The 130974-nt window shown below is 45.6% G+C and overlaps 6 protein-coding genes and 5 non-coding genes across 11 annotated transcripts; 9 read left to right on the top strand and 2 right to left on the bottom strand.

The window, feature by feature from the left end:
• The first annotated feature begins 16726 nt into the window (after positions 1-16726).
• LOC130485482 (transmembrane 4 L6 family member 1-like) lies at positions 16727-27633 on the top strand. The gene is made up of 5 exons (XM_056858688.1): positions 16727-16897; positions 22259-22324; positions 24060-24205; positions 26378-26564; positions 27613-27633. The coding sequence occupies exons 1-5, from the start codon at positions 16727-16729 to the stop codon at positions 27631-27633; spliced, it is 591 nt and encodes a 196-aa protein (XP_056714666.1).
• A 3923-nt stretch (positions 27634-31556) lies between these two features.
• On the top strand, positions 31557-49808 carry LOC130485636 (high affinity choline transporter 1-like). Its single transcript, XM_056858857.1, has 9 exons — positions 31557-31731; positions 32987-33100; positions 38580-38735; positions 40340-40488; positions 42198-42341; positions 43307-43460; positions 44947-45164; positions 46482-46905; positions 49669-49808. Exons 1-9 carry the CDS (start codon positions 31557-31559, stop codon positions 49806-49808), a joined length of 1674 nt encoding a protein of 557 aa, XP_056714835.1.
• Positions 49809-52304: 2496 nt separating this feature from the next.
• On the top strand, positions 52305-69455 carry VSTM5 (V-set and transmembrane domain containing 5). Its single transcript, XM_056858651.1, has 4 exons — positions 52305-52420; positions 61920-62243; positions 64206-64343; positions 69364-69455. Exons 1-4 carry the CDS (start codon positions 52354-52356, stop codon positions 69405-69407), a joined length of 573 nt encoding a protein of 190 aa, XP_056714629.1. The 5' UTR covers positions 52305-52353; the 3' UTR covers positions 69408-69455.
• A 2933-nt stretch (positions 69456-72388) lies between these two features.
• On the bottom strand, positions 72389-87093 carry MED17 (mediator complex subunit 17). Its single transcript, XM_056858340.1, has 12 exons — positions 86827-87093; positions 84726-84892; positions 83221-83440; positions 82190-82326; positions 81995-82079; positions 80917-81069; positions 80545-80675; positions 78768-78952; positions 77003-77140; positions 75004-75121; positions 73286-73445; positions 72389-72615 (listed from the first exon to the last, which is right to left on the bottom strand). The coding sequence occupies exons 1-12, from the start codon at positions 87080-87082 to the stop codon at positions 72407-72409; spliced, it is 1959 nt and encodes a 652-aa protein (XP_056714318.1). The 5' UTR covers positions 87083-87093; the 3' UTR covers positions 72389-72406.
• Positions 87094-91452: 4359 nt separating this feature from the next.
• C12H11orf54 (chromosome 12 C11orf54 homolog) lies at positions 91453-101842 on the bottom strand. Its single transcript, XM_056858539.1, has 8 exons — positions 101758-101842; positions 98159-98257; positions 96822-96895; positions 95579-95680; positions 94129-94305; positions 93408-93557; positions 92459-92575; positions 91453-91634 (listed from the first exon to the last, which is right to left on the bottom strand). The coding sequence occupies exons 1-8, from the start codon at positions 101813-101815 to the stop codon at positions 91461-91463; spliced, it is 951 nt and encodes a 316-aa protein (XP_056714517.1). The 5' UTR covers positions 101816-101842; the 3' UTR covers positions 91453-91460.
• A 2397-nt stretch (positions 101843-104239) lies between these two features.
• TAF1D (TATA-box binding protein associated factor, RNA polymerase I subunit D) lies at positions 104240-111110 on the top strand. The gene is made up of 5 exons (XM_056858855.1): positions 104240-104376; positions 108210-108645; positions 108860-109035; positions 110130-110184; positions 111042-111110. Exons 1-5 carry the CDS (start codon positions 104240-104242, stop codon positions 111108-111110), a joined length of 873 nt encoding a protein of 290 aa, XP_056714833.1.
• Positions 111111-113860: 2750 nt separating this feature from the next.
• LOC130485720 (small nucleolar RNA SNORD5) lies at positions 113861-113931 on the top strand. The gene has a single exon (XR_008933735.1). It is a non-coding gene; the product is annotated as a small nucleolar RNA SNORD5 (small nucleolar RNA).
• A 3558-nt stretch (positions 113932-117489) lies between these two features.
• On the top strand, positions 117490-117629 carry LOC130485714 (small nucleolar RNA SNORA8). Its single transcript, XR_008933729.1, has one exon. It is a non-coding gene; the product is annotated as a small nucleolar RNA SNORA8 (small nucleolar RNA).
• Positions 117630-118651: 1022 nt separating this feature from the next.
• Positions 118652-118788, top strand: LOC130485715 (small nucleolar RNA SNORA1). The gene has a single exon (XR_008933730.1). It is a non-coding gene; the product is annotated as a small nucleolar RNA SNORA1 (small nucleolar RNA).
• A 1072-nt stretch (positions 118789-119860) lies between these two features.
• On the top strand, positions 119861-119936 carry LOC130485713 (small nucleolar RNA Z40). The gene has a single exon (XR_008933728.1). It is a non-coding gene; the product is annotated as a small nucleolar RNA Z40 (small nucleolar RNA).
• Positions 119937-120847: 911 nt separating this feature from the next.
• LOC130485716 (small nucleolar RNA SNORA18) lies at positions 120848-120978 on the top strand. Its single transcript, XR_008933731.1, has one exon. It is a non-coding gene; the product is annotated as a small nucleolar RNA SNORA18 (small nucleolar RNA).
• Positions 120979-130974: the final 9996 nt, after the last annotated feature.

Genomic DNA, 130974 nt, shown 5'->3' with positions numbered 1-130974 from the left:
GTGGTAACTATCCTGAAAATGCACTTTGCACAAATGGTTCTTGCTGCCCAGTTCTTTTATGGTGACCGGAGGGATTCAGAAAATAACACCGCAAAAAAGCTCTGCCATTTCTTCCTTTTTAAGAGAGAGTTTGGTTATGTATCATGAACAGGAGACTGCAAAGAAACTTTATACTGCATAGGGTTGGCAGGCCATTCCGGCCAACTGACAGGAGGTTTGAGGATGGGGACATGGGAGGGGCCGTGAAATCGCGCGCACCTTTACATGCCTAAACCCAGAAGTGACATTGGGTAGCTCTAGGAATCATCAGGAACTCTATAGGTTTACCAGAGAGTTTCTGGTGATTTCTAGAGCTACCCTATGTCACTTCTGGGTTTTCACTTCAAGTGTGACACAAGGGCACACATGACGCCACCAGTGGCAGGTAACAGGGCCTGCGGGCAGGGGATCTCCCACCCCAACTAGGGAACTGGCAAGCCTACACTGCAAGGATATACCAGAAGGCATCCTTGCGCAGAGTGGGAAGGCTAGATCTATTCTGTAAACTCCATACAATATAAAATGACCATTAAGTTTGTCAAATTTCATTCACTTTGTGTTACCCTTCTCTTCCCACTTTTTGGTTTCTCTCCCATTGCCGAAGCTCTGTAAGGCAGGGACTTATAGTTGTTGTTGTTTTTTGCTTATGCTGTTATGTAAAGCACCATGGTGTGTATGGCAGAAGTCCCTAACATGGTGCTCGTAGGTGTCATGGCACCCACTGATATCTTTCCTGGCACTAAGTGTTTTTAGAAAGTTGGGTGGGGGCAGGTGGGGCGAGTGCCCTGCAAGGCATCAGACTGGCCATTGGAGATTTGGTTGGGTGTGCATTTTTGTAATTGTTTGGCCGCGGCTGCCATCACAGCACAAAGACCTTCACTGTGTGACTGAAGGTAACCAGAGGCAGCCATTTTTGGGCTGGCTCCGCCTGCCGTGGCAGCCATTTTTGGGTGGCACCCACCACACTCTGTCAGAATTCCAAAAGGGCCCATAGTCTCAAAAAGGTCAGAGACCCCTAGGGTTGACATCTTTGGCTCGGGTAATACCTGGAGATTTGGGGTGGAGTAGGGTTGCCAGGTCCCTCTTTCCACCGGCGGGAGGTTTTGGGGCGGAGCCTGATTAGGGCGGAGTTTGGGGAGGGGAGGGACTTCAATGCCATAGAGTCCAATTGCCAAAGCGGCCCTTTTCTCCAGGGGAACTGATCTCTGTCGGCTGGAGATCAGTTGTCATAGCAGGAGATCTCCAGCTAGTACCTGGAGGTTATAATCAAACAACGGCTTACAAGTGCTTACAGGAGTATAGAATTCAAAATAGGGCACAAGACAAATATTTCCAATGTAGGAAAAACCCAATGCAAATCTTGCTTTTAGAAGAATATATTGAGAACAAATTACATACAGTCACACTTCTTGAGCAACAAAATATGTGACAATGGGTCAAAGGATGATCCCAAAATTAACACAAAATATAAGAATATACAGGCGCAAAGGCTCAGTTCATATCAAATTCGTTGTCAATAGAGTTCATAGATATTGCATCACATGAGCAACGGAAACAAGATGTGGTACAATGGAAATCCGGTATAATTCCATTTTGTGTGAACTTTCTCAAGCCTTCAGTCTTTCCGTGCACAATTCATTCAACGCATAAAGGAGTGTACCTTTCCTATGTCTTTGGACAGCAAAAGTAAGACGTCTCTGAACATTTTTTGGACCAAAGATAACAGTGGGACTGTAGAAATAACTGTATACACAATGGGAAGCAAAATGTCTGTCAAGGCTTAACTCTCTGAAAAACTGTTTCCGGTCTGTATAAGAGAAAATGACTTTTTGTGTGAAGGGACTGTCTATGTTATCCCGAGCTCCTTGGAGAAAGGGAAAGATAAACATTCAAAGACATATAGTTACGTACTGGGGCTCCATTCAGATGCTCAGGATTTTCTCAACAGACAGATCAATATACAAATTGTTATCCAAATGGGTGGTGTCTAAGCACTCCTTGGCAAAATAGATGCCGGTCTTCAGTGCACAACTGCGATGACTAAACATTACCTCATGCCAGGAGAGTGACCACCAAAAGGGTGTTTGTCTGTCCCCAATAAAATATTTCCTTTTCTGAGTCAATAAGGCACAAGACTGCAACATTTAAAAAGAAGGACGAGTTAGCCTGCACGTATAAACCAGTTTCTAATATGACTTGGGGGGGAAAAGACGGATTATTTTGTTTGTTTGTTTTAGCTTTGTGGTTCAGGCTTCCTCTCGTGGTGCCGTGGGGCCAGTGGTTTTCAAACTTTCCCTAGGAACTCTGGAATCCTTCAAAAGTTAATCCGAAGAGTTTCACAGAGAGACAACCTGTTTATTGATTTAATATATTATTACACACCCACTTCCTTGAACAGTGAGACATTCCAGGGCTGCATTGGAAGTAGGGATGCTAACTGCCTAGAGAGAAAAAAAGACTTGTCCCTTTAATAGAGGCTTAATGGGATGCTATTTACCAGGTGATGTTAACCTCCACTAAAGGGACAAAACATTCTTCTCCAAGTCTGTTGGCATCCCCTTGTTAGAAGACAGCTCTGGAGACATGGCTTTTTTGTAACATTTCCTTTGTTTACAGACATATCACAGATAAAGGAAAAAAGACACTCTTACAGGTCAGCAGATCCACTACCCCACATCAGATCCTGAGAGAGAGAGAGAGAGAGAGAGAGAGAGAGAGAGAGAGAGAGAGAGAGAGAGAGAGAGAGATATTCACACACTATAAAGTCCTTATATCTCTAACATGGTTGGTTAACAGATGTGATCTGGGAATTCAGTACTCAGATCTAAATTCCCAGGCAATTTAGATTTGGACCACAGTGCATGGGGACAGGGGCCTTATGCTTTCTCCACTGTGCTATTTTTCTCCACTGTGCTAAAATGGCTCCAGGGAGCTATTTATTTGCACCCTTAGAAAACATAAGAACATAAGAAAAGCCATGCTGGATCAGACCTGGACCGTGGCGGCAATGCAGGGCTCAGATGCCGGCAGGGCCTCCTGCCAGCATTCTCTCGGCTCAAGTCCCTGCGCTGGCATCCCGGGAGGCGTTCCCAGGGGCAGAGCTGCTGTTAAGCAGCTTTCAAACCCCTTTTGCCCCAGGAACTCTTCCCAGGATGGCAGGCAGTCCTTTGCCACCTTTTTATGTGGTGCAGGCCTGCTTTCTGAAGATAAACGAGTTGTTCTTTTACTTGGGAAGAAGGTGCCTAAGGCCTAACTACGTTAACCAACCTGGCAACCCCTATATATTATACATTATACCATTCATGCAGGGTTGCTTAACATTGATTTGTATTATGACTTGCCTTGAAGGCAGATAAGGAACAGGTTGTTATCCTCACTTTAGGATCAAACTATTTGAGACGTTGGGAGATCTGAGAACAAATCTTCCCAGTAGGGGTGCCAGGTCCCCTCTCTCCATTGGTGGGAGGTTTTAGGGGGCAGGATTGGGGCAATTGCGCGCCTTGATTACGTCACTTCCGGGTTTACCCCCGGAAGCGCCACATCGCCGCAGCCGCTTTAGCACTCAAATAAGTGATAGCTGCTCCGGAACAACCCATCTGGGATCCCTACTTCCCAGGGTTTTTAAAAAAGAAACAGCCAGATGAGATCCTAGTATCATAGAATCATAGAGTTGGAAGGGACCACCAGGACCATCAAGTCCAACCCCCTGCACAATGCAGGAAATTCACAACTACCTCCCTCCTCCACACCCCTAGTGACCAGAAGATGGCCAAGATGCCCTCCCTCTCATCATCTGCCTAAGGTCACAGAATCAGCATTGCTGACAGATGGCCATCTAACCTCTGCTTAAAAACCTCCAGGGAAGGAGAGCTTACCACCTCCCGAGGAAGCCTGGTCCACTGAGGAACCGCTCTAACTGTTAGAAAATTCTTCCTAATGTCTAGACGAAAGCTCTTTTGATTTAATTTCAACCCATTGATTCTGGTCCAACCTTCTTGAGCAACAGAAAACAACTCGGCACCCTCCTCTATATGACAGCCCTTCAAGTACTTGAACGTGGTTATCATATCCCCTCTCAGTCTTCTCCTCTTCAGGATAAACATACCCAGCTCCTTCAACCTTTCCTCATAGGACTTGGTCTCCAGACCCCTCACCATCTTTGTTGCCCTTCTCTGGACACGTTCCAGCTTGTCTACATCTTTCTTAATTGTGGTGCTTTCTTAAATCCTGATTCAGACTGGGGCTTTCGTGTGTGAGCAAAGGGTGTTCAAAGGGTGAGCAAAGGGTGAGCAAAGGGTGTTCCCCATCCATATAGATTAATTTTTCAAAACCAATTCCTACTCTGTTGTTTTTAAAGACACATTCTATCTTTGTCTGTGTTATATACTCACCATTTTCCTGAATGGCAACAAATTCTAAGAGCAGTGTTATCTAGATGGGTTGCCCTTGGAGGACAGAGAGCACTGTAAATTTATGCATTTTTGCAAATTTGTTTATTTATATATGGAGAGTACAAGTGGAAGCAAAGGGGTACTCATACAGAGAGGCACTACCCCACGTCAGATGCCAAAAGGGAAAGATCCTGGCCATACCCCCAAGTAGCATCAGCCAACTCTTTCAAACACAAAAATTTGCAGTATTTTCTCATACACACCCATACCTGTAGGGTTGCCAGCTCTGGGTTGGGAAATACCTGGAGATTTTCAGGTCAGAGCCTGAGGTTGACAGGGTTTGGGGAGGGGAGGGTCTTCAATAGGGTATAATGCCATAGAGTCCCACTTCCAAAGTGGCCATTTTCTCCAAGTGTCTTCAACGGAGAGCATTCATGCTAGCACGACTCAATTCCTGTGCTGGCCCACTAGGGCGGGGTGCTCCTGTAGCAGCACGGTGCTCTGAAGAGGCCTGCAGCAGGCGGGGCAACAGGCTGGGGTTTCTGAAGCCGAGGCTTCTACAGCTGGCAGCTGCATTAATTGGGAATGGGAGTAATCACGCAGTCCAGTAACAGTCCAAGGTCAGTCAGGGTGAAAGGCAATCCATCAGAACGAAAGGCAGAGTCAAGGTCGGGCCGGTCCAAGGTCAGGCAGGGAGTCCAGAAGAATTCAGGGTTGAGAAAGCAGTCCGAGTCGATACACAGTCAGCCAGAGTGGAGTGCCGCAGGTTCGCCATGCGTTGCTTCCACAGATTCTGCTGGCTCAGCCTTCCTAAATACTTGCAACTGTCTGGGGGAGGCAGCTTCTGTAAAGACTCACTCACTATCTTCATGGCTGTCTCGGTTCCTTCTTTGTTCCAACCTGGCTGAACGCCGGCGTTGTTCTGCCAGGACCCGGCCCATTTTCCGTCGACGAGTCCCAGGAGACATCTGTTCCTCATGGTCTCCCGACTCCCTGGGCAGCTTCCTTGATGTTCCTGGGTCGGCCGGCGTCTGGTCTTCTTTAGGCTGCTCTGTAGCTGGTGACTTTAAGGTATGTCTTGACAATACATCGTCATCAGCTGTTTTCTCTGTCAGCGTGGGTGGGGAAGGAGGACTCTGTCCCTGGATCTGGTCTCCGTCAGAGTCTGAATCTGTTGTCAGGCAGCCTCTGACAATTCCTTTCCATCTAAGGTTTTGTACGGGAGATTTACTAAGACTCCCTTCAACAAGAGGGTATGTCCATGTGGAACGGGCCAGCCAGACTCCTTACAACACATTATCTTAGATTGTCGTTTACATGACGAACCCCGTAAAAAATTTATATTACCCTTAATCAGCAAACAGATGGCCTCTTACAGAACAACCACATGTTAATTCTTGCTGAACGACATTTCAACTGATGTTACGGTGAAGGTGGCGGAGTTTTTTGGCAGAAGCTGTTACGGTCAAGATTCAAACTTAATTTTAATCTAGATATGTACTACCTGGTTATCTCTGACCTTGTGACCATCAATATTATGCCAATAAAGGTTATCTGATTCTGATTCTCCAAGTGAACTAATCTCTATCTCCTGGAGATCAGTTGTAATCCCCGGAGATCCCCAGCTACTAACTGGTGGTTGGCAACCCTACATACCAGTCTAGTCTATAGCAATTAACACCCATTGAGCCAACCATCACCAACCATTCTGGCTCATTGAGCTAATAAAGGAATGGTCCAATGTAGCATTGGACACGTGGACATACAAAGCTGACTCATATGGAATCAGATTCAGTATTGTCTATTCAGACTGGCAGCAGCAATCCAGAGTCTGTCAGGGATTGAACCTGGGACCTTCTGCATGTCAAGCAGATGGTCTACCACTGAGCTACAGCCCTTCCCCTACTCCTACCGTAGTACCTTTTGGTTTTCCCTTTCGTTGTTCTGTATCTATTTCTGCCAATGAAGTTGAACTCATCTGCTGCTGTTGGTGGAGGGTGTGTGTGATACCACGATGCTATTTTCCTTTAAAAGAACACCAGGAATACCTCTCAGGGTTGCCCCAGTGAAAGAGATGCATAGAAGACTAAGGTTAAAAATTGGCCAGTGTGGCCACTAACTAACTGGTTGTAGAATGTTTCGGCTTGCAGAGGTCTATTTGATGCAACCGGAAAAACAACAAAAGAGAGCTTTTTAAAAAGAGAGAAGAAAACAAAACAAAAGAAAGTATGGTTTTAAAATGTTTTATCATTGTTGTTACCTGCCCTGAGCCCTGCTTTGGCCGGGGAGTGAGGGCAAGCTAGAAATCGAATAAATAAATAAATAAATAAATAAATAAATAAATAAATAGCACAGCACTGTTGTGTTCTCAGTGCTAGACATTAGAATTCAGAAGGCAGCATAAGTCTTAAACAGGAGCACAGTTTAATAAGTCAGGTACTTTCCCTGTGTGGAGTTGCAGTGACAATGTGTGTGTTAAGCGCCGTCAAGTCACTTCTGACTCATGGTGACCCTATGAATCAGTCCTCCAAAACGTCCTATCTTTAACAGCCTTGCTCAGGTCTTGCGAACTGAGGGCCGTGTCTTCCTTTATAGAGTCCATCCATCTCTTGTTGGGTCTTCCTCTTTTCCTGCTGCCCTCAACTTTTCCTAGTATGATTGTCTTTTCCAGTGACTCTTGCCTTCTCATGATGTGACCAAAGTATGACAGCCTCCGTTTAGTCATTTTAGCTTCTAGGGTCAGTTCAGGCTTGATTTGATCTCTAACCCACTGATTTGTTTTTTTGGGCAGTCCAGGGTATCCGTAGCACTCTCCTCCAACACCACATTTCAAAGGAATCTACTTTCTTCCTCTCAGCTTTCTTCATTATCCAGCTTTCACACCCATACATAGTAATAGGGAATATGATGGTATGAATTAACTTGATCATGGTTGCCGGTGACACATCCTTACACTTAAGAATCTTGTCTAGCTCCTTCATGGCTGCCCTTCCCAGTCTCCATCTCCTTCTGATTTCTTGGCTGCAGTCTCTCTTTTGGTTGATGATGGAGCTAAGGAATAGAAAGTCTTGAACAATTTCAATAACTCCCATTTTTGTTGGTCTTTTCTTGCCCACTCTAAGTCCTGGAGTGGTCTAGGGCGGTCTAAAACACTGGCCAGATTAAAGGGACAGAATTGTCACAAACACAGCAAGGCAGATTTAATCCATATAACTAGAACCCATTGATCCCTGGAACACTGTGACGTTTTTTGGTGTTTAAAAAATCAATAGCGCATGTTGAACATACGCAAACACAGTGTTGGTCCTTCTCAATTACACCAGAGAGCACTTTCCTCCTTTGACAGAGAGGTAGGCAGTATCTTTGTTTTTATCATCGCTTGCATGCTTGTACAGCACAGCAAATCCTTTACTCCCAAAAGCGGGACAAGACTCAATCACATCCCAGGATTTGTTTTGTGGCTTGGAGCAGAAGTTCAGTCTCGACACCCTCTGACTTGACTGGTTCTGATTGTCCCATCAAGGTAAGAAGGTCTCTTTTGAAATTATTATAGACAATGTTAAACAGATGACACCATTCTCCAAAAATAAGAATTTCCCCTTGACGGAAATCTTGTAGTTTTTAAAAGAATTGTATAAAGAATTTCTCTTTGGCATTATTTGGTGTGTACACATTTACTATTGTGAATTTCCTCCCATTGGCCCTTTTAAAAGAATCAAATATCTACTTTTCTTGTCTTTCAATGTATCTAGGACTGTCAATTTGTCACCTTTTATGTATATTGCTACCCCTCTCTTCTTGGTGAGGGACGAAGAAGAAAATACAGAGCCCAATTTGCCGCATTGTAGGAGTTTTTCATGCTTGTCTTTATATGGGTTGCCTGAAGACATAATACGTCCGAAGGTAGTTTCATAAGTTCTTGTAGGTTATCCGGGCTGTGTAACCGTGGTCTTGGAATTTTCTTTCCTGACGTTTCGCCAGCAACTGTGGCAGGCATCTTCAGAGTAGTAACACAGAGTAGTAACAGCCTTATTTCACCATTGTTTGACAACAAGTTATTTCCTATGGGATCAAGAATTTTATGAACAGATTGATGGAGTAGCTATGGGAAGTCCACTCAGTCCAGTAATAGCAAACTTTTACATGGAATATTTTGAAAAGACAGCATTAGAATCAGCACCTTACAAACCTACAGTCTGGTTCAGGTTCGTAGATGATACATTTACCATTTGGAGCCATGGTGAAGAAAAATTAATGGACTTTCTAAACCATCTTAATAATATCCATCCAAACATTCAGTTTACCATGGAAAAGGAAATTGAGGGTAAACTCCCATTTCTTGATACCCTTGTCATCCGTAAATCAAACCTTCAGTTAGGTCACAAGGTCTACCGGAAACCAACTCACACAGATCGCTACTTACACAAAAACTCCAACCACCACCCCCGACAGAAAAGAGGAATAATCAAAACATTAATGGACCGTGCAAGACGGATCTGTGAACCACAGTTTCTCAAGGAAGAAACTAACCATCTAAATCACGCACTGCTAGCAAACGGCTACTCCAAGAATGAAATCAGAAGGGCCATTGAACCAAACAAAAATCAGAAAACTCAAGAAAAACAGTCTCCCATAGGAAAGGTATTCTTGCCATTTATTAAAGGAGTCACTGATAGGATGGAGAAACTTTTGAAAAAACATAACCTACAAACAGTGTTTAAACCCACCAAGAAAATACAACAAATGCTACGATCAGCAAAAGACAAAAGAGACCCCCTCACCTCTGCAGGAGTATATCGTATACCTTGCAGCTGTGGAGAAGTTTACATCGGGACCACAAAACGCAGCATACAAACAAGGATAAAAGAACATGAAAGATACTGCAGACTTGGCCAACCTGAGAAATCAGCAGTGGCTGAACATGGACTGACACAAACAGGACACAGGGTCTTATTCCAAGACACTGAAAGACTGGACAATTCTACCAACTATTTTGTCAGATTGCACAGAGAAGCCATTGAAATTCATAAACATCAGCACAACTTTAACAGAAAAGAGGAGAGTTTAAGAATGAATAAGGCTTGGCTTCCTGCCCTGAAAAACCTCCAGACAAAGACAACATTCAACAATAGCCATACAGATTAGTTTTGGATTACACACATTAACAGATCACTTCAGGATACAATGGTTCCATATTAACATACCATACCCTCATTAGCACATTATCTTGATACTTACAGGACAATACTTTTGCAGGACAATACTCAGCTCAAACCCAACCCCTTTCTGACTATCTATTACTCTTCCTACACCCTTGACACTGAGAGACACTGTCCTTCAGTGTTACTACTCTGAAGATGCCTGCCACAGTTGCTGGCGAAACGTCAGGAAAGAAAATTCCAAGACCACGGTTACACAGCCCGGATAACCTACAAGAACCAATGAACTCTGACCGTGAAAGCCTTCGACAATATGTAGTTTCATAAGTTTATGGAAGATTTTTATTCTTTTGATTGGGGAGTTTAGTCCATTTACTTTTAATGACGTTACCTTTAATCTCTCCATCTTTTGTACTTATTATACATGATGTTAAACAGATGGAGGACCATGGCTTAGTGATAGAGCATCAGCTTTGCATGCTGAAGGGCCTTGATTCAATCCCTGGCATCTCCATTTAAAAGAACTGGGCAGTAGGTGGTGCGAAAGATCTCTGCTTTGGACACCTGAAAAGGCACTTCCAGTCTGAGTAGGCAATACAGATCTTGAGGACCAGTGGTTTGATTCACTATAAGGAAGATTCATGTGTTCAAGTCCAGTGGAACCTTAAATATATATGTAAGTCCTGTCTAGTCACAACCGATTTATGGTGACCCCAGAAAGGGGCTTTCAAGGCAAGTGGGAAACAGAGATGGTGTGCCATTGCCTTTCTTTGTAGAGTCTTTCTTGGTGGTCTCCCATCCAAGTACCTGCTGTTGCTACTTTCCCTCCCAGTTGAACCTTACAGACTAACAAAATAAGCTTTCATGAATTACAGCTAACTCCATCAGATGCATAAAGTGTACATATGTATGAGACATACCTGAATGATATGTAAAGTTACAAAGAACAGAATGGGGGGGGGTATTAGAATGAGAGGGTGGTTAGAAAAAATAACCAATCAAAGGTAATTTTATCCATTTGAGCGGGTGAGGTCCACTCCTGACTGTTGAAGATGAACAGAGCAGGAGACACATCAATTAGATCTAATTAAGGAAGCTGCACTGAGAAACACAAGAAGCAGAAGTAATTAACTTCTGTAAATAGTAGATCATGCCATGCTATTAGCTGCTATAGTGAAAGCCAAGTCCTTGTTCAAGCCTAGTAGAAAGATATTGTTAAATGTCTTGATTTCAGTATGTTCACATTGGAGTTTCCCTTTGAACATCTCTTGTAAGAGAACAGATGGAAGGAGGTTCTTCATAGGGTAAGCTGGACCCAGGGTTTCAATAGCAAAACCAGCTCCTAGAACTAGGCCCCTGAATCCAACAATACAGTTAGGTTATCTAATGTAATCTAAGATCAATGTTGTCTAAGATCAACATAATTCATACTACGGTGAAAGTTGGACAGTGAACAAAGCTGCCAAGAAGAAAACTGATTAATTTGAAATGTGGTATTGGAAGAGAGTTTTACGGATACCAAGTACGCCAAAAAGGCAAATAGATGTGTTCTAGATCAAATCAAACCTGAATTCTACCTAGAAACTAAATATGTCTAAACTGTGACTATCGTACTTTGGTCACATTATGAGAAGACAACACTCACTGGAAAAGACGATAATGCTAGGAAAAGTTGAAGGCAGCAGGAAAAGAGGAAGATCGACATGAGATGGAGTGACTCAAAGGAAGCCACAGCCTTCAGTTTGAAGACCTGAGCAAGGCTGTTAATGATAAGATTTTTGTAGGCCATTAATTCATGTAGTCGCCATACTTTGGAAGCGACTTGAGAGAACATAACACACATATAATTCCAATGATTCTTTCTGCACCAGATATAGCTTCTCTCCCTCCATTCCCAATTCTTTTCTAGATATCTTATCTGGATATCTACACAAGCATGGTGTAGTGGCTAAGTGTGGTGGTTTGGAGCGGGGGCCTCTGATCTGGAGAACCGGGTTTGATTCCCCACTCCTCCACATGAGCAGCGGACTCTAACCTGGTGAGACGGGTTGGTGTCCCCACTCCTACACATGAAGCCAGCTGGGTGACCTTGGGCTAGTCACAGTTCTCTTTGAGCTCTCTCAGCCCCACCTACCTCACAGGGTGTCTGTTGTGGGGAGGGGAAGGGAAGGTGATTGTAAGCCGGTTTCATTCTTCCTTAAGTGGTAGAGAAAGTCCGCATATAAAAACCCACTCTTCTTCTTCTTCTTTTAGCTGTGATATCGCAGAGTGTTTATAACATGGTTGCTTGGGAATAGAGGTCTAAACTGAATGACAGAAAATCAATGTGACCTCCGGGGGGCCCATTGACCAGTGGAACATTTTTTAAAAATCAATAATGCAGAGCAGCACATAGCCTTGGCACTTGACAAATTACAGTTGTTTGGGGGGTAGTTTCACATTCTTTGGTGAGGATTTCACTTCTTTGTTTAATGGAATTCCTACCTTCAGAGGGCCTCGGTGCCGTTGTAAGGCTGGTACAGAGAAGGAGAGCAAACAGGTGAAGCCATCAGAGTGGTAGGGTCTTTCCCAGTTGGATGGCTTACCATTTGGAAGAAGTTTGTGGTCCTGTTCAGGAACGAAGGTAAGCATCCCTGTTAGCCTTATCTATCAGGGTCCCAAACGATCAGGCTAGCCTGCTCTCCTCCGATCTCAGAAGCTAAGCAGGGTTGGTCCTGGCGAGCACTTGGATGACCTGGTTAGCACCTGGTGACCAACAAGGAATACCAGGGTTGCTATGCAGAAAAAGGCAATGACAAACCACCTCTGTTAGTCTCTTGCCTTGAACATCCTAATGGGCTGACGGCACTTTACATACACACAAGGATATGAGCCAACTTCCTTATTACCAAAACAGCTGCTGGATGGATTTCTGTCCTAGGTGGTGTTTAACTAATTATTTAGGGAAAAGGGTGACTTGTTTTGTTTTTAGACTAGGTTGTAACTAAGGTTGCCTGCTCTGGGCTGGGAAATACCTGGAGATTTTTGTGGTGGAGCCTGGGGAAGGAGGGTTGGAGAGGGGAGTGACCTCTGTATAGGGTTGCTAGGTCCCTCTTCACCACCGGCGGGAGGTTTTTGGGGCACAGTCTGAGGAAGGTGGGGTTTGGGGAGGGGAGGGACTTCAATGCCATAGAGTCCAATTGCCAAAGAGGCCATTTTCTCCAGGTGAACTGATCTCTATCAGCTGGAGATCAGTTGTAGTAGCAGGAGATCTCCAGCTAATACCTGGAGGCTGGCAACCCTAGTGACCCCTACTCCATGCCCAGAAGATGCAGGGGGAACCCTCCAGGATCCCTGCCCAATCTGGCCAAGAGAAAAAGTGGCCATCAGCATTACCCTGGGCATGTAAGAAAGGGACATGAGAGCCAAACACCGCTGCAACCCTTCCTGCCCTCCCTCTCATGATCTGCCTAAGTTCATTTGAATAGTAGTAGTTGTGGTTATTTTTTAAAAAAGAATGGCCTCCTGACACAGAAAGACAAGAGTGGGTGTGGCATAGTGGTTAAAGAATAGGACTAAGACCTAGGAAAACCAGGTCTGAATCCCTCACTCAGTCATGGAAACCCACCAGGTGACCATGGCCCCGTCACCATCTCTCAGCCTAACCTACCCTCACACTAGGGTTGCCATCCTCCAGGTGGTGACTAGAGATCTCCTGCATTTACAAGTAATCTCCAGCCGATAGAGATCAGTTCCCCTGAAGAAAATGGCAGCTTTGTTGCGAGGATTAAGTGGAGCAGCAGGAAATGAAGTGAAAACCTCCTTCAGATCCCCGATTAGGGAGAAAAGCTGGATATAAAACACTAATAGTAATACTGATACTATTACTCAGGTGAGAGCTACCTCTGAAACCAGCTTCGTGCTGAAGATTGCTGTCTGGATTGGGGGGGAAAACAGGCAAAGGAGACTTTCAGAGGAGAGGCCATTATTTCTTGCCAGAGATATTGCAGCCCCTTGTAGTCTGCAAATTGCTTGCGCTGTTTTCTCCTTGGCAGACTGAATGTCTAGCGCGTGAAGCATATCAGGCCATTATTTTAACCACTGCATAAAGTCAGCCACCCCACATAATGATAAGTAGGGTGTTTTAATGAGGATCTGTGGACATTACCAGACTGGCCACTGAGGATGAAAGCGCTCTTCGAATGGAGTTTGTGAATGTAAATACAAGGTTGTGTAAATAGTTGCAATCCCCACTGAAGTTGCTTGCTTTGAACACATGAAGACGCCTTGTATTGGATCAGACCGATGATCCATCCAGGTCAGTCTTTTCTACTCAGACTGGCAGCAGCTTTCCAAAGTCTCAGGCTGAGTTCTTTCACTTCACCTGCTACTCGATCATTTCAACTGGAGATCCTGGGGATTGAACCTGGGACCTTCTGAGGCCAAGCAGATGCTCTACCACTGAGCCATGGCCTCTTCCCCACTGAATCTGGATCTGGACAGTAAGCTGGGAGGTGAGGCTGAAGAAGCTTGCTTTCACTAACTCGTAAGGTTGGCCGAGATGAGGATATCATATGGACCAATCTGGTTTGAGGCTGGTTTGAGCCTGAGGTGGGCCGAAGATAGTTGGGTTGAGAGAAAGACTACCCTGTGCACATATATTTTTATCACAGCCACCTGGGCTTTGCGTGCAAGATCAGGATTACTCCATTTTCAGCAACCACAGGGCAAGGAGCCCTGTGTGCATATGGAGTTTATTTATTTACCTCATTTAAACCCCAGCTGTCTCTCGGACAGGGGCCCTAATGGGCTTGCACCTTTCGCCACGCCTCCATTTTAGCCTCACACCAACCCTGTGAGGTAGGTTAGGCTGAGAGTGTGTAAGTGGCCCAAGGTGCAGTGGTTAAGGTGTTGGACTAGGATCTGGGAAACCCTGGTTCAAATCCCCACTTGTGCCATGGAAGCTTGCTGGTTGACCTTGGGCCAGTCACCAATCTCAGCCCTGACTCTGGCTGGTATTTGGATGGGAGACCTCCAAGGAATACCAGGGTCATGACGCAAAGGGAGGCAATAGCAAATCACCTCCAAACTCTCTTGCCTACGGGGTCGCCATAAGACAGCTGTGACTTGACAACAACAACAACAAAAACCAGAAGGAGGTAGGGATACTAGCAAAACAGTGATATCACACCACACATTTTAATTTACTAGACACTACAGGGAAAATAAGTGAGGGGGACTCTTTTTGGCAGTAGACACAGTCCTTTTGTGCACGGGTTGTTTCCACTGGATATGCTGCTCTCTCAATGCACAGTATTTGCAGTCAGATTCTCAAATCACTCTGCACAGGGATCTGAAACTGACCAACACTTGCTGTGAAACTGACCAAATAGGCAGCATCATAGGCCGTTTCAGACTATTCCAGTGTTATGTCACTAGTCCTGCATTCACCAAAAAAAATAAAAAATGGCTTTCATGGCTATCCTAAAGAGGACACGTATAACAGGAGGGCATCAAATCAGTCCCGTTCTGTTCGATCTGGCTGAGGTCTGAAACTGACAATACTCGGTGCTGTGAAACTGACTAAATAAGCAGATGCATAGGTCCTTTCTGATTATTTCAGCATTCTTGCTAGTCACAAAAAAAAAAAAACACCATTTGATCAGGCTGAGATCTGAAACTGACCAACACTCGATGTGAAACTGACCAAACAGGCAGCTTGGAAGGGAGGGGTTGGATGAGGGGGAAAGACAAGTGGGAGGGAGAAGTGAGAATGGGCTTGGGGAGAAAACCCCGAATTGACAAGTATGCACAGGACCAGCTTTCGATTTGGGATCAAGGCAAACTTTAAACTCAGGCTATAACAGCATCCAGAACACGTGGGGAAAATGCCAGAGGAGAGCGAGGTGACTTCTAAAAATTGGACAAAAAGTGCATAATTAAAACAAAATCCCAAAGTAGTTGAAGTGTGTGTGTGACCACAATGGAAACAGCCTGTGCATAAAAAGCGACAGAATCCATGTTCAAATTACATGTTCCACAGGAGGGTCTCCTGATGTTTCTTTAACATTAAAAAGACACTGGATTGGATCCAGCCTAATGTTTCTTCTAATAAAATGGAATGGGAGCATGTTGTAAGCCTGTCTGAGTCCCCGCTGGGGAGAAAAATGGGGGTACAAATAAAGTAAAGACATAGATAAATAACCCCAAGGGTAGAAAGGTTCTGTCAGTCATTATGTAAAAATTTCTGCCAATAGATGGTGCTCTAAGATTTTCTTATGACTTTTAAACATTTTTGTTTCTGAGGCCTTTTCTGATCACAAATCCCCACAGTAGATATATTAGGCTATATCAGGATGAGATAGGTTTTAAGGTAACGTTTTTCAGTAAAAAAAACAATAACAAGCATTCAGGAAACCCAAACTGATATAGGCCAGAGGTCCCCCAACATGGTACCCATGGGTACCATGGTGCCTGTCAACACCTTTTGTGGTGCCCACCATTTTTAGGAAGTGGGAGAGGTTGTGAGGTGTTTGCCCACCACGTTATGATCTTTCTTCTTGTCTAACTGTAATTTGGTTGTGGGAGGGGAGTGCTGGTATAGTTTGGTGTACTTTTATGTTTCATGGATTTTTGTGGTACATTGATTGGCTTTCATCCAGTGGTTTGCTTTAAAGCTTTCTGTTAGTTGCCTAGTATAAAGCTAAAGGGGGGGGGGGAAATAAAAAATGTAACTGCAATAAGATAAATACTGTTCACTTCTTCAGAAAGGGTTTTGTTTCATTAAAGGTAATGGTCCCCTGTGCAAGCACTGGGTCATTCCTGACCCATGGAGTGACGTCACATCCCGACGTTTCCAAGGCAGACTTTGTTTACGAGGTGGTTTGCCAGTGCCTTCCCCAGTCATCTTCCCTTGACCCCCAGCAAGCTGGGTACTCATTTGACCCACCTTGGAAGGATGGAAGGCTGAGTCAACCTTGAGCCGGCTACCTCAAACCGACTTAAGTCGGGATCGACTATATAGCTCCTATATAGTCCTTTCCTTTTTCTTTTTCTTTTAAAGGGCATTCACCAATTTCTGAAGCTTCATGTTTGTTTCTAGGCTCCACGTTTTGTCAGTGTTTTCTCTTATTTTTATTCCCCAGGTGGTGATATACGATGTGTAGCAGCAAATGCTCCAGATGCATTGGGATTTCCCTGTTCCCTCTGTCTATCTGTGCGATTGTCTCTAATCTTCTCCTCTACTTCCCCAATGGACAAGTATTGGAAGCCAGCAGGATCACAGACCTGGTCTGGTTTTTCCATGGCATTCTAGGAGCTGGGATACTGGTAAGAAAAGACTTCCCTGGTTACTGTATATCAATGGTCCCCAACAGGGCATCTGTGAACACTGAGGTACCCACTAATGTTTTTCCTGGTGCCCGAAGAATCTCTTTCCTAAGAGTAAAGGGCCAGTATTGTCTTTCCTCCATCCCATTGGAGCAGGAGATGCTTCAGAAGACCCAAGAGGCACCACCTTTGGGTCTACAAGGAGCACCCATTCCTACATAGCAGCCTCTATCATAAGGGGTCACTTAACTTTTAATCTCCCATGGTATCCCAAGGTGACTGATCCAGCCTGGCAGCCCTTTTGTGGTGCCCTCTGGCCGAACAAACTGAGAATCTCTGCTTTTCTTGTTTTGGTATTTCTGTGAGGCTGCCTCAAGAGCACCTCTCAAGTGGTATGTCTACACAAGATATGTTTTGTCCTGGTTTAATTGTAATTTGATGACATGCATTGAATTCTCTGTTATAGAGGTCCCCTACAAACACACACCTACCTATGGAACTACAGTTCTCAGAGAGAAGATAAAAGCATCTGTGTTCAATCTGACTAAAGGTTTGTCTAGTCTATCACCCCTTCCTACATTGGCCAACTGGAAGGACTCAGAAGCCCACAAGCAGGGTGATGTCAATAGTCCTCTATCAGGTTGTTGCTCTTCTAGTATCTGCCTCTAAACATGGAGGTTCCCTTTAGCCACCATATGCCTTTAGCCCTTGATGCACCCAGCCTTCAAGAATTTGCGTAATGCCCCTTTAAAGCCATCTAATCCATCACCTCACAGAAGCAAACTCCATAAATTTATTTCTTTGTTTGCTTCATTTATACCCTACCTTTCACCCCAGTGGAGACCCGAAATGGCTTTTAAAAAAACAACTCATAAATATTTTACTTAGGGTTTTAGGGGGCAAAAGCTAATAAATGTGGAAGTCTAAAGAGAAAAGATGTCACTATTATATTTGTCACTTAAAAAAATAGGTGCAATATAGATAATGACAAAGCAAAAGATATAAATAAAGGAACCGTGAATTTATGGTCTCATTCAGTAGGACATTTTGTGAAAAGATCTAAATAAAAACAGCCTAAGGTCAGGATGACATGCGTCATGCCTATATACAAAGAACAGTGAGGGAGGAGGCATTCCCATTGATCTTCTAAACTGGTGACTTGCGGCGCTCTGTGACTAGTTATTGACCTACAAAATAGTGTTGCCATGAAAGTGTACTTTGCCTCTGAAATAATGAACATTGGCACCAGCAGTTTACTGCTGAGTGTCTCTCCACTCACAGTTTGTACTTCAATGCTGTAGAGATGGCTGTAGAGATACTGTATGTGAGCATCAGTCATTCTATAGTCCCTTCTTTCCCCCTTACCTTATTAATCTTCCCATCCCTATCACTACTCTACCGGAGGGAGCCGTGTGTGACTCCTTTTGAACTCTTTCTTACATTGTCAGGACCTAAAAGGAGAGCTCCATTCCTTGAAGAAACCTTCCTGTTGCAAAATGCAAGATAGCAGGGGGATTCTGAGGCAATCTATAGGGTTGCCAGGTCCCTCTTCACCACCAGCGGGAGGGTTTGGGGGCAGAGCTTGAGGAGGGCAGGGTTTGGGGAGGGACTTCAATGTCATAGAGTCCAATTGCCAAAGCGGCCATTTTCTCCAGGGGAACTGATCTGTATCGGCTGGAGATGAGTTGTAATAGCAGATCTCCAGCTAGTACCTGGAGGTTAAGCAACAAAAAAATAGGGCACCTCCGTGCCTGTACCAATAGGTTTGGAAATTAGCACGGGATTATAGTACACAAATACACATAAATAACAAGTGTGTAATAAGTGCTGAAAAACAAGACAAGTGCAGAACATGAAAACTTAGCAACTAATTATATACAAATTCACAGGTAAGTATGAAACTGTCCTTGATATGTATCTGAAGGCTTACAGTCCTCTTCTGGATTTCAGGATAGTTAATTCCACAGGATATCCAATATAGGTATAAATCCAAAGAAATGGGGGACGGCCGTTTCACATAAGTTTCTTCAGCCCCAAAATATATCATCCATGTTGTGGTAAGTCAATTACATAGAAAAAATAATCCATTTCAATCCAACAGTCTGCAGCAGTATTGTCAGCAAGTTCCCAACGGGATACAAGTATACAAGATATACAAGTATACCTCTCCCAAAAGACAAGTTTAAAGGTCTATGCCAGAACCTCAATCTTGTAGACTTTGTACGCTAGACCTTGAGAAGGGGTGTTGGAAACACAATGTCTAGTGCACAAAGATTGATTAAAGAAAGGAAGATTAGCAGGGGGCAGCAAGTGTGAGAGTTAGATAGATAGAAAGGTTGTGATCCTTTTCCCTTCTCTTCCTGTGTTCTTGTTTGTTCCCATAACGCACCCCTACTCTTCCTTCTAGTTCCAGTGAAAGAGAGGAGCATGTTGCCCTGTTAGTTATGGACCCTAGTTAGAAATAAGCCTGTCTCCCAGTCGTTTACCAAGTTTTGTGATTTCTGAATAAACTCACTTTGTTTAGTCCTTAATCAGACTCGGGGTCATTCTTAAGAAAAACTCCATTTCCTTCAGGCAACCCTAGTTGGAAATACATGGAGATTTTGGGATGCAGCCTGAGGAGGACAGGATTTGGGGAGGGGAGGGACATATGCTTTTCAGCACATCAGGCCCTACCCCAATTCCTCCTGGGGTTTACCAACTGCAGCCTGGTGACGTGAATCAGGAAATAAGTCCAGTTTTATTCCATGGGACTTAATCCTAGGAAAATGTTCTTAGGATAGCAACCTTTATTTAGGTGAGGAATTCTTGGGGACTAATTTTAATTAGACAGAAGCTGTGTGGCTGAAAATTGTGGGTGCATGTTTTTTTTTTTTTTTGAAAAGACCCTTTGGGGTCTGGAGTAGCCCTGTCAGAAGGAATGAATAAGAAAATATTAAAGTGGTCTTTTCTTCTAACAATGAATGCTATTTTTTAAAAATTAAATTTGAGATAATTGTGTTCCTTTTGGTAATATGTACACTTCCTGAAACATGTTCATCGATCAGTTCAAGATTTAAAATAGGTAATTCACTAGCAAAACCTTCTTCAAATGTGAACAATAAAGATGCTCAATGGAAGCATGTAAAATGCCATTAGAAACGACTCACTCACTATTCAGTTTTTAAGCAGGAAGCCAGATGCAGGCCCAGTCACAAAGGATAAGGCAAGACACCAGGGCTTTGCAACATGCAATCTCACACACACACACACACACACACACACACACACACACAAACTGCTTTACCAGTCATTGATTCAGGCAATACTTGTGGCTAACTCAGAGCCAAACTAAATGGCTGTTTCGATACTTGAAAAAGCATTGGGGGGGTGGACAAGATCATTGGGCCCCACTCTGTTGCAGGCCTGATCAGGACTGGGTGCTTGTGGCACTTTTTAAATGGCCAAATTCTTGTATAAAATGGGATCAGCAACCACAGGGCAGATCCATGGCCACAGTGACATCTCGTTAAGCCCGTATGGGGTAGATCTGTGATGCTTCGATAAAATTTCCACAATAGAGGGTGCTATTTGTAGTAGAAGAACATCCCATAGGAAGATATGCTCCTAGCACCAGTCAACAGAATGGGGGGGGGGAGTGGGTTTTCCCAGGAAAAAAAAGCATTGAAGCCATTAGAAACAGATAGACAATTTTGCATGGTCAATTTTGATGCTCGCTCAAAGCTCTTTTTAAAAAATGCGACTTTTTAAAATGCCTTTTCATGGTCCTGACGCAAAAGGAGAAGTTCTACTCCCGCCACTCACCTGCTCCTTTGTTCCTGTTTGCATAGCCATTAGCATATGCATAGCTAACGCACCTCTGTTGTTTTGCATTGTTCCTTGAGGGGGATTCTTCGGCGCAAACACCAAAAGTCGCGTAAAATGGGCTCTTTTGTAATGCGTCACTTCCAGAATGACGGTTCAGCATGCAAAATTTAAAAAACTGCAGTTCAGTTCAGCCTGGAACATGCTGCTAATTACCATGCAAAAATGGTCAATGTTTAAAAAACAAATTTCAGTTTTGCAGTGCTCTGTTTAGAAAAAGTTAAAGGGGAAATGGCTCAGTTCCTCAGTATTAACCAGCACTTCTAATGCCTGGGTCAATGAGGAACTTGATGCAGGTCCCCATCCTGAGCATGCATCTCCTATCCGTTATCTTGGCTTTCTGGCAAAGCGCCATTTGAAACCACAAAAGGCAGAGCATCACAACACTTAAAAAAGAGAACGAGATAAAAACCAAGGCATGTCCTTTCTGGCAGGCAAATGCCCTTGGAACAAGGATAGACAAGAAAGCAAATGTATATTGTGTAGGAGGAATTCCAAGAACACTTTCATAAGTGGCAGGTGCCGGTTTGCTTGGAGCTGGGTTGACTTTGGATGGTCTCAGCCCAAGCTGGGCAGAAGCCAGTGTTCTCGTGGCCCCTCTGACTATTCAGTTTCTGGTGGGTTGCGTAGCAGCAGGCTAGGGTTCCTGCAAAATATCCTGGGAGGAACCTAGGCCTGATCCAGCCAACATGACAGTTCCCTTGTTCTTAAGTAAGAGCCTGTTACATAGAACGACTGCTTTATGTTACAACTATAGAGCAATCTTGAATATGTCCCCCGAGTCTGCAGAAAAATCTTTCTGGGGTAAGTGTGGCCCCGATCTGCGCATTTAGGTATCCACAGATGGGTGGTACACTTGGGAATTGTGTGTGTGTGAGAGAGAGAGCCATCAAGTCACAGCTGACTTACAGTGACCCCTTAGAGTTTTCAAGGCAAGCGATGTTCAGAGGTGGTTTGCCATTGCCTGCCTCTGCGTGGGCCGAGAGAGTTTGGAGAGAGCTGTGACTGGCCCAGGGTCACCCAGCAGGCTTCATGTGGAGGAGCGGGCAATCGAACCCGGTTCTCCAGATTAGAGTCCGCTGCTCTTAACCTCTACACCACCCCTCTGAAATCCTGCAGGACTAGTTGTTCTAGAACTCATGGAGATAATTGGAGCGCCTATCCTCATTGCCCAGTTAGAACATCACATCTGTCCTCATCCTGATGTCACGTCCCTTAGTTGTGAAGCTTCAGGTGAGGAGAGCCCACCCGCTGAAATAACAAGATCTGGCAGCTGGGTGCCAATCCAACATCCTATTTCTGGTATGGAGAGAGAGATTTCCCCCGGGGTCACTGTTGCCCCAATAAAGAAGAAGCACACAGGCAGCTGAGAAAACAGGACGACCAAGTTCACTTTTAACTTTATTGTGTGCATTTGTGAGAAAAACAAAAAGAGCGAATGGCTGAAAAGTGGGAAATAACTGTACAGGCAAACTGTTCTTTCTTTTTCCTCCCCAGATACTCTTGCCAGCATTTATGATGTTGGGTGCAGGCAGAGAAGGATGTTGCGCTAACAGATGTGGAGTAAGCACCTTCATTCATACATGGGGGAAATCAATTCTTAAACGGGAGATGGTGATAAGATATGCAAGGAAAATATCGAAAAGAGCAAGAGTCCAGTAGCACCTTAAAGCCTAACAAAATTTCTGGCAGGGTATGAACTTTCAAGAGAGACAGCTCACTTCTTCATCAGTTAGAGCAGTTCCTTGGTGGAACAGGCATCCTCTGGAGGCGGTGGGCTCTCCCTCTTTGGAGGTTTTTAAGCAGAGGCTAGACGGCCATCTGTCAGCAATGCTGATTCTGTGAACTAAGGCACATAGTGAGAGAGAGGGCAGGAAGATTGTTTCCAGTGTTTGGCTCCCGTGGCTAGGGCTGTCAAAAAAAAAAAAAATTCTGTACAGTTCGGATTCGGCCGAATTTGACCCTTGTAGGTTCGGTACGTGCCGAAGTCCGAACTCCCCCGCTTCGGATCCCCGGTAATTCGGGGGGATCCGGAGTTCGGGGGAAAATTCGGCCCCCGCGCGCCTTCAGAGGGATTCCCTGAAGGCGCGCGGGGGCCCTTTAAACTGATCTGAGCCTCCCAGCTGGGAGGCGCAGGTCAGTTTAAAGGGCAGCCCGCACCTTTCAGCGGGCTCCGCTGGAGAGGCGCGGGCTGCCCTTTAAACTGATCTGTGCCTCGAGGCGCAGATTAGTTTAAAGGGCAGTCCGCGCCTCTCCAGCAGGCTCCCCTGAAGGAGGGCGGGCTGTCCTTTAAACTGATCTGCGCCTCCCGGCCGGGAGGCACAGGTCAGTTTAAAGGGCAGCCCGCGCCTCTTCAGCGGGCTCCCCTGAAGGGGGGGCCGAATTTGCCGGATTTATTCGCGAACTCCCGAACTCGCTGAATTCGGCCCCCCGGGTTGCCCGCCAGTTTTGAGTTCGGATCCGTCCGAACAGAAAATCACCGAATCAGGGGAAATTCGGTTGATTTTCAGTTCGGACCGAACCGAATTGACAGCCCTACCCGTGGCCCTTTCTTACATGCTCAGGGATATGCCGATCGCCACTTTGTGGTCAAGAAGCAATTTTCCTCCAGGTCAACTTGGCCAGGGATCCTGGAGGGTTGTTGTTGTTTTGCCATCTTCTGGGACACTGGTGGTGTGGGGGGACGTAGTTGTGAATTTACTGCCTTGTGCAGGTGGTCGGACTAGATGACCCTGATGGTCCCTTCCAACTCTATGATTCTATGATTCTAGTCTGTGATTCTATGTGTACCATAGATGTAGGCACAGCATATAGTAATGTTGCCCTGTGCAGTCAACATAGCAATTGGGCTTATTGGGGGAACTATGTGCCTTCTGGTACACTGGGACATAAGATCTCAAAATGGCATTTGACCCTTGTCTAGAACCACCACTCCAAACAATAAGCCAGGCGGGGGGCTTAGCTTGTTTTTCTCCTTCCTCTCCAGAGATATTTTCCGGAGATTCAACAATTCCTTCTTATCAGTTCCGGTTATTGATGCCTGAGCATGTCTAAAGCAACCCCTCTGTTATAATTCTTTTGCCTACCATGTCCTGCAAGCCTGAGAAACAGAACCCCAGCTTACATCTTGTAAATGGGAGGCAGTTTCAGGAGAGGATCTTTTGGAACCCAGAAGCATCAGGTGGAGGTGTTGAAATCCGTAACACTTTCCCACCATGTCTCTGCTCCAAATCCCCCCCCCATCACTTGTCTCCCTCCAGATTCCTAAGAAGATTAACTTGCCTTCTTTTCCTTTCAGATGCTGCTCTCTGTCCTCTTTGCTGCGTTGGGAGCCTCAGGTGGCGTGTACTGTATGATCATCTCGTCCTTGGGGTTGGTTTTTGGTCCTCTTTGTGATATTGGCGACGAGGTATACGTTTACCCCTTCCGGAACGACACCTTCATGTGAGTAGAACTGAGCCCCACTGTGCAGCCTGTGCTCAGAAGAGGTAGACTCCACAGCAGCAAGGACAGAGTTGCCAGGTTGCCCGACTGTAGGGAGAAGAATAAGAATAAGAATTGGTTTTATATGCCGACTTTCTCTACCTTTTAAGGAGAACCAAACTAGCTTACAATCTCCTTCCCTTTCTGTCCCACAACAGACAACTTGTGAGGTAGGTGGGGCTGAGAGAGTTCGGAGAGAATTGTGACTGGCCCAAGGTCACCCAGCTGGCTTCATGTGTAGGAGTGGGGAAACCAACCCAGTTCACCAGATTAGAGTCCACCACTCATGTGTAGGAGTGGGGAATCAAACCCGGTTCTCTAGGTTAGAGTCCCCCACTCTTAACCACTACACCACACTGGCTCTCATGCTGGAGGGGCCGTGGTTCAGTGACAACTTGACAAAGCATGTGCTTGGCATGCAGAAAGTCCCAGGTTCTATCCCCAGCATCTCCAGCCTGATAGTAAGGGAGGTGCAAGACTTCTCCCTGAGACCTTAGGGGAGCTGCTGCCAGCCTGAGAAGGCGATACTCACTTTGATGGCTCAATGGTCTGATTCAGCATAAGGCAGCTTCATGTGTTCAAGGGTTCACTCCTTCCCCAGTTCTTTTGGCTGTTCCTTCCCCACCTGCTGGAGCAAGCAAGGAGCCCAGGTGTGCAGGGAGTGAATGGGCAAAGTGATGGAATGACTACGTGGTGAGAGAACATCATGGAAGAATTCCCACTAGTGGCACATGCTAAATCTCTGTACTGGTCAGCATGAAGCAATTTGCATAAATCTTTAGCCGTTCCAAGGGAAATTGACATAATTTTCAGGATTATCAAATTGTGCAAAAACCGTTTTAGAATTAAAAAATTACAAAATTCACTGTTGGCCCTGCAAATTCTTCCAAACAGGGCAGAAATCTTTCCCTGCTTACAGAGACTTGCAAATTTAAATGTTTCCCCAAATGCATAGTTGTTTACATTTTTTGCAGTATCTAAACCTTGACTTGTGTCTCCCTCTGAGTTCGTGGTGTCCTGAGTGAACCTTTTATCTTTTTGCAAGTGCAGACTTCGCAGATACAAGTATAGTTTTCCTGTTGCAGTGGATATGAATGTTCCTTTGAATGGATGGTCTTGGAATGATGTCTGAACCATATAAGAAGTTAACAGAGCAAGGGTTGGGATGATTTAATACCATTATATTTATCAGTGTCAAACTATAATAGAGGAGAGGAATAGATTAAACAATTAACCCCTCTCATTCTGAAAACTGAGCTTTAGTATCAAGGGAAAGGTGTGCTGAGCAACTGTTAGGATTGGTGTAACTTGCGTTGTGTAGACTGTTAATTTCCAAACTGTGTGCTGGAATATGATGCAACAGTACTCATCATACTCCGTGAGGAATAAATATATTAAACAAATTAAAGGCTCCTGTAAGCTCCAAGCTACCTTCAGAGGAAAGTGTTTGTTGCTTCTCTACGTAAATCAGTAGTGCTCTGGGCCTACCTTGTTCCATTCTGGAGGCACATTCCAAAAAGAGACTCATCCTAAAGCTCAGTTTTCAAGATGAGAGGGGTTGTTTAATCTATTCCTCTCCTCTATTATAATTTTACACTGTTAAATATAATGGTATTAAATCATCCCAACTCAGATCCAATGGGTGATGGATTGTAAAAAAAATGAAGTTTTCTAATAAAACCCAGAGGGAAGATGACATGGTATAGCCCTATCTTGTTAGATCTCGGCAGCTAAGCAGGGTCAGTACACATGAACACATGAAGCTGCCTTAAACTGAATCAGACCCTTTGTCCATCAAAGTCAGTATTGTCTACCGGCAGCGGCTCTCCAGGGTCTCAGGTAGAGGTAGTTCACATCACCTACTTGCCTAGTCCCTTTAACTAGAGATGCCGGGGATTGAACCTGGGACCTTCTGCATGCCAAGCAGATGCTCTACCACTGAGCCACAGCCCCTCCCTATACTCAATACTCAGATGGAAGACCATAAAGGAAAGTTCTGCAGAGGAGGGCAAGAGGAGGAAACCACCTCTGCTTCTTGACCTCCTCTTGCTGGGATCTCCTCAAGTGGGTTGTGATTTGACAACATATAAGTACAGATGTAATAAAACCCAATTTAACTTCTCCTTTTCATAGGGGTAATTACTTGTTTAACCAGACAACATGGAGCATTTGCAAAAGGCCGGAAAATGTCATCCTTTGGAACGTGGTCTTGTTTTCCCTCCTGCTGGCAATCGGCACACTTGAAGCTGTCCTTTGCTTCATCCAAGTTGTCAATGGGCTGGCTGAGTTCGCATGTGGCATGTGCCTCAGGAAAAGAAAGGTCAGTGCATGTTAGAACGGAGGGTGTGGATCTGGTCACTCCACCCCAAAGAAGGGCCAGATGAGGCAAGAGGTGAAAGAGCCCTGATGAAGATCAGACCATGGTTCAGTGGTAGAGCATCTTCTTGGCATGCAGAAGGTCCCAGGTTCAATCCCCAGCATCTCCAGTTAAAGGGACTAGGCAAGTAGGTGATGTGAAAGACCTCTGCCTGAGACCCTGGAGAGATGCTGTCGGTCTGAGTAGATAGTACTGACTTTGATAGACTGAGGGTCTGGTTCAATATAAGGCAGCTTCATGTGTCCATGTGTTCAGGGATGAGCCAAGGAGTGAGGGAGAATTTAACCCTTTCCTTCCATCCCTCCTCTTTTATTTAAATAGCCCCCCAATCTCTTTCCCCAAGTGAAGCTGAATGTAGCTTACAAGGAGCTATTTAAATCATGGTAGACATGTCAGAGGAAAGTGTTAAATACTGTCTTCCTAAAGACCCCTCCCCAATCTTCAAAGCAGCTGTTATCTTTGTATTAAAATGCAGAAGGTCCTCATTCTCCTTCCTCAGCGCCATAGTCCAGATTAGGGTTACCAATCTCAAGGTGGGGCCTGGAGTTCTCCTGGAATGAAAACCGATCTCCAGACTACATAGTTTTAAGACCAAACAACACATTTGGAGTTTTCATCACTGAACTCCAACATCATGTTAAGTTTGACTTTTCAGTCAATTCTGTAATCTGCCTTGAGTCTCGACGAGAAAGGCGGACTATAAACGAAGTAAATCAGTAACCAGGTGGGGTTCTCCCATTTTATTCTCACAAAACTTTCATCCCTGATTATTCTACGCCTATGCAGTGCCGATGCTGGTCATTTTTTGACAGCCTAGATATCAGCAGTTGGCTTTTAAGACAGAAACGCCGATTTCAGTTATATAAGCATTCCTGTTTGCCACTCTTTTTTGCCGCAAAAAATTATCTAAGAAAATATAAATAAGTAGATATTCTTTGAATTATTTACATTATTAAGATAACTCATCCCTCCTCCTTTTGTTTGTTTTCAGACTGATGTTGCAGGAATGTGACCAGCCTACACAGGAGAAAAGCAACATCCGGCCAATTCGTGTCCAGTCAGGGTTGTGTGTGTTTTCTGTACAGGGATAGGAACAAAGACACAATGGGTGCTCAGATTTTTTTTTAATATAAAGAGAATCAAAGATAATATAAAGAGAATCCAGATTTTTTTTAAATATAAAGAGAATCAAAATATAATCAGGGTGTATAATTTATCTAGATTTTTTTGCTATTATAGTATATATTGGTTAATCTTATCTTTGCAGTCAAGCAAAGAAAAGGTTGGGGGATTCTTTGCAATCAAGCAAAGAAAATGAACCACAGAAAAACAGTTTAAAACTCAGGATTGCCCAATGCAACTGACCAGTGGTTGGTTCATAATAATAATAATAAAAAAATGCCCTCCCCAGTCAAAGCATTAATTCATTACTGCAGGATGTGGTGGTGAGTTAGTTTCTTTTTCTTTTAAGAGACAAATTTATAGAGGAATGCAGTGGTGGAACATCTTTTTTTGTGTGTGGGCAGAAGGTCCCAGATTCAATCTTCTGTCATCTCCAGGTAAAAGGATCAGGTGATGGGAAAGACCTCTGACCTTGAGAAACCAATGGTCTGACTTTGTATGAAGCTACCCGTACATTCTGGTCATCTCCGAGGCCCTCCTTCAGTTGCTCCTGCCATATGAGGCTAGACAGGTGGCAACCCAAGCAAGGGCCTTCTTGGTTGTGGCGTCAAAACTTTGGAACTCCTTCCCCAGGGAGATTCGTCTGTCTCCCTCTATCATTGTCTTCCACCAGCAGGTGAAGACTTTTTCATCAGGCATACCTCCAATAATGGTTATTGGCCCTCCTCCTCCCAGGTTTTGGTGTTGTGGGTTTATGTGTTTATATGTTTTTGCTGAATTATTTTATATATTATTTTAAATGGCTGTTTTAATGTTCAGATCTTTTAATGTTCTCTTGTTCTTCACCTTGGGGACCCTATTTGGGTGGGAAAGTGGCACAAAATGTTCAAATAAAAATGAAATAAATAAATAGTATAAATACACGTTCATGTGAGTGGTCTAATTGATGGCTACCAGCCACGAAAATTAAAAGGAACATTCATCTTCAGAGGCAGTCTCCGGTTAAAAGGATCAGGTAGTCAGTAACATGAAAGACCTCCGCCTGAGACCCTGGAGAGCTGCAGCCAGTCTGAGTTGACAATACAGACCTTGATGGACCCAGGCCTGATTCAGTATAAGACAGCTGCACATGTTCATAGGAATGTCTATAGAAGAAGACAAAGAAGACGAAGAAGAAGAGTTGGTTTTTATACCCCGATTTTCTCTACCTTTAAGGAGTCTCAAAGCAGGTAGGTGGAGCTGAGAGAGTTCAGAGAGGACTGTGACTAGCCCAAGGTCAACCCAGGAGACTTCATATGGAGGAGTGGGGAATCAAACCCGGTTCTCCAGATTAGAGTCCACCACTCTTAACCACTGCACCATGCTGGAGTGGATTGGGAAATAATGCCCTCCAGCACTGTATCATGTTGGAGAAATGGCATGAGGGGAGGCAGGAGCACCTCCTCTCCCAACCAGAATTGGGGCCCCTTGGCACTGTTAAAAAGCACCATTTTATCCTCACAACAATCCTGTGAGGTAGGTTAGAACTAGCAAGGTAGGTTAGAGAGTGAGTATCCCAAGATCATCCTGCAAGCAGTGGTGATTTGCACCCAGATCTCCCGGAACCTAATATGACACCCGAACTACTACACTGCACAGGCTCTCCACGCTGCAAGCAATGCGGATAACATGTTGTGTGAGTGAAGCTGACCATGTGGGCCTCTTTCACCCAGTCAACACACCCTGTTCCTGATGGAGTGCTGATCAGGTGGGAAAGACCACCAGGACGGAGCTGGGTCTCAGTGGCAGTGCACCCTCTTAGTATGTGGAAGGTCCTCAGTTCAATCCCAAGTGACTCCAGCTAAAACAGTGGTTCCCAACCTTTTCAAGTTTGAGAGCCCCTTCTGAACCTTTTGCAGACCCCCATACGATAGTCACTGTCCTGTTAGAATCTGCTGATGGAGAAAATACATAATGAGAAAAAGATCAAAATGACACTGCTTTGTGCACATCTGATTTCGTGGACCCCTTGCAATAATTCTGCACACGCACACCCCAGCGGTCCCCAGATCCCAGGTTGGGAACCACTGAGCTAAAAGGATCAGGTGATGTGAAAGTTTTCTCTGGAGAGCCACTGCTAGTCAGAAGAAACAACACTGACCTTGATAGGCCCATGGCCTGACTCAGTATAATTTCTTTTACAGAGTTCAAACTTCCAGGTAAGTGCAATTGTCCAAGAGTTTGGAGGACATATGAACAACTGTTCATAGTTGTTCATATGTCCTCCAAACTCTTGGACAATTGCACTTACCTGGAAGTTTGAACTCTGTAAAAGAAATTGTCAAGTCATTGATAAGCAACAACATTTAGTACTTACCTTATCTTTTTGATCCTTTGTATTTTGTGTATTGTTTGTTGTATGTGTTTTCACTGTACACCTCTTTGCACTTAATATATTTAATTGCATTGGAAATTTGTGCTGTTTTTGTTTTCTTCATACTATACAGCACAGAGCCTTCTTTTTCTGACTCAGTATAAGGCAGCTACAATCATAGGGGATGTCTTCCCAGCAGGGTGCCTTATTCACATACACTTTCCCCTGTTGTGCGGGATTACATCAAAGGAATGCATGGCATCAAGACAGCAAGACATTCTCTCAAAGTCCCCTCATGTACTTCAACATTTAGGAGGGAATCAAACCTGAGTTCCTCGCATCAAAATAGGCCTGTAACTAGGAATGTTTCAGTGCTGAGGGACAAAGGGGGAACCTAGAGCCTACATACAAATATTGTAGCAAAGACTGAGATTTGATTGTATTAAATATTATTTTGTTTACAACATTTTAAAAAGGAGCTTGTCAGTTATGCCAGTGCATTTACATCTATCGGTCAACGTGCTAGAAGGCAGGAAAAGGCTTTGTTAGTGAAAAATTGGGTAGAACGTCGCCTCTATTCTTTCTGTTCTAGCTGACTTTTTTTACAAAAATGGTAAGCTTAAAATTTAAGGTGGGATGCTCCTTCAGAAGAGTGCCCCCATGTGGCTATGGCCATGGATGTGGTGGTGGAACGTGCTGTCAAGTCGCAGCTGACTTATGGTGACCCCATAGGGTTTTCAAGGCAAGAGATGAACAGAGATGGTTTGCCATTACCTGCCTTGGAGTGGCCACCCTGGACTCCTTGGTGGTCTCCCATACAGCACAGATATTTCTCCTGTTGCTTAGGACACAAGGAAGACATGAGAACATAAAAAGAGCCCTGCTGGATTAGACCAGTGGACCGTCACGTCCAACAACCTGTTTCATCCAATAGCTGACCAGTTGCCCTGCAAGACCATCAGTCACACGAGGCTCACGCTGGGTAAAAACGCATGGTCGCTTTATCCTCCTTTAATCCCTGTTTTAGCCAGGAGCGCACATTAGGCGAAACGCATGTGTTCGATCCGGGCTGAATCCGGGCTGAAACAGGGATTAAAGGAGGATAAAACAACCATGCGTTTTCGCCCATTGTCTTCTCACTTCCTACAAGTAGAATGGATTAAACCAGAATGTAAATCCTTTTTTTCTTGCTTCTGTTTACTTTTTTGCCATTCGGTGTTAAAAGAAAGCAGAGACTGTAGGGAAGAGTGTTTTGACTGGCTTGTGCGCCTCCCTTTCAAGGGCATCGTTGATTAGCTTGTGGGTTTCGACACACCCGTCCCATTTCAGTGCTGAGCAAAGGTAGTCTCTTCCTTGCATTGGTTTCTTCGGCACAAACAAGACCTCTCTGCGTGTCGACTTGCGATCCATAACCCTCGGTGCTATCAGAAATCAGAGCTCTTTTCTGAGATTGAAAGAAAATGGCTTTGAATATAGGTGGCTTAGTTGGTCTGATAGTATTTTATCTAATAACGTTGGTGATTGGCGTTTGGGCCTCCTGGAAAAGCAAAAAGGAGAAGAGGGAGAACCCCACTGAAATGGCCATTGTGGGTGGCAGGAACATGAACTTCTGGGTTGGATTGTTCACTGCAACTGGTAAGTATGAGCCTTTCCTATAGGCCTACATGGAGGTCCTCCTGAATGTAGGGCTGCCAACCTCAAGATGGGGCATGCAGATCTCATGGAATTACAACTGATCTCCAGATGAGATCAGTTCCCCCAGAGAAAATGGCTGTTTTGGAGGTTGAGGGTTGTAGCATTACACCCCACTGAGGTCCCTACCCTTCCCAAACGCTAACCTCCCCACATCTCCAGGAATTTCCCAATCTGGAATTGGCAATCCTATGACCTGAAGTGATCAAATGGTTTGGAGGCACCTTCCTTGTGAGGAATAACTGAATTGTGAATATCATTTTGACGTGGTGGCAGTGGGGGGCATTCTAGATGCTTATGACATGATCAGTGTGGAGAGAGGGAAACGTTACCTCCCTTCTAAATACTAGATTTTGGTAACATCTAATAAAGCTAATCGATAGTATAGTCTGACAAAATCAAATACTCATAGCCCACTCATCTCTACTTCCTCATCTAATCTACCAAAGGGGAGCTGGGTGGGGGGAGTGATATGCAGCCGGCAAATGGTGTAAAGAGTCATATGCCCCCCTCCTTCAGCACTACAGCCCCGATCTGCTTCCGTTTCTCTCTCCCCCCTCCATGCCTGCTTTTTTCATGTTAGAAAAAAGATTAGTAAGGGGAGGGACATGATGGAGGTTTCCATGTGAAAAGATGGTGAGGGGTCTGGAGACCAAGTCCTATGAGGAAAGGTTGAAGGAGCTGGGTTGAAGGAGAAGACTGAGAGGGGATATGATAACCATCTTCAAGTACTTGAAGGGCTCTCATATAGAGGATGCTGCTGAGTTGTTTTTCGTTGCCCCAGAAGGTCGGACCAGAACCAACAGGTTGAATTTAAATCAAAAGAGTTTCTGTCTAGACATTAGGAAGAATTTTCTAACAGTGAGAGCGGTTCCTCAGTGGAACAGGCTTCCTCGGGAGGTGGTAAGCTCTTCCTCCCTGGAGGTTTTTAAGCAGAGGCTAGACGGCCATCTGTCAGCAATGCTGATTCTATGACCTTAGACAGTTTATGAGAGGGAGGGCATCTTGGCCATCTTCTGGTCCTGGAGCAGGGGTCACTGGGGGTGTGGGGGGGAGATAGTTGTGAATTTCCTGCATTGTGCAGGGGTTGGACTAGATGACCCTGGTGGTCCCTTCCAACTCTATGATTCTATGATTCTAAGAGCAGTCAGCTCTTGCCCATTAATATATCACTCTTATTTCTACCGCTTTCTTTCAGCAACATGGGTAGGAGGAGCTTATATCAATGGAACGGCTGAAATTGTCTACCTTCCCTCAAGAGGACTAGTGTGGGTTCAAGCTCCAGCAGGGTTTGCTTTGGCCCTTCTTATTGGTAAAGGTCATTTTTTTAAAAGCTTGAACATTTAATAATTTATTTGTTAAAAATATGGTTAGTTCCCCCCAACACCAGGATTGGAAATACTTAAAACCAGTGGAATTCAAAATGTTTTAATTACAATTAAGATTTTTTAACTTACATTTTGTAACAATTCACATTTTTAAAAGTCTTGAGCATTCCAAGTGACAAGTCACAATAGATTCAGGTGGGCAGATAAAATCACATGTACTTGTTTTCTAATTTTGTTCTGCCTACCCTTCATCCGTGCCTGATGATGATGAACCCTGTGAAGCTCTAAAGCTTGCAGTAAGTTCTAAACCAGTAAAATGCATTCAACTATGGATGTTTCTGCGATATATCAAAGGATTTAGGGTATTCAGTGCAGATAAAGAAGGGGGGAGATGAAGAACAAAATGATCATTTTGAAAGTTCTGGTGAATAGATTATCGAATACCATCTTGGATTCCACATCAGTTCATTCTGCATTAAAACCTGTGCACTTTTATAAGAAACCTGAGCAAGTATGGACTGGATCCAAAGATTCTTCCTTCCACCAAAAGGAGGATCCTTCCGCTGTTATAAGCAGCTTTCTGCTGGTGAAACAAACTTTTCCTGTGGGAGCAAGTCTTCTCAATAGAAGACTCCAGCTTTTGCAGGACAGGTCCCTGGGCTCCAACCCCGTACATTTGTTAAGAAATAACGATATCTTAGAGCCGTGTTGGCGAACCTATGGCACGAGTGCCACTTCCGACACGCGTAGCCCTCTCTGCCGGCACGCGTGGTTCCTCCAAGCCACTGGCTTTTCTGGCTCTGCCCCTCCCCGGATGGGGGAGGCTGTAGCCCAGGGGTGGGGAACCTCCGACATCACTGGCGGTGGCCCCCACTCTCCCACAGAAGCCGCCGCCATTGCCGCCGCTGGAGGGAGCGTGCGCGGCCTGCCAGGCGGGTGGGAGAGCGGGGAACAGAAGCCGGGCGCCCACACTCAGAATGGCCGCCGGCTTCTCTGACGCCCTCTGGGCCTGTGCGGGCTGAGGGGCGTGGCTGGCCGGTGGGCACGAAGGAGGCGCCCTCTGCCCCACTTTGCTCGCCTCTCGCCGCATCCCCCCCTTGGGGCAGGCAGGCCGGGTGGGAGATCCCCTCCGGGCGGGGGGCTTAGGGGCCTGGGCAAGGCAGGCAGGCAGAGAGGGGCGCTGAGCTAGGCTGGGCTCCCTCCCTCCTTCCCTCTGCGCCAGACGGGCCTCCACCGGAGCTCCACTCTGAAAGGGGTGGGTGGAGGCGGTGGCGGCGAGGCCCAGCCGGGCGGGGGATCCTCCTCCTGCTGCTGCTCAACCCGGGCACGTGGGAGGCGGCCGGGGGGGCCCAACCCCGTGCACAGGCGAAGGGCGCGGTGGCAAGGCTAGTGGCTGGTGAGCCGCGGGGCGGGAAGTCAGGCAGAGGCCCTGGGGTGCCTCCTTCCCCTCCCTCGCTGGCGGCGGGCCAGGATGGGCGGGGGCAGCTGTCAGTGGGGCAGGACGCTGAGCCTCCGCGGGAAGGGTCTCCCGGCGGCCGTGCACTGCGGGCTGTTCTGCGCGCGCGCGCCCCTTCTCTGCTGCGGGCTGAGGGAGGAGGTGTGTGTGTATGTGTGTGTGTGTGTGTGTGAGAGAGAGAGAGAGAGAGAGAGAGAAGCGGGAAGGCTTTCCTGTCTCTGGCCATTCATGCATGGGATGTTTTGCCTTGGATTTGCTGCTCTGTAGATGCACATTTTCCCCATCCAAATTCTCAAAACTCATCAGTAAGTCCCCATGCAGAGTTTTGAGAATCCAGATGGGGAAAATGTGCATCTGGAGAGTGGCAAATCCAAGGCAAAACCTCCCATGCATAAATGGCCTCTTTCTTTCTCTGTCTCCCTCTGTCCTTTTCTTTCCCTACTTTTCTTTCTCTCCCTCGCTCCATTTCTTTCTCCCTTTCTCTCTCTTTTTCTTTCTTTCTCTCCTTTCCTCCCTCCCTTCCCTTCTTTCCTTCCTTCCATCTTTCCCTCCAGCGGCTTCTCCGGCGCCCTCTGGGTCTGTGCGGGCGGAGGGGCGTGCAGTCCTATTCCACCTTTGAAGTGCCCACAAGCCATCCTCCAAACACCTTTCCATTTGTCTTGATATGTAGAGAGAAACACTAAGGAACTAGTTGCCAATCTCCAGGTACTAGCTGGAGATCTGCTATTACAAGTGATCTCCAGCCAATAGACATCAGTTCCCCTGGAGAAAATGGCCACTTTGGCAATTGGACTCTATGGCACTGAAGTCCCTCCCCAAACCCTGTCCTCCTCAGGTGCCACCCCAAAAACCTCCCACTCATGGCGAAGAGGAACTTGGCAACCCTAGCCTCTCCCTCTGGGCCCCCTCTGGGGGTGGTATTCAGGTTAAATTGCCGCATTGGCACTCGGCGATAAATAAGTGGGTTTTCGGTTGCAGTTTGGGCACTCAGTCTCTAAAAGGTTTGCCATCACTGTCTTAGAGTGATAGTGAATCCAATTTATGGCATCGAAAAATATGTATTACTTAGGTTTCAATATGTTTCTGTTTTGATTGTGGGAGATCTATAGGTTTTTGGTTCTGAAAATAATTATATTCTTGGTGGGTTTCTTTCCTTTTAAAAAGTTGTTTTTAAATGTTGTGCAAAGGTATGAATTTCCCCCCTCATTCTCCTGCATGCGACAACAAACACCCTCCCTCGCCGTCTGCATACATCAGATCAAGATAGGGTTATTCCAGAAAACCTCTGACCTAGTTTAACAATTAGATTTTCCTTTGATTTTAGTTGTTTCAGATGTTGCTGCTTTATTGTGTCTTTGTTTTCTCAGTAGTTATATTTGTTTTTACCCTCCCTTCCCATCTGCAGACATCAGATCAAGATAGGGTTATTCCAGAAAATCTCTGACCTAAAGGCTTATTGCACCAAGTCTGGGAAACGTGTGGAAAACACCTAAAGAGCGTTCGTGCTGGATGCGAGTTGCTATTTCCCCCCCGCACTTCTGCCCGTTCTAACATCTCTGAAACATTTGCCTTCTGAGCAGCATTTCGCATAAGCGTCTAGGTGTCCAAAATGTGGTTCGCAGGGCTCACCCCCTCCCTCGGTGCTCTAAACGTTGGATGGGGAAAAAACCCTCCTGCCCAAGTTCTTGTGAAAACGAAAGGGGGGGGGTCCCTTCTCCCCCCCACCCATCTTTCCTGTAGAAGCGCCTTGATCATGAGCTGCATAGATTGGAAGAGTTATTGGGGAAATTCTAGGTGTGCGAGCAGTCTCCATCAACAAGGGGGAAAGGCAAAAGAGGAGATTTTTTCCGCAGAAAATAACACCAGGTACACTGAGGATGAGGCAGTTTCCTAACCACTCAACTTCTCTTTATTCATGGAAGGTTTTGCATTGGATTTGTCACTCTATAGATGCACATTTTCCCCATCTGAATTCTCAAAACTCTGCATGGCGGCTTATTGTTGAGTTTTGAGAATATGGATGGGGAAAAAAGTGCATCTAAAGAGTGGCAAATCCAATGCAAAACCTTCCATGAATAAATGGCCAACGTCTCAACGAACAAGCCTCCCTTTGTCCCAACGATAGGTGAAGCAGATGGCGAAAAAAAATGGAGGACGCAAGGAGGAGAGGACTGACCACAAGACTGACCTGAGGGGGGGGTGAGGTGTGACCAGGAAGGGAGGGGTCAGAGGCAGCTGGGAGAAGTGGGCATGGGCAGAGGGAAGGGACCTCAAAACCTCTGGGCGTTATCGCACCCAAGGAGAGAACGTTATGGGAACGGGGTAAGTTTTTAAATCGTCATTAAACTGTTTTGGGATACTGCGGGCATTATATGCCTCCAAAACGGTTTCATGACCAAAACAGGAAAATGTGGTGCGAGGGGGAAGGAATGCTCTTTGTTATAAAGGGTTCAAAAACGTTTCCTGGACTGGATGCGATAAGCCTTCTAGTTTAACAATTAGATTTTCCTTTGATTTGAGTTGATTCAGATGTTGTTGTTTTATTGTGTCTTTGTTTTGTCATTAGTTATATTTGTTTTTACCTTTGATTGGGAGCCAGCATGGAGTAGTGGTTAAGAGCAGTGGTTTGGAGTGGTGGACTCTAATACGGAGAACCGCGTTTGATTCCCCACTCCTCCACATGAAGCCTGCTGGGTGACCTTGGGCTAGGCACAGCTCTCTTAGAGCTCTCTCAGCACTACCTACCTCACAGGGTGTGTGTTGTGGGGAGGGGAAGGGAAGGTGATTGTAAGCCGGTTTGATTCTCCCTTAAGTGGTAGAGAAAGTCGGCATAGAAAAACCAACTCTTCTTCTTCTTCTGGATGTTCATTCATTTGTATTATGATGGTTATCATGGATCACCATGTTGAGATGGAAAGGCAGGTTGGAAAACTTTTATTAAACAGCAGTAATCCCTAGCTGATATCACATTTTGTTCCACCCTCAGGCTTCCTGATCTCCAGAGCCAGGATTTACCCTGCAGATCATCACTTGGCAGAGTCTGGCATGCAGGAACAGACAAATTCTTGTGATGGATCTAGTACCCAAGGACTGGGGCCTTGAGAACTGGTTGATGCAGCAAGGTTGTCTTCCCAGGCCTCAGCCTAGATAGGCTGAGAGGTAACTGGGCCCAGCTGCATGGCCAGCAGTTGCTGGAGTCCCTGAGGCAGTGCTCTGTCCGAGATCCTGGGAGGAAGTGTCACCATCAGAGCACTGTTCTCACTCAACAGTTGGGTGGCGTGTGGACAGTTTGGTTCTTGCCTCTGTGCCACCTCACCCCGGGCCTTCTGCTATCTCCATGCGTGTGAACTGGAAGAAGGTCCTGGGGAGGCTACAGGCCTGGGTTCGAGTCCTTCTTGGTGGAGCACCTGCTTGGTGGCTACCTCAGGGCCCAGTGGAGAGGTTTCCTTTGCAGGCTCTGGCAGGGTGGTCTCGGAGGAAGAAGAACAAGAACAGCTGGTTTTTATATGCTGACTTTTTCTACCTTTTAAGGAGAATCAAACCACCTTACAATCTGCTTCCCTTCCTCTCCCTACAACAGACACCCTGTGAGGTAGGTGGGGCTGAGAGAGTTTTGGAGAACTGTGACTGGCCCAACGTCACCCAGCTGGCTTCCCGGTTCACCAGATTAGAGTCCGTCGCTCATGTGTAGGAGTGGGGAATCAAACCCAGTTCTCCACTGCTCATAACTATTACACCACGCTGGCTCACTCACGCATATGTTGGAAAATAGTTATAAAGCAGTATTTCTGAAGTCAGGCCAATGCTGAAATCTGCAGGTGCTGATGGATGCAGGACGGGTTGGAACCCACCATCCTCTGCAAGATGTTCATCCTCCCAGGCACCCAATTACTCCTGACTGAGCTTTCAACTTCGTGGCACATAGGAACACTGATGGCACATAGTTGGTTGTAAAATAACCCACAAAAATATTGCATGCAAAATTTTATATGATTGCTTTTAAACAGGTGGGCTCTTCTTTGTCAATCCGATGAGATCCAAGAATTATCTGACAATGATGGACCCGATCCAAGAAGCTTATGGGAACATGATGGGAAGTCTTTTGTTTATTCCATCCTTAATAGCGGACGTATTCTGGTTTGCGGCTATTCTTGCATCTTTAGGTAGTTCAACATCTCTTCTTGTCTTATGGGCTGAAACAGATAAGAGCCAAAGCCATGGTTGATGTGGGAGATTTGTGACCAGACCTCCAAATGTGATGGGAATTTGTTCTCCCCCACACCGGGGTTAAAGGAGCTAGCGGGTATTTAGATCAAGGAAATGGCAAGTGGGGAAAGGGTTAAAACTCCATCTCCCTCCCCGACCCCAAAGTACTGCTGTGATCAATTTCAGAGCCTTCTATTCCTGTCAGGAGACCTGATCACTGATCTTCTATGTCCTGCCTGGTTTGAGCCTAAGCATAGCCAACATGAAGCAATCCACAGATAGTGAAAACCAGCGTATCAATTAATGGGCTATTTGTTGACCACAGTGACAATTGTTCCCATTATCACCGGTGGATTTTTGTGGAGCTGTCATGTCCCATGACTTCCCAAAGGCCAACTCAGAAGGATCATCCAAGAAGGAAGAGAAAAGCGGAGTCACCGGACACAACTGAATAAGGACCCCCTGAATAACGCAGTACCGGTTGAGGCCTGGAGAAATCAATACCCCCTGAGCAAGTCTTTGAGAAAGCAGCCAGAGAGGGTGCATTGTGTTAAATCCTGAAAGCCAGAGGCATGCCTACTGGCCAATTCTCCAGTTTGGTTTTCAATACAGGACCCTAGGGCCACTCCCTGCTTACCTTTATTGTGTTGCAAAGGACCTGGAGAATCCACCTGCTCTTCAGAGGGTGACCCTTCCGACTTGAGCTCTGAGAAGAAGTCATGGGACATGGCATCTCCACAAAGATTCATAGGTCATAATGATAACAACTATCACTGAGATCTTCAGTGGTAGGCTGGTCCCCACTATCTGCAGATGGTTTCATGTTTGCTGTCTTTGGGGTCAAACCAGACAGGACATGGGAGATCCATCATCAAGTCTCCTGACAGGACCCTGGGAACAAAGATGCCGACCAGGACTGTCTGACCTGCTGGTGCTCCAGGAAAGAGTGGAGATGAAAGAAGAAGAAGAAGACTTGGTTTTTACACCCACTTTTCTCTACCTTCAAAGAGTATCAAAGCAGCTTACAAGCACCTTCCCTCCCCATCCCCACAACAGACACCTTGTGAGGTAGGTGGGGCTGAGAGAGAGCTGTGACTAGCCCAATGCCACTCAGCAGGTTTCATGTGGAGGAGTGGGGAAACTAGCTTCCAGATTAGAGTCCCCCGCTCTTAACCACTACACCACACTGGTGATAAAAGCCTTTCAGTCCTTAACTTGCCCCTCTTTTGAACCTGCTTCATAAAATCTTGGCTGGACAGCTCCCCCCCCCCCCATGTTTCTGGGACTTGCCCTTGACCCTGCTGGACAGCTCCTAGAATCCTGAACCTTACAACATCAAAGATCAGGACAAAACCTCATCTCCAATCTAGCTGATTCCCAGTTCAGCAACCAGTGATATAAGTGGGGAATCTGAGAGGTGAAATGATTTGTCTTAAATTATCAAGGAAAAGATGGCCCTAGGTCATGCTCAAAACTAATGCATTAGTTGGCTTAGTTAGAAAATGTGTTGGGAAATTGCATAGCATAAAATGTGCTCATTTTGTGCTGTCCTTTTTTATAGGAGCGACCATGAAAGTAATTTTGGATATCCAAGGGTATTTAGCCATCATTATCTCTGCCTGCACGGTCATTCTCTATACTTTGCTGGGAGGCCTGTACTCCGTCGCATATACTGATGTAATACAGCTGGTCTTTATAATGGCTAGCCTGGTAAGTCTTAATATTTTCATGTTAATACTTACTTGAAGGGAGGCAAGGCAGCAAGGTGTAGCCCAGACTTGTTAGATCTTGGCTGCTAAGCAGGGTCGGTGTTGGGAGGGAGACCACCGAGGAAGTCTCTCCAGAGGAAGGCAATGGCAAACCACCTCTGCTTCTCACTTTCCTTGAAAGTGGGATTTTCTTGCTGGGATCGCCATAAGTCGGCTGAAAGTTGACAGCACTTTACACACACGCGCGCGCACACACACACACTTGAAATATGAGTAAAAATGAACAGGAGTCTTCTGTCACCTTAAGCTCTAACAAAATTTTACTTCAGCCTAAGCTTTGCTGGACCCTCTTCTTCAGATAAGTGGATTTTCACTATGGAGACATTTGATGTAGGGGTGTGGTCAAGAGGCCATGAAATGCAGAACACAGAGGGTGAAATGCAATTATGTAAAATTCAGATGTAATCAAGAAAAATAGAGAGAGCATTCAATGGTTATGCCATACTAGTTAACACCTGTAATGAGTGGGAAATCCCAAGTTTTACTAAGACATGTAGTGCTTATATAGGGCTATCCTAAACATAGGTACACCCTTTTAAGCCCATTCATTTCAGTGGATTTAGAAAGGTGTAACTCTGGTTTGGACTGCACTGATAAGGAGTAAGAAAGCCCAGTCCCAGTTCGATCCTGGGTGGAAGACATTGTGAAACATCTGAATGAATCCCAGTGAGGGAGAGCCAGTGTAGTGTAGTGGTTAGGAGTGGTGGTTTGGAGTGGTGGACTCTGATCTGGAGAACCGGGTTTGATTCCCCACTCCTCCACACGAGTGGTGGACGCTAATCTGGTGAACTAGATTTGTTTCCCCACTCTTCCACATGAAGCCAACTGGGTGATGTTGTGCTAGTCACACACTCTCAGCCCCACCTACCTCACAGGGTGTCTGTTGTGGGGAGGGGAAGGGAAGGTGCTTGTAAGCCGGTTTGATTCTTCCTTAAGTGGTAGAGAAAGTCGGCATATAAAAACCAACTCTTCTTCCTCTTCCTCTTCTTCTTCTTCCTAACAACCTGGAGAGGGAGAGGAAGTCTTACCCCTTCAACAGAAGCTTCATGTATGGAAATGGGCATTGAAGCTTTTCCTGGCATGGAGGTAGATAACATCACCAGGGAAATAACATCCCATTAAGCCTCTGTTAAAGGAGCAGGACATTTTTTTCCTCTAGGTTGTTGGCAAACCTAATTTCAGTTCAGCAATTTCAAACTGAAATCTCCCTTTGAACATCTTTAGCTGAGACCTTCTCATCTGAAATGAAGTTATGGGCCCTTCCTATTAATACTTCTCTTTTGAATAAATCTTTGCACATAAATCTATGGACTTCAAAATATTTAGCTGAAGCTAAATTGCTGGGTCATGTGCCTTTAGACCATGCCCTTGGCCTATGCCTTATAGCTCACAGCTGGTGCTACTAACCACTGTAAAACATTAGTTTCAGATATAATTCAGTAATGATGCTACATCCTGGAACCATGACTATGAAAAGAAGAAGAACCCACAGTCGCATCCTGAACAAACATAAAATCCCACTGATAAACTGATTTTGGTACCATTCAGATCAGTGAAGAAGGGTAGAACATTATAAAGGCCAGAAAATGGAGCTGAGAATTGGGAGGGGGAACTAATTAAATAATTCTGATGTTTCTATTTTCCTGCAAGTGGATATCTATCCCGTTTGCCATGACGAACTTTGCAACAGAAAGCATTTCATATACCATTGACCACAGCGTATTTCAAGCACCTTGGGTTGGAAAAATAGAAGCCCATGATATTGGAAGGTGGCTGGATGACTTCTTATATTTGGTAAGAAATGTTAGCCCCAATGAGTGGTGCTCATTACATAGGGTTGTCAACTCCAGGTTGGGAAATTCTGGACATTTGTAGGATGGAGCCAGGGGCAGGCAAGGTTTGGAGAGGAGAGGGACCTCAGCAGGGTATAATGTCATAGAGTCCACCCTCCAAAGTAGCCATTTTCTTCAGAGGAACTGATCTCTGTAGTCTCTGGTGATAAGTTGTACTTCCAGGAGATCTCCAGCCCCCACCTGGAGGCTGGGAACCTTATCATGGATAGCCAGCATGGTGTAGTGGTAAAGAGGGGTGGTTTGGAGCGGTGGACTCTAATCCGAAGAACTGGGTTGGTTTCCCCACTCCTCCACATAAAGCCAGCTGGGTGACCTTGGGCTAGTCACAGCTCTCGTAGAGCTCTCTCAGCCCCACCTACCTCACAGGGTGTCTGTTGTGGGGGAAGGGAAGGTGATAGTAAGTCCATTTGATTCTTCCTTAAGTGGTAGAGAAAGTCAGCATATAAAAACCAACTCTTCTTCTTCATCATTACTTCACTTTCTTGTGGCCTGTACATAAAAGCAGTTGTACCAGATACAGGTCTGGCTCTTCAAAGAGGTGATCTGCAAAATTGGGAGTTCAGTAATCTCCTGTCCTGCCTATCCCCTTTTATAGCCCACCTGGCTGCCACCCCCTTACCTAAGAGAAAAGCCTCCTTACCCCCCTCCCAGCTCTTTAAAAGTGGTTCAGCAACATACTCTTGACAGTTCCTGAAATTTCACAAGACTCCTTCTTGCTAACCACCATTTGTGGACTTCTCATTCCAGGCAAGCAAGAGAATGCAATCTTGTGAGAGTTCAGGAATATCCCCCTGAAAAACAGGTAGCCCTCTTTCTTCCTCGAAGGAAACCTTCCCCCATGGAAGACTTGATTATGTATTTCCCAAGACTTCTTCTGATCTCACCCCTAAACTGCATCTCTTTTAGGTTCTGGGGGCCATTCCATGGCAAACCTATTTCCAGCGAGTCCTCTCGGCTTCTTCTGCGAAACAAGCCCGGCTTATTTCGTACCTTTCCGGGATGGGGTGTTTTACGCTGGCCATTCCCTCTGTACTCATTGGAGCAGTCGCCGCCTCCACAGGTAAATCCAAGAGTGCTTGTGCAGTAAAGGGGTTTAAGTCTCATCCGTGCTCCTGCCCGAGTGCGAAACCTGAAGTGTCAGAAGTACAAATGATCCCAAATGTTCATTTGCAGTCAGAAATGAGCCGGGTGTTCTTTCTCACACAGCCTGTGCTCAGAGGCTAACAAGATTTTATTCTAGCATAAGTGGTCACGGGATAGGTCATGGAAGGATCAGAAGAACAAAGACGGTATGACAGAAATCTTGGAGTCTGGTGTTTTAAAATCAATTACAACTCTGCCTTGCCCCAGTTGGTATTATGTGTTGACCATGCAAGGGTTGAAAATGCCTCCCACCATACTTTATTTTGCTCTTTAAAGGGAAAAATAAGAAGAAATGACCTCTTTTTTTTTCTTTTTCTTTAAAGGACTATAAAAGCACACAATTTCACTTTGCAAAACCATGCAGGGGAGAATGGGTTAAATCTCCTCTCCAATCCCCATATGACCCAAAGCCAATTGGGGGCACCAAGATGCAGTAAATCAGCCCCCCCCCCCAAAAATGGTGCCTTTTGCTCCCTTGGTACCCGCCAACACCTTTTCCAAAGATGCTCACAGGCTCCTGTAATACATGAACTTTTAAAGATGCTGGTTCCAGTAATGAGTCCCCCAATTCTCATCTGCTTTGAACCTAAAATAATATTAAAGAAAGGTCATTTGTTTGTTTGTTTTATTACATTTTTATCCAGTCCTTCCTCTAAGAGGCTCAAGGCAATGATCATCATTCCCTGCTCCTCCATTTTATTCTGACAGCCACAACCTGCGGGAGAGTGACTGGGTCAAGAATACCCAGTTAGCTTCCATGGCAGAGTGGAGATTTGAACCTGAGTCTTCCAGATCATAGTCCAACACTCTAACCACCACACCACGCTAGGTCTGTTGAGGAAGCAAGTCTTGATAAGCAGCATCCTAGCCATCCCTATGAATTTTAGGAGTCGAACGTTGTCGTCAAATAGGCCACCTCTAACCTGTTCGTGATGATAATAGTGACAGAACATAAGAACATAGTCAGTCAGTCAGTCATTTAGTAATATGGCACATAGCCAGTCATAAACATAAGAAAAGCCATGCTGGATCAGACCAAGGCCCATCAAGTCCAGAAGTCTGTTCACACAGTGGCCAACCAGGTGCCTTTAGGAAGCCCCCAAACAAGACGACTGCAGCAGCATTGTCCTGCCTGTGCTCCACGGCACCTGATATAATAGGCATGCTCCTCTGATCCTGGAGAGAATAGCTATGCGTCATGACTAGTATTCATTTTGACTAGTAGCCATGGATAGCCCTCTCCTCCATGAACATGTCCACTCCCCTCTTAAAGCCTTCCAAGTTGGCAGCCATCACTACATCCCGGGGCAGGGAGTTCCACAGGTAAGATTGTGATCGATAACCTCTATGGTGAAATCTATGCAGACCTTTTAACATATTGCTTCTGCTTTCTGTTTTATGAGATTGGAATCAGACTGGCTATGGCCTTCCGACGCCCAACGATAGAGGCGAATCAGCCCTCATACTTCCTTTAGTTCTCCACTGTCTCTGCCCGACGTACATCTCCGTTTGCGGCTTGGGGGCCATCGCAGCAGCTGTGATGTCTTCTGGGGATTCTGCCCTGCTCTCCGCAAGCTCCATGTTTGCTCACAACATTTATAGGAAAATCCTGAGGAAAAAGGTAAGTTGGCTGAATGCAGACACCAAACACTGTAGGCCTTACGCAGATGTGGGTGTGATGTAGGGTTGCCAACCTCCAGGTACAAGCTGGAGATCTCCTGGTATTACAACTGATCTCCAGCCGATAGAGATCTGTTCCCCTGGAGAAAATGGCCGCTTTGGCAATTGGACTCTGTGGCATTGAAGTCCCTCCCCTCCCCAAACCCTGCCCCCTTCAGGCTCCGCCTCCAACATTTCCAGGTATTTCCCTACCTGGACCTGGCAACCCTAGTCAGGGGGCTGTACAACTAGATCCCCTCAAAGATCTCCCAACTTCTTGCTTACTTAGACCTCTGGTCCAGGAGGGCTGCTTGGCAGCTCCCACCCAGTCCCACCTTTCAGACTCATGCAGAGCCTGAGTGATGCTGACATCTAACTTTGTATACCTTCTTCATGTAGTAAAACACACTCTAACAAAGGAAGCACAGCAAATTTGTGGCAAGAATTAGGTTTTCACTGAAATTACCTCCAGGATAGGGTTGCCAAGTCCCTCTTGGCCACCGGCGGGAGGTTTTTGGGACGGAGCCTGAGGAGGGCGGGGTCTGGGGAGGGGAGGGACTTCCATGCCATAGAGTCCAATTGCCAAAGTGGCCATTTTCTCCAGGTGAACGGATCTCTATCGGCTGGATCAGACCAAGGCCCAGTTGTAATAGCAGGAGACCTCCAGCCACCACCTGGAGGTTGGCAACCCTACTCCAGGACCAGTTTATTCCTAAAGACAGAGCATAGAGCAACCCTCTGGGAGCAAGCAGTGACTAGCTGGGAATGGTGTTTTTTTCTAATATTTAAGGAGCCTCGCCTCCTCGTACATGGAGAGCTGAAGAAGCTGCCCTGGCGGCGGCGAAAACGCAAAGCATCCGGACGGCGTTCTGATCTCCCTCTTCTGCCTTCTGTTCTCCTTTCCTAAGGAATAAGAGACTTATGAACTGAGACTGAGCCTCTTTGACTTGAAATTAAGGCATATGAACTGATCTTTATCTATTACAGCTGGCTTGTGTGTTTGTCCATATCGTCGTTGTCATTGGAGTAGCTCCTGCTACTTTTTTGTGTTGAGTCCGTCTTTAGAACTGATAAGTTTCTTTTGCTACACGTCAGCACTTTCACTTTTGTATTTGTCAATATACGTTTTGTGCAATCGTTTGAGAGCCTTGTACTATCTTTACCTCAGCCGGACTATTTTAGTATTTGTGCATATTTATCTCAACCACCTGGAGGTTGGCAACCCTACTCCAGGACCAGTTGATTCCTAAAGGTGTCCTTTTTTTGTTTTTAATTTTAGGCCACAGAGAAAGATGTATTATGGGTAATGAGAGCTTCCATGGTTGCCTTTGGGGCACTGGCCACAATTCTGGCATTTTATTCCCATTCGATTTATGACCTCTGGCTCCTTGGAGGGGAGCTTGTGTACGCCCTCCTTTTCCCTCAGCTGTGCTGCGTGCTCTTTATCCCTAACACCAACACGTACGGGTCGGCCGCCGGGTTCTTCTTCGGATTTCTGCTGCGGTTGTTGGCAGGGGAGCCCTCCCTGAAGATCCCCCCGCTTATCTGTTACCCAGGATGTTCCCTTGTGGACGGGGCCTACGTCCAGCGGTTCCCCTTCAAGACGATCACCATGCTTATCACTCTCTTGACCATTGTCTCCGTTTCCTATCTGGCAGCCTTTGTGTTTAAGAGGAACCTCCTTCCTCGCAAGTGGGACGTTTGTAAGTTAATGAAGGAAGACGGTGTGTTCATTTCCTTACCCCAGAGAGGAAAACAGCTGGATGTGCACAAAGATGAAGAGCTAATGGGAGAGAATAGCAATAGTACTTTATAATTTCACCTCCCTGTGGTCAGAGATAGACACAACCTCCTCACTTCCCCAGATCTTTGGGGAGGGCCCTGATCCATGGGTTCATAGAATCATAGAGTTGGAAGGGGCCACCAGGGTCATCTAGTCCAACCCCCTGCACAATGCAGGAAACTCACAACTACCTCCCCCCCACACACACCCAATGCCCAGAAGATGTTTTCTTTTCTGGAAGTTAGCTTGCCGGACATGGGGAGGGGTTCTGTAGTGACACCAGCGTTTTGAAGTTCCCTTCTTCAGGAGGCCTCTATGCCTCCAAATTTAGGCTTTTTTGCAGAGAAGCATGAAGATGTATTTTAAAGAATAAAACATTTGGAACAGTTTGAAGATGGTTTTAATCTGTGATGCGGGGTCAAACTGCATGTTGCGTTTTCGTTCAGTGTTCCTTCTCCAAGATCTCCCCACCAAATGTAGCCTCCGAGCCTGCTTTTTCAAGGATAGCATTGTGGGGTGAAGCTCTTTCACTCTTCCCTTCCTTGCCTTTTCCCTTGAAAGAAAGCCGCCCAAAAGTTGAGAAGCCCATGGAGAGGAAGGTTGTCATGTAGAGTAGGGTGGAGACTGGAGATATCCTGGCATTACAACTGCTCTCCAGCCAACAGAGATCTGTTCCCCTTGAGAAAATGTCTCCTTTGGAGGGTGGATTCCTCAGAATTCACTGCAACATACAAACTTTCCAAATTTCACCTCCGCAGAAAAGCAGATGTGGAAAAGGGTTCCCTGAAGATAGAATGAAAACTAGCAGCCTAATCGTAATAAAATTGCCTTTGCCAAATAAAAAAAAAAAAGTAAAGAAAGAAACAAAAGTGGACATAACTTTTCAAAACCCTAACAGAGGTTATGGCAGAGAAGCAGCTTTTGGGGCTTCTACTTAAACTGATGTTCTGCTTTTAAAAGTGTTTTTGTTCTTTTATTCATGACTTCAGATCTTGCTCACCAGAGACATTTGAAAAACCGCAGGGCAGAGAAGGCAAGAACACCTCAGCCCCAACAGCTGACACATGCTTCCGCATAGGTATCCCCCCACATGGAATATGCAGGAAGCCCCCAAATTGAATAGAAACATCTAGGGTAGCCAACCTCCAGGCAGCACCTGGAGATCTCCCGCTATTACAATTGACCTCCAGATGACAGAGATCAGTTTCCCTGGAGAAAATGGCTGCTGTGGAGATGGTTTTTATACACTACTTTTCTCTACCTTTAAGAAGTCTCAGAACGGCTTACAATCGCCTTCCCTTCCTCTCCCCACAACAGGCACTTTGTGAGATAGGTGGGGCTGAGAGAGTTCAGAGAGAACTGTGACTAGCCCAAGGTCACCCAGCTGGCTTTATGTGTAGGAAGTGGGGAAACAAATCCAGTTCACCAGATTAGCGTCCGCTGCTCATGTGGAAGAGTGGGGAATCAAACCCGGCTCTCCAGATTAGAGTCCGCCGCTCTTAACCACTACGCCACTCTGACTCTCAGGATGCTCCACAACACCATGCATGAGGTTGCAGCCTTTGGTCTGGGTTTTTGTTTCATATGAAAATATGAAGCTTGTATCATTTGGCCGGCCTCACTCAGTCTGGTCTGGCTGGAAATGGCTCTCCAGGGTCTCCGATAATGAAGACGGGAGTACAGCGTAATATAAAAACAAAACAAAAAAATGCCAAAGCACCCACCATAATCAAAAATATATAACAAATTCACTGTTTATTATATAACAAAGTCAAAAACTTTTTTATATAAGGTGTGTGCTTTGGATTTCTTTTCTTCTTCTTTTTGTCTCCAGGGTCTCAGGCACAGAAAAGTCTTTCCCAACATCTGTTGCCTCTGAAGATACCAGGGTTTCAGTATTTGGAAAATCCATATTCCAGTATATATGCGATGCTGGAGGTCTTCCTCATGCAAAGAATGTGCTCTATCACTGAATCCTGGCCTCACCAAAACACATTTCATTCAATTCCTGATGAGAGGACTGCAAGTAACTCCACTGGGAGATGGGAAAGCTCAAAGGGAGGTTCTACCACCATCTCCCGGAATAACCAGAAAGGCGGGACCACTCTAGATGTGTGTGTGAGGCACCCTCATAGAATCATAGAGTTGGACAGGACCACCAGGGTCATCTAGTCCAACCCCCTGCACAACGCAGGAAATTCACAACTACCTCCCCAACACACCCCCAGTGACCCCTACTTCATGCCCAGAAGATGGCCAAGGTGCCCTCCCTCTCATGATCTGCCTAAGGTCATAGGATCAGCATTGCTGACAGATGGCCATCTAGCCTCTTCTTAAAAACCTCCAGGGAAGGAGAGCTTCCCACCTCCCGAGGAAGCCTGTTCCACTGAGGAACCGCTCTGTTAGAAAATTCTTCCTAATGTCTAGACGGAAACTCTTTTGATTTGATTTCAACCCTTTGGTTCTGGTCCGACCTTCTGGAGCAACAGAAAACAACTCGGTACCCTCCTCTATATGACAGCCCTTCAAGTACTTGAAGATGGTTATCATATGTGTGAATGTTAGCAAAACAACAAGAAAAGTTTTTGGTGTTGGGGGACCCCACAAAGATGTCCGCAAAGGATCATGTTAGAAGTTTTCCTAGTCATGGGAATTTCTGCTGGCCATCTCTGTGGGTGTCCAGTTGCGCTGCAGCACAGAATTCCAGTGGCGCTGAAGAAAAGTAGTTCCAAGTTCCCATATCTGCCTCTGGGACATGAATATGACGCCTTCGTCATCAGCCCTAGCATTGTGGATATGCAGGGTCGAAAATCAGGTTGCTAGATTAGACGGACCTTTGATCTGAATCCAGCGGGAATTTATGTTTTTAATTTAGTGCCTTCGCCAGCAGGTGGCACAGAAGATCCACACTCACAATTAATAATAACAAAGGGGAATCCGGGAGGCATCTCATCCCCCGAGGTAGGGGTTTAGAGCAGCGGACTCTAATTTGGAGAAGCTGGTTTGATCCCCCACGTGAGCAGCGGACTCTAATCTGGTGAACCGGGTTGGTTTCCCCAGTCCTACACATGAAGCCAGATGGGTGACCTTGAGCTAGTCACACTCTCTCAGCCCCAATTACCTCACTAGGGGCCTGTTGTGGGGAGACAAAGGGATTTCGACTGGAAACTGCTTTGAGACTCCTTAAGGGAGAAAAAACACAGGGTATAAATACCTGCTCTTCTTCTTTCTCTTTCCTGAAAGCCCCCATGGCCCTTCCCCTTTTTCTGCTTCCGTCTCTCCTTCTAGGGTTGCCAACCTGGGGATCTCTTGGAAACACAATGGATCTCCCAGCTGCAGAGATCAGTTCCCCTTAGGGTTGCTAGCTCCAAGTTGGGAAATTCAAAGATATTTGAGGGTGGAGCCTTGGAAGGGCAGGGTTTGGGGAGGGAAGGGACCTCAGCAGGGTAAGATGCCATAGAGTCCACTCTCCAAATCATTCGTTTTCTCCAGGGGAATTAATCTCTGTCATGTGGAGATCAGTTGTAATTCCGGGTGATCTCCAGCAGCCCCCACCTGGAGGCTGGCTACCCTAAAGGTATTTTTATGGGGAATATTGTGCTATATTACGTGCCATGCAGAACCACCATTTCATTTTATGAGTATGGGAAAAGGATACCTCAGCAGCACAAAAAATATCATATTATGGAACCATCCACTGAATGCTGTGGGACTCACTCCCTGGTTACTCTTCATAGGATCATAGTTTTAACAATATATGCAGTATCTCCAGGGTGCAATTTAGCAGTTGGATCAGTGGCCCTCAGAGAGTTAATTTTCAGACATGTGGCTCCTCTGAAATCAACATCGATCAGAAATCTATTAAATTATCATCCCTCTTTGTCTCCAAGGAACGCAGGGCAGTATTCAGGGGTTCAACTTTTCCCCGTTTTGTCTTCACAACAACCCTGAGAGGCAGGTTAGGCTGAGGAAGGGTAGGGCTCCCCCGAGGTCACCCCATGAACTTCATGGCTGAGCGGTGATTTGAACCTAACCCTCATTCCAAGGTGGCCCCTCTGACCACTACACCACATGGCTTGAGTGCATGGGACACTGTCCGTATGTGCATGGCTGTTTCCTACCAGTCACCCCGCCGACTACTTCAAGGTTTTGTTCTGAACATGCATGCATTTTCCAGCTGTCAGAGGTCGCCTTTTTCTCCCTGTATGTTTTCGTGCGTTTTGCCCACGTTTTCTGGACTGGTGTTTAGCCACCATCCAGAAAATGCACAGAAACGCACAGGGAGAAAAAGGCGACCTCCAATGGTCATAAATTGCAAGCATAATCAAAGCAGAGCCCCAAAGTAGTCGGTGGGGTGACTGCGAGGAAACAGCCATGCATAAATGGCAGTCAAGCAGTGTGGTGCAATGGTCAGAGGGGAAACTCAGGAGCGAGGGAGCATTAGGTTCAAATCACCGCTCAGCCGTGAAGTTCATGGCGTGACCTGGGGGGGGGGAGCCCTACTCTTTCTCAGCCTCACCCGCCTCTCAGGGTTGTTGTGAAGACAAAATGGAGGAGGGGAAAAGTTGAACCCCTGTATACTGCCCTGTGTTCCTTGGAGACAAAGAGGGATGAAAATTTAATAGATTTCTGATCGATGTTGATTTCAGAGGAGCTGCTTGCCTGAAAATTAACTCTCTGGGGGCCACTGATCCGATGGCTAAACTGCACCCTGGAGATACTGCATACAGTATATTGTTAAAACTATGATCCTATGAAGAGTAACCAGGGAGCGAGTCCCACGCCATTCAGGGGATGGTTCCATCACAGGATCTTTTTTTGCGCTGCTGGGGTATCCTTTTTCCATACTCATAAAGTGAAACGGTGGTTCCACGTGGCCCTACTCTTTCTGCGAAGAAACAGCCATGCATAAATGGCCCCGGACAGCCACCACAGCTAAAACCACAGGGCCAGAATCGAAACCTTTTAAATCAGCTCCTCTCTCCCTCCCTTATGCTGTGCAGCAGGCTGGGCGTCTCCCTTGCCTCTCACGGTGCTCTCCGTTGTGGCATCTCCATTCCCTTGCTTCAGCCAATGACATCCTCAGTCAATATCAGTGGATCTGAGGGAGTGACCTGAAGCTGGAGCCCAGCCTTCATCTCTCCGTCCCCGTGGAGTCTCAGGCCAAGGCAAAGAGAAGGGAAACATGCCTGAGGGGATCCGGCTAGGCTGATCCTCCACAGCTATTCGGTCCGACCCTCTGGAACTCGATCCCGTTGTGGCAGCTGCCCCAGGATGGATGGAGGAAAAGGAGAAGAGCCGCTTCCCTCCCCGTCTCCAAATGTGATCTTTGGTTAAATGAGCACCGGCAAGGGAGGGTGTCTTTCTAATGAGGCCTCTCGCCGGTCTGCTGCGGATCGGGACCCTCTTCCTCGCTGTGGGGTGGACTCTCCAGAGTAAGTGTCTTTCTCTCTTCAACCCAGGCTACTCTGTGCCTCCTCCTAAATTAGTTTTGTGACTCTCTTTCACTTCCAGGATCAGAGGAGCATGCCTATTGTATTAGGTGCTATGGAAGACAGGCAGGATGGTGCTGCTGCAGTCATCTTGTTTGGGGGCTTCCTAGAGGCACCCGGTTGGCCACTGTGTGAACAGACTGCTGGACTTGAGGGGCCTTGGTCTGAGCCAGCAGGACTTTTCTTATGTTCATGTTGCATCCCTATTCTCTCCAGGATCAGAGGAGCATGCCTATTATATTCGGTGCTGTGGACCACAGGCAGGACAATGTTGCTGCAGTTGCCTTGTTTGGGGGCTTCCTAGAGGCACCTGGTTGGCCACTGTGTGCTGGACTTGAGGGGCCTTGGTCTGATCCAGCACGGCCTTTCTTATGTTCTTAAGAGAGCCAGCGTGGTGTAGTGGTTAAGGGCGGTGGTTTGGAGCGGTGGACTCTGATCTGGAGAACCGGGTTTGATTCCCCGTTCCTCCACATGAGCGGCAGATGCTAATCCGGTGAACCGGGTTGGTTTCCTCACACCTACACATGAAGCCAGCTGGGTGAACTTGATTGCTACAGCTTGTGGCGGTGAGTTCCATCTGTTCATTGTGCCTTGTGTGACGAAACGTATTTTGTCTTCCCCGAATCCAGTGCCTCATGGTTTGACTATCTGTCTCAAATTTTAATGAGAAAGGGAGAAGAAATCTTTCTTTCCACTTTCTCCACACTAATTGTAATTTGAAAGAACTTCTATCATGCACCCGCACCTTCTTAGGAAGAATTTTCTAACTGTTAGAGGGGTTCCTCAGTGAAACAGGCTTCCTCAGGAGGTGGTAAGTGCTCCTTCCCTGGAGGTTTTTAAGCAGAGGTTAGATGGCCATCTGTCAGCAATGCTGATTCTATTATTTTAGGCAGTTCATGGGAGGGAGGGCATCTTGGCCATCTTCTGGGCATGGAGTAGGGGGTCACTGGGTGTGGGGGGGGGTAGTTGTGAAATTCCTGCATTGTGCAGGGGGTTGGACTAGATGACCCTGGTGGTCCCTTCCAACTCTATGATGATTCTATGATTCTTTGAAAACTAAATAGCCCCAAACATTTTCCTGGTAAGAAAAGTGCTCCAACCCCTTTTGTTCATTTTGATTGTCTATTTTTCTTGTGCTTTGTTCAGCTCAGTTTTTGAGATGGGCTGACTAGACTACTGCATTCCGAAATGTGGCCTCAACATAGGGTTAGATGAAAGGCATTACTATGCCAATGGTTTTATTTCTCTCTCTCTTTCCTGATAAGTCCCTAATGAGCATGATATTCCTAAAAGCTGGCAGAGGTGATGCTGGGGAAACCAACTGCAGATTACGTTTTCCATGCTTCTCCTCTGCCTTCTGCCTTCCATACCCTGTTCACTGTGTTGGGAAGTACGGGCATTTGTCAGCCTGCAAGCCAACTGGATGACCCCATGCACCACAAGTTGGCAGTTTTATTTGGGCTTGGCATTAAAAAAAATAAAGGAACAGACTGGCAGCTATTTTTACTGTTTACTGGAACAAGCTTTTGAGCATCTGGGGTAAAATGTTTCATGTGCACAGAACCAGGGCTGGAGCCAGTATGCGGCTTACCAGTCCCCCTAGAATACTGTCCTACCAGTTTAGCATTGCTAGAGTGTAGAAATAAGATCTGGGAGGATCAGGTTTGAATCCCTACTCTGTCATGGAAGTTCATTTGGGTGAACTTGACTCAGTCTCTCCCCCGCCCCCCTTATCTACCTCACAGGTGGGTTGTTGTGAGGATAAACCAGGGTGGTGTAGTGGTTAAGAGCAGTGGTTTGGAGCGGTGGACTCTGATCTGGAGAACCGGGTTGGTTTCCCCACTCCTCCACATGAAGCCAGCTGGGTGACCTAGGGCTAGTCACAGTTCTCTTAGAGCTCTCTCAGCCCCACCTACCTCACAGGGTGTCTGTTGTGGGGAGGGGAGGAGAAGGTGATTGTAAGCTGGTTTGAGTCTCCCTTAAGTGGTAGAGAAAGTCGGCATATAAAAACCAACTCTTCTTCTTCTTGGCTGAGGGGACTTCTGGAGGGGGCTGGATCATGGTAGCTGCTTTTGCCTGAGTCTGTCAATCACATTTTGATTCCACTTTTCCTCCTAGGGGCTTAGGGGCTGCATACATTATTCCCTCTTCCCCATTTTATCCCCATAACAACTCTGTGAGGTAGGCTAGCCTGACTGGCCCAAGGTCAACCAGCAAGCTTCACAGCAAAGTAGTGATCTGAACCCAGATCTCCCAAGTCCTAGTTTGCCACTCCAACTGCTCTGGTTCCCCTCTGAGAGGATCTACACTTGTAGATCCTTGAACAGCACACTGGCCCTTCTCCATCGCCAGCAGCATCTCCCTGGTTTTTCATGCTTTTCTAGAGTTGTCAAGTCTCCTCAAAGAGCCCTGTGGCGCAGAGTGGTAAGCTGCAGTACTGCAGTCAAAGCTCTGATCATCACGACCTGAGTTCGATCCTGACAGAAGCCGGTTTCAGGTAGCCGGCTCAAGGTTGACTCAGCCTTCCATCCTTCCGACGTTGGTAAAACGAGTACCCAGCTTGCTGGGGGTAAAGTGTAGATGACTGGGGAAGGCAATGGCAAACCATCCCGTAAACATAGTCTGCCTAGTAAACGTTGTGATGGGACGTCACCCCATGGGTCAGTAATGACTCGATGCTTGCATAGGGGGTTACCTTCACCTTTTACAGGTCTCCCCTAACCATTGGTGGGGGGCAGGGGCCAGGTTGCCAGCTCCAGGTTGGGAAATTCCTGCAGATTTGGGGTTGACCCTGGGGAGGAGAGGGACCTCAGTGGGGTGCAATGCCATGCAATCTACCCTCCATGTTCTCCTGGGGTCTGATCTCTGTACACATGAACACATGAAGCTGCCTTATACTGAATCAGACCCTTGGTCCATCAAAGTCAGTATTGTCTACTCAGACCAGCAGCGGCTCTCCAGGGTCTCAGGCAGAGGTCTATTCACATCACCTACCTGCCTAGTTTCTTTAGCTGGAGATGCCAGGGATCAAACTTGGGACCTTCTGCATGCCAAGCAGATGCTCTACAAACTGAGCCACAGCCCCTCCCCTACTGTAGTCTGGAGAACAGCTGTAATTCCGGGGGGTCCCCTGGCCCTACCTGGAGGCTGGCATCCCTGTTTTGGGGGAAGGTTTGCCAACATTTCAACTGCCTTCAGATGCATCAATGGTGTCTTGAAGGTGAACCCTTTAACTGTGTGTGTGTGTGTGTGTGTAAAGTGCCTTCAAGTCGCAGCCGACTTATGGCGACCCCTTTTTGGGGTTTTCATGGCAAGAGACTATCAGAGGTGGTTTGCCATTGCCTTCCTCTGCACAGCAACCCTGGTATTCCTTGGTGGTCTCCCATCCAAATACTAACCAGGGCTGACCCTGCTTAGCTTCCGAGATCTGACAAGATCAGGCTCGCGGTCAGGGCAACCTTTATCTAGTAAGTCCTTATTCCACCATTCCTCTTTGGAGCTTAGGGCAGCATATACAGGATCTCCTTTCTCTCCAGCATGGTGTAGTGGTTAAGAGCGGTGGTTTGGAGTGGTGGAGTCTGATCTGGAGAACCAGGTTTGATTCCCCACTCCTCCACATGAGCGGCGGAGGCTAATCTGGTGAACCGGGTTGATTTCCCCACTCCTCCACAGGAAGCCAGCTGGGTGACCTTGGGCTAGTCACAATTCTCTTAGAGCTCTCTCAGCCTCACCTACCTCCCAAGGTGTCTGTTGTAGGGAGGGGACAGTGTTTGTAAGCCAGTTTGAGTCTCCCTTAAGTGGTCTTCTCCTCCTCCTCCTCACAGCTGTGTGGTAGGCTGAGCTGAAAAAGAGCAAGTATTGGCATGAGGTCACAGAGTGAGCTTAATGGCAAAATGGGGCTTTGAATCTGGGTCTCCCAATTTTACTACACTGGCCTTCTTATCAGTTTCTGGTGAACACTAATTCCCATGTAGGATTGTAGCATGTGCGTGTTTTTGTGTAATTCCTTTGCGGCGCAGCCCGCTCAGTACTGGTATGTGGGAGATCCAGATTCCACCAGCCCTCTCTCAGAACAATGGCATTCTCTTGCAATTTCATGAGCTGTGAGGCATTCCCGGCCGTGCCTTGCTGGTGGCATGGCTCTGTGCCGCCGCCACGAGCATGCAGAGAGGCGTGGACTGTTTGCTTTCAAGGCAGAAACAAGTCTGTTTGGATTGGGCAGGCTTGGGAAACATGAGATCAATGGACAAGTTTAAACTTGCAAACAAAAAAACAACGGAAATTGCATTGTGTGTTCATAAGGAGGGGTGGTGTTACCCATAAAAGAAGAAACACGGGGCTGATGTAAAATATATTTTTATATATATATATATATATACATATATATATATATATAGCACGCCCTACATTAGAGAGAGCCAGAGTGGTGTAGTGGTTAAGTGTCAGATTCTAATCTAGAGAGCTGGGTTTGATTCCCGGCTCCTCCACGTGAGCGGCAGACTCTAATATGGAGAAGCGGGTTTTGATTCCCTGCTCCTCCACATGAAGCCTGTTGGGTGACCTTGGGCTAGTCACCGTTCTCTCAGAACTCTCTCGGCCCCACCTACCTCACAAGGTGCCTGTTGTAGGGAGGGGAAGGGAAAGCAATTGTAAGCCACTTTGAGACCCCTTAAAAGGTAGAGAAAAGTGGGGTAAAAACAACAACTCTTCTTCTTAAATTGTCTTTCTCCCCATATGTGTGTGTGTGTGTGTTAAGTGACGTCAAGTCGCTTCCGACTCATGGCAACCCTATGAATCAATGCCCTCCAAAATGTCCTATCTTTGACAGCCTTGCTCAGATCTTGAAAATAAAGGGCTGGGGCTTCCTTTATTGAGTCAATCCATCTCTTGTTGGGTCTTCCTCTTTTCCTGCTGCCCTCAACTTTTCCTAGCATGACTGTCTTCTCTAGTGACCCTTGCCTTCTCATAATGTGATCAAAATACGATAGCCTCAGTTTAGTCATTTTACTGATCATTTATAATGATCAGTAGAGCACCCCCTATGCTTTGATGTTTTTATCCTGAGAGTTTCTGGCCCCTTCTCCTTATAATTAGAATCATAGAATCATAGAGTTGGAAGGGACCACCAGGGTCATCAAGTCCAACCCCCCTGCACAATGCAGGAAATTCACAACCACCTCTTCCACACACACCCTCAGTGACCCCTACTCCACGCCCAGAAGACGCCCCCCCCCAAAAAAAACCCACAAAACCCTCCAGGATCCCTGGCCAATCTAGCCTGGAGGAAAAATTACTTCCTGACCCCAAAGTGGTGATCGGTACTACCCTGGGCATGCAAGAAAGGGCCACGAGAGCCAAACACTGATGCAAACCTTCCTGCCCTCCCTCCCATGATCTGCCTCATAGAAACAGCAATGCTGACAGATGGCCGTCCAGCCATCTCCAGGGAAGGAGAGCTGCAACAAGCAAAAAGGAAATGTTTGTCATAATGATGTCAAGACAGGCAGAGGCAGGAAGATAACGTGACACACAAAGCTGCCATTTTCTGCAGTAGGTGTGTGTTTTCTTGAATTTCTACCCTAAATTTAGCAGGCTTCCAAGAAGCTGCCTGACTAGCTGAATCCCAAGTGGCTTCTGAGACTCTTATGGGCTATTTAAAGAGTTTTGAATCTACTGTCTGTCTGCCTCTGAACATGGTGGTTCCATTAATCATTGTGTTTAATAGGCTTTGGTGGATCTATCCGGCGCAAATCTTGTCTAAGCTTTGTCAGTGGCCCACACTGCATCCTGCGACAGTGGGTTCCACACGTTAATGACACATTGTGTTAAGTACTTCCTTTTGTCCATCCTGAATCTATTGCTCTTCAACTTCATTGGTTCCCCCCAGATTCCAGTATTCTGGAAGAGGGAGAAAAGGTTCTCTGTTATCTTCATCCTGTGCATCCTTTTATAAACCTCTATCATGTCCCCTCTTAGCCACCTCTACTTTGAATTGAGAATCCCCAGATTCTTGAGCCTTTCCTTGTAAGGAAAGTGTGTGTGTGTGTGTGTGTGTGTGTGTATAAAGTGCCTTCAAGTCGCAGCTGACTTATGGCGACCCCTTTTGGGGTTTTCATGGCAAGAGACTAACAGAGGTGGTTTGCCAGTGCCTTCCTCTGCACAGCAACCCTGGTATTCCTTGATGGTCTCCCATCCAAATACTAACCAGGGCTGACCCTGCTTAGCTTCTGAGATCTGACGAGATCAGGCTAGCCTGGCCCATCCAGGTCAGGGCAAGGAAAGTGTGCCAACCCATTAATCTTTTTGGTTGCACATTTCTGCACCTTTCCCAGCAATACAATAATTTCTTCTGATATCTGGCTGTCCTTTACAGTTAATTGATTGCTAACATAAGTCTTGGCTTTTATAGTCCCTAAGGGAGAGCAGGTATGTTTCTCTGGGCTGCTGTAAGCACAGACATCTAATGGCATTTGATCCTCTGTTCCATCCTAAGCAATTTGAAACTTCAGACCAGAGCTTCTCCTCCAGTAACCTCTCTCTCTCTCTCTCTCTCTCTGCCCATTTATGCATGGTTGTTTTCTCGTGGTCCCCCCACCGACTACTTCGGGATTTTTCTTTGATTATGCTTGCATCAGAGGTTGCCTCCCTCTCCCTTAGGGTTGCCAGCCTCAAGGTACTAATAGCAAATCTAAAACCAGGGTACCTCCATGCCTATACCATGAGGTTTGGAAATTAGCATGGGGAAAGTGGTACAAAAAAGCACACAGACGGGGTACAAAGTAGCAAATATATAATGGGTGACAATAATAAAGAAGACAAAGACAAGTGTACAACATAGAATCCAATTTCTTGGATCTATACCTGTAATTGGATATCCTAAAGGAACTGGTTATTATTGAAATCCAGAAGAGGACTTCTGCTTCCTGCTTTGCACCAAAAAATTACATCATACTTACCTTGTATATTTGTATATATTTAGCAACCTAGCATAAGTTAAGATTCTATGTTGTACACTTGCCTTTGTCTTCTTTATTATTGTCACCCATTATATATTTGCTACTTTGTACCCCGTCTGTGTGCTTTTTTGTACCACTTTCCCCGTGCTAATTTCCAAACCTCCAGGTACTAACTGGAGATCTCCTGCTGTTACAACTGATCTCCAGCCGACAGAGATCACCTGGAGAACATGGCTGCTTTGGCAATTGGACTCTATGGCACTGAAGGCCCTCCCCTCCCCAAACCCTGCCCTCCTCAGGCTCAGCCCCCAAAACCTCCCACCGGCGGCGAGGAGGGACCTGGCGACCCAACTCTCCCTGTGTGTTCTGCCTGTGTTTTCTGGATTCGTGTTTAGCCATCATCCAGAAAATGCAGGGGAAATGTGCCGAAACGCGCGGGGAGAGCGGGGTGACCTCTGACTGTCGGAAAAATGCATGCATCATCAAAGCAAAGCCCCGAAGTAGTCAGTGGGGGGACCGTGAGGAAACAGCCATGCATAAAATGGCCTCGGTGTGTCTTTTTCCTAACAGGGAAAAAAAAATCATCATCAGTTCAAAAGGGTTGCTTCTCTGTTGGTCCTAATGAAAGAAATTCTGCTATTCTTCAGATTTGAGTTTTGTTTTTTCCCTTGCAAACCAACACAGATGCCTGCCCTTTTTAATGTGTGTCTGTTGTTTCTCTTGCTGCTGCCTGAAGTTATCGATTTCCATTTTGCAGCAGTGATTTGCAATCCCCTTTTGCTGGCATGGCCGCATTGCAAGCAATCTCTGCTGTTCTCTTCCCATGTATAATGCAGATCCTTTGGCAGCAGATCAGCTGCTCAGACTTGCAAGAGAACTTGCCTAAAAAAAAAAAAATCTCATTGGCTAACTTCAGATATATCACATTTCTCTGACTATGGTAACTACAGTTTTTATTAGGATATTATTAGGATTTTAAAATTTATATTTATGCATCCTAGTAGCACAGCGGAGGGTAAAATTCTCTATAATAATAATAACAACAAAATATTCTGTGATAATAAAAGGATTCATCCATCTGTGGCAGACATAACTCCTCAGAAAATAAAGTGAGGGGTTCTGAAATTGGCCATCGGCTTCAGGAGGAGGATGGGAATTGCATTGCCAGGTCCCTCTTCGCTACTGGCAGGAGGTTTGGGGGGCGGAGCCTGAGGAGGGCAGGGTTGGGGAGGGGAGGGACTTCAATGCCATAGAGTCCAATTGCCAAAGCGGCTGTTTTCTTCAGGGGAACTGATCTCTATTGGCTGGAAAACAGTTGAAATAGCAGGAGATCTCCAGCTAGTACCTGGTAGTTTGAGAACATCCGGACGGCGTTACTGTTGACTTCTTCATCCTCTGTTCATTTCCATAACTTCAGCTTTCCTGGTGCTAAGGTTTGAAGAATTACCTTAGCTAAGACTTTCACTTACCTTGAAAGAAGATCCTTTGAACTTACCTGTATATAGATTCACTGTTGTCTTCACGTTTTGTAGATGTTATATGTTGTTCACAATACATGTTTGCATAGTTCTTGTGTATTGTTTGATTTGAGCAGAGTACTATATTTCCTACAACAGTACCTGGTAGTTGGCAACCCTACAGGCTACTGAGTGAAATGGTGGTTATTTAAACAGATTTTTATTTTTATTTTTATTTTATTCGGCTCGCCAGCCCCAGAACTTGCTGCACTTGCAATATTTAACAGCCATTTGAATTTGGAACGAAGTGTTCTGCCTTCTGCCAAAAGAGCTGTAGCCATACCAGATGAAGCAAAGGCAAGAGTGACCATCCTTGTCTGGTGAACTGTAGGCAAAATAAGATTTATAATAAATGTCATACCCGGCCTTTCTCCCTTATGGGGATCCAAAGTGGCATAGGTTGTTCTCTCCTCAACTTTATCCTCCCAACAACCCTGTGGGGTAGGCTAGGCTGAGAATGTGTGCCTGGCCCAGGGTCAGCAGCCAAGCTTCGTTGGCCAGCCAAATGCCCCGAAGAAGGCCTACAGCTGTTTATTGACCCTCAAGGAAAACATCCAGGAAACAGAAATAACAGTTTCTCGGGTGACTGACCGGGTAAATGGGGCAGGGGGCAGGGTTACCCTTCAGTTCCACTGCCCCTTCAAGACCATGGGCAGTCCTCATCCTAGATCTGCAGGCTCACTTTTGGTTTGGCCTTATTTAGGGCTGCCAACTCCAGGTTGGGAAATTCCTGGAGATTTGGAGATGGAGCCAGGGAAGGCAGGGTTTGGGGAGAGGAGAAACGTCAGAAGGGTATAACACCATAGAGTCGACTCTCCAGAGCAGCCATTTTCTCTAGAACTGATCTCTGCAGTCTGGAGAACCATTGTGATTCTGGGAGGTCTCCAGGCCTCACCTGGAGGTTGGCAACCTTAGCCTTACAAGAGGAAAGCCTGCAACACTGTTTTTATTTTTTACTTTTTGCTCCAGGAGAAGTTTCATTGCACGTCTCGCAACCCAGTGTGAACGCCACGGTGGCCCAGAACATTTTGCTGTCGGTCGCGTATACCTGCAAAGGGGTCCCTGTCATCGAGTGGAAACACACGGCTCCATGGGGCACGACCAAAATCGTTGAGTGGAAACCAGGGACTTACACCAACATCTCCAGCGGTTACAGAGACAGGGTGAACATTTATAGCAACGGTTCTCTACAGATCCTGAATGTGGCTATGAGAGATTCGGGGTATTACTTGGTCACAGTAATGGGAGAGTTTGGAACTACCACTTACGGCACCATCTTATTGAATGTTTCCGGTACGGACAACTTCCTCGGTTGCAAACTCTGGATTGGGAAATTCCATTTGGGGATGCATCCTGAGGAGGGTGGGGTTTGAGGAGAGGAGGGATCTCAGCCAGGAGTCCACCCTCCAAAGCAAGCATTTTCTCCTGATCTCTTAAGTCTGGAGATCAATGGGAATTCTGGGAGATCCCCGTTCCCACCAGGCGGTTAACAACCTTAACAACTTTGATGGTTTTAATATTCACTTTAGTGCCAGCAAAGGAAGGGCCATAGCTCAGTGGTAGAGCATCTGCTTGGCATGCAGAAGATCCCAGGTTCAATCCCCGGCATCTCCAGTTAAAGGGACCAGGCAAGAAGGTGATGTGAAAGACCTCAGCCTGAGACCCCGGAGAGCTGCTCCTGGTCTGAGCACTGACTTTGATGGACCAAGAGTCTGATTCAGTATAAAGCAGCTTCATGTGTTCATGTGTTCAATATAGACCTGCCATGAGGGCCTATCTGCTGCTCCCACACAGGGCTTTTGCCCCTTGATGGAGAGCTGTATGCCCCCATATTTGGGGGGGGGGGGCTTCCACAAAACGTAGAGCTGATTCCAAACATCTCTTGTGGGATTCCCATATTCGCTCTTTTTAGTGGCTCATTTTCCCTGCTTCTCCTCTCTCCTTCTTAAAACTGTAGCCACGTTTTCACAGGGACTGCAACATTTCCAGGTGTGTCCCTAGACTCTCCCTAGCCAATTTGTAGGGTGTGAGTAGGTGGCACAGCACAGGAGTTAGCCACCCCCTGCCTAGTAGGGTTGCCAGCTCTGGGTTGGGAAATACTTGGAGATTTTGGTGGCAGAGCCTGAGGAGGGTAAGGTTTGGAGAGGGGAGGGACTTCAATGTCTAATTGCCAAAGTGGTCAATTTCTCCAGGTGAACTGATCAGTTTTAATAGCAGGAGATCTCCAGCCACCACCTGGAGGTTGGCAATCCTACTGCCTAGGGTTGCCAAAAGGTTTTTTTTTGTGTTGGGGGGGGTCCTGTCCCTTTAACAAAGGCTTAAGGGGATATTATCTTCTAGAGGATGTTATTTACATCGTGCTTCTCCTGCCCATTTCCACCCACAAAGCCTCCATTAAAGGGGCAGGGCATTTTTTTCCATACCAGGTAGGGTTGCCAGATCCCTCTTCACCACCAGCGGGAGGTTTTTGTGGCGGAGCCTGAGGAGGGCGGGGTTTGGGGAGGGGAGGGACTTCAATGCCATAGAGTCCAATGGCCAACGTGACCATTTTCTCCAGGTGAACTGATCTCTACTGGCTGGAGATCAGTTGTAATAGCAGATCTCCAGCAACCACCTGGAGGTTGGCAACCCTAATACCAGGCCCAATGGCAACCCTACACCTGCCTTAAATTACCCCTTACCCTCAAAAAACATAGCTGCTAAAGGTAGGGTTGTCAAACTCCAGGTTTCAGCTGGAGATCTCCCGCTATTACAACTGATTTCCAGGCAATAGAAATCAGTTCCCCCGGAGAAAATGGCTGCTTTGGCAATTGGACTCTATGGCATTTAAGTCCCTCCCCTCTACAAACCCCATTTCCCTCAATCTCCACCCCCAAAATCTCCAGGTATTTCCCAACCTGGAGATGGCAACCCTAGCTAAAGGGGATGTTAATATACCAGAATGTAGGGTTGCCACGTCTCCTAGGCTGCTGGTGGGGGATGGGGGGTAGGGTTGCTAGCTCCAGGTTGGGGAACTCCTGGAGATTTGGGGGCGGAGCCTGGGGAGGACAGGGACCTCAGTGGGGTACAATACCGTAGAGTCCACCCTCCAAAGCATCAGGGGAACTGATCTCTGTATTCTGAAGATGAGCTGTAATTCCGGGATACCCCCAGGTCCCACCTGGAGGCCGGCATCCCTGTTTCTCTGTAGACTTCTAAATGCAAATGCTTCTCTGGTCAAACATCAGGGGTGCTGTGTTTCTCCTCCCTCTGTAGAGATCCTCTATGAAGACTTGCATTTTGTGGCTGTCTTCTTTGCATTTCTTACCGCTGTGTCCGCTGTTCTCATCTGCCTCATGTGGCTGTGCAATAAATCCCTGCATCTGCTTCAGAAGGAGAGGCACCAGCTGAAAGGTAAGGTTTGCTGCGATGCAAACAGCCCAGCATAGAATGCCCTCCTTTTATTTCCTTAATACCCCAGCCTTCCTTAGGGTTGCCAGGTCCTTCTTCGCCATCGGCGGGAGGTTTTGGGGGCGGAGCCTGAGGAGAGTGGGGTTTGGGGAGGAACTTTGATGCCATAGGCCATTTATGCAGGGTCAATTTTGATGCTCACTCAAAGCTGTTTTTTAAATGCAACCTTTAAAATGCCTATTCACAGTCCCGATGCAAAAGGAGAAATTCTACCTCCCCACTCGCCTGCTCCTTAATTTCTTTGTTTCCATAGCCATTAGCAATCACCGTTTGCATAGCTAACGAGCGGCTGTGATTTTGCATGCTTCCTTGAGGGGATTCTTCGAGGCGGGGGTGGAGCAAACACAAAAGGTTGCGTTAAAGGGGCTCTTAAGAAATGCGAAGCAGGTATGCGCCAGCTTTGCAGTCACTTCCTGAAGGATGGTTCAGTGTGAAAAACTCAAAAAATATGTGGGGCACTTCAGCCTGAATGTGCTGCTAATTACCAAGCATAAATGGCCATAGAGTCCAATTGCCAAAGGAGCCATTTTCTCCAGGGGAACTGATCTCTATCAGCTGGAGATCAGTTGTAATAGCAAGATATCTCCAGCTAGTACCTGGAGGTTAAGTAATCAAAAACTGGCTCCAAGTGCACAAGGAGGGCAAGGAATCAAAATAATGCACTTGTATAGCTGATAATAAAAGCACAGACTCAAACTGAAATGCAATTAGGTCTATTCAAAAGAACAACCTCAATGATAAGAATAAATACGTGCTCAAGGAGCAAAAGACAAAAACCAATAAATATTCACAGTTACAATATCCCTAAGGTAAAAATAAGTATACAATTACTCTCAAAGGTAAATAGAGGTATAATAGGCAAACATCCAACTGGTAACTTTGCACAGGCAACGGAGTAGTTATAAACCGCAATGGGCTTCCGGTAAAGTCCCCATTTCATATTCTTTTTTCAAGCTTCAAATGTATCCGTGTGCCAATAACCCTTATGGGAAAAGAAGCTTATAAGCTTGCAATTAAATATGGACAGCTTTGGTAAGGCGTCTCCTGGAGGTTGGCAACCCTACCCACACGTGAATCGGCCCCATAAGAAAACTCCCATATTCAAAACTGGGAAGAGATTCTAGCCTAGCATTCTTTTGTGGCTCGATTAAACATGGCTTTAAGCATTGAAATCCCTCCCCTCCCCAAACCCCGCCCTCCTCAGGCTCCACCCCAAAAATCTCCAGGTATTTCCCAACCGGGAGCTGGCAACCCTACTTGCACTCTACGGCCTTGTTTGTACATGCAGGAATCTTTCCTAGCAGCTGCAGCCATGTAAAAATGGGTGTGTTCTCAGTCCATACAGGGCTCGGGTGAGGTATGTTAACCAAGCGTTCTTAGCAGGCAAATTAATAGAGGAAGGATTCCTTCTTGAAAGATGATTAAATCAGAAGAGTTTCCATCTAGACATTAGGAAGAATTTTCTAACAGAGCGATTCCTCAGTGGAACAGGCTTCCTCGGGAGGTGGCAAGCTCTCCTTCCCTGGAGGTTTTTTTTTTTTTTTTTTTAAATTATTTTTATTATTTTCTACAATTCAACTAAAATAAACATATCTCAACAATATATTCAGTTGTAACTGCTTGTAACAAAAAAAGTTCATTGCTATTACTGAGAATATGTTATCTATAATATTCTATGCTATCTACTATATGTGACTTCCCCGCATCTTCTTCAGTCACTAATTCTACTGGTTAACACTTTTGCATTTCAAATTAATTTCTAATCCTTATTTTCTCTCATACAGACTTGCTTTAAGCTATCTATACTACTTCTATAAGCAATTTCAAGTCCTACCTAGTTATAATATTATCATCATTGTCTCTATATAACATTCTATTATTCTAAATTAAAGGGATTAGATCAATACATAAACAAATTTTCCCATTAAAAATTCATCAAAGTAAATCCACCGTGGCTCCCTTACACCCCCAAAATAAGCATCATTTTAGCCATTATCTTGTTTTGGGAGGGGATCTGCCAGTCCTTCTTTATTTCCCAATCCCCACCCCCCGTTTTTCAATATAGTAGCTGCAATTCTGGCCTCTGAAGATGTAAAAGAAGATCCCGGTGATTGTATCCATTGGCTTCTTGTTAAAATTTCCAGCATCTTCTTGGTAAAATCCTTCATCATGTCTCCCTCCATCGCTGGCTGCCAGGAAGTGTTTTCTTGGGATAATAATGCTCCTCCTGTCAGCAGTGACTCAGACAAGTAAATTGTAGAGGTATTGAGTTCTCTCATGTTGCTCTCTCTCCTTGCCTGCTGGTCACTTGCAGCTACCTCTTTAAAATCTTGGGTCTTCATATTGTGGATCTCCTCAATAATTGTGTCCAGTTTTCCATTAATTGATTTAAATAGGATATTCATCACCTCAGCTAGTTGAAATGCTTGATGTGAGAGCGCTTGTTGTTTTTCAAAGACTAAATCTTGTTGCACTGCAAACATGTCCATTTGTTTGAGTAACATCTCTTCCATCCTCTTGTTTGACATATCTGCTTGTATTCTTATATAGAAGCAGGCTTTGTAATTTTCAAGATATCCTCAATTATGCTTCAAAGCAGCACAGATAAAGAAAAGAAAGTAGACAGGAAACTGCAGTATCATAGACCCTGCGTCGTCTCCTCTCGGTGGTTAAGTAGTGGGAACGATTTGATGGTTACACCGGGGAGATTCACTTCAAGTCTTCCAATCTGCCCTGTCTTTTCGATGGTAACAAAGCCCTTCTTGTTATCTTCCGGTCTTAAGAGGCGACGTGGCTGGACATTGAATCAAAGAAGCCGGAAGTGGGGGGGGAAGGTTTTCGTCTCCCTCCCTCCCCTCAAAGCATTTAATTGGTAGTTGTAAAGTCATTCACAAGTCCCTTTTATTGTGTCTACTCACTGATCAAGTTGATAAGGTCTTAGTCAGTTCATTTAATGGCATTTGTTTATTTTAAAAGTCTCGTTACGCTGGGCAGGGAGTCGCCTGTTTTCGTAGGTGTTTTTATCGTCGTTCAGGTCTTCTCAATCAAGATAAAGGCAAAAAGTGTCTTTTTACTCACTCTGACTTCCAAAGGTGAGGCTTCTTGTTCTTTTCATAGATTATTTGATGTTAATGTATAGAGGAGGTCAAAGCCTATAATCCAAAGAGTCGTCCGTGGCAATGGTAGCCCCTATGCCGGCGGGGACAACTTCCAACTCTACGGGAGGCTTAAAAAAGCTCTCTCAGAGAATATGGGAGTCCAAACCGCTCTTGAAGGCTGCAGGGGAATTTCCTGCTTCCCGATCCACTATTTAGGACCGAGTTGGAGTGCTTTTTGCACTCCAAATCTAAACGACTCTTGGTGTTTCCTGGGAGCCCCCAGGAAACAATGGCGCTCGGACCAAACGCTCTACAGGAAGAGGTTTTTAAGAAGAGGATAGATGGCCATCTGTCAGCAATGCTGATTCTGTGACCTTAGGCAGATGATGAGAGGGAGGGCATCTTGGCCATCTTCTGGGCATGGAGTAGGGGGTCACTGGGTGTGTGTGTGGGGGAGAGGTAGTTGTGAATTTCCTGCATTGTGCAGGGGGTTGGACTAGATGACCCTGGTGGTCCCTTCCAACTCTATGATTCTATGACAGACCTAAATTGCAAAGTATTCAGTCAATTGGAAGCAGTAGAAGAAATCTTTCTTTCCCGCCTTAACTTTGCTTCCTTGCCGCCTAGTTTGCAACCTGAGAGGCTACTGGCTGGAAAGATTCTCCAAGTGCTTTGAAACAGACAAAGAAATAGGCAAACAGTGTCAGCTGTTTACTTTATGATGCTGGCAGCTGCAAGGAAGGGAGGGAAAACGGTTACGGAGTTGCTATGCAAAGAAGCACGCTTGTTGCACACCTTCCCCTTAAGAAAGCCTGTTTTGTTTATTTTGAAAATACATGCAACTCCCTCCCATAAAAGGGAAACAGGATAAAAATCATAAAACAATAATTAACGTTAACAAACTATTGAACGCCCAGCCATTGTGTACATTGGTAGATTTCAGAGCAAAGGAGAGCAAGGATGGTAGCAAAGAGGATGGCCCTAAGGAAATACGCAGCTCTAAGCTCTGAGCCCCGTGGGGCAGAGTGGTAAAGCTGCAGTACTGCAGTCCAAAGCTCTGCTCACAACCTGAGTTCAATCCCGACGGAAGTCGGTTTCAGGTGGCCGGCTCAAGGTTGGCTCAGCCTTCCATCCTTCTGAGGTCAGTAAAATGAGTACCCAGCTTACTTGGGGGTAAAGTGTAGACAACTGAGGAAGGTGATGGCAAACCACTCCATAAACATAGTCTGCCTAGTAAACTTCGGGATGTGGCGTCTCCCCATGGGTCAGTAATGACCCGGTGCTTGCACAGGGGACTATCTTTACCTTTAAGCCTACATTAATTATCGGGGTGTGTGTGTTAAGTGCTGTCAAGTCACTTCCAGTTTATGTCCACTGTATGAATCAATGTCCTCCAAAACGTTCTATCACCTTGGCCAGGTCTTGCAAATTGAGGGCCCTGGCTTCCTTTATAGAGTCAATCTATCTCTTGTTGGGTCTTCCTCTTTTCCTGCTGCCTTCAACTTTTCCTAGCATGATTGTCTTTTCCAGTGACTCTTGTCTTCTCATAAAGTGACCAAAGTATGATAGCCTCAGTTTATTCATTTTAGCTTCTAGGGAGAGTTCAGGCTTGATTTGATCTAGAACCCACTAATTTGTCTTTTTGGCGGTCCACAATATTCGTAAAACTCTCCTCCAACACCACATTTCAAAGGAATCTACTTTTTCCTGTCAGCTTTCTTCCTTGTCCATTGTCTGTTGATTTTCGGTACCTTTTGTGACACCTCAGCAGGTTAGGAAGGCCTCTGCTAGTGTCCCTGATTATGTAAATTTTTTATTGTCTCCTTTACCATTGATCTTTTTTTAAAATCTCCTTTTATTTACAGAGAGTGCGACTGAAGAGACTGAACTGCAAATGATGGGATGTTAGCAAAGAACTCTTTACATGTACAAAAGTCAATTTTCTACCTCAGAAGAAAACAATGGTCAGAAGGGGGAAGAGGAACCCAGAATATTAAAGAGAAACCTTTTTGTATGCTTTTGTGTAGGTTGAAGTGGGAGAACCTTTGCTGGAAGACCGACCCACCCGGAGCTTGAGGGTTGCTGCAGTTTCAAAGCCATTATTTATAAGGCATGCATTTGAAGATAGAATGCTTGTGTTATTTTATAGCTGTAGACAAGAACAAGAGTCCAGGAGCACCTTAAAAGATTAACAATATTTCTGGCAGGGTATGAACTTTTGTGAACCACAGCTCACTTCTTCAGATATATAGGAGTGTCAAACACGCGGCCCCTTGAGAGCTCTTATCCAGCCCGCGAGGCTGCTAAGGCAGCCCCCCCTCCATCCTGATCTGGGCTGGTGAGCCCAGTTTGAGCTCGCCAGCCGAGGCAGCCACCCCCCCCCCCATCTGGCATGACCCGGCCCTACCAAGTGACATTTATGTCATATCCAGCACTCATAACAAATGAGTTCAACAACCCTGATGTATAGTAATGACTCTTGGGGGCTTACGGTAATGCTCTGGGGTCTCTCTCAATGATCACCCTAGTGGTGATAGATCACGATGGGTAGCTGTGTTAATCTGTCACTAGCAGTAGAAAGGAGCAGCACCTTAAAGACTAACATTTCTGGTAGGGTATGAGCTTTCGTGAGCCACACAGCTCCCTTCTTCAGATACAGCTAGAATGTGAGTCCATCTATCCTTAAGTAGAGACGAGTGAATTAAGACACACAATGGCATGATGTTGTCTTCTGCATTTGGTGAGAAAGACGATGTCTTGTCTGTACCTGCGCAAGGTTCTTTACAAGGTTGATGGATTTCTATTCTGTACGGCTAAATGTGGTGCCTTCCATGGAGATTACGATGGGTAGCTGTGTCAGTCTGTCACTAGCAGTAGAGAAGAGCAAGAGTCTAGTAGCACCTTGAAGTCTAACAAATGTTTCTGGCAGGGTATGAGCTTTTGTGAGCCACAGCTCACTTCTTCAGATACAGTTAGAACGTTGTTTTATAGGGTGTTCACTCACAAGGAGAAATGCAGCCTACATGTTAAGACATGTTTTTGATGCTATCAGGGCGATGTGACTTAGCATGTATGTTGTTATGGGTGCACACGTTTAGGATTCTTGAATGCATATGAGCAGCAGAAGAGGTCACAGCGTTCTAAACTTTGCAACTGTTTACCGACATTTTAAAAATAAATTTACAAAGGCAGCGTACTGTTAACGGTCACAGTTGTGCTTCACGTCAAAGAGGTACTGAAGAACAGGTGGCTTGTTTGAAAAACTGGTTTTAATGTTATTACCGCCTGGAAGATAACATTGTCACTAACTTTTCAATTCCGCACAGGGGGGCAAAGACAAAGATGAACATCCTGTTTATTTTCTGCAGGTGTAAAATGTCTCCTTTACAAACTCAATACCCTTTGTACAAAACGAGCGTTAAATATTTTATTACAGAAAAGCAGGGAAATGTAGCACAGCAAAAAGGTGAGTCTTCATCACTTGCTCTGGAGAACATGAAAGATCTGCTTTGAACAAGGCAAACGAAAGGCCAAAACTGCTCCAACTCCCTGGGCACCCCTGTCCTGCTCACCTCTCCAACCATATCATGTCTCCTAAACAGACAGCAGGAAGAATCAGGAGAGAGACCACAAAACAAGATACTAGACCTCTCAAAGATTAGGGAGTGAATACACCCACTGAGCTGCGCACCTGACAAGTGAGAGAAACAGGAAGAAGACAGCTAACTAGGAAGATGTTCTTAAGATCCAGGGAGCAGGTTTTCATCTGCCATTGTGACCAAGAGCAAAAATACTGCCCTGATTTATTCAGGATTCCAAAAAGCAGTGGACCCTGAAGAGGACAGCTGTGTAATAGACTACACATTAAAAAGGAAGCAGGGGAAGCAGGAATAGAGGAGAGATCAATGTTAATTTCTTGAATGCTTGTGTTGCTGGTCAATGGCCGTAATAAACTGAAATTGAATTGAATATAGGAGATAGGAATATCGGACAGCGGGTGGTATAAACAATCACATACTTATCTGGACTGGCTGTGGGAAAGTCTGACTACCTTTAGAAGGTAGTTATGTCCTCACCCGCTCACACCCCTCTCACACCGGGATTATAGTGCTATATTCAGAAATTACAAGGGAAATGATGAATCATGCCAGCCTGTGACGTGTCATATGAATTGAGCCGTGTGTGTGTGTATATATTTTCCTGCAGCCGACGGGCAACTCCTGCTGTCTACAAGCAATAAACTCAAAAGCATCGTTAGGGTCAGATCTCATTAGCAAGCAACCGTTTCCCCACACTTGTACAAGCTCAGTTTCAGAGAGTTTTATGTAATTTTGAGTAGGCCTTAGGAGGCAGCATAAATAGGATATAATTCATACAAAAATATCCTGAGTTCAGATCTATTAAATTAATATTATGATGAGCCATTATACAATCTCTTGCTGGCCCCAACCATTACTTACACAGTTCACTCGCTGGTAAAATAAAGAAAAAATGTCCGTAAAAAACGTCCAAAATCATTTTGACTGGCGGTTTCCCCAAAGCAATGCGCTAAGCATCCCTTCGAAAAGGAAGATGAAGCTGGCAGTTTTGTGCAAACGTTAAGACTAGAAACCTGTACAGTGTTTTTACAAATTACAACTGAAACATTCTGTCAAAATCTTGGATCCATTATCACAAAAGCATCATTATCTGTAACCCGGCAGGAAAAAAATCACATACACAAGAAAACTTTTTTGATATTGAAAGAAAGGATCCTATGTATATGGGGATTATTGCCTATTTAAAGTCCATGTAGGCATGAGGAGAGGGTTTGAAAGCACAGAACTGTAAAGTCCATGCTGCATCTCAATGGCTTCCTTTCGCTAATCTAGTACCAAAATTAATGCCCTGCTTGATATATTATCCCCTCTATGTACAGGGCGTCAGGGCGGCCATGAGGAGCTCCATTTTGTAGACAAAGTTGCGCCCTTCCATTTTGTTCCACTGAACCTCTTTGAACGGGCCCCGAAGGTAGTTCCATTTATTGTCCTGCAGCACGTCGCTCTTGGGGAGATCTTTACACTGGCATCGCGGGAACTGCACCATAATCTTGCTGCCACTTTCTGGACCATTGCGTACTAGGGGGAACAAGCACGTGTGCAAAATTAGACAGCCACGAAAAATCAAACAGGAGTCCAGCAGCACCTCAAAGGCTCATAAACTTTATTCTAGCACAGCAGTTCCCAAACTTTTTGAGTCATGGAACACTTTTCAGGAGAGAAATTTGTCACGGAGCACTAATTTTCACCTAGCACCTATATACTAAACCGAATGACAGTAGTATTTTTCTTTCCAATCACTTCATGGAGCACTAGATGTTTCGCGGAGCACCAAGAGCTCCATGGAGCAGTTTGGGAACCACTGTTCTAACATATGCTTTCTGCGAGTCAGAGTTCACTTCTTCACATGCATGGAGAGTCCGCCGGAAGTAGCTAAATTTATACTCGAACCCCAGAAAGCTGAGGGAAGACAAAGGAGAAGTTACAAGAAGAGGCCAGTGTAAAAGGCAACCAGTTAAAGACTAATCGATTCGTTCAGAATGGGCGAGAACCACTCCAGTTGTTTGACCTACAGAATAAGATTAGCAACCTAATAATGGAAAATACACTGACAGAGTTGTCAAAAAATATCCAATAGGGCTACAATCTCAAGGTACAGCAGAATTAACTGACATTGGTAAAAGGGAGGCTAATTAATTTAGCGTAAAACAGTGAACCGACAAATGAGTGACCGATTTCCAAAACCAACCTGAAATAGAATAGTCTCCGTTGGGCGACGCCACGGTGATGGCGGACGCATTGCCGATGCTCTCGACCGGGCCCAGGCCCACGTGGTTGCTGAAGCTGAGCACGTGCCACCCCATCACTTTGGCTAGCTGCTGAACCGCATGCACCTGATGCTGCGACATCTGCAGGTTTTTTTTTTTAAAGAGAGATTGGTATGCATATTTCAACTCTTGTTAATTTTTCTTACCTTTTCAATGTTAATGTTTTTATTCTTGCCCTTCCAAAAGAGGAAGCTATTATTTTACTATATACTGTAATACACTGATGAGTCTTTGCCAGCTCATAGCAGCATGGAGCAGTTATTGCTCTACTTGGTACGGAATTCAGCTTGTACAGGGCCGGGCCTGCATACTCCAGTGGCAGCATAGGGTAGTGGTTAGAGCTACAGCCCAGAATTTGGCAAACCCAGGTTCGAATCCCTACTCTGCCATGGCAGCTTGTTGGGTGACCTTGGGCCAGTTACACACACTCAGCCTAATGTACCTCACAGGGTTGTTGTGACGATAAATGGAAGAGAACAGCAGCAGCCACTTTGGGTCCCCGTTGGGGAGAAAGGAGGGATATAAATGAAGTAAATAAAATAAATAACAACTCAGCAGAATAAGGTTGTGTGGCGTAGTGGTTAAGAGCAGTGGAGTCTCATCTGGAGAACCGGGTTTGATTCCTCACTCCTCCACATGAGCGGTGGAGGCTAATCTGGTGAACTGGGTTGGTTTCCCCACTCCTACACACGAAAGCCAGCTGGGTGACCTTGGGCAAGTTACAGCTCTCTTAGAGCTCTCTCAGCCCCACCTACCTCACAGGGTGTCTGTTGTGGGGAGGGGAAGGGAAGGTGATTGTAAGCCGGTTTGATTCTGCCTTAAGTGGTTGAGAAAGTCGGCATATAAAAACCAACTCCTCCTTCTTCTACTTCTCTGTGTGTATGTGTGTGTAATATGCTGTCAAGTCACGGCTCGCTTATGTTTACCTCATAGGGTTTTCAAGGCAACAGATGCTCAGAGGTGGTTTGCCACTGCATGCTACATTTAGAGGTGTAAAATTTCTGGAAATTTTGAAGCCATGGTAAAGAGAATTTCTAGGAAAAAACTCAAAAATTTTGCAGAAACTGCTTTAGTCTGTCTTAAATTTTAAAAAGTTACGCATTTTGTGTGAGTAAAACCTTTACTTGAAAAGCGTTACGCTCACCTCAAGAGGACTTTTCCCCCCAAAGCTCCCCGCTATTTCCCAATTTTTCCAGAGGAAAAATTAGAAAGGAAATCTTTGGAAGAAACTGGAACACCCTCCTCTCTGAAATTGTCCCAGTTTATTTTTTCAGGGCCTTCCCATCTCTAATAAGAATTCTCATTCCTTAAAGCCGTAGTTTGGCTTACATAAATACTTTCACACTATACATTATCAGTAAAACTTTGCCTTAAAAAACACTCCACAGGAGAAAATATTCGATAGGACTCTACCTCTGTTTCCAAAAATCTCCCCTCATTTTTTCTGTCCCCCTCCCATTGGGCTTTCACACCTATAACCATTTCAGGTTGGAGGTGGCAGATATTAATTTTTAATGTTCTCCAAAATTAAAGCCTGATTGCAACTATAAAAAGACAGGAGAAAGGTCACAGTTTAACCTCCTTGCTTTGTTCACTTCCTGCAAAGTACACACTTTAAGGAAATCATCTCTGTTTTTACCTGAGATAGGAGGAAATCTTGCAGCTCTTGTTCTTGATGGGACAGCGTAATAACTCTTCCATCTCTATGTACTACTCTGATCTGCTCTACACCGATATTCAGTTGCAGCTGAATAGACCTTTGAAAACAGTAAGATATTATTAGTACAAGTGGCTGTTTGAGCAGCGGAGGGGCGGTAGAGAAGAAAACATGAACACTCTCGCTTGGCACAGCGTGGGTAGTTAAAAAGCATGTCTTGGTATGCTTCTTTAACCAGGGTGATTGGTCCAACATTCATAACAGTTTGTATTTATCTGTTACAAAAACTATGTCTCAAACACACTGACTGAATTACACTGATTAATTAAGAGCTCATAAGATCTATGCAGCCCTGGTTAGTATTTGGATGGGAGACCACCAAGGAATACCAGGATTGCTGTGCAGAGGAAGGCACTGGCAAACCACCTCTGTTAGTCTCTTGCCATGAAAACCCCAAAAGGGGTTGCCATGGTACTTTACACACACACACAAGATCTATGGAAAGGTTCCCTCTAGCTTTGTCATTCCAAACCATTATCAACATTGCCCATTGTTCCAAAAACTTTAGAGCCAATAAAAAAATTATTTGAGACCTCTGATGGTATGTTAGTTTAGTCAAGAGTACTATATTCCATATGCAGTGAAGCCATTCGTTTAATGATGGAGGTTCCACCTTTTTCCAGTTGGCAGCAATAGACACTTTGTGTGTGTGTAAAGTGCCGTCAAGTCGCAGCCGACTTATGGCGACCCCGTTTTGGGGGGTTTTCATGGCAAGAGACTAACAGAGGTGGTTTGCCAGTGCCTTCCTCTGCACAGCAACCCTGGACTTTCTTGGTGGTCTCCCATCCAAATACTAACCAGGGCTGACCCTGCTTAGCTTCTGAGATCTGATGAGATCAGGCTAGCCTGGGCCATCCAGGTCAGGGCAATAGACACTTAAGCTGCTGTTAAAAGGCTAAAAACCAACTCTATATCCAACGGGACCACATATTCTTTTACACAGTCCAGCAGTCTTTGGACCAACGGGTGTACTGATGGTTCAACATCTCCTCTATGAACTGAATCACTTATTGCTAAAAAACACGTAAACAATCAGCTCTAGGTGATGCACGTCTCCAACCCTTATCTTGTACATTCCGATATATGATTGCTAACTTGTGTGCGTAAAGTGCCGTCAAGTAGCAGCCGACCCATGGCGACCCCTTATGGGGTTTTCCCGGCAAGAGACTAACAGGGGTGGTTTGCCATTGCCTCCCTCTGCATAGCAACCGTGGTATTCCTTGGTGGTCTCCCATCCAAATACTAACCAGGAGTGATCCTGCTTAGCTTCCAAGATCTGATAAGATCGGGCTATACCATGCTGCCTTCCCTCCCAATTGCTAACTTATGTGGGGCAAACAGCACACGACAGTGGATCCTTAAAGGAGAAAGAAAATAAAGCATGAAAGATGGGGAAACAAATCTCACAATGGGTATGATTTAGCAAATGAGGACACTAACCATTACGGAAGAAGAAGAGTTGGTTTTTATATGCTGATTTTCTCTACCATTAAAGGGAGACTCAAACCGGCTTACAATCACCTTCCCTTCCCCTCCCCACAACACCCTGTGAGGTGGGTGGGGCTGAGAGTGTGTGACTAGCCCAACGTCACCCAGCTGGCTTCATGTGGAGGAGTGGGGAAACAAATCCAGGTCACCAGATTAGCCTCCGCTGCTCATGTGGAGGAGTGGGGACTCAAACTCGGTTCTCCAGATTAGAGTCCACCGCTCCAAACCAGTGCTCTTATCCACTACTCCAAGCTGGCTCAACCTGTGCCCTTTTCTTTGCGCTCTCCTTTTCGCAAGGGCATTTGGGTCCCTGTATTCCAGGAAGTGCCATGGCGGGAAAGCATCGACAAGCTAACCCAGAAAGGCAAACAATTTTTTTCCTCTGCTAAAGGGCCACGGCAAGCAAGCAGATATTCCCCTTCTCCACACTCACTTGCATATCTGCTCATAGCCTTGGGAAGTGATCAGGACTTTGACGCTTGACTCATAGACATCGTTGATGTTGGACCAGTGAGCCTGAATCTGAGGGTCCTCAATACGGCTGGCAAGACTGTCGATGGTCCGAGCGGTTCTGAAACAAAGAGAGCCCCAAATCTTTGAATGATCATCTCCCCCCACGCCCCCAGCAACACAAAAATTAATAGGTTATGCCTGATCCGATTATTTACATGCAATACAAATGCTTATAAATGCAAGTAGGTATTGATACCATTTAAGACAAACTGTATCGACGAGGATGACTTCTACACATAATTGTACGTGAAAGTTATATTGGAAACTAATACTCTGATGTGCATTCCTAAAGACAGCATTAAGCATCTATTATTCAGCACATCGATTAGGTGCATCTGTGCAACAAAAGACAAAAACAAGAAATGCAGGTAAGATTTATGAAGCACCTCCGGGGGACAAGAGCAGCCATTAGTAACCACACAACAAAGTAGATATTTCAATTTCAAAGCAACAGCTTATAGTTTTCTCTCACCGTGACTATTATACCATAAATATCTGTGCCAAAGGAACAGACAAGCATACGTTTCAATTGTATAGATTTTTCTCTACAAATTTCTCTACAAGTATTCTGGATTTTTCTCTACAAATTTCAGGATCCCCAAGTTTTCTCTACAAATTTCAGGGGAAGGGCCATGGCTCAATGGTACAGCATCTGCTTGGCACACAGAAGGTCCCAGGTTCAATCCCTGGCATCTCCAGTTAAAGGGACTTGGGAAGTAGGTGATGTGACAGACGCCTGCCTGAGACCCTGAAGAGTTGCTGCTGGTCCGAGCAAACAATACTGACTTTGATCGACCAGGGGTCTGATTCAGTATAAGGCAGCTCCATGTGTTCATGCATTCAACACAATTAAAATGGTCCATCAATCTTGTTTCTGTCCTTCATTGTGATCCGTCCCCAAACTTTTAAGCCAGTCTTCCCCCATTTCAGTTCCTGGTACACACTGGCCCCTGATACTCACAGCCATCAGTGGAGACACCCACCAACAAGGCTCTCCAAACACAAAAGCTGGTGGTAATCCACCATTTCAGAATAACTGGATTTTGCACAGGTAACACAACTTCTGCATTCTTTATAACTAACACATTGGCAGAAGCCAATACTGTCTAGTCTCAAGAGGAGGACAATGCGTCAGTGACCTTAATGGTTCCTGTTTTGACAAGATTGGACAGGGGGAAGCTTTTCTCCCTCTCTCAAAATACTAGAATGCGGAGTCATCTGCTGAAGCCAGAGGGCGAGAGATTCAAAACAGATAAAAAGGAAGTATTTCTTCACGCAGCGCATAGTTAAATTGCAGAACTCCCTGCCCCAGGATGTGGTGATGGCTGCCAACTTGGAAGGCTTTAAGAAGGGAGTGGAAATGTTCATGGAGGAGAGGGGTACTCATGGCTACTAGTCAAAATGGATACTAGTCATGATGCATGCCTATTCTCTCCAGGATCAGAGGAGCATGAGGTGCTGTGGAACACAGGCAGGACAATGATGCTGCAGTCATCTTGTTTGTGGGCTTCCTAGAAGCACCTGGTTGGCCACTGTGTGAGCAGACTGCTGGGCTTGATGGACCTTGGTCTGATCCAGCATGGTTTTCTTATGTAGGAATGAACAGCTTTCTACAGTACTAACCTGCCAAAGTGAAACACCCCATCGACTCAATTTACAAAAGAGAAATGTCTCTTAAGGAATACCTGCGTCTCAGAAAGATGTGCTTGGCCTGCTTTATAATTTTCTCCAGGAGCCCTTCGCTGGGTTGCAAGGAGTTGATCTCGTTTTTGTCAAAGGCTTGAGGCCCGGCCAGCCTCATTCTCTTATGGCCAAAGGGGGCGCTGGCTGGGTGAGGCATCACGGAGGAGCTCAGGGTCTGCTTGTGAAACTACAGGAAACAACAGAAATTTCTGAGCAACCCATCACAGGTTATGGTGGTGTGTGTGTGTGTGTGGGGGGGGGGGGTTAGATATGTTAACATTTAATGGTTCAAGGGTTTCTGCTGGTATAAGACAGAACATACAACAGGCTAGAAGATCAGAAGAAGAAAAAGAAGAAGAGTTGGTTTTTATATGCTGACTTTCTCTACCACTTGAAGAATCAAACAGACTTACAATCACCTTCCCTTTTCCCCCTCCACAACAGACTCCCTGTGAGGTAGGTGAGGCTGAGAGAGTGTGACTAGCCCAAGGTCACCCAGCAGGCTTCATGTGGAGGAATGGGGAAACAAATCCAGTTCACCAGATTAGCCTCTGCCGCTCATATGGAGGAGTGAGGAATCAAACCCGGTTCTCCAGATTAGGGCAAATGCTCCAAGTAATGACTGCCATAAAGGCATTCTTCCTTTCACATGGTTTTTCAGAGATCTGGTGCAAAACCTACTGAAAAGAATTAAGGCTGAGTAGCTTCTGATGGAGTGTACCTATTAGCATTTTGCCTAACTAGTCAGTATTGTCACAATAAACAATAGTGTCAACTTTAAAAGATCTCTCTCTCTCTCTCTCTCTCTCTCTCTCTCTCTCTCTCTCTCTCTCACACACACACACACACACACACACACACACATATAGAGTTCCTGGGGTCAGCCACTAAGATAAATACAGCTGGATTACCAGCACTCTTCAAAAGTTATCTGAGAAAAAAAAAACTACAGAAAAAAGTATGGTTTTCCTCACAGGAGCCTGCTCTCCCCCTCCCTCAGTTTGGGGGCGGGTGGTCCCCCCAAATATGGCACCCACCCCTGCTGCCCACTGGCTCAGGCGAGTGGACTCTAGGAAAATGGGTACATTGTAGATGTGCCTGAAGATATGCCTCAATAAGAGGGCTTGCCATTTATTTTCTTCCTGCTGAGAGCCAGCGTGGTGTAGTGGTTAAGAGTGGTGGTTTGGAGCAGTGGACTCTAATCTGGGGAACCGGGTTTGATTCCCCACTCCTCCATGTGAGCGGCGGAGGCTAATCTGGTGAACTGGGTTGGTTTCCCCACTCCTACACACAAAGCCAGTCAAACACTCTCAGCCCCACCTACCTCCCAGGGTGTCTGTCGTGGGGAGTGGAAGGGAAGGAGATTGTAAGCCAGTTTGATTCTCTTTTAAGTGGTAGAAAAAGTCGGCATATAAAAACCAACTCTTCTTCAATTTCAGCTGCCCTTAATATAGCTTCCAAAAGACACCCTGTTCAATAACTGCCACACTGACCAAGTCCTCTCTCTTGCATCTCCCTGCAATGCTTCAGTTGGATTGTTCGCTCTTTTAAAGCATCACTTCCAGGAATGTTTAATGAATAATTTCTTTTAGCCCCTCATTATTACTGTAATTCAAAACCACACTCTTCTCTTTAAAGAACTGAAAATGTGCTCCCGGGAATCCCCCACCAATCAGCACAGTCTACAGCTGTCTTCTCCTCCGGATTTTTAACTTCCTCGGAAAACGGGAACTTCTGAAGAGCATCATGGGTTTGTGCTCAGCTTGAAGAGTGCATTACCTCCCTGATCAGCTGGTGCAAATTATGTTCCAGTACATAGAGGTGATCCTCTGGACTTTGTTTCTCAGAAGCAGATTTTTGGGATTTCTTATCGTTTGAAGAGTGACACAAGGAAATAGATAGCTGCAAGCCTACGCAAAGGAATGGGGAAGGAAAACAACACTGTTTAGTTTGCTGTCGTTGACAATGTAGAAAGCATAAATCCATTTTGTTATTTCGCTCTATGTATTCTACAGGCATTTTCTGAGTCCTTCGAAATAGAAAGGTCAGCATTAGCCCCCCAAAACATGAGATAAACAGCAGCTTGGCTTAAGCCTGCCCATGCAAACAGCTTGCCAGAACCTTCGTCACAATTCTTCTCGGAATTCTTACCTGGGAATGGCTGGGAAATGATCTGGTTCTTCACAACAATGTGGGGAATTTGGGATTTAATTTGCACAGCTTCTCGAGAGAGCTGGGCGAAGATTTCTTTACACAACAGGACATTCTGTGCTGTTTCAAGTCTGGTCTGCCAATGTGGAGCTCCTGAAGGGGAAAGACATATTTAGAAGGGTAGTAGAAATTGGGAAGTCACTGCTGCTGTCAAGATTCACAGAACATTCACAGAACATCCAAGGCATGATTGAGCCAAGTGCCCAGGGTTAATCCCGGTTTAATGAAACAAAAGTACTCAGATTTGGACATCACAACAAACTGAGGTGAGGCTGAAAGCTTCCTAAACTTCGATGTCAGCTGTTACAAAGTGATTCAGAAAGAAGCTTGACGTAAAGGGTTAGTGGAGACGATACCACTGTATATAGTTCGTACTAAGTAGGTTCCTGCTATGTAATTTTTGCATTGTTTTATGTGCCATGTTAAAACATATGCTTTGCTCCACCATTGTTTCTGATCTCTGGTGGGTCCCAGATTTCTATAAGTCAAATCCTATTGCATGTTCTGTTGGATGTCCCAACCTGTGGACTGTATTGACCTGTTCTGTGAAATCCACCTTGAGTTCCAGTGAGAGACGTACTATAAATAATGCAAATAATTTTTTTAAAATGTGTGAGGGTGTTTGGAACGCCAAGCAGGCTAGGCTAGCTCTCAGCATGAAGAAGCCAAGGTTTGTTCATGATGTCTGAATACCACCCTGGTGGCCAAGATCCACATTGGAGTCCTTAGAAAGAAATTATTCTACAGAATCTCCATCACAAAGGGGCTGGCTTGAAATTGTCAGTGGGGAAAGAGGCAACGCAACTGTGCTCTTACAACTCAAGCATGCCAGAATAGCTGGATCTCCCTCCCTCTCATACACAGGTAGTGTATTGTATTTTAAAAATTTCACAGCATCAATATAAATGTAAATTCTTATTAGATCTAGAATTAAAAGATGTCTCCTCTTGTTCCCCTTTCACTCAGCTGTTGCTTCATAAAGATCTGGTCCTCATACCATTTAAAGACATAACTGTACCTGGCTTTGTCTTTGGAAGAGGTCGTTTAAACAAATTTACTGTTCCAAGATCCCCTATATCTGGAGCTTGTTTCTGAATAGACACCTGCATTGAAAGAAAAAAACTTTGAATTCTTTTGTATTCCATGAAAATACTAACGAAAAGCACAAAGCAGAAGATGCTAATGAAACGCACAAAGCATAACATGTACAAACCTTGATGTAGGCAGATCCCTCCAAATCACTTGGGATCTGGACATCCAGAGGACAGTAATCATCAGGAATTTTTTTATCCAGATCAATGTCTGTGTTTTTAATGACTTCAAATGTGCCGTGATGCGGAAAGAGAGACCCTAAAGGGAAAAGATTGTAGCAAACAAGTTCTTGAAAACATATAAATTATGTCCATCTGAAAGATTAAGACATTTTAAATATTTGTCATGAAGATTTATTCCATAAAAGTCAAACTAGGACAAAAAGTAGTACGGTAAACCTTAATTTGTAGCTGAACAGCTTTATACGATACAACTGTAATATAGGCAATAGGTATTTGCTACCATGTCAGCAAATTTTTCTGTATTTTACATGCTAGTATTTCCATTGAAGGAGTACCTTGAATAACTACAAATGTACAGCAGAAAACACTCACACTTACAATATGGTTCAATAATACTTAGGACTAATACGGCACTTGAGAGTTCAAAATGTACACCAGGGGTGCTCAACACAATTGTTACGAGGGCCAGATGTGACATAAATGTCACTTGGTGGGGCTGGGCCATGCCTTGCCAGCCCAGATCGAGAGTGGGGTGTGAGTGTGGCTGCCTCAGCTGGCTCGCGGGCCGGATAAGAGCTCTCAAGGGGCCAGATCCAGACACCGGGCCTTATGTCTGACACCCCTGGTGTACACTGTTAGTACTTCTCAAAACCATTCAGTAAAATAGATCAGTACTATCATGTGCATATTGCAGGTGGAAATCTGACAAATAGTGGCTGAGACCTGAACTGAGGATTTCTTGACTACACACCTCAGCCTCCTAGCTAATAAGCTAAATTTAGGCTAGTATAAAGGAGTGCACTATGTCAATGACAGGCTGACCAACGGTGCCTGCTACCTAGCCTACTATTGTTTGCATCCTCTTTTCTCTTCCCTCTCTGTGCGTTTTTTTGAACAGCTGAGAAGAAGGAGAAGCAAAGAGCCGAGCATGCCTGAACAGGGGCAGCCAAACACAGACCAAGTTTCATACCTGCACTTTTGTAGCTCAAGTCTCCAAGGATTTTATCTCCCACCTTCCTCAGCTTCCAGTGCTGTCTCAGCCTTAGCAGTTCAGAGTTGAAGTCTCTCTGCCGCTTGTTTTCCTGGCTCTCTGCGACTGATTTAGACAGCCTTTCGGCACCTTTCAGTAGGATCTGGGCTGCTCCGGCTAATGACTTCTTCTTGGAGACCAACTGTAAAACTTGAGGATTCTAGAAACGAAGGGACACCTCCAAATGGAAATCTGTCTAAAACAGGGTTTTGCGTTTTTTACACAACACTGAGAGACACTCTCAAGGATCTAGAAAAAGATGCAGTTTCCAGAACAGCATAATACTTATTGGATGGACAGGATCAGGGCAGAAAGTATAAAAGGTTGCAGTGTCAGGCTTGCAGCTTTTTAGAGGCATTAACACAGCGTGGCCACAGCCTCTTCTCAAAATCAGGCTGCATTACAGACATGTTGTTAGACAGAATGTTACACGCTGCTTGCCAGAAGAAATCAATGCAATCCTCTGTCAACAAAGTAACTGCACTGATACTAAAAAGATTAGCCTTGTGTAAAGGAAGGCACTGGCAAACCACCTCTGTTAGTCTCTTGCCATGAAAACCCCAAAAGGGGCCGCCATAAGTCGGCTGCGACTTGACGGCACTTTACACACACACACAAAGGAGCAAAGGCCCACATGTATGCAAGGGCTGGATTGCTTTAGCGAATCAATGAAAGACTAGATTTTAACAATCTGTTGCTCCACGATTTCAGTGTAATCATATAAACTTGGTACGCAATAATAATAACAATAATATAAATTGGAGAATGTGCCCAGAGGGCTGGATCCTACCAGCTTTGTTGTCAGAATAAGAATATATACGTGAATGTATTCTTATCAATTGCTTTTTTGGGGGGAGCTTTAATTACTCCATTTGTCTTGGTTGCAAAATCTGCCTTTAACTTTTCATAATCATAATTACGAGTATAAAAAGTGTTTTTTAAAAAAAACCAGCTGTCATATTAGCTGCAAAGGAAAAAAATAACAATTAAAGCTTCCCTCCTTTCCTAGGGAAAGGATAAGAACATAAGAAAAGCCATGCTGGATCAGACCAAAGGCCCGTCAAGTTCAGCAGTCTGTTCACACAGTGGCCAATCAGGTGCCTCTAGGAAGCCCCCAAACAAGACTGCAGCAGCATCCTGTCTGTGTTCCAGAGCACCTAATATAATTGGCATGCTCCTCTGATACTAGAGAGAATAGGTATGCATCATGACTAGTAGCCATGGATAGCCCTGGCTGTCCTCCATGAACACGTTCACTCCCTCTTAAAACCTTCTAAGTCGGCAGCCATCAGCACATCCTGGGGCAGGGAGTTCACCTGAGAATTGCGGTGACTGTGAGGAACTCACATAAATCTCTCTTCATATTTGAACGTAAATGGATAGAACAGTTTGGCGCTTCCAATATTTTCAACGGTTATATGAACAGCGAAAACCAAGCACTGCACCTGCTTTTGGGGTACCGGCTCTTGCACAACCGGATCCAGAGTCATGAACTTTTTATCTTTGACAATGTTGAGGACGTCGTAGAGCACGCACATCTCGGTCAAGGCACTTCTCAAGTTATTCCTCACTGAATCCCAAGGCCAGAGAGATGGCTGAAACTTCACCAAACCTGAGGAATGCAAACAAAGGAGAAACAAAAATATGCACAAAGCAATATCAAGCTGGTATCTTCAAAAGGTGAAGTCAAAATAGAAAGGGGATACGGGTATCCCTGTGTGGAACTTGGTGACTATCCTGAATTTCTGAATGCAGTCATGAACTAATGAAGCTGGAATAATATAAGATTGATTATTTAGGGGACTGAGGAAGAACTGAACAGAAGAATTTTGCAATGGCCGTATCCCCTTTCTACTTCTACTTTGACTTCACCTTTTGAAGATACCAGCTTGATATTGTATATTTTTGGAAGAAACGTACTTGGATATGCTATGAACTATGGATAGCGGTGGGTTGATTTTAGATTGCTGCAACGAATGATGTTATGTTGGTAGCTCACAAACAGATATTTCTGACCTCTGTCATATATACAGTTTCCTTCCTGTGCTAATTATCCGGAGGTTGGCCACCCTACAAGTAGGTGATGTGAAAGGCCTCTCCCTGCCTGTGACCCTGGAGAGCCGCTGCCGGTCTGAGTAGACAAGACTGACTTTGATGGATCAAGGGTCTGATTCAGTATCAGGCAGTTTAATGTGTTCATGTTATATAGGGGATAGGCTGTGGCTCAGTGGTAGAGCCTCTGCTTGGCATGCAGAAGGTCCCAGGTTCAATCCTCTGCATCTCTAGTTAAAGGGACCAGGCAAGTAGGTGATGTGAAAGACCTCTGCCTGTGACCCTGGAGAGTCGCTGCCGGTCTGAGCAGACAATACTGACTTTGATGGATCAAAGGTCTGATTCAGTATCAGGCAGTTTCATGTGTTCATGTTATAGGGGATAGGCTGTGGCTGAGTGGTAGAGCGTCTGCTTGGCATAAAGAAGGTCCCAGGTTCAATCCCTGGGATCTCCAGTTAAAGGGACTAGGCAAGTAGGTAATGCGAAAGGCCTCTCCCTGCCTGAGACCCCGGAGAGCCGCTGCCAGTCTGAGTAGACAAGACTGACTTTGATGGATCAAGGGTCTGATTCAGTATCAGGCAGTTTCATGTGTTCATGTTATAGGGCAGTGATGGCGAACCTTTTAGAGACCGAGTGCCCAAACTGCAACCCAAAACCCACTTATTTATTGCAAAGTGCCAACATGGCAATTTAACCTGAATACTGAGGTTTTAGTTTAGAAAAAACAACACATACATTAACATCTTTTGCCTTAAAAGAAAAACACAATAACAGAGCTTTCAATGATACAAACAACTTTTTACTGAAAGGTAAAAGTTTGCATTTGGCATGCTTTTGAACAATTAATGTTTGTTCAAAGCCCCTAAGCTGGGCGGCGGGGAGTCGAGGGAAGGCAGACGCAACGGCTGCTCAACTTACCCGAGCGTGCCCACAGAGAGGGCTCAGCGTGCCAAGTCCGGCACGCGTGCCATAGGTTCGCCAACACGGTCATAGGGGATAGGCTGTAGCTCAGCGGTAGAGCGTCTGCTTGGCATACAGAAGGTCCCAGGTTCAATCCCTGGCATCTCCAGTGAAAGGGACCAGGCAAATAGGTGATGTGAAAGACCTCAGCCTGAGACCCCGGAGAGCCGCTGCCAGTCTGAGTAGACAATACTGGCTTGGATGGACCCAGAGTCTGATTCAGTATCAGGCAGTTTCATGTGTTCATGTTATAGGGGATAGGCTGTAGCTCAGTGGTAGAGCACCTGCTTGGCATGCAGAAGGTCCCAGGTTCAATCACCAGCATCTCCAGTTAAAGGGACTAGGCAAGTAGGTGATGTGGAAGACCTCAGCCTGAGACCCTGGAGAGCCGCTGCCGGTCTGAGTGGACAATGCTGGCTTGGATGGACCAAGGAGGGCCTGGATTCAGGATAAGGCGCTTCCACGTGTCCCAACCCAGGCCCCTCCTGGGCGCCAAAGCAGATGCTCCACCCGCGCGGCCAGACCCTCCCTCACCTTCCTCCTCCTCGTCGTCGTTGTCGCCCCCGGCCGCCGGCCACTCCCGCCCCCCGGCGCCGCCGCCCGGGCTGGGCTCGTCCTCCTCGGAGCCGGAGCTGCCCTGGCTGAAGTCGATGCGCTGCGCCAGGCGGGCCAGGTTCTGCGACATGGAGAGCGGCTGCAGGTAGGTCTCGCTCCCGTCCAGCCCCACCTCCTGCACATGCTTCTCGCAGGCCGACTCGATGCTGATGCGGACCGTCGGCACCCCCGCCATCTTGGACGCCTCAGGAACGAGCGCCGTCCTCCTCCTCCTCGCTGCGCATGCGCGCGGGGACTACGGCGGCCGTGAAGGGGCGGCGCGCGTCGGCCGCTCGGCGCAGCCCGCGCTCGGGTCTTTCCGGAGCTCTGCGGGATACGTCGGCTGGGCTGGGATAGAGCGGCACGAGGCAAGCCTGGGAAGAGCCGTGCGCCCCCTGGTGGCCGCCGAGTGTGAGGGAACCGCTCGGGTCTTTTCGGAAGAGCTCGGGATACTAGGGCCATTGATGCATAGGAGAAAAGGGCCAGAGTCCAGTAGCACCTTAAAGACTAACAAAAATATTTTCTGGCAGGGTATGAGCTTGTCGTTCTAGCTGTATCTGAAGAAGTGAGCTGCGGCTCCCGAAAGCTCACACCCTACCAGAAAATATTCTTGTTAGTCTTTAAGGTGCTACTGGACTCTTGCCCTTTTCTACTGCTGGTATCTGAAGAAGTGAGCTGTGTCATACCCTACCAGAAAATGTTCTTGTTAGTCTTTAAGGGGCTGCTGGGCTCTTGCCCTTTTCTACTGCTGGTATCTGAAGAAGTGAGCTGTGGCTCACGAAAGCTCATAACCCTGCCAGAAAATATTCTTGTTAGTCTTTAAGGTGCTACTGGACTCTTGCCCTTTTCTACTACTGCAGACAGACTAACACGGCTACCTGCTGTGAATTAGGGCCATTGATGCATAGGAGGTTTTTTGCCTTGGGTTTGCAGCTCTCTAGGTGCACGCGTTTCCCATCCAAAATATTGTCGAAGGCTTTCACATTCAGAGTTCATTGGTTCTTGTAGGTTATCCGGGCTTTGTAACCGTGGATAGGCTGTAGCTCAGTGGCAGAGCCTCTGCTTGGCATGCAGAAGGTCCCAGGTTCAATCCCTGGCATCTCTGTGTAACCGTGGTCTTGGTATTTTCTTTCTCCAGAGAGACACTGTCCTTCAGTGCTACTCCTCTGAAGATGCCTGCCACAGCTGCCGGCGAAACGTCAGGAAAGAAAATACCAAGACCACGGTTACACAGCCCGGATAACCTACAAGAACCAAAGTTTCTCATCCAGATTCTCAAAACTCTGCATGGGGGTTTATTTTTTAGTTTTGAGGATTTGGGTGGGGAACGTGTGCATCTAGAGAGCGGCAAATCCAGGGCAAAAATCTGGCTATGCTTGAGCATCATAGTTTCTATAAATCAGCTGCAATTTGACAGCAAAGGGAAGAGAAGTGGAATTCTTGTAGAGTTCCATCCCCGCCCAGTTCGGACATTTAGGCATAGGAGGTTTTTTGCCTTGGGTTTGCGGCTCTCTAGATGCATGACCCTGCTTAATTTCTGAGGAGATCAGGCAAGCCTAGGCTATCCAGGGCAGGGCAGGGCAGGGCACTCCTAGAGGTGTGCTTTTGTGCACTACAGCTGCAGTTAGCGCCACAGTTTTCAGTTGCTAGCATTTGGCTCCGGTATGTTTGCTTTCTGTGTTCCCCCCCTAAAGTTTCAAGTGCTAGTAGTCTAGAAAGATTAAAAGAGGCTGCAAACTGTGCAGCCCAAGCCTATATGATTACTCATAAGTAAAACCCCACCGTTCTTAGGGATGGCTCCCAGGAAAGAGTGCACAAGATGCAGACTTAATTTGTTGATACCCCAACTCACAAGTTCCACTTGCACACAGCTGGAATAGTTTTAGAGAGGGGGGAAATATCCAGGATGCTTTTAGAAAATGTTGTATAAGGTTTTCATCTAGCGGAAGGGGTTAAAGTATACTGGGCTTATTTTGAGTAAGCAGGATCTCACTTTTTCATAGTTGGCAAGTTCCCATCAAATGCATTTTTAATCTCATACATAGCTCTTTTTTATCCTCTTAACAACCCAGCAAGGTGGGTCAGGCTGAGCGAGAATGTCATCCTACAAGAGTCCACATCAGACGGGGGATTTGAACCCAGGTCACCAAGATCCTAGAGCAGGATTTCAATGTCTGATTTTAAAGTTTAAATGCCTGTGTGGGGGGAATATCTCATCATTTATTGTATCAAATTTATATAGCGTTGTTGTAATCTACCTTGAGTCTCTGTGAGAAAGGCAGACTATAAATGACGGACATACTGTGACACTCAACCATTACATGGTTGTTTTGTCATGTTGAGATACTGCTATGAAGAAGACTGAATAGAATTAATATATTTTATTTGAAAATAACAAAATTCAGAGCACTTTAGTGGAAACCTCTAACAGCAACCAAGCAAAAAATGCCCCAATACTTTCACCTGTCCCCCAAAATGAACATGGCAGCTGAACAACTTTCAATTCATAATGTAAAGAGTGAGCACAGAAACTTTTACCTCATCTCTTGGTTTATACAGTTTCATTGGTATTGATTCCTGCTTTGTAGTGGGGTGAGTGTGTGTTAGGTAAGAGAAGCTGCAATCACCTGAGATAGCTTTGAAGGGATGAACAAAGTAGGAAAGGAAAAGAACCCATTAGTTTCAAGCCAGTTTTATTTTGATAAGACTGCTGAACTGTGGCATTACTGGCAGAAAAACCCTTCAGGGTAGTAAAAAAATATATTAATGGCTGTTCTTGTTGCATGTATTAATTTTTGTTTCCTGCCAATGGTCTTTCCCTTGCAATGCAAGCCTAACAGCATGGCAGTGATTAGTTTTGCCTAAACTCAGCCTGGGCAAAACAAGACAACATAGGCACGCTGTGAATACAAAGCACATTGGGGTCCTCTGTGTGGAGCCAAACACTCTCTCATCTCTGAAAAACATTGGCGTAGAAGGTGGTGTCAAAGACAGACATAACTACTTTCTGGCCTTTCCTTTTTTTCCCTCCCTCTCTCATCAAATTAGAACACAGGGGCACCCAGTGAAGTTAATGGACAACAGATTCAAGACAGATGAAAGGCAGTGTTTCGCTCAATAAGTAATTAAATGGGTGCCAGTGGGTGTAATGATGGCTAAGTGGCATACAAGACTTTACAAGGGGATTAGTCAGATGCACGGAGGATAGGTTCATCAGTGGATACTAGGCATGAGGACTGAAGGAACATTACTTGTTCATTAACTGTGGCTCAGTGGTAGAACCTTTGCTTGGCATGCAGAAGGTCCCAGGCATCTCCAGTTAAAGGGACCAGGCAAGCAGGTGATGGGAAAGACCTCTGCCTGAGACCCTGGAGAGCCGCTGCTGGTCTGAGTAGACAATACTGACTTTGATGGGCCAAGGGTCTGGTTCAGTATAAGGCAGCTTCATGTGTTCAACACTTCAGCATTATACAAACATAATACATACAAAGAATGAATACTGTATGTATAAAATACTGTACTAGTTATGGTAATTAAAGGAAACCTCCACACTAAACCTCTGCAGCCCCATGCCAGGAGGCAGTATCAGGGGAAGTAATATCCCAGATACTCTATTCCCTGTTTGTTGGCCCTCTGGAGAGCCAGTGTGGTGTAGTGGTTAGAGTGTTGGACTAGAATCTGGGAGACCCAAATTCGAACCCCTGCTTTGCCATGGAAGCTTGTTGGGAACTTTGGGCCAGTTACACACTCTCAGCCTAAGCTATCTCACAGGCTTGTTGTGAGGATAAAATGACATAAGCCACTTTGGGTTCCCATTGGAGAGAAAAGGCAGGGTATAAATTAAGCAAAATAATAATTAAAAAAAACCATGTTGGCCACTACGTAAAACAGGTCCTGGACTAGATGGACCACTGGTCTGATCCAGCAGGGCTGTTCTTTGAGATATTATTGGTGTGGCTGAGGAGACGATATCAGCTGGGGCTTGCTGTCTAGACATAGAAAGGGGGCAGGTAAGGTTGCCAGCTCTGGGCTGCGAAATAGCTGGAGATTTGCGGGGGGGGGGGGAGCCTGAGAAGGGCAGGGTTTGGGGAGAGGAGGGACCTCAGTGAGGTATAATGCCATAGACTCAACCCTCCAAAACAGCCATTTCCTCCAGGGGAACTGATCTATCTCGTTTGGAGTTCAGTTGTAATGTTGGGAAATCTCCAGGTACCGCCTGGAGGTTGGCAACCCTGGGGGCAGAAACCTCACCCACCACTTCAAGTGGCCTGCAGCTAAAAGGAGCATGGAATGGAAAAGAAAGGGATGGAAACGTAACATATGGCCCATTTAATGATTTGGCTTCTGTTTTTTTTCATCAGATTGACTTCAGCAGTGTCACCAATCAAATCAAGCCATATTGAATACCTTTGAACAAAAAAAAAGAACAAAAATAAGTGCTCTGTTGCCTTGGTGCTTAGATTAGAGTTAGGTGACTGCTATTTTGGTTAGAAGCAAACTGGCAGCAACACACTTGGGTTTCTTGCTTCTCGGATAAAACACTTTCCCGCTCTCCAAGCGAAGCTGGTGCCGACTTAGTCTCGCCCCACCATGTGTGTTTCCTTGGGTCTGTCAATTCGAAAGAGATACTCAGCGGGCGTGAAATATCCCAGATACTCGACAGTCTCTGGCGTGGTGTCTGTATGGTAGTGTCCCCCATCGCCATGGTGGCTGAAGCAATGGGTATGCTCCAAACGTAGGTCAAAGCCCTGGGAAATAAATTAAGAATAAAATTTAAATGCCAAGCTCAGAGCTGGGATTTAGGAAGCTCTGAAGGACAGACTTTATGTCAGCTCCAATTTTCTTCTCAACAGTTCCCTCTGCCTCCGAAACTCTCCATAATAAAACATTTAAGAGTAAAGTATGATTTACAGAAGCAGCACATGATGTTATCTGTTGCAGGGCTATACCAGTTCAGAATTGCAGGAAGGGGATCCAGAGTCTGAATGTCCCCACCCACAAAACTGACCAGGCAGGGAGAAGGTCGACAGCCAGCGTGGTGTAGTGGTTAAGAGCGTCAGACTCCAATCCACAGAACCAGGTCTGATTCCCCACACCTCCACATGAAGCCTGCTAGGCAACCTTGCGCCAGTCACTGGGTCATTACTGACCCATGGGGTGACGTCACATCACAATGTTCACTAGGCAGATTATGTTTATGGGGCGGTTTGCCATTGCCTTCCCCAGTCGTCTCAACTTTACCCCCAAAGCTGGGTACTCAATTCTAGATTAGATCTTCCCCACTTTTCAATGCTCCCTAAAAGGTAAAACTGCTATGCCAGCTCTTGAAATCTCAACCCCCTCAGGTCCCAGGTTCAGTCCCCGGCATCTCCACTTGAGTAGCAGGTGCTGGGAAAGACCCTTATATGGTTCTCATCTGAGAACCTAGAAAGCTGTGTGCCAGTTAGATTAGAAAATACTGAGCGAGGTGAACCTGTGGGTCAGACTGAGGCAAGATAGCTTCATAAATCCATACGGGACCAAACCAACATACCAGGAAAATCCCCGTTCCCCTGTCAACCAATTGACTTACTGGATCTCTGGAAACCAATACCGGTTGACAAATGAGCGGAGCCTTCATTTCAAAAAACTTGAGCCAGTTGTTCACATCCTCATCAGTGTTTAAAGGACAGGTGGAAAATTCTGACGGCTGTAATGAAATGTTATTGAACTTGTGAAGGATTGGATCCAAAGTCACTTGGTATGTTTTCCCTGCCACGCCAAATTCAGGCACGCTGGTTCCTCGAGCTATCATAGAATCACAGAGTTGGAAGGGGCCATAGAGGCCATCTAGTCCAACCCCCCTACTTAATGCAGGATCAGCCTAGAGCATCCTTGACAAATGCTTGTCCAGCCTCTGCTTAAAGACTGCCAGTGAGGGGGGAGCTCACCACCTCCCTAGGTAGCTGATTCCACTGTCGAACAACTCTTACTATAAAAAATTTTCCCCCTAATATCCAGCCGGTACCTTTCCTCCTGCAATTTAAACCCATTATTGCGAGTCCTATCCTCTGCTGCCGACAGGAACAGCTCCCTGCCCTCCTCTAAGTGACAGCCCTTCATATACTTAAAGAGAGCAAGCTTCTCTCTCATTGGTATAGCTGTGCATTTAATACAGCCACCTCTCCCATGTAAATCGATCAGACTTAACATACAGGCCAATGGGAGATGCCTCAGATTCCCCTTAACAGCTTTGTGCTGAAGAACAGGTACCACCTCTGAATATAATGATATCCTAAGTACTCAGGGTCCCCAACCAGACAGCAGTTGACCACAACTGCTTTGCACGCAGCCCCTCCTCCCAAATGTTCAAATTATACACAGTAAGCAAAACTCTGGCGATTCTATGCGTTTTTCCTGTGCAGAAATGTAGGCCTTGTGGAATCTCTCATGTGATTCCCCCTGTGCTCCCAAGGGACCACTATTCTTGATCAGGACCAAGCACCCAATACATATTACCCTAAGAACATAACATGACTTACCATAACGTGAATTTTCGCTTTCCCCTTCTGAATCACAAAAGTCCCTCCCATCCCCACTGGCTTGTCTCCGTAATGTTTTTCTAAGGCTTTCCTGATGCAGGATATGAAGTTCTGCTCCCCAGTTCTTCTATTTGCTTTTACTTCAATGACCTTAGAAAAAAATAGTAATAATGCAAATTTAGCTTATGGCATGAACTTGGCCTCCAAAATTAGAGTTTATGATTCATGTTAAAAAAAAAATCAAGCAGTTTCTCTTATCAATAGAACAGTACAGTAGAACTATAGTAAGATTGCACCGAGTTACATAGTGTCAGGTCTTGACCTGATCCTGTTTCCCAGAGTGTTATGCTCGTCCAACACCTGGTACTTGCTGTGTCTTCTTGCCCGTGAGAACTTTATCAGAATTGCCTGGCAACGCCAGGCAAGTATCTTTGTACTTTTGCTTTTAAACCCTACAGCTCCTCTTGAGGGGCACTGACAACTTTCCAAGCCTTTGAGCTGTCATGCCTTTAGTCTGTATCTGCCAGCCTTCCTAATAAAGAGATTTTACTTCAGACTTCAAGCTGTCTGAGTGAATCCTTGGGAAAGAACCAGAGATGGGCTTATGATCCTGACACATAGGCTTTGTAACCTGGGAGTGTCACCTCTAAAAGATTCTATGAATGCTCCCAGGATACAATTTCCACAGACTGTTGAAGTCAAAGAGGAAGGATCCACACACCTTGCCAGGAAGGCCTTCGCTGGCATACAGGTTGGCCAGCAGGCCAAATTCGCAGTCGTGATGTTTGGTGCTGTACTTCTCTAGCAGGTACCCATCAGCCGCGGGATTAATCCTGGCCACGTAACTTCCATTTATAGCCGGCTTGTTCTCATTTTGGGCTTGAACGATAGGTACAAGCTGGAAACAGAGAAAAGGAAAGTGTGTCAATAAACCTTTAGGCAGTTTCACTGTACAGTAAAACAAAACAAACCTCCACAACCCAACACCCATTATCTCAGTTTTGTCTCCAGTGGAGACAGGTTTTATTTAAAACATTTTCATACTGCCTTTCCACCCATCAGAGACCACAAGGTGGTGGACATAAAAACATTTAAACACTAAAAAACACCTTTTAAATGATAAAATTTAATTAAAAGCCACATAAACAACACTAGAAGGAGGGCCAATAAGCATTATTGGGGGTATGCCAGATGAAACAGAAAAGTCTTCACGTTCTAGTGAAAAATACCAATAGAGCGAGGCAGACAAATCTCCCTGGGGAGGGAGTTCCAAAGTTTTGGTGTCACGACAGAGAAGACCCTTTCTTGGGTTGCTACCCGTCTAGCCTCAGATGGTGGGGGCGACTGAAGCAGGGCCTCTGATAGTGACTGGAGTGAGAGGGTAGTTCCACATGGGATAGCAGCTTAAAATATTGTTCTTCCAATCGCCTTGTTATCCTTCAAGCACAACCCTCTGAGGTGGGTTAGGACGAGAGCATGTAACTGACTAAGTTCACTTAGCAAGCTTCCATGGCAGAGCGTGGAGCCAAACCTAGGTCTCCCAGATCTCAATTCGACCTTCTATCCGTTTCACCATGCTGGCAATTCATTTTGGTGTCAACATATCCCTTAACCCCAATTAAGACAGGAGTAAAAAAATTGCTCGGGAAAAAAATACAGATTATTCGGTAGGGACAAACAATACTACAGCCTGCTCTCCATCAATGAATTGAAACAATTATACCATTACCCACCGTACCTCAGATAAATAAATAGAAATAAAACAACTAGCCAAGCCTTTTTAATTGCCACTAAAGCCAAATTTTTGTATTTGCCATTTTCTGCATTAAAGGTACCACTAGCAGATTTTTAAAAACCAGTATTATTCAGGTGATAACTCTTTTAAATAAACCGATGTGTGACAGGATCTAATATTTACCATCTAATATTTACCAGCATTTCACTAGACGCTGTTACATAGAGAGGGCATTCAAAAGAAAAGTTAACTCTGGGAATCAGACAAGAAAAAGACTCTTTGGGATTTTCATCCTGTTAAAAATTAACATAAGCACTGGATCTAATGGGAGAAAACAAATCAGGAATCCTGAGTTCCTGGCAAGGCTGGCTAATCGCAGGATTATAACTGGGGTTTCCTCAGAACGGCAGCTTTATGAAGACACAGAGTTACCCACCTCAGCGTTGGCTCCAACAATTCTAGATGAAACTGCTCCAGCGCCCAGAAAAAAAGCTCCCGGGAGCTGAATTTCTTTTGCCACAGTGTTCAGGTCATAAACCTAAACAGGAAAGATGTGTTTAGTTATCAGTGGCATCATGTACCTTTATGAATCCCCATTTCAGGGTATGGTCTCAGGGCATACAACATGTGATAGATAAACAGGTCCAGATCTGGACAGGAGATATGTCTGAATGGGATACTGCTCCCCTGCTCCCCCGACTTCCATGATTTTATTCAGCAGACCATTTTTCATCAGCTTTTCCCTGAAACAAAGGAGGGCCAAGGCAGCTCACAAACTAAAATCAGCAAAAACCACGGAGTCAAAACCAACACAGTTTATACCTCTGATGTAAAATACTAGTTGCCAATTACCCAAAGCCTCTCCTGTGGCCTGAAAGGCCTTCCTAAAATCTGGCAAAGGTGCCTAGGCTTCTGACCTCTGTTGCAAATCAATCGTTCAGGGTAGGCTACTACTGAAGAAGAAGAGTTGGTTTTTATATGCCGACTTTCTCTTCCACTTAATGGAGAATCAAACCGGCTTACAATCACCTTTCCCTTCCCTCCCCCACAACAGACACCCTGTGAGGTAGGCAGGGCTGAGAGAGCTCTATGAGAGCTGTGACTGGCCCAAAATCACCCAGCTGGGTTCATGTGGAAGAGTGGGGAAACCAACCCAGTTCTCCAGATTAGAGTCCGCCACTCATGGAGGAGTGGGGAATCAAACCCGGTTCTCCAGACCAAAGTCCACCACTCTTAACCACTACACCACACTGGCTACTGAGAAGACCTGAGAGGAGCTGAGGCTGTTTGTTCTAAACACACTGAGGCAGTGTGTCATGTAGCTGCTGATCAGAGGGGTGTTGCTGGCACAAGGGTTTATATGACAGAAGAAAGAGAAAGATGCCACCATCATAAATTAGTATTGGCTGTATCCTAAGGTGAAGTGTGCCATCGAGTCGCAACCAACACATGGCAACCCCATGAAGTTCCACTTGAAAGGATTTTCAAGACAAAAGAAGAGGAGTTGGTTTTTATATGCTGACTTTCGCTACTACTTAAGGGAGAATCAAACTGGCTTACAATCACCTTCCCTTCCCCTCCCCACAACAGACACCCTGTAAGAAAGAAGGCTGCTGGATGACGGTACAAAGGAAGACAGACTCTTCAGAGGGATAAATAATAAACTAATCACCATTCACCTTATCTTTTTGTGCAAGAGGCAAAAGGTATGGAACGCCTCCCACATCAGCGATTCTTGGCTTGCCACAAATGCCTGTAGGAACACAACAAAGGATGAATAAGTTTTTTCTTGAAGGTTCTGTTGGCTTCAAAATATATGCACAAAAAGAATTGGATATGGAGCCTCAAGTGAACACATGAAACTGCCTTGGACTGAGTTAGACCATTGGTCTCTGGAGGTCAACATGGTCTCTTCTGACCAGCAGCAGCTCTCCAGCATCTGAGGCAGAGATCTTTCACATCACCTACTGTCCGAACCTTTTAATTGGAGGTTGAACCTGGCACTTTTTGAATGCCAAGCTGATGCTCTGCCACTGAGCCATAGCCCTTCCAAAAGACTTCACACAGTGAAGATCTTTGTGCTGTGGTGGCAGCTGCTGCCAAGTCAATGTGTTTAAATATCTGCATAGCCAATCAAATCTCTAATGGTAAAGCGCTACTACATATATTCCGCTCAAAACGTCTGAGAGGGGAGATGCGACCTGAGAGTTATATGCCTTTAGATATAAAATATTTTAGATTAAGTAAGATTGCCTGTTTTGTATCATGCTCAGTTATTATAAATATGACAATTCAAATAAGAGGTAGTTCAGGATTATTTAATAGATATAAACTAATAACACATTTGTATTATGGTTATAGTTTATTAAGAAACTAAGGTAGTTATTTGGGTTTATTAATTATGCTAAAGATGTAGTTGTCAAATACCAATTTAAGTATGTGAGATCAACTTTATGGGTAGTGGTAATCTCAGTGTTATTTATCTTATCCTGCTGTTTTTCTATTTTCTGTATTTAGTATTCTTTTTGTGCCTGTGGTTTTTTTTTTTTTTTGCTTTTTACCATATCTTTTTGTATCAAGTATTATTACATTATAAAATTAAAAATACACTGGAAAAGAGGAGTGAGAGAGAAAATAAAACCAACACTAGCGGCGAAGAAAAAAAAGGAGGAAAAATTTCCAATGGCCAAGCAGAAGCCTGGGCAAAAGTCCCACCTGGTCCTAACCACTTTCCATGGGTGCCAGGAAAGGTATTCAAAGGCACCATGGCACCGACGGGCACCACATTGGGGACCCCTGCACTATACCATGTTAGCCCTCATATAAGTTGTCTACCTGGTAATGTTGTCTTTTTTTTTTAATTGGAGAGCATTGTAATTGCAAGTTGCCCCAGAAGTTGGTTAAGTAAGAATTTGGGGAATTTAAAAAACAGCACTTAAAACCAAATAATGGTGGTTATTTATTTATTTACAATCACAGAATCTTTGCAACACAGAGCGTACCCACGGTGCAGTACCTTTCAAAGGATAGTCGAAGGGCTTTTGAGTCAGATCAGGACAGTCTACCACGGACACCTGAACATCTGCATAGTTTTCTTTGAGTCCACTCTGCAAAACTAGAAGAATTTAGAAAAATTATAGATATTTGAATGCCTTATTTGGAATCAAATCATTGTGAATTAGACCATATAGGACACCCCAATTTGGCTTCTGCCTACACCAACGATGCACCTCCCTGCAGGTGTGCACTGTAAGATGTTTAGTTGCGGTAGTTCATTGTCCCAAGAGCCTTATAGCCCATTCCTGACCTCCAAGGACGAAAGTCCTTAAGAGGCCAAAAGGGGGCTGTGCTGGCTTTGAGGGGGGGGGGGGCCACCAGCGCCCAGGTTACTTACGCCGTGCTGAGTGGCCCCAACGCTGGCAGGGAGGCCTGGACGCCAGTCTCCTGGCACTGCCATGGCAGCACCACCAAAGGACACCAGCTGGGCCTTCTGCCAGCATCCCACCAGTGCAAAGGCCCATGCCGGCATCCCGGGGGTGCTCTCAGGGCATGCCGGGGGGGTGGTGGAGCTGCCAGTAGGCAGCTTCCTGTCCTTTTTTGGCCCAACACGCCAGTGGGGAGAACAACGTTGCTGAGCCTGATTTTTTGCAGGCCCAGCATTGCTGCTCTCAATGGGCCATTTTACCCCATTTAAAATTTTAAAAGCCGGCAAAAGGCTTTTTAAAGCCTTTCGGTGGCTGGGAAACGGGTTTGGAGGCGTCGCAGCAGTGCCACGCCGTCCCCAGCCGCCAAAAGGTGAGGAATGGGCCGTTAGGAGCTCCCAGTCACAAAGTGCAGCTTGGGAAGTGGAGTCAGTCAGAAAACGGCAGCTTGTATACAAATTACAGCATTTCTGGGCATGTCTACAGCACCTGGATGGGGAAACCTTTCCTCTGTTGTTTACTAAATCAACCTCCCCCCCTCACACACACCCATTGTAATGTAACCTGCAGGGGGGAAACGTACAGTTACTTCTGTGTCTTCCCTGGAAGAAGAAGCGTTGATGCACAGGGGAAAAGTCAACAGCCCGCTCCTTTTCAATCTAGAGTAAAGGTGTGTGTGCATTGGAGGAGGAGTGTATAGGAAAGGGTGTCGGTCATAAAAAGTCATTTTTGCATCCAGAGCAAAGGTGCATGTATATGCCTCCTTTGCACAAAAGAGGAGAGAAGCTGCTTGGGCAGCTTTAAAGGGAAGGATAAGAAAGTTTTCAGTATCCCAGGAGAAGGGGTGGAGAGCTACCTGTAATTATTTGGAGAGTGACTGGCTACTCCCGAGTGACCTTCTGCCCACTCCTGCTCTAAGGGTCTTTTGAAAACAGCATGGCCTCAGGACTTGACTAGAAAATAGATCTCACCCCCTCAGTCAGGGGTAACGACTTCATTTGAAGTCTGGTTATCTTACTACTCTTTTTAGAAGAAGGTTTTTATATGCCGACTTTCTCTATCTTTTAAGGAGAATCAAACCGCTTTACAATCTCCTTCCCTTCCCCACAACAGACACCTTGTGAGGTAGGTGGGGCTGAGAGAGTTCTGAGAGAACAGTGACTGGCCCAAGGTCACCCAGTGAGCTTCATGTGGAGGAACGGGGAATCGAACCTAGTTCTCCAGATTAGAGTCCGCCGCTCCTAACCACACCATGGTGGCTTTAGTTTTAATAATAATCTGGCAGCAGCTGTTGGAAGAGTTGCAATGTCTAGCGTACAAACGAACTGAGATGAAGACCCAACAGGGGTGGGCAAGTGGTCAGCTAGTTAAGGCTGCATAAGGCTAGAGACCTTTCCACCTTTTTTCACACCTCTTGTCTGTCCTTAGACTGATATGCTTAGGGGACAATTTCCGCCTTCTCAGAAGTCATTCTACCTGCTCTCTCCCTCTTTAGCTAAACAGACAGCTAGAGGTTTCTGTCTCTCAGCTTTCCTATCCTAAAATGAAGTTCCCTCAATAAAGGCTACTTTATTTTTAATCAGTGAGTCTGACCCTTCTCTGCGTACTTAGCATACTCTGCCAACAAAGGTTATGGTGGCCCAGACTCAGCTAAACTGACTAAAAGAAAAGTTTGCCCCCAAGACCCAGCAGTTTATATTGTTAAATGTCCTTATGGCCTCCTCTATGTAGGAATAAGCCAAAGATCAATTAGGACAAAAATTATTGAACATCGCTCCAGAATTCGAACTCAAAACTGAGATGCTCCCTTGGTTAATCGTTATATAGATAAAAGCATAGTGACTCAGATTTACAGTGGTGTGACAGTTACGTAGGCATCTATATATCGTAATCGTGTTGACTTGGGTAGGTTACTTCTACAGAAAGAAGCCAAACTCATTCATATGTTTAACCCTATGACTCCATATGGCTGGAATACTAGCCAGGATTTGTCATGCTGTGATTACTGTTTCTTTAACACACCCTTCAGCAGAAGTTAGGTTAGTGATACACCCTTCAGCAGAGTTAGGCTAGTGATCGCTTCATGTCTGAGTCATTAGGCCAATATATTGACGACTCCTCTGCTCGGTTCTTAGGTACGATTGTAACTGACTCATCATATGCATATGTGAACATTATCAGAATGTATATCTCCTATGCTTGGGCAAGATATTTAAGATATGGCTTGTATTTATTACGTATTATGACTGTTAAATCATGTTAATAGATGCATTATGTCTGTATCCTTGTCTCCCTTAGAAAAATATTATGACCGAAGAAGTTTTTTATGAACGAAACGGACTGTTTCCGGACTTCCGTATCAATTCAATCTACACAGTTTCTAGGTCTATTTTCAGACTTTCAAGGCTTTCACCGTCTTCTGATTGGACAATTAACCTTTGGACAATCAAGGACATACGTTTCCCTCAATTTACATTCAACAAGAACATTGAACATGAATTAGCTTCTTATCTTTTTGGTTGTTTAGATTGTAATTTTGTTCTATGATGTAATGGTTAGCTGCGCACTATTGGATTATAATACAGCACCTTTTAAAGGCTACTTTATCTTTAATCAGTGAGTCTGACCCTTCTCTGCGTACTCTGCCAACAGCTGTACCCAGACGTAGGGGCGGAGATAACTTCAGTTTACTTATACCTGCCATTTTTGTCAGCCATGGCCCATCTGAAGGAAGATTCCCCAAGGGCAGTCGAAGGCTCTGAAACCTGCAGTGGCCATGCGCTTTTTCGAGTGGTTTGGAATTTTAAGATCGGGTTGTGGGCGCCATCACAAAATAGCTGGGAGGCGGGACCATGGTTGCCATGGGCGGCGGGAGGGGGGGATGATAGAACATTTGTAAGTTGTAAGCCAAAACCTCCTCTTATGATAGAGGACATTTCAAAATGGGTGTTCCCTGTAGACCTAAATAAATAAAGGTGTCTTCTGAAGTACCTCCTCCTCTAATGCAGTGGTAGAGAGCCAGGACCAGCTCTTTGCTTTGAGGAAGAAGGAAGCAGGCACCAGGAAACACTGATGGCTACTGAAGTTCAAAAAGGCTACGGAATCTGTGATGCAGAATACAAGAACTCTAACAAAAGCGATCCTCGTTACCTCTCAATGTTTCCTGCAACATTAAAGAATTGTTATTACTCACCCCCAGAAATTTCTTCCAGGCTTGGCATGTACAAAGCAAACTTCTCAATTCTGGCCATTTTTAGTTGATTCTGCAAACTGAACAGCAGAGCGGCAAAGAGATCAGAGTACACCAAGGAACAGGCAACGGGTCGGTTAATGAACACATTGGTTTAGCAATTAAAATAGAAGGTCACAAAGGTTTTTACTGTGGACTGGTTCATTGTCCCCTTGAGGTACCAGAGGATTCTAAGGACATGCACCCAGATTTTCTTCCGGATCCTTTGACTCCTTCATAGGAAGTCAGTATCATGTCATGGGAAGATTTTATCAGGCAAGGATCTGTGATTAAATCTCCCCTGGGCCAGTTACCCTCAGTTAGCTTCCCCTTCTTGACAGGATTGTGGCGAGAACAAAAGGTGGATGGGAGAACCATGCCCACCACACCTGCCCTTTCCCTTGAGTACCAATAATGTTCTGCACCCCAAATCTAGTGTGAGATTTAACTGTTCAAAAGCAGGCTCTAATGTCTAAAAGCTTATGCTAGAACTAAAAATAAACTTGTTAGTCTTTTAGGGGGACCAAAAGACACCCACTTGTTTTTGCCATAATAAACATGCCTTTATAACGCACCCACCCACTACCTTGGGGTGCCTATGTGTGTTGTTAAGTGCCGTCAAGTCGCTTCTGACTCATGGCGACCCTATGAATTAAAGTCCTCCAAAATGTCCTATCTTTGACAGCCTTGCTCAGATCTTGCAAATTGAAGGCTGTGGCTTCCTTAAGTGAGTCAATCCATCTCTTGTTGGGTCTTCCTCTTTTCTTGCTGCCCTCAACTTTTCCTAGCATGACTGTCTTTTCCAGTGACTCTTGTCATCTCATGACGTGACCAAAATACGACATATAGGGGTGCCTATAGCAAGGACTCAAGATCCATGCCAGGCTACATGGCTGCACTCCTATAAATATTGATTTAAGAGTAAATCTCATTCAATACAGGAAAACCCAGTTGCAAAGGATTGCTGATGTGCACAGAAAGTGCATTATCCAATATGCAAGACAGCTGCTGCATAAACAGAGGTTCCCACTACCTATGCAGTTTTTTGGGAACCTGGTTGCCAGTTTCGTCCCCTCATCTGTGCCTTTAAGGTCAGCTTCCTCTGAACAGCTTCATTCCTGAAGGGAATTTCCTATCTTTTTCACTCTTCTACGGGCCAACATGGTGTAGTGGTTAAGAGCGGTGGTTTGGAGTGGTGGACTCTAACCTGGAGAACCGGGATTGATTCCCCACTCCTCCACATAAGCGGTGGCCTCTAACCTGGCGAACTGGGTTGGTTTCCCCACTCCTACACATGAAGCCAGCTGGGTGACCTTGGGATACTTGCAGTTCTCTTTGAACTCTCTCAGCCCCACCTACCTCGCAAGGTGTCTGTTGTGGGGAGGGGAAGGTGATTATAAGCTGGTTTGATTCTTCCTTAAGTGGTAGATAAAGTCAGTATATAAAAGCCAACTCTTCTTCTTCTACTATTCCTTATGTTTGTCCCTCTAGTCATTCCCTCTTGAGGCTCCTGTTGTGCAGTTTTTTAAACGGACAATTGGCAGGAAATGATTACAAACCCCACCCTCTGCCACTTGCCAACAGGGAAAGGTTTGTAAATGATTGATCTATCATCAGCAACATAGTGGTAGCCACTAGTTCTGGAAAGAATCCATTAGCAAGGCTGTATATTTCTCAAGGTCTCCCCCCTCAATAGTTTATTATCAAGACCTTTTCCTTCAGTCTCTTATAATTCAGCTGTTTTAAAACTCTGCTTCTAAAAAAATTTCCTCACTGTAAATCTGATTATGAAACCCAACAGCTTGGTATTTCCTATTTTTCCAACTGTCCCAGCCACATAATGACGTCAGTATACCCACCCTCCAACACACATGTTAATTTGCAAGAAGTATTACCATCGATTCTCCAAAACCCTGAACTGTATAACTATAAGGCTTTACAGCTTTATCCTGAACAGAGTTCCAAGCCCATGGAGATCTATGGTGTACTTAGAAAACATAGCTCTATTTATGATTCCATTCCAATATTGGAAATTTGAGTATGATTTCGTGTGAATAAGCCCCACTGGGACTTACTTGACTGGACGTGCACAGAATCGCACCCCGGGGCTGCAATCCTGCATACGTTTGCTAAGTCGCTTTTAACTTAACAGGATTTACTTCTGAGTAACCGTACATTGCATTGAACCTGAAATCACACTAAGTAACAACTATGAACAGTTAATAAGAATGGGATCACTGAGAATTAAATAGCCTCTTTTCAAAGCAATGCAAACACAGGCACACTGACCTTTGCAATAGCTGCTTCTTCTGCAAGAGCAATTCCTTGGCTGCGCACAAAACCCAGCCTCTGCCTCCTTAAAAGTTCCCTCCCCTCCTATGTCAGCAAGCGTGCGGTGCCTGGAGAGCGGCAGCCAATCACAGCGCTCCGACCTGCCTCTCTCAAGATGACGTCCCGGTCCCGGTCCCCCTTCCCCTTCCTCCCAGCAGACACAGAGACGCCTCAAAGTCTCGCGAGAGCGGCAGAGGTATTTAAAGGCCCGGTTGGGGGTTCTGCGGCCTTGTTTAGCGCGCGAAGGGGCAGGTAAGAGGCTGAATAGGCGGCGGCGGCGGTTTGAAAATCCGTTGCCATCCGCTTGACCGTTGCTGTGGGAAGGGTGGGACTTACCGGGGGAAGAATCGGGGCCTGTTAATGTAACGTGTGAGCGGGATATTAAGGCGGTGAAAGGCTGATGCCGCAGTTGATGCGTGTAAGGGGGTCTGTCACCCGCTTAAATGGAGCAGTTAATCCAGATGAGGAGGGGTGGGGCGACGCTGGAGACCAACTCCGTTTGAGAACCCCCCCCATTTCATAGCTCACTGGGTTGAGGTCTAGTGTAGTGGTTATGGTGCCCTTTCCTAGGGTTGCCAACTCTGGTTTGGGAACTACCTGGAGATTTGGAGGGTGGGGCTTGGGGAGGGGGTCTGGAAATCAGTTGTAATTCTGGGGGATCTGCAGGCTCTGCCTGGAGGCTGGCAAACCTACCCCTTAGGGTTGCCAACTACCAGGTAACAGCTGGCGATCTCCTGCTATTACAGCTGATCTCCAGCCGATAGAGATCAGTTCACCTGGAGAAAGTGACCGCTTTGGCAATTGGACTCTGGCATTGAAGACCCTCCCCTCCTCAGGCTCCGTCCCAAAAACCTGCTGCCGGTTGGGAAAAGGGACCTGGCAGCCCTGCTGGAGTGTTGGAGGAGATTGTTACGGATTCCGTGGACTGCCAAAAAAACAAATCCGTGGGTTATAGATCAAATCAAGCCTGAACTGACCCTAGAAGCTAAAATGACTCAACTGAGGCTGTCGTATTTTGGTCACGTCATGAGATGACAAGAGTCATGCTAGGAAAAGTTGAGGGCAGCGAGATGGATTGACTCCATAAAGGAAGCCACAGCCTTCAATTTGCAGGATCTGAGCAAGGCTGTCAAAGATAGGACATTTTGAAGGACTTTCATTCATGGGGTCGCCATGAGTCGGAAGCGACTTGACGGCTCTTAACGCACACACAGCCCTACTAGCCCTTCCCCATGCCCTTCAAATACTGTGCAGGCACTGTTAAACGTGGGTCTTGATACTGCTGCTGCTTTGGGAAAGGGGTCTTCTTTATTAAATGCCAGGCAAAAATGGCCCTTCATGGGGGAAGCAGTCTAAGACGCATGAAGCTGCTTTATACTGAATCAGACTTTTGGACCATCAAAGTCAGTATTGTCTGCTCATACCAGCAGCAGCTCTCCAGGGTCTAAGGCAGAGATCTTTCACATCACCTACTTGCCTAATCCCTTTAACTGGAGTTTCCGGGGTTTGAATCTGGGACCTTCTGCATGCCATGCTGATGCTCTACCATTAAGCCACAGCCCATCCCCTAAGCTCTTGCTGTGACTTTTTTTGGGTATGGCGTGGTAGAAGGGTGTGGCTGTTGTTTTCATTGTGTGTTTAATAGTGTGATTTTATGCAGAGTGGTTCCAGTCTAAGCCCTTGGGACATTTAAATCTGTTGATTTAGACTGGACTAACTTTGCATAGGGTTGCGCTGTGGGTTTTTGAGCACAGGAGCGTACAGCTCCATGCAAATAGAAACATGTTTAAATGTGAATTATTTTGGCAACGTTTAAATGCTGTAATGTGATAATTGGTTATTTTTAAAGTTGCATGGCTTGAATCCAAACATGCAGGCAGGTAGTCACACCAGTTATTTGAGAGAAATTCTGTCAAAATAATATGCTTTTGTTTACTTCAGAATTTTTCCTACTCAGATAGCAGGCATGTCTTGCATTTTTGCCATGTTAGGGTTGTGAACTGCCGCACCCAATGCTTTCTCAGGCATGGAGATACTTTCCATGTTTCTTACAGAACACATTTATAATTTTAAATTCCGTAAATAGTGCCAGATTGTTATAAATGATGCAAGTTTTGATGTTTAACAGGTAGTTCAGGATTGATGGGAAAGTTTGCGCATATTTCAATCCCCACCCCTAGCCCAATTTTCTGTTTTTCCCCCCATGACTTCATAATTTCTGGAAATTCTTTATCTACCTACAACACCTCTTGAGCGAGTAAAACCTTGTTGGAAAACATTTCTCTTGTTGGAATTCTTTAGAACACAAGCTCCCCAATTTTTCCATTCCCCCTCCATTATGTTTCTTTTTTTTCATGGGCCTTCACACCTTTAGCTGCTTCCTCCTCCCTTTGGCTGTGGTAGCGGTGACTGATAGCTGTGTGTTACTTCCCCTAGCGCAAGCTAGAAGCTGATCGCCCTGATATCGAGGAGTTTCTTGTCTGAGGAACCTGAAGGATCAAACACCGGCTGCAGCTCCTCTTGGCGCTTGCGGCAGATTTGCTCAGTGGAAGCTATGCCTGGTGACCAAGAGCCAGAGCTGTGAGTCTATTGTTTTCCCCGTTTATATATTTCATTACACTGTATCAAAGCTACCATTGCACCAGTCTTAGCGCTTTGCTAAACACTTCCCAGAATTCAAAACTTGCAGGCATATAAGCAACTCAGACTTTTTTCAGTCATTAAAACGCACCTTACTCATCCAGTCTGTATAATGGGCTTTCTGCTGTCAGTCTCATTTTAATATCCCACAGGGTGGATTTGATTTAAATCATGATTTAAATCACTAGACAGACTTGATTTAAATTATTTTTTTAACAGAAAGACTCATTCATCTGGTTGTAAATATTAAGATTATACCAGAAAGAATATTTCATTTTTGGAATAATAAATTTTCAGAGTAGTTTTTACAGTTATATCAAAAATTACTGATTTGGTTATACTATTAGAAATACATACAGATAATTATGAAATTATTGTGAGGTGAACTATCTCCAGTTTAGTAAGTTAACTGTTCATATTTGGACAACTTTTCTGCTGTACTTTATTGGAAGGAGAAAAATAATTACCTATCCCACCATTAAACATACCTCTTTCTGCTTGCTATCTGGCATCTATAGTGATGCCCACATGGCGGTCCTTGTTTTTTCCCCCTGGGACTGAAGTTCCATGCTGCTGTTACTAGGAGAGAGACCGTAGACCTTTTGTGTGTACATGTGCTTTTAAATATTGCCTTACATTTCTGCCCAGTGGATCTGCAGTGTGGCCTATGATACTTCCCCCTTCTCCGCTTAAATCTTCACAAAACCCCCGTGGATTAGGCTGAGTGTGACTGACCTGCTTTAAAGGCTCCCTGCGATTGGAAATCATATTTTTCCTAGGGTATCAACCCCCTTGGCCTGGCTCTGGAAGATCTAGCCTGCCAGCTAAGGTCTGCCCCACAAGTTCTGCTCTCTGTGCCCCCATCTTCAGAGGTGAGGCAGGTGGCAACCAGAGGCAGGGCTTTTTCGGTCGTGGCACCTTGCCTGTGGCAAAGCCCTTCTCTTTGAGCCTCACCTAGCACCTGTCTCTCTTCGCCACCCGGCCAAAGCGTTTGTGTTGACCCAGGCTTTTAATTAAGGGGTTGATGCTTTACCGCCATTTTAATAGTTTTTAGTCTGAAAACTTGCATTTGTTTTAAGTTGCTTAGTTATCTGTGTTTATGTTCTGGTTTCATTTTAGTTAAGAATGCTTAATGTTTTATTTTGTAAGCTGCCTTGGGCAGCTTCCCTGGAGAGGTGGCATGAAAGCTCTCTCAATCTTGTTTGTGGGCTTCCTAGAGGCCCCTGGTTGGCCACTGTGTGAACAGACTGCTGGACTTGAGGGGCCTTGGTCTGATCCAGCATGGCCTATCTTATGTAAAATGTGGCTTGAGGATTTCAAGCCTCCTTTTGTTTACTAAGAAACCATGGTGGTTCAGCTTCTGAATGGCGCTGTTCTTGTGGGGTGTCTGTTTCTCAAAAGGAAGTGGCGCAAAAGATGAATGGTTGGTTTTTGTGGTGTTGCAGGGGCAGCTCGGCCTCAAGCTCACGGCCAGCCTCAAAAAGAAAAGCAGGAACTTGGAATTCAGGAAGACTTGTTGGGCGACCTGAGAATCCATCTGGTACTGAAGCAGGTGGCGGTCCTTCTGCAGAATCTTCAGCAAACTCTGGAGGTCCACCTAAGTTGCCCAAGCCAAAACTTGACCTGAAAGCCTTCTTTGACTATCGCTTCAGAAGGAGGCAGCAAAGAGAGGAACAGTACAGGAAACGGAGGCTCAGAAGCCCTCGGGCAGAAGCGGCCCCTAAACACAAGAGCCCAGAACCGCTTGCCAAGAGACCGCGGCTCAGAGTCTCAAAGGCAGAGCGAAGGAGAAGGTACAGGGAGCGGAGCCCTCTGTTTCCTTTTGTGCAGAAACTCTATGGAACAAAACACATTCCCGTCAGGATGGAGTGTTTGTTTGAGGTAAGCTGCAGTTGAGCTTCTGAGCGATTTCTCACGCTCTCCCTGGCCGCCTAGGCTGTCATGCTTGCTTCTCCGTATAATCAGACTACAGTTAATGCAGCTGGTTTCCTGAGTGTTGGAAGTCTTGACGACTTCAGGCCAGAATTGGTTGGCTTTCAAGCAGCTTCTGCTCGGTCTTGTACCTGGCATATGATGCATCTCTGTTTTTTTCTAGCACGCAGCTTTGGAAGGATTCTTCAAATACATTCGTATGCAGAAGTATGAGCACCACCTCAAGGAATCTCTGGCACAGCTGGGGGCTGCAGAGGATCTAGAACAGGAGAGTCTGGACTCACGGAGGCACAAATACTTGGATGACGACGGCCCTCTTTCTCCCATTGAGGAGACAAGGTATGTATTCTTGTTTACAGCCCTCTTATCAGTTGCGTCTGTAGAAAGTCTCAAACGGGGCTGGCACTGAGGCCAAGAAGTATTTTGAGTGTGATCACATTATAGCTTCTTCTCCATCCTTTGCTTGAATCGGCAAATGACCAACTTCAGAAGTTAGGCTTGAGTTAGGAGAGACACTGTCCTTCGGTGTTACTCCTCTGAAGATGCCTGCCACAGCTGCTGGCGAAACGTCAGGAAAGAAAATACCAAGACCACGGTCACACAGCCCAGCTAACCTACAAGAACCGATTAGGCTTGAGTGTTTACTAAGCTGGAGAAGACTGCAGGAAGCGTTTCCTCCAGCCCAAAATCTTCCAGGAGAGGAATGAATGCTGAGCTTGTCTGACAAGGTTGCTGTGGTTTCCTTTTTAAAGAGCAGTTAAAGGGAAGAGTGGCATTCTCTGGGACTTTGGGAGGGTATTCTCAGATCGGTATTTGATCACAACTTGTATAGAAGAGAGATTCTCTAGCATCTGCTTGTGGTACTGCATAGCAGTGAGAATCCATCCTCCTTGGATTAACTGCGGAACACAGCAGATTTTGTATATTCAGTGAATAAGTCTTGGAAGACCATCCCCCAGGAATAGGAAGAAAAGTGTGTGGCTTTCAACATATACAGTATTTCCAGAGCCAGCATGGTGTAGTGGTTTGGAGTGGTGGACTCTAATCGGGTTTGATTCCCCACTCCTCCACATGAAGCCAGCTGAGTGATCTTGGGCTCGTCACAGCTCTCTTAGAGCACTCTCAGCCTCACCTACCTCACAGGGAAAGGGAGGGCAATTGTAAGCCGGTTTGGTTCTTCCTTCAGTGGTAGAGAAAGTCGGCATATAAAAACCAACTATTCTCCAGTGCGAGACAAGGTTTTTTTTCTAGATATGCCATCAAAAAAAGAAGAAGAGGGGGTTGTCTTACATTTATATACGTTATGTCCAGTAAAAATAATTTTGGTTTGCTAACATTTTGTGGTGGGAAGGGGGTTGTCCTACATTCAGAGTTGCCTTCTGGTCGAGTAAATACAGTAGCTAATCCAACGTTGGGCTGCTCTTGTGTTTCAGTGGAGAAGACCCGGATGAGAGTTGTGACACAGAAGACATTGGTGCCAAGATTGTGGTAAGCAATCATTCAAGTAAAGTTTGGACACTTAAAGCTAGTTGGGCTCTCTTCTTGAAAAAGCTGGCCTGCCCTGCTTCACTTGCTCTAGGGAAGCAGCCTTAGATGGATAACATTGAATTAGCACTGTAATCAAATCCTAGCCTCTGTGCCTTCGATGCATCCATTCACAAAAAGTGCTGGCAGAGGTGGATTTTCCTCACGCTTCTCTTCCTCCCAACTGCTTTTTTTACTCCAATATAGTTCATGGAGTCCAGGAAGGGATCTTCGACAAGGAAGAAGATGAGTTGGTTTTTATACCCCAGTATTCTCTTCCTTAAGGAGTCTCAAAGCAGGTTACAGTCACAATCCCTTCCTTTCCCCACAACAGGCACCTTGCGAGGTAGGTGGGGCTGAGAGAGTTCGGAGAGAACTGTGACTAGCCCAAGGTCACCCAGCAGTCTGCATTTGGAGGAGCAGGGAATCAAACCCAGCTCTCCAGATTAGAGTCCGCTGCTCTTAACCAGTACATCACGTTGGAAATTAAATTGGTCGATGCCTTCCATTGATTCAGTACCTTCATGTTGCCATCTAATTATCTACTTATCTATCTGAATTACCCCATTGCTTTTCTAGGTAACTGATTTTTTTAATGACCCAGTGATGTTGAACTAGTTACGCCTGAGTCTGAGCTACATTCTTGGTTCATTTGGCGAACCTGCCTGTCTTTCAGCAGCCAGTGAGCGATGTGAACTTGCTCAGGGAATCTGTATTTCGAAACATGAACCTTGATCTGAAATCACCCCCCCCCCAGTTCTGTCCTACCTGTTGGTTCTTTAAGGGTACTACTATTTGTCTCTCTTTCCCCCTTACTGTAGGAGAACAGCTGTTTCATATTAAGTAGCAAAATCCCAAAGAAGAAGAAATCCAAGAGGAAGACCAAGTGAGTGGAACCTATTTGGATAATTCAAGCAAGAATGTGAAGAGGGATCAGACTGGGCATTTGATTCTACGGGCTGCTTTGGCAAGGATGGATGGAAAGGAGGTGTTGGGGAGGGGCCCGTGGCTCAGTGGCAGAGCATCTGCTCGGCAGTCAGTAGGTCCCAGGTCCAATCCTCAGCATCCCCAGTTAAAAGTAATCTGGTAATAGGCAAAGTGGAAGTCCCCACACCCACACTCCTGAAACCCTGGAGTGTTGCTGCCAGTCTCGAGTGGACAGTAGCGACCTTAATGGATCAGGGGTCTGATTCAGTACAAGGCAGTTTCATGTCCTACAGTAGTAAATTCCTGAGCAGGGAAAGAAGCCGGGGGATGGGAGGGTTTAGAGCTGGTGGAGGGGAATTGTGGTGCCCACCACCCTAGCCAAGGAATGCAAGTGCTTCTCTCCTAGAGGTCTAGCAATTGTGGGGAAAAGGGTAAAATAAGCACATGTTGTCAGTGCTAGTCCAGTGGCTCAGCATTGCTGCTTATCAACAGTACACATGAAGCTGCCTTATACTGAATCAGACCTTTGGTCCGTCAAAGGCAGTATTGTCTACTCAGACTGGCAGCGGCTCGCCAGGGTCTCAGGCAGGGGTCTTTCACATCACCTACTTGCCCAGTCCCTTTAACTGGAGATGCTGGGGATTGAACCTGGGACCTTCTGCATGCCAAGCAGAGGCTCTACCACTGAGCCACGGCCCCTCCACTAAGGTATCTAAGGTATTTCAGCCATCAGGCATCATCTTTATACTTGTGCCCATCTGGCCAAAGCACTGGTGTTCAAAGGCAGGATATAAATCACAGACCCATATGATGACCGATCTAAGATCGCGCCCTTGAGATGATGCCCGCTTGCAGAAACCGTGTCATCTCTGCGCTGGCCCCATATCGCACCTTTTCTGCTATGAATTTTAAACTTGTATTGTAATGGGTGTGAGGCGCTCAGAGCCTGACCAGGTCAGGAATGAGCGGCATAGAAATCCAACAAATAGATAAATAATCCTTCCTTGTTAAGACAGTACTTCCTAACTGAGCTTCCTTCTTTCAGTCACATGGGTGCAGGATGGTACAGAGCACAGATATCCAACGTATTGCACATGGGCCAGACAGACTGCCTTGACCCCCTTTGGCACAGCCCACCTGAGATTTTTAGCACCCACAAAAAAATTGAGCTGTTTGGGTTTAATTCTACTAGTTATAACCGTGAAACTGGGACATTATGAAGAATTACTGACAAAACAAAAATTGTAATTGCCTTTAAAATTTAATGCACACTTCGACTTTTTTAAAACTTTAGTAACTTGACATATTTCCTGCTTTTTTTCAGGGCTCGAGGTATACTTTGAAGGGTTGAACTTTTAAAATAATGAGTTAATTGGGTTAAGTTAGAATCTCGCAGACAGCGTTGAAAAAATTTACTCAGTATTTGATAGTGCATCTCTATGAAGGGGAAATTGCTAAAACAGCAGTCAGCCACCATCGGTGATGTAATCCTGGAGTCAGAATTGAGATGTGTCCTGACTGATTAAACCCTACAGTTCTTGAGAACAATCCATGTCTGTTAAATAACAGTGTTCTCATTGAGTGGATCAGAATTACCCAGTGGCCAGCACTCGCTCTGTAACTTGCGCCCTTTTGTACAAATAAATTTGATTAAATTGTTCTTTGGACTATATTCCTTAAAATGGAACAATGGATGTACACCATTGTTAACAATTTAAAAATTCATGCGGCCAGCACACATAATAGATTTCAAATCACCTTGCCCACTATTGAAGAAACTTGGAAGCCCCGGTGTAGAGGGTGGTAGGAACGGGATGTACTTCATGCATGTAAAATGAAGATGATCACTTCGATATTTTAATGCTTTGCTTGTTGAGACAAACGTACCACAAATGTAAATATCAGAGTTTTATTAGGGTTGATTTATGTATGTAGTCCCTCTTTGGTTCTTGTAGGTTATCCGGGCTGTGTGACCATGGTCTTGGTATTTTCTTTCCTGACGTTTCGCCAGCAGTTGTGGCAGGCATCTTCAGAGGAGTAATACTGAAGGACAGTGTCTCTACACTGTCCTTCAGTGAGACACTGTCCTTCAGTGTTACTCCTCTGAAGATGCCTGCCACAGCTGCTGGCGAAACGTCAGGAAAGAAAATACCAAGACCACGGTCACACAGCCCGGATAATCTGCAAGAACCAATGAACTCTGACTGTGAAAGCCTTCGCCAATATTTAGTCCCTCTTTGTTTCATACTTTAAATTTAAATTGATGGTTGTTGTTTTTTTGCAGATCCTAATTCTAAGTGTTAATGGACCGGCACTCAATGTTGTAATCTGCTTTGTGGGAGAAAAGCAGGTTCCAATTTTTTAAAAGTACTAGCAAGAGAACGGGAACAATTGTGGTGGTTTTGCAAGTTCTAGATTGTGCCATCAGGTCTTGTTCAGGTAAGTGTTTTGCTCCCTTGACTGTACCGAAAGATATCCCTATTTTGTTGCTCTCAGCCATGTTGGAGATTTTGTTCCTTGTCTTTGGTGCTAGCCTATCGTGTGTGTGTGTGTGGAAAAACCACACTGAGCCAAGTAGCCATTAAATAATCTTTGTTAATTTCAGTGTTGGATTGCTTCACCTAAATTTTTTATTTTATTCATTGCTTCTGGGAATAGGCTCTTCTGCCTTAAACAGCAGCTTGGATGAGTCCGTCCAGACTCCTGCACAGCAGTTCATGTGATGATTGTTCTGTTCAACTGCTGAGTGATTCAGAAATGAACTAAACTAACATTCTGACCTGAACTGAGTGCATTGTAAGGGTATCGCTTCCAGCATGGTTGAAATATTAGTTTTAGGGTACATGAAAGCAACTCTTAAGATAAAATGGGTCCTCAATCTTGTGGAGGCTCTTCCTAGGTTGAAAATAGGTAGTGGGTGCCACTACAGAGAGCCTGCATGGTGTAGTGGTTAAGAGCGGTGGTTTAGAGCAGTGAACTCTGATCTGGAGAACTGGGTTTGATTCCCCACCCCTGCACATGAAGCCAGCTGGGTGACCTTGGGCTAGTCACAGCTCTCTCAGCCCCACCTACCTCACAGGGGAGGAGAAGGGAAGGTGATTGTAAGCTGGTTTGATTCTTCCTTAAGTGATAAGAGAAAGTTGGCATATAATAACCAACTCTTCTTCTGCACAAAACGGCTGCTATGGGAGGGGCTCAACCATCAGTATTGGCCCCCTACCCCTTTCCTCTCTACTGTTTATAAATTGTTCCAACTAAATGTGGGCGTCCTGACTGCTTCCAGGCCTTACAGAGGTCTCTACTCCCTAAAATGTGTGCCATCTATTTTATTATTTTTTGATCTGTCAAGATAGTTAAATTGTTTAATTTATATTGTGACCTTACAGTATTTTACAAAATTTTATTGTATTAACATTGTTAGCTGCCCTGAGCCCAGCCTTGGCCGGGGATTGAAGGCAGGTTAAAAACCCTAAATAAAACAGCTCCCTTAGAGACTGGGGCCAGTCACAGAATGCCTGGAGGTTGCAAGCCAAGTATCCTTGAATGGGGGGAGCTATTTTTGAGTAGATGGTCCCCTGCACACCACAAGGATGATTCCTCCAGGGCTATTCCAAAGCATGTCCTGTTGCAGGAAGGTATAGGGAAGCAAGGATTGGCTCTTCTGCTTTAGGGCACAAGGAAGCAGGCACCATGGAAACTAAGTGTGCATGTTGGGGCTCACTCCCATAAGTCCGTAGAAGCTATGAGAACGGAATGTATGCATCTGAACACTTCTGTGCTCAAAGGGCCTTTATAAACATACCAGCTATGTTGTTGCATACCTGACATCCTGTGTTGCCTTTCAGTTCAAGTCCACAGCTGCTACTCTGCAAGTTTTACTGATGGCGTCAAGTCTCTATAACAACATTGGAGCAACATTCCTCCATAGGCTCATGAAAGAATTGAACAGTGTACTGATTGGTCTTATATCACACAAAGGGCTTGAAGACATGAGCTGTATGCTCTGGCTCCAGGCTCTCTCCTCGGATCTGCTGAAATTCAGGTTGCAGCCACTGCTTCTTTTTCTTTTCTTACTTGGAGAGAACATGTTTGAGCTCGACATGGTGAAATTAAAAGCAACAAGATGGCTGTCTAGCTTAGCCAGGACAGGGTTCTTGTCTAGTGAAGCATTCATTTCACTCTTCAAATCTCAGCTGACAGTACAGTGGCATGGGAAGGCAAGAAGAAACTTCTCTTGAACTCGGACCAGACTTTGTTAGCCAAGCGCATCCCTGGAGAGGCACAAAGTTGGGGCCCTGTTCGAGGTCCTTATTCCCCAGTATTTTCTGAAGGAGTATTCTTTTCAAGCTTTGCTACCCACCATGCACTAGGTGGGCCTACTTTCATTTTGAATGGAGCTGGTAATTGTGTGCACCCTCCAAGAATGGGACCTGTCTGCTTACAAGAGAGAGCTCTGCGCATTGAATGGAATAAAGAAAGCTTCTTGAAAACACTGTACGGCATGGTGTGTTGTGGCCAGTGCTTCTGTCCTGACCTTCCTTTTCACAGTGCCTCGCCTCCTTCTGGAGAAAGGCAGATTGAGTTGGCTGGTGTGCAAGATGTAAGTTGTTTTTGATTTTAAGGGATACATTGCTAGCTGTGCATAAGCAGGCTAGACGCTTGTTCAGATATTTGAAGTAGGTTAGGTTGAGAGTGTGTGGCCGGCCCAAGGTCCCCCAGCAAGATCCCATGTCTGAGTGAGGGATTCAAGCCTGAATCTCCCAGATCCTCATCTGACACTCTAGCCCAGGGATCCCCAACCTTTTTGAGCCTGTGGGCACCTTTGGATTTTCTGATGCAGGCGGGTGGGCACAACAACAAAATGTCCGCTGTAGGAGGTGGCCACACATACACACAGAAAAAGCCTAAGTGCAGGGGACAAGAGGAGTAGTAGGTGATGTGAAAGATCTCTGCCTGAGATCCTGGAGAGCTGTTGCTGGTCTGAGTAGACAATACTGACTTCGATGGACCAAGGGTCTGATTCAGCATAAGGCAGCTTCAGGTGTTCATGTGTACTGGGAAAGGGGAGTGATGGAGAGCAAAACCACACCATAAGAGGCAGCTGTCACCAAAACAATATTGTTTTAACCTGCACAGCCAATCAGGAGCCCAACCTGGCCCCATCCACATTTTAAAAACACTAGGCAGGCACCAGGAAAGGTGTAGGTGGGTGCCATGGTGCCCACAGGTGCCACATTGGGGACCCCCACTAACCGCTACATCACTCTGGCTCTCACCTCAGAACTACAGAAAACCAAGGGGTTAGCAGGTTTAATAAGTCTGTAGTCTTGGTGTGGTGCACATCTGGAAATTCCACCAGTATACGGACTGATGTAGCTTGTAGGATCATGGCAAGGTAGCAGTCTTGCAGGAGATTAAACAGCTTGGCTTGCCATTTGCTGGCACTGGAAGTGACTTCAGTTTATCCCATGGCCATGAGATGGTGTCCCTGCGCATTGGAGGGGCCCAGTGCAAAGCCAGGATGGGTGCCTGCTGAGGCAAAAGAGCATTTTTTAAAACACAGGTAGCTCAACCTTATCTGGGGTGTCCAGGGCAAGCTTGGATGTTGGGTACTTTCCGCAAGTTTGTAAGGTATTTGGTGTGGCTTCATTGTTTATCAGTCATGGGTTTGCGTAAGGAAGATGTCCGTGAGCTTATTTAAGCACAGCTTCAGGATTTGGCTAGTCCCATAGACAAAAACCCACGGAGCAGAGTGCTGAGACCAAAACCTTCCTTTGCAACCCACAGCCGATTTGTATTGGTTGTGTTACTTACAGGAAGGAACATTTGGACAGAGCCCTAGCAGTTTGTAAATACCGCGCTGGCCAGCTCTTGTCAATGTAACTGTCTGCTTGGGGAGGGAGTTTCTGGAATCGCATGAGGCTTGCAGCGGAACCCCCTAAGCCAGCTTATTCTCCCTTTGAAGGCCCCCTTCTCCCACCCTGGACCCTCCCAGAATTTGTGATGTACATGAGATGCTTGGAAGAGAGCTTTGTCCCCAAAAGAAGGCCTCTAAAATTATGGGATAGACTCCTTAGCCTGCTTACAGTAGTCTGTGTAATGGTTCTTTTCTCCAGTAATTGCTCGTCAAGCTCTCGCCAGAGTGGATTAGTGCCTTACATTATTTAAGACTGCAATATTGAATAAAGCCCATATCTCTGAGATGTAAGGATTTTTATTTTCCAATTTGTTCTTGCTTTCAGCATTCCTTCAGAGGGGGGTCTTCTGAGTTGGTCCAGGGAAGAGGTAAGTTGGGTGTCTCGTCTTCAGATATTTCAGTGGGGAGAAGCGTGTAGCTGATCTGGCACTGTATGGTATCTGCATCCAACAGCGTGCTCCTGGTGGCATGTTCAAAAAAACAGTGCAATAACAATTCAGTATGTGGCATCGTTGGTTTTCAGGCGGCTGTGCTTGTTCAACCTGGTATTTTTGCTGAAACAAGTAAGACCTGTCACTTGGAAGGTGGCAGAAAGCAGAGTGGCTCGGTTCCAGTGTAACTTTTGCTCCTGTGGAAGGACTTTATTCAAAAGACCCAAAGTGCATTCAAGAAGAAAAACAATACCTTTAGAATGGATTATCCCAATATTTTATAGAAATTTATGCTTTGAGCAGGATTATAAAGCATTTTTATGTCTTTCCATGCAAATAAGGTCCACTATGTAGTAATGTTCCCATGAATGTCATTTATTTTAAAAAGTCTAGCCTTGATAGGCATGATCAGTAGGTAGTCTGGAGCAGTCATGCCCACCAGGGTGTTTTCTGATGCCCACTTGCTGCTTCCCCAAAATAAAGAACCAGTCCTGATTTCATCCTCCTTGCTGGAGCAGAAAGTGCTTCTGAAAAGCATTCCTAGGGAAGCAGCTGTTTCCATCAGAGGACCATGACTTGGAATCACCCAACATTTGGGGAAACATTGCACACACACACCCCCACCAACCATTTTGAGGCTATGCTTGCCCACCTTATCTTGAAATTCCAAAACAAGGGTGGGACCTCGGGTGTAGATATGTCCATGAAAAACGTGGGTCATTATTGGCCCATGGTGTGACGTCACATCCTGATATTTACTAGGCAGACTGTGTATACGGGGTGGTTTTCCTTTGCCTTCCCCGGTCAACTACACTTTACTCCCAGCAAGCTGGGTACTCTTTTTTTTACCGGCCTCGGAAAGATGGAAGGCTGGGCCAACCTTGAGCAGGCTACCTGAAACCGACTTCCTTTGGGATCGAACTCAGGTCGTGAGCAGAGCTTTTGACTGCAGTACTGCAGCTTACCACTCTGTGCCACGAGGCTCCTTATGAAAAACTTACAATTGTGTATTTGTCCTTTTTTCAAGAGTGCCAGGCGAGATGGTTTCCTTTACACAACTACTATGCTTGGAAGCAACAGATTAAGGTAACTTTGCAGGATTCTGTTCCGACCATAAGAGAAGAGCCAGAGAGATCCTGGCTAGTTCTAAAATATCTGCCTTGTTGGTACAGCAAGAACAGGCACACACCTCCTTTTGTGCCTGAACTTAGCAACGAGGCCACAGAAAACACAGGCTAAGCTTCCATCATTGTGAGATAAATTACAGTGGTGACAATGAGGCCTGTAATATCTGCTGAAGAATGGTAGTGATGTATAATCAACAGGATTTTTATTACACGTTTTTATTAACATAAGCTTTCAATGACCTACAGCACCCTTTGAGGGAGCCCATGAAAACCTTGTGCTGGAATAAAACCCTGTCAATTATACATGGTTATCTTAACAGGGTTGTTAGTACTAGGCAAGCTTGGAAGTTTATCACACACAGTTGTCTGGGTGTGCTAAAATTAATGTGTCTTCTGTGCCTTTTTTAAGTGAAGAAAAAAGCATGTAAGGGAAGTACATTATATTTTTAAAAATTAATCCACTAAAAGTTCTTAAGTTTTGAGGTTGCTTAGATACCATGTTTTAATGCACTGGATTAGGAAAAGAATAAATCAAATTCTAGTTCGCGTACTTGTTGCTGTGAGGATACAAACATTGGAAACAATTAAACTTTGTTCAGCACTTTTTTTTGTGTTGATTTTTATTTGGTAAATATTGTGTTTAGGGCATTCGGAAGTTTCCTGGAAAACCCACATCTCTGCCCATCTGTGTGAGATTTGAGAAGCAAACTGAATGGCAATTTCAGGCTCAACAGAAGGGCGCCTTACGTAATGGGAGCAGGGGAAGATCAAAAGCCATGAGTCTTGACTGAAACAGGACTGTCCAACAGGCTGACTACCCATAGACTATCTTTTGCACAGTGATGGGAAGATGATAATCAGAAGTTGGACAGTGGCCATGCTTTATATGAAATAGAGATGAATGATGCTTGTGGCAACTGACTTAACCACCAAGGTGTTCTAGTGAATTCTGTTTCTGCTTTTTTTTAAAGGAATCCATGTGGTTCATTTGCCTCCTAAATTGGTAAGAAACAGGTTATCGCTTCTGAATCCTAAAGTCTTAAAAGGGGAAACTTTGGAGATTAGTAAGGCTCTAATTAGAGAAACAGCAGTCTATAGCAAAAGCCCCGTTCACGGCATCATGAGGAATTCTGTACATAATCTGCTCATTTTGTCTGAGAGGCTGGTCTTTAAATATGCTGTTTGTATAAAAGAAAGGAAGAAATGGCCACTGTAACCAAAGGGGTCAAGGGGTGAGGAATTGTTATGATGATTGGCAAAAGATGTTCAACTGCTCTGAACACAGTGAATGAGAAATAGCCATTCTGAACAATCTGCCTGAACAGCCTGCTGGTGAACAAAGGGGAAATGTCCTAGTTTCTTACATTGCCTAGCAGACCTGTTACAGATCAGTTGTTTTGTCAACAGTTCCTTCCTACAACTGTGGCATTATTTTATTTTGGACCGCTCTGCTATCTAGCAAGGAGTTTGAGGCCCGTGACCATACCAGGTGCTTTAAGCAAGGTTTCAGCAACTGGTTCGCCAGGACTGGCATGCTTACCAGGTCACTGATAATGCAGAAGCATCTTTTGTGATCTTCTTGCTTTGGTGGGGGGGCAGGGGGTGCATGAGCTCATTCAGAGAGGAGCTGTGGCTCAGTGGTACAGCCTCTGCTTTGCATGCAGAAGATCGCAGCTTCGGTCCCTGGCATCTCAAGCGGGATCAGAAAGGAAATGATAGACCTCTGATGGAGAGCCACTGTCAAGAGTGGTCAAGACTAACCTTGGTAGACAAATGGTCTGACTCCGTGTGAAGCAGCAGCTTAAAGCGTATTCATGCAGCTGTTAACTAAGGACTCTCTCTTCAGGAAGGATGTATGACTGAAACGATATGAAATTAAGCCAAGATGAATAAGGTATGAAAACGTTCCTTCTAAAATGAGTCTTCCCTTCCCTTTTCTGCACACCGTAGCAGTTTTTAAGAACAGTTGTGTACAGTCATAACTCTTGGGTGCAATCATCTGACCTCAAATGGACTGTTCTTCTAGCTCTTGGCATTTTGAAATTGTTCCAATAGAATCTACGTGTTTCCAAATGACAGGCATACGTTCTGCAAGCTTACTAATGTAAATGTTTAGAATTGGGGTCTTGTGTAGCACAGCTGAATAGGGTCCTGTTACACCTAATACATTGGCTGTCTGTAACACTTCAGTCTTAGGGTACCAAAAGGATGGCTACCGTTTCATTATTGAGGCCTATCCCGATAGGGCCTTGTTGTAGGCCTTTATCGTTGGAAATGCCTCGCAGAACAAACGTGTGGTTTCGCTTTACCCACTGAGCTATGTGTTAGCTCTGTGGGATAAAACTACAAGACAAAAGTTACCGTTAAGTAGTTCCAGCTTGCATTCTGGGAATAGGTATTAAAAACATGTTTTTCTGTAGGCCCCGGGTGCTCCTCCAAATCCTGCCTGTGTAGCTGAAAACAGTCGTCTCCAAAAGGTAAATCTTGGCTTAACTACCTTTAAGATAGCTGTTGGGTATGATGCTTCATTCTTGATACCCGTTGTGTAAGAATTTCCAAAACACCAAAGAATGCACAAGAAGCATTCCTGGATCGTGGAGTGAGGATAACCTGCCAATGCGAGCGTGTCATGAAGATTGTTTTAAATAAGCTTTAAAAAACTGTCCTTAGTTACAGGGTTTGTGGCCTAGGCAATAGTAGTAGTAGAAGAGTTGGTTTTTATACCCCGATTTCCCTACCTTTGAAGGAGACTCAAACCAGCTTTCAGTCACCTTCCCCTCCCCACAACAGTCACCTTGTGAGGTAGGTGGGACTGAGAAAGCTCTAAGAGAACTGTGACTTGTCCAAGGTCACCCAGCAGGCTTCATGTGGAGGAGCGGGGAATCAAACCCGGTTCACCAGATTAGAGTCCGCTGCTCCTAACCCCTACACCGCGCTGGTACCCCCCATCACCTTTGTAACTTGGCACATTTTTCCAGGAAGCTCCCCTTGTTTGATAATAGGAAGACAAGTATTCTTACTAATTCTTTAGACTGTGGGTTTCTATTGAATGGTGATCACCTGGCACATCTGTAGTGTAGTAGATAGGTTTGGTTTGGAAGAGTGAGGTTGGGGCACGTGTGAAGTGTCACAGTCACTCTGTGTAACCTCACAAATGGGAGGATACTTGGCTTACCACTCTTGCCCCTCTGAAGGAGTTCAGGGTTCAAATGTTGATTCTTTGTGCTTCCCTGGTCCCTATTCCAAGTGTGTTCAGTAGATTCAGCAGGTATATTTGCCACAGCCAGGCCCTCCATCTTTTCGCGAGGACTGCTTTTTAATCGTATCTTCTCTTGATTCTTTTGTACCCAAGCTGGTGGCCATCAGCCACAGACTTCTGCGGAGGTTGTTGGGCCTCCTGGATGCTGCTACAAAAACGTTTCCTGAAACCATAGGGGTCGCCCTGCGTCACCTGGTCACTTACCAAGGCTGCCATGAAATGCCATTTCTGGTACGCTGTGGATGTGGCCGCACAGCAACTCCTCCAGGTCCTTCCAACTGCTGCTGCGGCAGCAGCGTCAGACCTGTTGGAAACAACCAAGCCTGGCAAAACCTTGAATGCAGTATGCAGTACAAGGAGATGCCATCCAGGCTTACAAGATCTTTTGGGTGCTCCATGCCAGGGTCTCTGGCTCCTGGCAGCAGCTCTAGGGCCGACTTCCAAACCTCCTTCTGGCACACTGTTGGACCCTATTTTTTGCTCTTACGTGTGTCTAAAGACAGACTTTCTAGCATTACTTCATACGCAGTGTATGCCAGTACTGTTATCCCCAGCGAAATAAGAAACCTTAGGGCACTTCTGTTTTGCAAAAATTGGAACAAGGAGAGAACTACGTGGATCACTCCTATACAATCTTCCCTCTGAACCCTGGATCGTTCTCTTTCTCAGATCAGATTTAGAGGTAGATATTGAGAGGAAATCCATCAGGTCACCAAATATTTAACCCAAGTTATGGTTTTAAAATTATCCCGGTAAATGACACTGGCATTTGGCCTAAGAGGTTTTGTTGAACATGTATAAAAACAGTGTTGCACTTACCTGTAACTGTTGTTCGTTGAGTGGTCTTCTGTGCAGGCACACATGGGACTGCGCAGGCCAGCCACGGAGATTAAAAAGCTTATGGAAGAGTTAGCTCCCTAGGAGCGCCCCCCCCTTTCCCCCCGTCAACGACCAAGTGTCAACGGCCGTTCCCTGTCCAACTGCCATTTGACGGGGGGGGGGGCACTCTTCCCTCAGTTCTCCAATTGCCGCCGCGGGAATACCTCTATACGGTGGCATCCCACAGCGGGGAAGGAGGGAGGGATGTGTGCCTGCACAGAAGACCACTCAACGAACAACAGTTACAGGTAAGTGCAACACTGTTTTTCGTTTTCGTGGCTTCTGTGCAGTCCCACATGGGAGAATAGCAAGCTCACTTTGGAGGTGGGTGGGTGATGTTCAACGAAATAATGTATTCAGCACTGCTTTCCCCACAGCTGCGTCGGCTCTGGAATCCACATCTACCGCATAATGTTGGATGAAGGTCATCGGTGTGGACCACGTCGCAGCCTTGCAGATCTCCCCGACGTCCCTTGAAGACGCGAAAGCTGCTGATGCCGCTTGAGCCCTTGTTGAATGTGCATGCAGTTGTAGTGGGCAATCTACCCCTGCTGTTTGGTATGCCAATTTAATGGCCGAAACTACCCACCGTGATAGTGTTTGTGTAGACACCACCTTACCCTTGTTTGGGCCACTAAAACAAATAAAAAGGTTGTTATCCTTTCTGAATGCCCTGGTCCTCTCTTAGTAAAAAAGCAATGCCCTACGTACATCTAGTGAATGAAGCTGCCTCTCCGATGGTGAAACTGGATTAGGAAAAAATACAGGTAAGATAATATCTTGGGAAAGATGGAATTTGGACACCACTTTAGGCAGGTAAGTCAAACTAGGTCTTAGGACCACTCTGTTGGGGAAAAAACTTTGTAAAAGGTGGGTCTACTCTCAGGGCTCTGAGGTCGCTGACCCTCCTGGCCGATGTGATGGCTACTAAAAAAGCCGTCTTGTAAGACACTATGGGTATGTCACTAGAAACCATGGGTTCAAAAGGTTTTGTTGTCAGATGCGATAACACCAAGGATAAACTCCATTGATGAATAGGAATTTGCACCTGTGGAAATAAATTTTCCAATCCTTTTAAAAACTTTTTACATAATTTATTGGAAAATAAAGAGGCCCCATTTACACCTTCATGGCATGACGACACTGCAGCTAAATGACATTTGATCGAAGAATTCGAGAGGCCGGAGTCCTTTAGGGACAAAAGGTATTCAAATACTGCCTGCAAAGTGCAACTTTGCGGTTCCAGTCCTCGTTCTATCGCCCATTTGGAGAATCTCGACCATTTGTGAGCGTATGCCTTTCTGGTAGATGGCTTACGTGCTGAGATTAACACCTGAGCTACCCTATCCGACCAACCATCTATCCTTTGATTTTCCAGGCCACTAGGTGTAGAGAGGATGGATTGTGATGGAGTACTCCTCCTCTGGTTAGGAGGTGTGGGGAGCTCGGAAGTCTGATATAATTGTGTTCTGTCACCTTCCAGAGGATGGCAAACCAGGGCCTCTTTGGCCAAAAGGGTGTTATTAGTATCATATGTGATTTGTCCTGAAGGGCTTTTCCTAATACCTTGTGTATTAAGGGGATGGGAGGGAAGGCGTACAATAGTCTCCCTGACCAGGGCATTTGGAAAGCGTCCCCTAGGGAACCCCTCTCTGTCGCTGCCCTTGAGCAGAACAGCTTGCATCTTGTGTTTTCGCTTGATGCAAAGAGGTCTATTTCTGGCCAACCCCATTGGTGGAAGATAGGGTGCAAAAATTGCATTGGAATGGACCATTCGTGTTCCTCGGACGTGTCCCTGCTCAGGGCATCTGCCATGCCATTGGAATGGCCCGCAATATGAATTGCTGACAGGGATACATTGTTTGATTGCCCAATCCCTATATGAGGGTGGCTTCTCTGCAGAGAGCTAATGAGTTTGTGCCCCCTTGCTTGTTCACATAAATTTTTGACGTTGTGTTGTCGGTTGCGATGAGAACGGCCTTGTTTGTAAGGAATTCTGAAAAAGAAGAAAGGCCGTATCTAATCGCTCTCATCTCTAATATGTTAATATGCAGATTAGCCTCCCTTGGGCTCCATCGTCCTTTAGCTGTAAGGGACTCAGTATGGGCACCCCAACCTCCTAGCGAGGCGTCAGTAAAAATTTGGACATCATGGGAACTGACCCCAAATTCCACACCTTTGAGGAGGTTACGCTCCTCTGACCACCAGTTGAGTGATTTAATAACTACTCTGGGGATAGATAATCTTTTCCCTTGAGGATCTACATTCATTGTAAAGGCTCTTACAAACCAGTTCTGAAGTGGTCTCGTGGAGTCTCGCATGGGGGACCACAGCCGTGGTCGAAGACATCAGACCCAAGAGTTTCTGGATTGTCACTGCCTTCTGAAACCTCTGCTGTGTGAAATATTTCACCAGTTTCTGTATTGATCTAACCCTGGGTAGAGGGAGGAAGGCAGCCTGTAGATCTGCATGCAGCACTGCACCTATGAAATCTATGACTCGTGTTGGGTTGAGGCGTGATTTTTGGAAATTGATGATCAACCCCAATTCAGTAAGAGTATTAGTTGTGATTCTGACTGACCGAGATAGTTCCTCTTGTGAACTAGCCACCATTAACCAGTCATCCAGGTATGGAAATATGCAGCAACCCTGTAGTGTTAGGTAACCTATCACCTCCGCCATGACCTTAGTAAACACTCTAGGAGCTGGAGATAATCCAAAGGGTAATACTGCATACTCGTAATTATTTCCCCCGCATGAGAATCTCAAGTATTTCCTACAAGCTGCATGGATGGCAATGTGGAAGTATGCGTCTTCTAAGTCCAAAACCGCAAACCACATATCTGGAGACAGTAGGGGTAAGATCTGTTGTAAGGACAACATTCTAAACCTGCGTATTTTCACAAATTTATTCAGGGCCCTCAAGTCTAAGATGGGTCTCTTCCCTCCTTTCTTGTCGATCAAGAAATATCGTGAATAGAATCCTATCTGATTCTCTGTGGGTGTGAGGGTTCGAATCGCTCCCGTTTGTAAGAGGGAGTTGACCTCCTCCAACAACTCTTGTTGTGGTTTCCCTGTTACAATAGGTTGAGACATATTTACAGGAAAAGAGGAAAATTCAATAAAGTACCCTTGCTGTATTATATTCAACACCCATGAGTCTTTTGAAATCTGTGACCATTTACTGTAAAATTTTGAAAGACGGTTACCAAACATTGGAACTGTAGAACAATCATAAACTGAAGAATTGACAGTCATGCTGAACCTTTCTTATTAGTTTGCTCCTGGGGGGGGGGGTATCCCCCCTTTCTGCCCTTCCCTCTAGGGTTATATCTTTTGCCTTGCTGAGGGTTGGGTTGGAAGTGTGGTTGGGTTTGTTGTTGCCTTTGGTATCCCCAGGGCTGGTTTCTATTAAACCTGCCATTATAGTAGGATTGAAATTGCCTATTGTAAGGTCGAGGTCTATATGATGGGCCAGAGTGTTGGGTAACCCCCAAAGATTTGGCAGTAGCCTTTTGTTTCCGAAGGTTATGTAGCACTTCATCAGTGCTTTCACAGAATAGGGCTTTTGTATCAAACGGCATGTCTTCAACTCTGGCTCTGACATCAGGTGTTAAAGATGATGCCCTTAACCAAGAGTGGCGTCTAAGCACTACACTCGAGGCAATTGCTCTACCTGAACAATCTGCCATATGTCTTGCAGCCGCAATTTGGGTTTTTCCCAACTTTTTCCCTTCTTGTATAGAGATTAATAGGGCCTTTTTCTCCTCCGGCAGGTCCTCCATTACTTCTGATACTTTATCCCATAAGGACATTTGGTAGCGGCCAGACAGCGCACTAAAGTTAGCTATTCTAATCCCCAGGGTGGCTGAGGAATAAAACTTCCGCCCCAGACCATCTAGTTTGCGTCCTTCTTTATCTAGGAGAGTTGAGTGTGATCCAGATTTGTACCTAGCTGCTAAAACATCCGTAATAATTGAATTTGGTGGAAGATGTTTATATAAAAATTGACCTTCCTCTTCATCCACTCCATATAAATTCTCTTTTTTTTAATAGATGCTATTACTGATGCTGGTTTAACCCAAGTGGCCATAGCTGTCTGCTTTATTCCCTGAACCAGTGGCAGTCTAGCTGGGCCTGATTCAGATTTGAACAATACCCCCATAATGGGGTCCGATGGTTTGGGATCTGTTTGCAAGGTCAGCAATCCCAATGCTTTTGTCATACGGAGGAGGAGCTCCGAAAATAATTTTATATCCTCTGTAGGGGATATTGAGGTGCCCCCCCCCCGTATCCCTAGAAGCAGTAAGGCACATGTCCTCTGACCCCAGTTCTGATGCATAATCATTGTCATCGTAGGAATCTGTTTCCTCGATGGCTTGCCTGGGCCGTGTAGTTGGCACATGCGTTCCCCCGACGTCGGCTGCTGTCGACGTCGATGGTGTAGGGACTTCCCGTCCCAATTCGGGCATGGGCTGTGATTCTCGGTGCCGCTGCTTCGGTGGGCCTCTTGCTCTCGAGCCTGATTGTCTGCTGCCGGGAGACGCGCCACAGCTAACAGCGTCGACACTCTGACGTCGGTAGCCCTTGCCTGCGTTACGACGTCGATAGGCGTCGTCTCCGGCATGACGTCGTAGGTCGTTGTCATGGTGCCCGTAATCACCGACATACGGATCGCCTCTGTATGGAAATGGTGCGTACCACGGTGGGGGGCAGAACCCCCACGGATTCCAGCCTTGGAATTGGGGTCGAGGATCCCATCCCCGAGTTTCCACTTCAGGTAGATCTTCTGAGTCGGCTGTTAATATATCGGGTGCTTCTAACTCCTCTTCAGTCGAGGATGAGTCGAGCATCTCCACCCCCGAAGGTGATGGGGTAGGAGGGAGCCTTAATGCAGTAGCTGCCGCAGTCTGCAGGCTCTTATGTGGGCTACGCCCCCGTTGTCTAGGGGTGATGTTCTGGGGGGAGTTGGATCTGTCCCTTGGGGACTTAGAGTTTTTTCTGGATGGCTCCCGATGCCTCGGTGAGCGTGTCGATGGGGAAGGTGATCTTGAGTTATCTCTTAAACCTTCCTCCATTATAGCGTTTTTAACCGGCCCTACCGGTGCTGAACGAATAGAGCCCCCTCTTACCGCATCTGAGTTCTTTGATAAATGTTTAGTTTTTTCTTTATGTTTCTTCGCTGGAGGTTCGGATGAGGCTCTTTCAGGGTTTTTTGCAACCTCTTTAGCTCTTTTATTCGGCGGGTTGCTAATAGGTTTCCCGGTATCGGGCTGGAAGACTTTTTCATATAATGCTGCTTTTAATTTCTTTGCGCGGTCTCGGCGGCACTTATCAGTAAGCAAGGATCATGGTCTACATGATGCCACTATATGACCTTCTCCAAGACATAGAAGGCAGTCCTGGTGTTCGTCATTTGAGGCCATTTTTGTGCCGCACGAGCTGCATTTTTTAAACAGCGCCATTTTATTTGTCTCAATACTCTTCTTTATTAAAATTATTCCCTCAGTTGAATAAGGTAATGTAGCGACTCTATTTTACCTCAGATACTATAGGGAATAACTAGTAAGCTCTGTTCTCTCCGCGGCGGCAGAAAGCTTTATAAGCTTTACACACTTCATGTATTTTATACATTTTAGGCATCTATGTGTTATATGTTTATACTTATGACTTTAATGAGCAATAAACGACTACTAATACTGTTTTCCAGAATCGGATGTTACCACTGCTAGAAAATCCCCCATGCTGTCTAAGGAGGCTCTTGTGGAACAAGGATGGCTCCAGGTCAGTACTAAAGGGAAAGGACTTGTGCTGCTTGGCGAAGGTCACTTCAAAGAGGGCTGTGTGGGGTTGAACCGACGGCTCTTAACGCGATGACCTTATATAGAAATCCTCTGCAGGATATCAGGAGCGCTGGGTGTGCTCTTTGATCTATGCCAGAGGAGACACATTTCGAACCTGAAATATTCTGATGGCTACTTGGTTGAGGGAGTTTGGGCCTCTTAAGAGCTAAACTGAAGGCATGCATCTCTTCTTGGGGGAGAGCTTAGGAGAATTTAAACTTCCTGAGTATATAATACCTGGCAGTATGCTATGGGGCAGTCTTTGAATGGTTCACACATCTCGGGATTGGAATGGGTGGTGTCAAAACCTTGCTGGTAGTACCTCAGCAGCCTGGGTGATTTTGATTCCCGTATCCCTTGCCTGGACCCTGGAATTAAATCCCCCTTTTAAGGTAGTCGTAGCCAGGTCTGGGTCCGGAGCCTTGCAGACAATAAAACCACCCCTGTCAAAGCTTTAGGCTTTATTTCACTATAAAAGGCCCAGGTACAAACATTATTAAAGTAAGTTGGTGCAGTAAAATAACAGAATCCAATTCCTAATACTCACTTTCAAGCACAGTCTCAGGAGGGGTGTGTGTGCGGGCACGCCTCAGTCAGCATGCATTTTTTTGTTCACTCTGCCTGTCTTATAGAAGTGGGTTCCACACCACCATTTGGTCAGGCCAGCTCTTCTCACTAATCCTTGATCTGTTCATGTAAGGATGTCTTTCTCTTGACAGAATCAAGAACTCAGTCCACATATGGTTAATCCTAATAAGTTCTGTGGATTGTGTTCTTGAGTCTTAGATTTTACTGTTGGAGTAGCTGTTAATGTATTTCTAGGGCAGATGTCTTCAGTCATTCTAGGCCCAGGACCCACTCTTATTCTCCCACTCCCCACAGTGCGGGGCTTCTTAAAACCTGGAGGTTATATGAATCAGGTTACACAAAAAAGAGGAACCTGAGTTGTGACCTCATTGGTAGGAAAGAACCAACATTTTTTTGGGTGGGGGGTCCTCTGAACCTGACTTGGCCTTCTGTTGCTCCTCTCAAAAAGGTAGGGGTACCTTTGCTGGTCTGTCAAATACACACAAACAGCCAGCCCCCCCCCCCAATCCAACCCACCCATGCTCTGTAGGGTGAGGATTTCCCATGAAGATGACTGCTCCAGGTCAGTAGTCAAATTACAATGGCTTAATTAGCTTATGTCTTCTGTGTTTAGGTTTCCAACTCTCCATGAAAAAGCTGGAAGAACTTGGAACAGGCTTTGATAACTCTCACACCTGCCATGTGAACCTGTTTTGAGAACTTGACATTGAATGGATTGACTGGTTTGTCTAATAACTTGTCTCTGACAAGACAGAGGTTCGCTGAGTTAGTAGAAAGGCACGCCAGGGACTTCAGATCTCCTGTCTTGGATCAGATTATACTCCCTTTGGAAGCAAGGTTCGCAGTGGCTTCAGGGCGCTACCTGTGACACGGCAGTCACCTTAGAAAATCAGGTGGCTGCGGTGGTCTGAAGTGCCTTTGCCCATCTTTAGCCAGTGCGTCAGCTGCATCCATTCTTGGCTCAGTCAGATCTAGCAATAGTGATCCATACTTCGTTACATCTAGACTGGGCTATTGCCCTGCTTGGGGCTACCCTTGAAGAGTATTTGGAACAGCAGCTAGTGCAGAATGCTGCAGCTAGACCAGGGGTCGGCAAACTCATTAGTCAAAAGAGCCAAATATCAACAGTACCACGATTGAGATTTCTTTTGAGAGCCAAATTTCTTAAACTTAAACTGTATAGGTAGGTACACTGTTTATTAACTTAATAAACTTTAATTAAAGTTTTAAGTCTTAATTAAACTGTAGGTACACTGGGGGGAGATGCTAGGGTTGCCAGGTCTCCAGCCACCACCTGGAGATTGGCAACCCTAGTAGAGGAAGGGAGGTGGGAGGGATGGAGAAAGTAAGGAACTGGGAAAGGAAACTGGGGAAGGAAGGAAGGAAGGGGGAGGGGCGGAGAAGAAAGAAAGAAAGAAAGAACTGGGAAAGGAAAGAAGGAAGGAATTGGGGAAGAAAGGATGAAAGGGAAGAAGGAAGGAAGGAAGAGTGGGGGAGGGACAGAGAAAGAAAGAGGAAGGAAGGAACTGGGAAGGAAAGAGAAGGAAGGAACTGGGGAAGAAAGGATGGAAGGAAGAAAGAAGAGGGGGGAGAAGGGGGAGGGGGAGGACGGCGGGGGATGGCAGGCCTTTCTCTGGCGGATGCGCAACTGTTGAGGGGCTGCCTGGCCCTCCACGAGCGCCCTGCATGCCAGGCAGAAGGCTCCGGTGGGGTTTGGCAGGGCGCGCCGGACCTCCCTCGCCTCTCCCCGGCCAGCCTACCTGCAAAAGCCACCGAAGGGCGC

The sequence above is a fragment of the Euleptes europaea genome, chromosome 12 (genome assembly GCF_029931775.1).
Source record: "Euleptes europaea isolate rEulEur1 chromosome 12, rEulEur1.hap1, whole genome shotgun sequence".
Taxonomy (NCBI): Eukaryota; Metazoa; Chordata; class Lepidosauria; order Squamata; family Sphaerodactylidae; genus Euleptes; species Euleptes europaea.
This window is presented reverse-complemented; position numbering and strand designations above follow the sequence as displayed.

Excerpts from the sequence above, each read along its gene's own strand:
- TAF1D (XM_056858855.1), top strand. The coding sequence starts at position 104,240 with ATGACGTCCCGGTCCCGGTCCCCCTTCCCCTTCCTCCCAGCAGACACA. Across the intron at positions 108,646-108,859 it reads GGATGGAGTGTTTGTTTGAG|CACGCAGCTTTGGAAGGATT; the intron begins GTAAGCTGCAGT and ends GTTTTTTTCTAG. Across the intron at positions 109,036-110,129 it reads TCTCCCATTGAGGAGACAAG|TGGAGAAGACCCGGATGAGA; the intron begins GTATGTATTCTT and ends CTTGTGTTTCAG.
- LOC130485482 (XM_056858688.1), top strand. The coding sequence starts at position 16,727 with ATGTGTAGCAGCAAATGCTCCAGATGCATTGGGATTTCCCTGTTCCCT. Across the intron at positions 16,898-22,258 it reads TTCTAGGAGCTGGGATACTG|ATACTCTTGCCAGCATTTAT; the intron begins GTAAGAAAAGAC and ends TTTCCTCCCCAG. Across the intron at positions 24,206-26,377 it reads TTCCGGAACGACACCTTCAT|GGGTAATTACTTGTTTAACC; the intron begins GTGAGTAGAACT and ends TCCTTTTCATAG.
- C12H11orf54 (XM_056858539.1), bottom strand. The coding sequence starts at position 101,815 with ATGGCCAGAATTGAGAAGTTTGCTTTGTACATGCCAAGCCTGGAAGAA. Across the intron at positions 98,258-101,757 it reads CCTGGAAGAAATTTCTGGGG|TTTTGCAGAGTGGACTCAAA; the intron begins GTGAGTAATAAC and ends AAATTCTTCTAG. Across the intron at positions 95,681-96,821 it reads CTCTTGCACAAAAAGATAAG|GTTTATGACCTGAACACTGT; the intron begins GTGAATGGTGAT and ends TTTCCTGTTTAG.
- MED17 (XM_056858340.1), bottom strand. The coding sequence starts at position 87,082 with ATGGCGGGGGTGCCGACGGTCCGCATCAGCATCGAGTCGGCCTGCGAG. Across the intron at positions 82,327-83,220 it reads CTTGAGCTACAAAAGTGCAG|GGTCTCTCTTTCCGCATCAC; the intron begins GTATGAAACTTG and ends TTTTCCCTTTAG. Across the intron at positions 81,070-81,994 it reads TCTTCCAAAGACAAAGCCAG|GAGCTCCACATTGGCAGACC; the intron begins GTACAGTTATGT and ends TTTCCCCTTCAG.
- LOC130485636 (XM_056858857.1), top strand. The coding sequence starts at position 31,557 with ATGGCTTTGAATATAGGTGGCTTAGTTGGTCTGATAGTATTTTATCTA. Across the intron at positions 40,489-42,197 it reads TCTTTATAATGGCTAGCCTG|TGGATATCTATCCCGTTTGC; the intron begins GTAAGTCTTAAT and ends TTTTCCTGCAAG. Across the intron at positions 46,906-49,668 it reads TCCTCGCAAGTGGGACGTTT|TTGCGCTGCAGCACAGAATT; the intron begins GTAAGTTAATGA and ends GTGGGTGTCCAG.
- VSTM5 (XM_056858651.1), top strand. The coding sequence starts at position 52,354 with ATGAGGCCTCTCGCCGGTCTGCTGCGGATCGGGACCCTCTTCCTCGCT. Across the intron at positions 52,421-61,919 it reads TGTGGGGTGGACTCTCCAGA|GAGAAGTTTCATTGCACGTC; the intron begins GTAAGTGTCTTT and ends TTTTTGCTCCAG. Across the intron at positions 62,244-64,205 it reads CATCTTATTGAATGTTTCCG|AGATCCTCTATGAAGACTTG; the intron begins GTACGGACAACT and ends CTCCCTCTGTAG.